This window comes from Helianthus annuus, chromosome 11 (genome assembly GCF_002127325.2).
Source record: "Helianthus annuus cultivar XRQ/B chromosome 11, HanXRQr2.0-SUNRISE, whole genome shotgun sequence".
Classification (NCBI taxonomy): domain Eukaryota; kingdom Viridiplantae; phylum Streptophyta; class Magnoliopsida; order Asterales; family Asteraceae; genus Helianthus; species Helianthus annuus.
In genome coordinates, this window is record NC_035443.2 from 156237140 (window position 1) to 156361484 (window position 124345).

The 124345-nt window shown below is 36.1% G+C and overlaps 3 protein-coding genes and 3 long non-coding RNA genes across 7 annotated transcripts; 2 read left to right on the top strand and 4 right to left on the bottom strand.

Moving 5' to 3' along the window:
* Positions 1–12719: 12719 nt before the first annotated feature.
* On the bottom strand, positions 12720–13340 carry LOC118484170. Its single transcript, XM_035980137.1, has one exon. The coding sequence runs from the start codon at positions 13338–13340 to the stop codon at positions 12720–12722; it is 621 nt and encodes a 206-aa protein (XP_035836030.1).
* Positions 13341–33240: 19900 nt separating this feature from the next.
* LOC110888851 lies at positions 33241–33648 on the top strand. The gene has a single exon (XM_022136354.1). It carries the CDS (start codon positions 33241–33243, stop codon positions 33646–33648), a length of 408 nt encoding a protein of 135 aa, XP_021992046.1.
* An 11708-nt stretch (positions 33649–45356) lies between these two features.
* LOC110891175 lies at positions 45357–47982 on the bottom strand. 2 transcript variants are annotated; one of them, XR_004871194.1, is made up of 3 exons: positions 47884–47981; positions 46730–47413; positions 45357–46026 (listed from the first exon to the last, which is right to left on the bottom strand). It is a non-coding gene; the product is annotated as an uncharacterized LOC110891175 (long non-coding RNA). The 2 variants fall into 2 exon arrangements; XR_004871193.1 differs by having other exon boundaries at positions 45357–47413; positions 47884–47982.
* Positions 47983–54556: 6574 nt separating this feature from the next.
* On the top strand, positions 54557–56029 carry LOC110891174. The gene is made up of 3 exons (XR_002565073.2): positions 54557–54672; positions 54848–55021; positions 55169–56029. It is a non-coding gene; the product is annotated as an uncharacterized LOC110891174 (long non-coding RNA).
* LOC110888850 lies at positions 56000–56938 on the bottom strand. The gene is made up of 2 exons (XR_004871448.1): positions 56507–56938; positions 56000–56343 (listed from the first exon to the last, which is right to left on the bottom strand). It is a non-coding gene; the product is annotated as an uncharacterized LOC110888850 (long non-coding RNA).
* Positions 56939–59512: 2574 nt separating this feature from the next.
* Positions 59513–115351, bottom strand: LOC110891173. The gene is made up of 10 exons (XM_022138844.2): positions 115164–115351; positions 113923–114883; positions 100179–101192; positions 99418–99489; positions 78182–79168; positions 76878–77777; positions 73855–74787; positions 60442–61446; positions 59901–60090; positions 59513–59826 (listed from the first exon to the last, which is right to left on the bottom strand). Coding segments are annotated over exons 2-10 (6060 nt in total). The 5' UTR covers positions 114880–114883; positions 115164–115351; the 3' UTR covers positions 59513–59824.
* Positions 115352–124345: the final 8994 nt, after the last annotated feature.

The window sequence follows — 124345 nt, forward strand, 5'->3', positions numbered from 1 at the left end:
CAAACATATAACAATCCTCCATTGTGTTTTCCCCATAAACGACTGTGTCGCAAAGAGGTATACACGTGTCAACAATGTCTGCCATATAGCATTCATCATCAACTGGAGGGCTCATAAGTCCGGAAAAAACATGCAACCTCAACCTTCGGTTTCCAAATGTCATGTCAACCGTTCCTGTTCTGCAATCAATTTGAGCATTTGCAGTTGCTAAGAACGGTCGACCCAAAATCACCGTAGGTTGTTTGGTTGGGTCCTTGGCCAAATAATCAAGCACAAGAAAGTCCATCGGATAGTAAAAATCCTCGATTTTCACTATCACATCGGAAACAATTCCACGAGGTAGTTTGGGTGTCAAATCGGCCAACACCACGGTGGTGTTTGACGATTGAAGTGGACCAAACTCGTATTGGTCATACAAGCTACCCGGTAGAATGCTTACGCTAGCTCCAAGATCTAGAAGTGCCCGGTTGATTTTAAAATCGCCCACTTGAATTGAAATGATAGGCGCACCCGGATCTTGGAGCTTAGGTGGAAGTGCACCCGAAAGAATCGAACTCACATTTTCGGTTAAATCTAATTTTTTTGGAAATTTGTGAGTGCGTTTTTGGGTACACAAATCTTTCAAGTACTTAGCATACGACGGTACTTGCTTAATTGCATCCAAAAGAGGTAAATTGATTTTTACTTGTTTGAAAATTTCCAACAACTCTTCTTGTTGTGGACCTCTTTTGTTTACAACTTTTTTCGTGGGTCCCTTCAATGCTTCGGGATAAGGGGCGGTATTAGCCTCCACACCCTTTTCCTTAGCCTTGGGGACGGGGATGGTCCCAACGGTTGGGTTGTTTTTCTTTTTCAAGTCATTTTTATTTTGACCCGTTTGACCATCCTCACGCTCATCTTCACTCGCATCTTCCACCACCCCTTCAACAAATTGGGGTGGTGGTGTTTTGACACCACTATCAACAACACGACCACTACGTAAAGTAATTTTATTAATTGGTACCTCACGTGTGTTCCTCGAGCTCGACCCTTGATGCTTAGGGTTCATGGTGGTGTCACTTGGAAGCTTCCCCATGCCTCCCTTTATTTGGGCCACTTCTTCCGCTAGTTGACCCACTTGTTTCGCCAATGCCTCGTGTGCTTTGTCTCGAATCTCGTTTGCCTTCTTTATCTCTTTAACATCACTGTGAGTCTCCTTTTGCATGTTTAGCAAAGCATCCATCTTGGCACTCAAGTCATCACCACCGGTTTGGTTGTTTGACCCACTTCCGTTACCGCCTTGGTTATTATAATTCTTTTGGTACCCACCTTGGTACCCTTGGTTGTAATTTCGTTGGTAACCTCCTTGGTTACCACCTTGACGGTTTTGATATGATGACCCACTTCCTCCTTGATTACCCGATTGGAAATTCGGGTTCATTTGATTTGAAGCGTTGCCATACCGGAAATTGGGGTGATTTCTCAAACCCGGATGGTAAGTGTTGGAGTTCATGTCATATTGTTTTCTATCTCCATACACTTGATTGACTTCTTCGGTGTAACCACTCGACCCCATTGAGCATTGCTCAGTCGCATGCCCAATATCCCCACATTCTTCACAAACCGCAAACTGAACCGCATTTACCTCTTTCTTCTTTTTCAGTTGGGCCATTTCCCGTTCTAAGGTGGAAATCCGGTCTTTGGAATCGAGATCGGGGAGTGACCGGGAAACTGGATGTCTTTTTGCTCTATCGACCGATTCTTTTTCCTTGGATCGTTTGCTCATCCTTTCCAAAAATTCCAAATCATCATCTTCATGATTGCTCAAGAGTGTACCATTGCTTGTTGTCTCGAGACGATTCCAAGTTGCATCATCCAAACCCCGTACAAAGCATTTCACCAACTCCCATTTTTCTATTTGGTGATGTGGGCATCTCCTCATTAGCTCTTTGAATCGGGTAAATGCTTCATGTAGAGGCTCACTCGAAAGTTGACGAAACGACCAAATTTCATCTCTAGCATCGTCGGTCTTTGCCATAGAATAGTATTCATCCAAAAATGCTTGTTGCATTTGTTCCCAAGTTCGAATACTGTTGGCCGGAAGTGTGAGGAACCACTGTCTTGCCTTGTCTTTCAACGAAAATTGAAATAACCGAAGCTTAACTTCCTCTAGTGCGAAATTGTGCCCCCCAATAGTATCACAAATGGAAGAGAACTCCGTTAAATGTGTGTACGGCTCATCATTGGACCTCCCATTGAAGTGAGGAAGTATGTTGATGTAATGCGGTTTAAAATCAAACATCCTCCTTTCGCATACTATCGGAGAATTATTCTCGGTCACTATCGGGCGGAAACGGTCATTTACTCCCCGTGGAGGTTGTTGACGACGTTGTGGACCATTAACTTCTTGATCGACCGGTCTTCGATTATCCCTTCTTTCACCTTTTTGATCCCCCCTTCGATTATCCCTTGGGTTACCACCTCCCACGAAACGAGGAATCCGGTTAGGGTTTGCATTGTTGTTGTTGTTATTGTTGTTGTAAAAGTAAAACCCATCATTCCGGTTCCGTTGGTTATTGTTTCGTGGTTGACGGTTGTTCCCATAACCATCGTTTCTTCCACCTCCGTAACCGTATTCGTCGTCCCCAACATAATTGGCGTTTTGGTAACCAAATTCCTCATCGTCATACCTTCTAGCGTTGTAGACGTTTCCCCTATTCACGTAGCCCCAATCTTCATCATCATTAGCCCGATCATCGTAATACCCCCTATCGTCCGAATTTTCCGTATGAATGCTTACGTGTTCCGGCGATTGATAACCGGGAACACTATACGGTTCATCATCGGGGATTGCATTCCTTAAATCGTCAATGTTGAAAAAAGGGTCTTCATTTGCGGGATTGCCGCCATCACGGTTACCTCTACGATCGGAGTTGACATTCCGATCATCAAGGTTGATAGGTAACGATGCTTGTCGGTGAAGGTTTGTTGTTGAGGTGTTCGTTGGGTGTTGTTGGTATTTTGATTTCGGAAAGGTGGAGTGGGTGGTCTTGCGTTGGTGTTACCACCCGGTTGTTCTTGAGGTATAGGTTGGGTGTTTTGGGCGGGATAAAAGGTTCCTCGGGATTGGAATTGATTTGGATGGAGATTTTGGTTAGGATTAAAGTCTTGGTTGGAGTTGTGGTTCGCCATTGAATAGGTTTCAAGGGTCGGTGTGAGTGGTGGTGTTTGGTTGGTTTGATTAGAAGTAAGAGTTACTTCTAACCGGCTTGCTAGGTTCCTTCTTGCGAGTCTTTCGATTTCCGGTTCGTAGACTAAAGGTGAAGTCCTCCCGGAATTTCGTGTACGCATGCACTACCTGTAACCTGCACAAGTAACACACCCCGCGTAACAAGGAAAAAGACAATACAAAAAGAAAGCTAAACAAGTTAAACAGTTAATCACAAAAAATTCAAACAATATCCAAACACAAAGCGCACGCACTCCCCGGCAACGGCGCCAAAATTTGATCGGAGTGTCGCGCTCCGGTCAAAGATAATATTTATAAGCCCAAATTACCCTTAACAATGTGTTAGTGGTAGTAAGGGGTCGATCCACGAAGAGTATGTGGTTTGTGTATGGATTTGACTGAATTATAAAAACTTGTCACAATTATGAAGCTTGCCAGATATTTTTGTATTTTTGTTTAGAAGAAAGATGTGAATTTGGACTACTGAAATTGAATTACTTAATTAACAAATACTACTTAACGATTGCAAGAATTTCTGGATACGAGGACAATAATATTAAAAGGGAATCACACCCGGTTTCGGTAATTATTAACCTAGGATTTCTACAAGTTCTAGTTTCAACTCAAATGCATTTGATTAACGGATTTAGTGTACCGTGACTTAGGTGCTACTAACTATCAACGCCCCGAAGAACGGACAAAAAGACACTTTGTAATCAACACAAGTAAATCCTAACAATGACAATGTACAATTACATATCACCGTTTCGCAAAGTCATAACTTTTAACATCGCTAGACAATTCACGAATTCGTAACAAATGTAATACTATTGTCAAGAGTTTCAAAAACCAAATACAAATTGTCACGAAGTTAAAACAAGAACAATTCGAAACCCTAGAATTAACAACTACCTACACCGGGGTGAAACCGAGATGATTAGCCGCTCATGGTTGATGCAACTTGATCACCGGAGGTTTGGAATGCGGATGGAGTCATCTTGAAGCTTGATCGGATGATTGGTGAATGATGAAGGTTGGTGATGGATGATGATGGTGGAATGGTGAATGATTGGGTGAACTAGGGTTAGGAATCAAGATTGTGTTGAATGATGATGGATGATTCTTGATTCGGGTAGATGATGATGAAGATAGATGGGATGGTGAGTGAATTAGGCTCCAAGATGAAGTTTCAAACTCAATTCTTTGTGTAACTCCCGAATTCAATACAAGAGAGCCAATCATATTCGAGCTTGACCCCCAAATCATCAAAATTCGCGTTTTGAACATCCACTACCCGTCGCCGACGGGCCTGACCCCGTCGCCGACGGGTTCCGTAAAACCATTCTTTGGCCGACGGCCTAATTGACTGGATACGGGCACATGCTGCTGACGGGCTAATCTGGAGGGCGTCGCCGACGGGGCCCAGGCCGTCGGCGACGGGTTCTCGTTTGCGATCTTTTGTTTTTTCGCTTCCAACACTCCCGTTTGATCCGTAACGCATCCCGGTGCTCCGGTTTTCGATCCGGTGATCCGTAAAGCTCCCGAAAAGCTCCTTAAACTTCATTAAACCTGCAAAACACAAATCTAATTAAAAGTAGGCTATTCAAGATTAAAAGTCGAATAAAAACATCAACTTAAGCATCAACGAACACCGGTTTTCAACCACGCATCAGTATTATATGCCTTAACATGTCTAATAATGTTACCTAATCAGTTTAGATATAAAAATTTAGGTTACATATGGTTAAAATGAATTTATGCGTAAAAAGGGCATTTTGGTCATTTTCCTTAGGCATATAAATCACCTATCATACAACTAACTAAACGAAGTGACCATAAGGTATAACCTCGGAAGGTTATTCCCTATACAACTATGGTCACAAAACATGTTTGGTCGGATCCTAATGATCGACCAAACGGGTCGGGTTCGAAAGTCTAAGCGGTTGTTTAGACCGCTTATCTTACGACCCTATATAAGCACTAAACTAAAAGTGACGAGTTAAACATGTTAAAACATGTTCAACGAAGTTAGAAAACAAGTTTGATATCAAAACAAACGGTTTTGATACCCAAGAATAGTTTGGTTGCTAAATACGCTTGAATACGCATTTTGACCGAAACTATGACTCGTCACTATACCTAATCAATGTGGTAATCAGTAGGTATAGTCACAAGGGACTATAACCATCATGATTACGCTCACATTGCGAAGTTCAAACGAACTTCGTGTTGACCATAGACTGGTCAAAGCAGAAAGTCAAACATTGTTTGACTTTCGTGCTTGAAAAGTGATAAAAGCACGAAAGAAACTTACAAAGGGTCCAAGCTAGGAAGATCTTGATCCAAAACACTCAGGTATGAAGTTTTAGAACTTCAACTTAGAGTTATTCAGATCAAGGTGAGCAAAAATGAAAGAGAGCTTGGGTTTATATAGTTTTTGGAGAACCGTTAGGATCGTTTCTCGCAAATCGTGCTTTGATCTTGACCTTACAAGTGGGCACATGGTTTTCTAAACCATGGGAACATAAAAAACAAGCAAAATCCATCAAATGGTATTGAAAAAACATGATCAAAACCATCAAAAACAGCTGGAATGGCCAGGTTCAATGTTTCTGTTACTGGAGTCTGTCACGCCTCGCGTAATATTAGGGCCAGGCTTACACGCCCCGTGTGGCATCTTTGGCAGATTGTCACTTTTGGTCCCTGCAGCCCAGAAACTTGTATTTTGATGCATTTTTTACACTTTTAAGCCCCGTTAACCCCATTTCAAAGCTCTAAAATGAAGTTAAAGAATAGGGAACTTAAAACATGCTCAAAAACATCTCGGATGTCGGTTCGTTTGGTCGCACGGTTGCGTTATTCGGTTAATTACGACGGAAATCGTAACGAACGCAAAAACGATCCAAATTACGCGACGAATGGAATTTTATCATGCCAATCACTAAAATAAAATATTTTAATGATTACATAAATTTTTGGATGTCCGGATATATTCAGTATGCGCGAAAATTCAAACTTATGCACTTTTTGACGCTTTTAGTCCCTTCTGATCAAAGAAGTTTATTTTTGCACACCAAACACCTCAAAGCCTATTTCTAAGCTATGTAAAGGATATTTAGGGCATGTTTAACTTATAATCATATTCCGGAATGTTCGTTACAGTACGAATCGGCATACGTTCGTAGTTTGTCGAAATTAGTCCCTGTAAGCGAATAAACTTGATTTCGACACACCAAACCTTCCAAAACCTATTTCTAAGTTATGTAAAGGTTATTTAAGGTATGTTAAGCCCATGTCACTGTTCCGGAGAGTTTTTCGCGTTAAACTGATTACGTTTACGCATCAGTTCGCGTATAACTTTCAAGAAAGCGATTTAGAGCTCGAAATCGAACGAGAATTGATATGTGCAAATGATACACAAATTTATACAAATCCGAAGTATGAAACACAATATTTCATTGGTTTGGTATTTGTTTGATGGCCATGGAGGCACAGATGTCACATTTATGATCGTATGTGTATTTACTTGATCGTATGTAATACAAAATGTATGATACGAGAGATTATATTATAACTTCAAAGTTAAAACCATCACGTTATGCAATTACTCCTTAGTTTGCCATTTTTGATGGTCTATCTCATTATTAAAATGGCCATCATTACAATTCTTATAGTCAATCTAATCATCACAAGTGTCTCAATTAGGTCCATCATTACATTTATAATGACTGATATATAATCACATTCACTTTTGGGAATGCAGTAGAACCAAAACAAGCTTCATAACTTTTCATTATTTACTCGGTCACATGAGTATTCATAACTCTTATAATGATATTGCTACTTTAGGAGCATATGTCTGAAGTGTGACAAATGAAAAGAATTTAATCGATTTTTCCTTGTAAATAATGTTCTCTTTGCTTACCATCAATTGAGAAGGAGTTGAGTCGTATAAGATTTATCAATCTTATATCTTACGACCTTTATAACGATCATTGTATAGTCATCACCTTATTAACATGGTTGATCTCATTACATGAGCATTATAACAATTATTTGCATGTCAAGATAAATCTTGTTTTTTTTATGACGCTAAAAACATGACACACAAAAAAGAATGTCATAGATTTATTAAATTTTGTAAACCACGACATTTTTTTCTTGACATACACTTTTGAATGTCATAAAATATGTGTGTGTCATTATTTGCATGTCAAGAGTAGTGTATTTTCTAGTAGTGTCAATTACCATGATTACGAACTTTACACCAATTATTATATCATCACATTCACTTCAAGGAATGGATTATAACCAAACAACTATCATGGTGACATCATTACAATTTTCTTAGTTGTGTACATGATCTTCTCCTTTACACTGGTCATTATATCATCACATTCACTTCATGGATTAGATTCACACAACTTTCACACATGGTTGTCTTAAAACATATTCTTTAATGATCTTGCTACTCCAGAATGGAAACTTTTTTTTATTCAAACTTTTCTTATAAATAATCTTCTCATCACATGATATAAATTGAGAAGTGGTTATATGACCGAGTTATTTAGATTGCTCGGTTTTAAAATCTTACAAGCTCCATAACTTTATAATAAACTTTATGGAGTCTCACACTTTGTGACTAGGCATGCTCATAAGCTTTCATAAAAATGATAATAAACCACAATTTTAATGCAATTGCTATATTCAATATTGTCTATATGCATAAACGATAGCATATTAAATATACTATATAAAATCAAACTATACAATATATAACTGATTCTTATCAGGTATAATAAAATGCATATAATTAACTTGCCTTAATGTCATGATTGAATATTAAAATATATCAAGAACACTATTGAAAAGGTTTATGGTAATATATAAAGGTGATGATTATACAATGCATCACTTTATATTATGTTACTATGATAAATGACTTATGACATAACCTTATGATATAACATGCGTTCATCAGTAGTTTTATGAAATATGTATTTATTTATGAAATATGAATATTATGTAATAACTCATCGCGATATAACCGATCACAAATATCCATATACATGGTTTTGTCACTCTAACTTCAAAAATATACAAATATCTCCATGAATTTATTTTAGGTTAATTTTTTTTTAAGATTGGAGATTATAATATCATATAAGGAACATATATACCAAAAATTATATAACCCCAACATTATAACAAATAATATTCTCAAATCTACTCATTTATATTTGAATGAATCCCTCTAATTTAGAGTGATCATAAACCTTGTTTACATGTAAGTATTTAACTAAGTACATATCCTTATAACATGAGTAAACGACAGTTACCTTCCATGTTAATAGTTTTTGAATATACATTTAATATCAATCAATACCATAAACTTATTTTTCAACAAAAGCATACTATTAGGAAAAGATTAAAAAATAAACTCAACAGTCAACATTGAATTTAATTATAAATATAGTTGATCGATACAAATTTCAATAAAATTACTTTCAATTAATAACAATATAATATTACATATCAATATCATGCAAAATTGGTCTTATTTAAATCTGTTATCAAACTTGTGATATCAAAAATCTATGATCTAAAAGATGTACATCCACACAAACCTTTTTTTATTCATTCAAGAATATAGCATACCTAAATAACCATATTGTATTGTATTATACGCAGGACATGGTAAAAGACAATATTTACAGTAACACTAACTACACGATCTTTTTTTACTAAATGAACAGATGAACTTAGACTTCAAAGTTTATTACTAATTTAATGGATGAAGAAACAATAAGATAGCAATATTAAGCCCATACAGTATTCTAAAAACAGTTCAATCTAAAAAAAATTATATAAACATTTCGTTGATACAACCTAGAGCAACATAATATAGAATACATAAATATGCACAACTAACAGTTTGTTTTAAACAAGTACCAATTTAAAAGTGAGTTTACAACAAACAAACGTTAGTATAAAGAAATAGTAGCAGATTTCTTCAAACAAAAACAACAAACAGATTTACAAATACATAATAAAATAATTCTTACACAATGAAATATTATTTAAACATAACAAGTCACAATTCACTAAAACAATACGAACACATCAATTAAATAGTTGGCTTACACTTCAGTTGAAATTATTTTAGCAAAACAAACAACTACATAATAACTTATGATTCATAAAGGTTTATAGGAATAGTTCATTTATCTGGTTTGCTAAAGAGACCCATAACTTCTCATGAGACCTTCACCATCAGTAGTTCATTAACGATGACGTAACGCCATAGGGGACACGTTGCGTCGTGCTGATAACGTGTTGTGAAACAACGACCTAGTAGCAACAATATATAAAGTATATAAACATATGAACTAAGATTAGAGAGATTATGGAGACAAAGGGAAAATGGAGAATGTAAGAAGCTCATTCTTACTTATGTGTATCATACAAAATACATGAGCCACTATATATTGGCTATAACATTAATACAAACATAAATATGACATGGGAGTTAGAAATGTGAATAGTCACTATTAATGGATGTATTCATAACAGAGCTCAATTATTCCATACATTCTCTAAACCTAGATCTGGAAACGCTTGTTTGTGAAGAAAATCCCTGATACTTCTGACCGAAATGAACCAGAAACATCCAAAACCCAGCCCCACTTATCTGTTCGAATATAAACTTGATTATATTTATATATTATGTATATTATAGTGATGTAACGCTATAATACTTATGTTTATATTCGTATGTGTACCGAACAAGTGCTGGGACATGACGGTTGGAAGATATCGTTTTGAAAGCAGTTATTCCCACCAAATAAATGTCGGACTAACTGTCCTCTGCACTTGTATATATATGTATTTACCGGCAATTATAACCCGCACCAAGATATTCTATTCAATATCCTCATTCTCGTATATACAATTTCTCTTTATGTGTATTGTTACTTATCTGCTTGATCAATATGAATTCATCAAACGAATTCGGTGAATCAAGTTCTGTTAATAATGTTCATGATAATGTCAAACTTCCGCTGCCAACATGTGATAACAGAGCCACGGTGAATTATGATGAAGATGGGCTCTATTCGTCTGCAACTGTTTTACCCTGCAAGCATTGTTCCGGCTAAAAGAAGGAACGACAGATGACAAATTCAATTCAGAGAAGGTGTTACTAGTGCAACCAACCCGGTCATCAAATCGCTTCTTGCAAGACAAAGGAGAACGATGAAGCAACACTTTTGATCCGACAGGCCATTAACACCGGCATTCAAAAGCAAGAGGAAAATGAAGTTCAAAGCATGGAATTTATCGTTGACGGTACAGAAGGAGGCCTCTGGTCTGAAATCTGGTATGTAAGCACAAGTTTCAAACATCATTACGCTGGTAACTTAGATGTATTCAAGAGATTCAAAAATATGTTCGGTGTCGAAACAAAAACCGGTGAAAATAATTTCTTTTTTATAAGAGGGATAGGGGCCGTGGAAGTAGTGTCTAGAAATGAGAAATTTCGAATTCAGAGTGTGTATTACACTCCTGAATTAGATAGAAATGTTCTCAGCCTTGATCAACTTGTGATTCAAGGATACACGGTACAATTCAATGGTGAAAAATGCAAGATTTTTCCCACTTTTAGTGTACCTATTGTGAACAAAAAGAATAATATAACCGGTTTAACAAGAGAAGATGAAATCGGATCAAGAGAAAAACAATCAATAATAAATAAGGAATCAGATCATGAAGCATACAAATCTGATTACTTGAATGATTATTTTGAGAAACTGAATATATCTTCCAATGAACCCGATTGAAACATAATGATTCTGTAAGCAATGAAGTTCAATGATTTTCAAGACTGCAAGGCTCTTTTCGAAATGTTAGAAGACAGTGATTATGTGAGGAAATACAAGTATGAATTAGAAGTTAAGTTTGAAGAAATGATAGACTGGTTCTTAAGAATAAGGTTGGGAATTACAACAAGACCAATACCTGCATACATGAGTGATAATCGGAAGTTAAATTTGCTTGAACTGTACATGATAGTGAAAAGAGAAGGAGGCCATAGGAATGTAACTTCGAATAATCTATGGGCACTAGTTTCAAAAGACATGGGGCATGACTATTAAGATGGAGATTTTATGAGAATTATGTATGCAATGTACTTAGATGTTCTCATATATTACTACAAGTTCAAGACGACTCAAGAAAATGTTAGAGATGCCAAAACAGTGAACAAGGGAGACTTCAACGGCCAAGGAGAAGGCTACTCGGGAACAAGAGGTGAAGCTGCTGATAAGGGAAGAAGATCGATGAGCGATGGATGCATACCGGAAGAAGAAGGAGAGCACTATGCTCTGTTTGCTGGGAACGACTGGACAGGAATGAAGAAGGCTCAAAAACGACGAAGATTCGATTTCAGGCAAGCTGAAAAGGCTGTAAATGAAGCCAATCGAAGCGTTCTCATGCACTCCCGTAAATATAATCCAGTTTAGGGCAGAGTGTTCGAATATAAACTTGATTATATTTATATATTATGTATATTAGAGTGATGTAACGCTATAATACTTATGTTTATATTCGTATGTGTACCGAACAAGTTCTGGGACATGACGGTTGGAAGATATCGTTTTGAAAGCAGTTATTCCCGCTAAATAACTCCCGGACTAACTGTCTTCTGCACTTGTATATATATGTATTTGCCGGCAATTATAACCGGCACCAAGATATTCTATTTAATATCCTCATTCTCGTATTTACAATTTCTCTTCATGTGTATTGTTACTTATCTGCTTGATCAATATGAATTCATCAAACGAATTCGGTGAATCAAGTTCTGTTAATAACGTTCATGATGATGTCAAACTTCCGCTGCCAACATTATCCACCCCTACCCAAAATCGAAGGCCTGCAGCGCTGCCACAAGGCAGCCGAGCTATGTTAACTCCACATCAGACGCTGGAGGTCTGGTCCAAGATGTGACTAGCTCCGCTGCACTTGCTTCAATGTTCACTCGATCCTCAACAATACATTTTTTTGACTCTCCAACTGGTATAGAGAAAGGAACCCGTCACAAAGGGCCTCATCAAAAGCTACCTCTCTTTCCAAAATTATACATCATTATCCTGCCTCAGATACACATAAAAATGGCCTCCAAGTTTACTCCCACGCCCCCAAATTCAACCAATAAGTTGTGGATTTACTTCCAAGGACCGGCCAACGACAATTTTGCCGTGATAAAACTCCACGTCCTCAAGTTGTTATGCACACCCCACACTACTTTCCTCCATATAAACTGGCCCTATCTACCTTGAACCTCCACCACCATTTGGATAGCATGGCCAAGTTTTCCAACTGAAGCGAACCGACCCCCATCCCTCCTAGATCCTTCGGTGTCATTATATTCTTCCACGAAGCCCAATTCATCTTGTCGTTATCCGGAGTCGAACCCCATAAAAAGTCGCTACACAACTTTTCTAACTTCTTCTTAATAACCCAAACTGGAGCTTTGTATAATGAGAAATAATATGTCGGGAGCGCGTTTAAAACGGACCAGACCAAAGTGGCCACCAAAGGATAACGTATTTGCCCTCCAAAATAATAGCCCTTTTTTGAAGACCTCCACAACCGAATCCCATTTTTTAATTAGGTTCATGTTTGCCCCTACTTGTAATCCCAAATATTTAACCGGAAATTCCCCTCTCATGCATCCTATCACATTCGCCATAATTTGTACATGTGTATCCTCCACACCAACCCCATAAAGGCTACTTTCTTTTAGATTTACCGGAAGCCCCGTAGTGAGATAGAAGCATCTAAGAAGGCGTTTTAGGTTCACCACATTTTGATACCACCACTCGCCCGCAAAAATCACGTCATCAGCATAGAGGAAGTGTGATAAAGGAGGTCCATTAGAAGAAATAGACGAACCTTGAAAATTTCTTTCAGTGCGAGCTTTCTTCATTACACCAGTTAACGCTTCCATGGCAAGCACGAATAGGAAAGAACATAACGGATCACCTTGTCGCAAACCCCTCGAACATGAAAACTCTTGAGTCGGGGAGCCATTAACAAGAACCGATGCACGTGCCGATGTCACTATTGCCATGATGGTCATCCTGAATCCGGATGGTTTTGTTTGGCACCACACACTATGCAACGTTATTGCCATCGGTACTCAACCTCCAAATCATCATCCCTATATGTCCCTACATCCTACAAGCAGCCTTACGCAGAGGGGAAATGAGATGCAATTGAGCATAATAATTGAATGGTTGGCAGTCATGAGTGATGGTTGCGTATATTTAAATCTTGAATTCAAAAAGGTAATTTAATTTCTTCCTCTAAACAAAGGGTGAGCGGGGTTGTCGGGTGGAGTTGGGGCGATGAGTCGAGTTACCGCATGGTAACACCGTCGTCGGCCCCTTCTCCACACGGTGACGTTGATGAATGCGGTAACTATTAACCGCATACGGTGATTGTAATTGTCGAACGTTGGAGGGGCATGTAACGACTATAATGCCGTTGTGTTTAAAAAAAATAATTTCTTCATTTAAATACCACATTTTACAATTCTTTTTTTCTCACAACTACAAACTAAAAACCTCTTAACCATGGATAAATAAAACAAAGGCGAGGGCAAGAAAAAATGTTCGGGATCCGGTTCGGTGGCAGAACAACGCGATGCGGACAGAGCACTTTTGTGTGATCGGGATTTGGATATGTTTACTAAGCCACACGACAATGTTCCACCGGAGATGTTGTCATTCACTCTAGCCCAAAAACACAAGTTCGCCAAAATTGGTCATGCAATTTCAAATTTTTAGTTTTATTTTCCTAATTTTAACTTTATGTAATTTTTTTTAATTTTAATTTAATGTAATGTTTTTTAAATTTTAATTTAATATAATGTCTTTTTTTAGTTTAATGTATTTTTATTTTTTTTTAAATATGTCTTAATTATTGTTACATAATTTATAGAAAAAATAAAGAACTCGACCTGAAATGACCACCCCTTATGTTTGAGTGGAAATAGGGGAATTGGAGTGGAGACTTAACATGGCATGAAATGATTAGCTTAGGGAGAGTTTACCACTCCCCACAAGATAATCACCTATTTCACCCTAAGATGCAAATACTTGGTTTTAGTGCATGGTTGTAGAAAACTATATATCGTCATTAATTTGGATGATGTTTTTGTTTTTCAATATACGGTATATGGTAGGCTAGCTGATACGGTCATCACGACTCCCGCGAGAGATGATGTGGTAGGGTAGCTACAGATGGGACATTACGACCCATTGACGTGAGTGTAGTCACGTAGAAAGTAGTTAGGGGATACGGTGTGGGTGCGAGATCCAAGCGGCAAAGCCGTTTGCCGCGCGGCAAACACCGCCGCCGACCAACATTGGTCGCGGCAAAAGTTTAAATGCGGTGAGCCATTACCGAAGCGAGAAAGAAGAGGCTGCCACATTTACTACCCCCTATAACGGTAATATGACCGTTTGAAGTAAAAAAAAAAATTGTTTTTTAAATTTTTTTTTCACCCTATATACATACCACTCACACATTTTAAAAAAATACACCTTTCTCTCTATACTCTCTCAATCTATTCTACACTTTGAAAAATATGGAAGGCTCAAAGAAGGGTGAAGGCAAGAAGAAAATGGTAGGGTCCGGTTCAAAGTCGAAGCCTCAAGATAAACGTGGTTTGGGTGGTAGTAGTGTCCCGTTTAATCCGCAACTTGGGTTTGCGAGTCACACCCAACCTCCATTTTATTTTAACCAACCCATGCATCAACCTTTCGGTTATGATACCCAACCCACCCAAAATTGGATGCAATACGGTCCGAGGATGACTCAAGCCGGTTATTATGATTACTCCCAAGAAGCGCAAAATGCTTTTGACCCGTTTGCTTTTCAAAACCCAATGTCACAATCACCAACCCAAGACGAACAAGATGACGCCGATGAGGAGTTCGTGCCGGAAACACAAGAACATGAGTTAGATGATATTGATGAAGATGTTGCAGATGATGAAGATGTTGCGGATGAACCGGAAAAAAAAAAAGCAAAAGCCAAACGGGAAAATTGGTCGCCTAGACAAGAAGAGGCGTTGGCAAAGGCTTTTGTTCATTGTACTTTGAATAAAAGAAAAGGCAATCAACAAAAGAAGGATAGCTTTTGGAAGAAAGTTCTAAACCACTTTAACGAAACGGTCGGCGGAAGTAATCGAACCCACCACCAAGTTCGATCAAAATGGGTGACGATGCAAACAAAAATTAACACATTCAACGGTCTATATCATCAAGCGGTAATTTTTTTATACGGTTTATTTTTTTTATACGGTTTAATTTTTTTATACGGTTTATTTTTTTATACGGTTTATTTTTTTTATACGGTTTATTTTTTTATACGGTTTATTTTTTTTATACGGTAATTTTTTATACGGTTTATAGGATCGTTTACGTCCTAGCGGGAGTGACGACGCATATGTAATGAAACAAGCGTTAAAGGATTACAAAAGCAAAGAAAATATTGAGTTCGCTCATGTTGCGGCTTGGGAGGTTGTTAGAACAAGTCAAAAGTGGTCGCCGGTACCTTTGTTGAATGAAGAAAGCTCCGGTTCGGGTCTAAAAAGAAAGTCTTCGGATTCGGGAAATTATGCCCGAGGATCACCGAATGTCGAAATCTCAAGAGGATTCACTATTCCCGACATAAACGAGGATCCTTCACCACCACCACCAAGACGACAAACGAGAAAGGAGAAAAAGGACAAAGGGCCGTCTTCAAAAAACGAAGAGCCAGGAGATATAACAAGCAAATTCGAAGAGTACAAGGCCATGAAAAAGAGATAATGGAAATTAAACGTGTACGAGAAGAAAAATATTTGACCTTGGCCGATGAGCAACGAGAGGCGTTGCGACAAACAATGTACGAGAAGGACTTTGAGTGGTATAATCGGCCTACCGACGACCTTAACCCGAAGATGTTGGAAGTCGCACTCGCTAGAAAACGTGAGATCGCAAAAAAATATGGATGGCCTTGTGATTTTTAGTTTTTTTTTTTAAGTTAGATTTTATTAAAAATGTAATGTTTTATTTTTATTTAAGATGTAATGGTTTATTTTTAATTAAAATGTAATGCTTTATTTTTATTTTTAAAAAGTTTATGTTTTTTCCATTTTATCTTAAATATAAAAAAACATAAAATAAAAAAAAAAGTTTGCCACTCAGCAAGTGTTTAAACCACTGCCAACAATTTTCAGCAAAGTTTAAACACTTTTGCCTAATTGACATGGCACACTCTGATTGGTCGGTTTTTTGGTTTGCCACTTTATAGTGTTTAACCACTCCTTATACCCTTAGGGATGATTTTTTTTTCTTTAATAATGTTTCATTTATTAGTTACTTTGATTTCATTAATAACTTGTGCTATTTACTTTTTAGAAAATCTAAATACATATTATGGTTTCTTTTTTATTTTATGAACATTTTGATATAAACTTTATTGAAAATTGAATTGCTTTCAAAATAAAGTTTTTTTTTAATCTCGTTAAAGGCTTTGACACGTACTTGTATCGATAACTTTGATGTAAATTTACACACTCAATGACAGAGATGAGTATATATTTAATTTATTTACCTTTTATATTCTACATTTGTGTGTGTTACTTAATTATAGTATTTAACTATGTAATGCAATTTAAAAAAAAGCTAATGTATGGTTTTAGCTTTTAATCCACCTTCTGGATTTTTGATCCATCATCGAGGCATGACTTCTTTGAATGTGAAACTAAAATTGAAAACAATTTCCTTTAATCACGTAACCTTTTGAATGGCTGAATTTCGTTAAAAGAAAAGAATAGCAAGCAACTATTTGGGAAGAAACAAAACAATTACAAGATGGAAAACATAGATGTTATTACTCATTATTAAGTTGAGCAGTAATCAAATGATAAAATGGAGTTTTTGATGTTGTCACATTTATATAATGTGTAAGGAGCCTTCCTCTACAGTGAAAATAAATCATTGAACCAAACTTTCATCAAATTTAACCTTTCTAGAATTTTTGCCTTCGATCTCAACAATCACGCTATCTTGCTGATTGCCAAAATTGTCGTGACTTTCGCTTTTACTATTATATACGTTATTCTTTAGTCGTATAAATTATTCCAAAGTGGGAAGATGAGTAATACCACAATTAAGTGCGTTTTTTTTAAATATATATGTTCCTTTTTGCCTTTAGAAAGAGAAATATTATATCACGTATGGGTTGATACAAATAATTATATCAATTTTTAATATTGTTAGTGTGATTAGGTATCCCAATAATGTTATATTTTAGTGACGTTTACATTTTGTTGTTTTCTTTTTACATATAGGTGTAAGCGGGGATTATCTGTAGAGTTTTCAAGAATTTTACTTGAAGAGACATCTATAATATAATTGTGTGTATTCACACACATCGATTGCCAAAATCAATGGTTTATTCGGTTTAGAATATCTTTTTGTTCTAACCAAAAACTGAACTCATCCAAATTAGAAATATGTATAACTGAACCATATTCAATTGTTTAAATGGCTTATTCAGTTAGGCTATCCAATTAAACCGGATTATGCAGTTTATCTTACCAGGATTTGTAGGACCGATAGCCGAACCGAAAAAACCAAATAAGCAAGAAAATATTCCGGTTATATAATTTTCGATTTGGGTTTTTCAGGTATGATTATATTCAATTTCCTCTTCTTTATATGATTATATTCAATTTCCTCTTTTTTATCAAGGCATAATTTTACAAGTGTGATTTTTCTAAATAAATATATGTTTCATTTTGTCTTGAATACAAAAAACTTATAAGTAAGAATTAGTGGTTGAGGGCACTAATTAGTTATACAATAAAAGATTATGGTTCCTTTTGTTCAAGTGGGGATCATGATCATTGTGGCTTTAAAGAATTTTCTACTCAACTTATTGTATACAATTATATTATAATATATGCAAAAGAAATTATAAGGCACGACGAGAAAGTTGACTATTTTTTACCTTTAGTGAGCCCAATATACATTTTCGTTAAGGTATAAGAGCAAGTTTTTTCAAGCTCGAACATAGTACACACGAATTTTCAGGGCCGGCCCTGCGCAAAAGCATCCACATCCTAACGATCACTGTATCAAGGAGAAGTAATTAAATGACATTTGATTAAATTTAAGAAAAAACAAACAAGGTTATAAAACTAATAAACCGACAATGACACTAAAGTTGTATTATTCAATTTCAATGAGTTGACGTCAAATGATAAAATGGAGTTGACGTCAAATGATAAAAAAAACTAAGCATTGTCCCAACACTAAAGGTTATTAACTTGAGCCAGTAATCAAATGATAAAATGGAGTTTTTGATGTTGTCGCATTTATATAATCTGTAAGGAGCCTTTCTCTTATGTGAAAATAAATCGTTGAACGAAACTTGCATCAAATTTAACCTTTCTAGAATTTTAGCCTTCGATCTCAACAATCACGCTATCTCACTGATTGCCAAAATTGTCGTGACTTTCGCTTTTGCTATTTTAATATTGTTAGTGTGATTAGTATACCATAATGTTATATTTTAGTGACGCTTACATTTTGTTGGTTTTCTTCCTTAGGTGTAAGTGGGGATTATCAGTGGAGTTTTCAAGAAGAGTTAATTACACAGATATTCCTTGTAGTTTAGTGAAAATAACACCTATAATACAATATAACACATAACATAACACATAACATAGTATTTATATAATATAATATTAACTAAACAACACAAATAATCATTATAAAAAATTGTTGGTCCAAATATAATAAAAGAGAAAAAAATGTGTGTATACTATATTTAAGATAATATGCATAAGTTTTATAGTTATCATATTTCTTTTTGAAAATAGTTATATCCAAATTATTAAAAAAAAATCAAAACATTGTCCCTATTATAGTATTTTTTTTCTCATAATAGACGTTTGGTAGTTTTATGTATATTAATTTTAGAAATATAATTATTAAATATTTTCATGTAGCATATTATATAATATCATTTTTTACAAATATAATGAATTTTATATTGTTTTAGAGTTGATTACCCAGATGGTTCTTGTGGTTTATTGAATGCAACACCTTTGAGTACTAACAGAAAATTATATAAGGGTATTTTAGTCATTTTACACTGATTTAACAGAAAAATTAACGACAGTTGGCCTTAATACTCAAAAGTGTTACAAAATCAAAACCATAGAACCTAAACTTGTTAAAAAATAAGTTAGTACTCGAAGGTGTTTTTTCAACAAACCACAAGGATTATCTGTGTAATTAACTCTTTCAATAATTTTACTTGAAAGAGACCTCTATTATATAATCGTCAGTGTACACACACATCGATTGCCAAAGTCAACGGTTTATGCATTTTTAAACAACTTTTTGTTCTAACCAAAAACTGAACTGATCCAAATGAGAAATATGTATAATTGAACAACATTTTTAAACTTCAGTTTGGCTATCCAATTAAACCAGATTATGCAGTTTATCTTAGCAAGATTTGTATTGAACAACATTTTTAAACTTCAGTTTGGCTATCCAATTAAACCAGATTATGCAGTTTATCTTAGCAAGATTTGTAGGACCAATAGCCGAACCAAGAAAAACGAATAAGCAATAAAAATGTTCCGGTTATATAATTTTCGGTTTGGTATTTTCAGGTTAGATTATATTCAATTTTCGGTTTGGTCTGGTTATGACTTTACACCGTAACGTGCGGTACATTGTTATATTTTTTTTTTATTTATGCTTAACCACGTTAATGTCTAAATTATTTTTATGACTTTACACCAGTGTCTAAATTACTTTTACAACTTTAAAGCGCAACATCCGAGACATTGTACTCTTTACATCACCCATGAATTCTTATAAAACAAGCAAATATCTTTTAGAGAGACAGGGAGAAAATTATGATTAGCAGTCAGGAATAAATTAAATGATATCAAAATATCGATATTACTTTTATTTAACCTCTTTAACATTTTAATTAACTATACTTAGATATTTCATACTTTTTAAAGGTAAACATACACACCGAGTTAAAAAATTCTTTAAATCTCATTATCTACTTTGCAAGACTTAAACCGGTACCAATTAAATAGAGATAAACAACTGGTGCTGGTAAACCAAGAGACCATTGGCGTAATGGTAAACCAAGAGACCATTGGCGTAAAACATATATTATTTATTATTAAGTTGATAAGTTGATGTTGTCACATTTATATAATGTGTAAGGAGCCCTCCTATTCAAAATAACTAGTTGAACGAATCTTTAATCATCAAAATTAACCTTTCTTAAATTAAACCTTTCTTGAAAACCAGAAATAAAAATGTGAAACCAAGAGAATTTTAGTCTTCAATCACATCAAACACACTATCTCACGATTGCCAAAATCATCGTAATCAGTTTTCGCTTTTGTTGTTTTATATTTCTATACGTAGTACTTTAGTCGAATAAATAATTCCAAAGTGGAAAAATGAGTACTCATGCCACAGTAAAGTCTATTTTTTTTTTAATAATACATGTTTGATTTTGTCTCTAAAAAGATTAATATTATATCACCCATGGATTAGTGGTTGAGGGAATAAATTGGTTCTATAATTAAAAAGGTTATGGCTCCTTTGGTACAAGTGGCCATGTGGGGATCATGCTCAATGGGGCTGCAAATAATTTTGTACTCGAGTTAATAATAACTTAATATATACAAAAGAAATAAGAAGCCACGTTGACAAAGATGACTTTTTTTGACCAATATTGTTTCCAGGACATAAACAAGTTAAACACATGATTACCCTTATTTTTTTGTATAATCTAGAAAACCACTAAAGGATGTGCACTCTTCATTATTCTTATATCTTATGTCGTGAACACTTTTAATTTTCCTAAATTCTGATTTTTTTGATATGGCAAATTATTTTCAAGGGTTAAAGTAGCTATAGTCTTGTGATGACATCAAAGGCGTCTCTGAGAATTCACGTATCATGTTCGAGCTTGAAAAAATGTGCTCTTCCATAAAGTTTTATTAGTATTTAAAAAAAATCAAATTAGTATTGGGCACAATAAACTTAATTCCAAATAGGCTAAATTCTAAACCATAAAAAATAATTTGTAAATGGGCCTATAATGGAATTGGTATGTGTTTGTTTACTATTGAAAAAAAAAATAACACATATATATATATATATATATATATATATATATATATATATATATATATATATCGGATTTTTTTAAATAGCGTGCCCCTCGAAATAATGGGCCTTGTGCGGAGGTCCTCCCCGAACACCATCATAGCTGCCCATGGGTGACAAGGAGTATAGTAAGTTGTTTTTCATAATAATTATGGTTCGAGAACCATGGGGAACACTGGTGTATAATGGGTATGTGTATGTGTCATTAAAAAATAAATAGAATGTTGCGGATCCAGGATTTTTTTCCTTATGGGTTCACTTTTTTCCGGTGGTCGGATTTCTCACAACCAAATGTTAGAATTTTCGGGTGATTCGGAAACATAGGATACCTAATCAATTATCACCATATGTGTCGGTTTAAAAAAAAAATAGTCTGAAACTAATCAATAATATCAAAAAAAAAATGTCTATAAATTGGAATATAAACATTTAACATAAGTCAAATTCATCATACCTCGTAATTGTAGAACTACGGAAATTGAAGCAGAAATACAGAACCAAGTAAGAGCCCTAGAACTAGCTACAAGAATAACAAAATGGTTCTCTGGTTCAATATTTGCATAAGAAAAAAGAAAATAATCAAATAAGAAATGGTATGTTGATTTTAAGTCCATAAAGATTCCTTTATTTTGTCACTCATGGTTGTTTATCCTTTAGAAACACCAAAATCCCATCCTAAAGAGACAAAGCTTGACAAATAAGTACCAATCAAAATGAGAATCAAGTTTGCAGAAAAGAAAAGAAAACAATTCTCTTTAGACACAATAGAATTGAAAATTAACACTGAACAATTCGACAAATTAACACCTGAGAGATTGGAGACTTTGGATGCTAGAAGGCTGGAGGCGGATGGTTGGTGTTGGAACGTGATGGAGGTTAGGAGGAGAATAAGTGAATCGTCGTGGGATGTTTTACACTTTTTAGTTTAACCCTAATATGAGTTAAGCTTTACATTAAAAAAAGAGACAAAGATCGCCAAAAAAAACATCAAAAAAGGAAAAAAAAAACTTAGGAGACGGAATCAAACTTGAGACCTCAAGCTTTGAAAGCAAGTGTTCTACCGGTGGAATAGAGGAATTGTTTTGTTATTGGGTTCACCCATAATATGTTTATGGGTTCCTTCCATGTTTTATATAGGATTTTACTAAAAAATTCAAACCGAATTGGTTCATGGAAACCCGGACTTTTCAAGTACATCCGCCCCTTTATAGAAGCAACTTTAGTTCAATATTGACATAGATTATGAAAACACATTCACACAAAAACACCATTCTCTGTAAGAAAATTTCTGTAGTAACATTCCCTAGTTTTTTAATCCATTAGTATCTTAAAAAAGTTGATTGTTTATAGAATTTAATAATTATCTAATGCGATTAAAAGAAACCTAATGAATCGTTTAATATATTTATCTCACCGGCCACAAATGTTAACCCATCCACTAAAGGGCCTTTGGCCTAAGGCTACACGGTATGAGGCGTGATTGCCTATCCAACTCAGCAGTTTCTTTATCTATAGCACCCCCACACCATATCATGGGCGCTATTGATGCCTCGCCATTGCAATAGCGAGGGATAACCAAGGTTATGTGGGGCCAGAGCAATTTAATATTAACAAAAGGGGGTGTTATTAGTTGTTTAGGGGGCTTTATCCCATTTCTTTTCTGATAACGGGGGCGCTATTGGTTGACGTTGTATAAGGTGGTGCATACGTGGCGTTGAGGTGGCGCAATGGAGCCCTTAGGGATTCCATTCTATACCCTGTACCCTAATGTGTAACACCCTGAAAATATAAAACTTTATATTAAATTTTAAAGATTTAAAATAAACAAAGGTAAACTAACTAGGAATAAATAACCTAGTTAGTCATAAGGCTAGTAGTAACAAGGAAACTTGGTTAAAACATTGAAAATATAATTTGACAATAATAGGAGGGCCAAAATGCTAAATTGGAAACTTGGTTTTTATAAAACAAAAATCAAAAACCCAAACACACACTTATGTGTGTGCGTCTGGTCGAACTAAACATAGGGGCGACACAGGGTTCCCCACAAACCCTAGTTCTTACAATTTTTATGACAACCGTCACTTTTCCGTACATTTCGTACACTAAATAAATAGTAAATTGTGCTTTAATGACTGTGCATGATCTAGTTTACCAGACAAATAAATTTCTGTTTTACATGCAAGTAAATTCATGCACGTTTTATATTACAAAATATTGCTTTATGCATTAACGAGAGCGTTGCGTCAGAAATACTAGTAAACTCACCGGTAAGACACAATATGCCAACAACTCTGCAAGAAAACAGACAGACATTAGAATTGGAGCCTAGGTGTAGGCCCAATGACAAGAATGCATTAAAACCCAAGAGTACATACAAGGGTTAACATATAGACTTTCCGGAGACTAAAATACGCACTAAAAAGCACCCGAAACGCACTTTAAGTGCTGAATTTTATTAAATTCAGCTATAACCAGCTTTTAAACATATAAATATCATGCAGAATTTACGTTTTATTACCCAGAATACTTCCCCAAGTGTTGGGAATTGAAAGGGTTACAAAAGGAAACATAAAGGACACTAAACGGTGCAATTTAGCACTTTAAGGAACCTACTTCATACCATTTTGACAGAAGAGAATGCTGTCCAGACGAGACACAAACACCGGTACGTTGCCAAGAACAGAAGCTAAGCTTTAAAAACGAATCTCACAAGCAATTGCACAACATGAAGCCCTCCGCTCTGAACACAGCGGTGGCACTACTGGGAATAACCCTCCAACCGGCTGCACCTATAAGCAGTTCCTGGACTGCAAACCATTAAACTTTGACGACACAGGAGGTGCTGTTACGTTTGTTCGTTGGACAGAAAAGACTGACTCAGTTCTATGAATGAGTAACTGTTCGCCCCAGCAGAGAGTTACCTTTATCTCAGGGTTATTCTTAGATGGCGCACTCTCCTGGTGGAACCTTCAGGTTCAAACCCTTGGCGCAGATGTGGTTGGGCGAGAGACCCAGATGGAAGAAATAAGAGAGTACCAGGTTGCTACAGATGTGGTGAAGCAGGGCACTTTAGGAAAGGTTCCCCTAGGAAGAACAAGCAAGGAAGGGTTTTCACGATAGAAACTCGTGAAACACGTCAGGATCCAGATGCAGTTACGGGTACATTCCCTATTAACCAACCTTATGCATCTATTTTTAATTAATACTGGCATAAACTTTAACCTTGCATGCTTAAAACTTAAGAAACTGCTTGGCCTAGTTTCAAGTAAAATAGACGTCCTGCATTCTTTAGAAATGGGCATATAGAAGGCTAGTTTAGGCAGACAAAGCAATTAAGGATTGTATTTAGGGACTCAGAAGGCCGGAACCTTCTGTTACCGTTGGCTTGAGAAGTCAAAATATGGTAGTCAGCATGGATTAGATGTCCAAGTATAGAGCCTGAGAACATCCCCGTTATGGAAGGAGTTCCAGAAGCCTTTTCTGAAGACTTGCCAAGAACGCCCCTCCACAGCAACAAGAGGAGCTTAGGATAAACCTCGTGCCAGGAGCGGCACTAGTACCGAATGACGCAATACCGACTAGCTTCGTCCGCAAAGCATGAGCTTCTGATATAACTGCCAGAGATGCTAGACAGAAGGAATTAAGGACATGACATCCTTAGTTAAGGACACGAGGAGAAAGTTGACAGTCCCATTTTGCACAAATTCCAGAGAGTTGAGGATCAGAATCCTTTGCCAAAGACTGATAACATGAACAGACAAATCATAAGGTTCTGGTTACCACTCAAAGATCGACTTGAGGACAGGATGTCCACAACTGTGAATACAAGAAAGAAATATCCTAAAACGACCTTTAGGACTCACTTCGAGCATTACGAGTCCCTTGTCGTACCATTTGGCTTAACACATGCATCGACAATATTCATGGACCTCATGAATCGAACGTGTAAGCCATACCTGGATAGATCATGATTATATTGGTTGACTACATTCTTATATGGCCAACGACCAAGGAAGGTCGTGAGCAACAGCTGCAATTTACCTTGCAACCCTTAGAGAAAGAACAGTTTGTGCTATGATAACGAAAAGCAGAGTTCGAATTCGCAAGGTGAGAACTTTAAGATACATGATGGACAGAGAACGAGATTCATGCCAGCCCTGCAACCAAGAGCTGAGGTGTTAGAGTTGCAGTTATGTGATGCTTCTCGACAAAGTCTAGAATGCACGTCGATGCAACGAGACCACAACATTGCATACGCGGCACAGTGATTAAGGAATTATAAGAAGAAACCCTGTGCTAGATACAGTAATTGCGCGCCGCAAATTTGACGTCATTACCTGAAAGAAAACGCTGCACGATCTTTACTAACCACAAAGGTTGCAGCACCCTGTAGATCGTAAGAACTCGAATACTAACAAAGATGGACTAAGATACTGAACGATGCAGACTGTATGAGCACGATACGTGCTTGTGTGATAAACTTCGATAAAAAGTTGGAACACTCACTTGCCCTTAGTAGAGTTTTCCTACGACAGTATTTATCACACCGCCGTTTAAACCGCTTCGTGTGAAGCTTTATGTGGAACATAATAAGTCGATCCCCGTCGTGTTGATCAGAGACCGGGAATAAACAATCTACTGGCCCGAGTTGGTTCAGGAAGAACTAGAGGCAAACCGTTTAGATATGTGAACATATCAAGGCAGCCCGCAGAATACAGAAAGATTGCGCCGATGAACGGCGGAAATCGTAGGAATTTGAAACGAGAAGTTTGGCTTTAATGAGAGCCTCGCCTAGAGAAGGCATGGTGTGATTTGGAAAACGAAAAGGTTGAATCCCCGGTGTAGGGATCAGAACCATTGCTCATAAGATGAAACTTCCAGAAAAAGATCAGTAGTGATCGCGACACATTCCATGTGTCTAGAGGAGTCTGACTCAAGGAACAGTCGTTGTTCCCACAAATAAGATTCACGTCAATGACAAACGACAAGAATTACTATAGAACCTGTTAAGGTTTCGGACCAAGAGTCCACAATACTATAAAACCTGTTAAGATTACGGACCAAGAGTCCGCAAGACACAGAAAAGACATAATTGATTTACTTGAGTACAATAGAATTCATAACATGACCCAGAGTACATGGGAACATGAAGACAAATCATGAACCTAAGTGACCACATTCAATTCACAACTCCCCTGCGACCAATGGCATCGCTTGAATTTCGGGATGAAATTCTTTTAACGGGGGGAGACTCTGACAACCGTCACCTTTCCGTACATTCCGTACACTAAATAAACAGTAAATTGTGCTTTAATGACTGTGCATGATCTAGTTTACTAGACAAATAAATTTATGTTTTCCATGCAAGTAAATTCATGCACGTTTTATATTACAAAATATTGCTTTATGCATTAACGAGAGCGTTGCGTCAGAAATACTAGTAAACTCACCGGTAAGACACAATACGCCAACAACTCTCCAAGAAAACAGACAGACATTAGAATTGGAGCCTAGGTGTAGGCCCAACGACAAGAATGCATTAAAACCCAAGAGTACATACAAGGGTTAACATATAGACTTTCCGGAGACTAAAATACGCACTAAAAAGCACCCGAAACGCACTTTAAGTGCAGAATTTTATTAAATTCAGCTATAACCAGCTTTTAAACATATAAATATCATGCAGAATTTACGTTTTATTACCCAGAATACTTCCCCAAGTGTTAGGAATTGAAAGGGTTACAAAAGGAAACATAAAGGACACTAAACGGTGCAATTTAGCACTTTAAGGAACCTACTTCATACCATTTTGACAGAAGAGAATGCTGTCCAGACGAGACACAAACACCGGTACGTTGCCAAGAACAGAAGCTAAGCTTTAAAAACGAATCTCACAAGCAATTGCACAACATGAAGCCCTCCGCTCCGAACACAGCGGTGGCACTACTGGGAATAACCCTCCAACTGGGAATTGAAAGGGTTACAAAAGGAAACATAAAGGACACTAAACAGTGCAATTTAGCACTTTAACGAACCGGTATATAACCGAGCAACCGGACATAACCCGGAAAATCAAAATATTATTAGAAGCATTGTTTTAATGTTTCTGAACTAGTTATGGTCCCCGAACACCATAACACCCCTTATAACATAACAACACACTAAATCTCTAAACCTTACACTTGAAAGCTTATTTATTTATGTATTTAGAAAATGAAATTTACACTTAGCCCCCCCCCCTGTTGTCTACGGTTCAAAGAGGGTGACCCCACCAAATTATTTGCCAAATCCTACAAGATACAATTTAATATTCCTTGGATTTGATCTAGATTTTGGTAAGATTTCATTAGATTTGGAAGATCTTGTGAAATATTTTATAGATAACACGAGATTCATTCATCATCTTCACACCATCTTCTTTCCTCCTTCTCCCCCATACCTACGACCTCCCTCCATCACCACACACCACCCATTTTCATCCATTGTTCATTCATTTCAAGGCTTACATAAGGTGCTAGAAGGTCACTAACGAGGCTCGGTGCTCACGGAACTTGAAGGACCTTCTTCATTTGCTTTTAACCACTCGATTTCTTCAGTGTTTCTTCCCTAGCTTTAAGCTAGTTGTAAGTATCTTGAACACTCTCATTTACTTCCATTTTTAGTGGTTAAAAGATATGTTATGCTAAAAAAAAAATTACTAGAACATTAAAAGACATGTTCATGAATCATGAAACATAAACTTGCATATGATGAAAAATGGATGAAATGATATTGTTTAGTAGATGTATAATGTTTGCTTGTCGATTTCTAGAGATATTGACACATGAAGCTTGTTAGATTGTGTTTAAACACATGATCTAGCAAGATTGAGGATGATTATGTGCTTATACAAGAAGATCATCCTCATGAACAAACATGACCTTGATGAATAAATAATTTCTTAGAAAATAATAAACAAAAGAAGTTAGCAAACTTATAAATCCAAGATTTATGAATGATTTTTCCAAGAAAAACAAGTGTAAAATATGATTTTTAGAAGATCATGATTCTTACATAAACCAATATTATTTTGGTGGAAAACAAGTGTATGAACACTTGGGAAACAAGAGAGTTAATGAAATCAACATTTTTGTAAATTATGTTTACAAGTTGTAAACACCAAATCTTTTCAAGAATGGAATTTTTGATGAAATAAACACACTTTAAAGAGTAACTGAGTCTACTAGAGACATTGCAAAGTTACTACAAGTTTTGAGAAAGAACAAGTTCATGTTGTCATGTAACTTACTTGATTTTAACACTTGTTAGATGAGAAATGAGTTATGGATTGTTGATGATGTTTTTTTAAAAGAAAATAAACACATGTTTTGAAAACATGCGAAACCTCCATTTTTAGGGGAAACTCTGTCAAAATTTCTATAAATTTTGACACTTAGAAAATATAAGTTTTTGAGAAACTTATTCCCTAAAAATGTATCTAAAAATACTTATCAAGGTTTTCCTAGTTTTTGAGATAGGAAATGATGATTTCTTCAAGAATAAAATTGATACTAAGTATGTATATTTTTGAGAAAAATATATATATTTATTGGTCACCAAATTTTGTGCTAAGTGTGTGTAGTATGTATTATACATGAATAGTGTATTAGGACTTGAAAAATACACTAAATACTCATAAGAGTAAGAATACAAAAATACACATACAACATGCTTAGACACATACAAGAAGATATATTTATGAAAATATATTACTTGGAAAAAATACATAATTCGGGTGCAAATATACAAGATACTTATATTTATTTTTGAGAAAATAATATAAGTAAGACACATAGTTAAAAATATAAATTATTTTTAACACAAGAACACATATACAAAAGATAGTGACTTGTACTTATGCGATACAAGTCTAGTGACTAACGTTAATAAACATGTTTAGGTTACGACGCTAGATAAGCAAATCCGGTGAAGTTTACAACACAGGAACGCAAAGTAGTGAGTTCATGCTCCCCCTTTTCTTTAACTGTTTTTGGTTTTATAACTCTCGGGGGTGAAATACATGTACAAATACTTAAACGGTATGAAATGCCTATGAAATACTAGATCATGTGAGCATAGACTTAATATTAAAAATGTCATAAACACTTGGTGAAGACTAGTACCAAGCAGTGTTAAAGATGCCATAAATTCTTGGTGAAAACTAGTACCAAGAAATGATAAAAATGCCATAAAGTCTTGGTGAAAACTAGTACCAAGCCATTAAAAACATTCATTAATTAGGGACAAGGGTTAGATCTAACGGGTACGGCCGAACCCCACTCATGGTCAAAACTAGTACCTAGTAGTGCTTTGGAGTCCCAGTCGAGGTTAATCGACACAGTCGAGGGAAATCGACGCAGTCGAGGGTAATCGACACAGTCAAGGAGTCATAACAAGTACTCCCCATGTCCTCAAGGAGTCATAACAAGTACTCCCTATGTCCTCACATGCCTTAAAGGAGCCATTACGAGTGCTCCCTGTGTCTTAAAGTCCTTGTAAAACATTCATGCTCATACACACTTTTCATACCTGTGTACAAAGGAGTCTCTCAAAGATTTACAAGCATTACGATATACAAACAAGACGCATGAACTCGCTCAACTTTATGTTGATGTTTTCCAAAATTACATGTATTTCAGGTGACAGGATGGATCTTGGGCGCAAGTGTCGTAACAAGAAGTAAACTCCAAGTTTAGATGTCATCCACTTTTGTTGGCTTGTAACCTAGTCGAAGGTTGTGTTTTAAAAACTTGAATAAACAATGTTTGTAATACTTAAATTTTATGAATGGGTGAACATCATTTTGATCATGTAGTTATTTATTACAATTGAATGAAATGATATTAAACCAGTCACACATCATACGCTTCCGCAAAAGACAGGGTGTGACAATTTTCACCAAATTGGGAGCTCTAATATGTTCCAAATCGTTTTTCAAGCACAAATTCGTAATCACCTCGTTGAAGGGATCATAAGGTATGCTAAATTTTATCATTTGGTTTCATCTCAAATTCTTGGTAAATTGTGAAATCAAAATTAGAGCTTGATTATGTGATGTTTAGATGAAACTTGTAATGAAAACAAGTTTAGGAGTGAATCCTAGTTGTTAATTTGCAGAAATTATGTCCTAAATTATGAAATTTATGATAACCCATTCATAGGTTAAATGGGTTTTACAAAATAGGCTAAACAGAGGAATTATAACTATCAAAACTAGTATTTCTTGATTTCTATATGATGATTTTGATGATAATATGCATGCTTGACATGATGGAATTGAGATGTGTGATTATATTTGGAAAAAATAACAAGTATTGAACTTGATTCTAGTTATGTAAAAATTCAACCCGTTAGGTGTTCGTTAAAATGCCTAAGTGAGGAATAAAGTGTTAAAAATCGGATGAAAACGCATGTTTGATTTTTTTGGCAAATTATGCGTTAAAGTTTATAAAAAAGGTTCTAAATTGGTTGTGAATTGAACTCTTTAGGCAAAGAATCCAGATCGTCAAGTGGACAAGCAGGAGGGGATACGCGTTTAAAAGGGGTGCTTTGAAGGTACGTTACCTATCAGTTTCGTTACTTAGTTATAAAGAATGTTTAGTATGATTGTAAAAATGTTGTGTGAAAAGGGCATTTGATGTATCATGAAAGTGACAGAGTTACTCAATAGATCAAACGGGTCGTTTTAAATAGATCTTGGTAGTCATTAAAGTGAAGATTATCACTTGACAACCAACGGGTCAAAACTGTGCCTTTAAAACAATGATGTATGTAGAGACTTGAAGGTCTCATAATATACTAGTGTTAGAAAGCAATACACTTAATTTGGACATACTGAGTTGAGTTTATGAACCGGGTTTGCAAGCCGAAGTTGGATAAGTCGGTGATAGTGTTCATCGACGACATCCTAGTGTATTCGAAGAATGAAGCAGAACACGCAAGTCATTTACGTGAAGTGTTGGAGACGCTAAGAAGAGAGAAATTATATGCAAAATTCTTTAAATGTGCTTTCTGGTTAGAAGAAGTACAATTTCTCGGGCACATTATTAGTGAAAACGGGGTGTTGGTAGACCCGTCAAAAATAGAAGCGGTGGCGAGGTGGAATCCACCAAAGAATCCTTCGGAAATCAGAAGCTTTTTGGGGCTTGCAGGATATTAAAGGAGATTCATACAAGATTTCTCCAAGATTGCTGTGCCGTTGACCAAATTAACTCGTAAAGATGAAAAGTTTATATGGGGCGATGATAAAAAAAAGCGTTCCAAACGCTTAAAGAAAAATTGACCCACGCTCCGGTATTGACATTGCCGGACGGAGTTGATGATATGGTAGTTTACTCTGATGCGTCACATTCGGGGCTCGGGTGCGTACTGATGCAACGAGACAAGGTTATAGTCTATGCCTCGAGACAACTTAAGACTCATGAAAAGAGATACCCTACACACGATCTCGAGTTGGCGGCGGTGGTATTTGCCTTAAAGATATGGAGGCATTATTTATATGGGGTAAAATGTACTATCTTTACCGACCATAAAAGTTTGAAATATTTCTTTGATCAGAAGGAATTAAACATGAGGCAGAGGCGGTGGTTAGAAACAGTCAAAGACTTCGATTGTGATATACATTACCACCCAGGGAAAGCTAATGTGGTGGCGGATGCGTTGAGCCGAAAGGTAGATTATACACCAATTCGAGTACGATCGATGCAACTAATTGTAACATCGGGTCTACTCGAACAAAATCCGAAAATCCCAAATTGAAGCAATGAAAGAGGAAAATGTGAAGAAAGAAAGAATAGTTGGCCAATTGAAAGAATTCGCGGATGGTAGCAACGGGTTAAAAACTCGTTTCGGGAGGATATGGGTCCCAAATTCGTGTGGAGTCAAGACTCTTATACTTGACGAAGCTCATAAATCCCGTTATTCTATCCATCCGGGGGCAACCAAGATGTATAATGATTTAAAGCAAAACTATTGGTGGCCCGGAATGAAAAGAGATGTTGTAAAGTATGTAGAGAAGTGCTTGACCTGTTTGCAAGTCAAAGCAGAGCACCAAAAGTGGAAATGGGAGCAAATCACAATGGATTTGCGGACCAAACTGCCCAAAACCAACCGCGGATACGATGCTATATGGGTAGTTGTGGATAGATTGACAAAAAGTGCTCACTCCATTCCGATTAGGAGACCTATACGTCCGAAAAGATGTCTGACGTGTATACCAATGAAATAGTGGCACGCCACGGAGTACCGATATCCATCGTGTCCGATAGAGATACTCGGTTTACTTCAAACTTTTGGCGCGAATTCCAAGAGTAAATGGGAACTAAATTGTTCATTAGCACTGCGTACCATCCACAAACGGATGGACAGAGTGAAAGAACAATACAGACGTTGGAAGATATGTTACGGGCGTGTATTATCGACTTCGGGGGAAGTTGGGATGTCTATCTACCATTAGTCGAATTTTCATATAATAACAGTTACCATGCAAGCATCGGTATGGCTCCGTACGAGATCCTTTACGGTAGAAAATGTCGAACCCCGGTGTGTTGGGATGAGGTTGGTCCACGTGAGCTTGCACATAAGGATGTAGTCCGAATCACAAATGTGAAAATTGACTTGGTCTGAGCCTATTTGAAAGCGGCTCAGGATCGACAAAAATCGTACGCGGACAAAAGTAGGAGACCGATTGAGTTTCAAGTTGGTGATAAAGTTATGCTAAAGGTATATCCGTGGAAGGGGATTATTCGGTTCAGAAAAAGGGGGAAATTTAGCCCAAGGTTTATTGGGTCATTTAGAATCGTTGAAGGCATTGGTAAGGTCGCATACCGTCTTGAACTACCCGAGGCTCTGAGTGGAATTCATAGCACATTCCACGTATCACATATCCGGAAATGTCTAGCCGAAGAAACAACTTATATCCACTACGACGACATTGAGGTGGATAATAGTCTTAACTACGCAGTGAAGCCGATTGCGATTCTAGATCGTAAAGTGAAAAGCTTGAGGAACAAAGAGATTAACCAAGTAAAGGTCAAATGGGAGCACAGAAAGGGTTCGGGTACCACATGGGAGTCCGAAGAGGAGATGCAACGACTCTGCCCTACAATATTCGGTACGTAATCCGGTTTCGGGGACGAAACCCTTTTTAAGGGGGGTGGACTTGTAACACCCTGAAAATATAAAACTTTATACTAAATTTTAAAGATTTAAAATAAAAAAAGGTAAACTAACTAGGAATAAATAACCTAGTTAGTCATAAGGCTAGTAGTAACAAGGAAACTTGGTTAAAACATTGAAAATATAATTTGACAATAATAGGAGGGCCAAAAGTGTTAAGTTGGAAACTTGGTTTTTCTAAAACAAAAATAAAAAACCTAAACACACACTTATGTGTGTGTGTCTGGTCGAACTAAACACAGGGGCGACACAGGGTTCCCCCACAAACCCTAGTTCTTGCAATTTTCACCAAATTGGGAGCTCTAATCTGTTCCAGATCGATTTTCAAGCACAAATTCGTGATCACCTCGTTGAAGGGATCATAAGGTATGCTAAATTTTATCATTTGGTTTCATCTTAAATTCTTGGTAAATTGTGAAATCAAAATTAGAGCTTGATTATGTGATGTTTAGATGAAACTTGTAATGAGAACAAGTTTAGGAGTGAATCCTAGTTGTTAATTTGCAGAAATTATGTCCTAAATTATGAAATTTATGATAACCCATTCATAGGTTAAATGGGTTTTACAAAATAGGCTAAACACAGGAATTATAACTATCAAAAGTAGTATTTCTTGATACGATGATTTTGATGATAATATGCATCTTGACATGATGGAATTCAGATGTGTGATTATATTTGGCAAAAATAACAAGTATTGAACTTGATTCTAGTTATGTAAAAATTCAACCCGTTAGGCGTTAGGTGTTCGTTAAAATGCCTAAGTGAGGAATAAAGTGTTAAAAATCGGATGAAAACGCATGTTTGATTTTTATGGCAAATTATGCGTTAAAGTTTATAAAAAGGGTTCTAAATTGGTTGTGAATTGAACTCTTTAGGCAAAGAATCCGGATCGTCAAGTGGACAAGCCGGAGGGGATACGCGTTTAAAAAGGGTGCTTTAAAGGTACGTAACTATCAGTTTCGCTACTTAGTTATAAAGAATGTTTAGTATGATTGTAAAAATGTTGTAGTGTGAAAAGGGCGTTTGATGTATCATGAAAGTGACGGAGTTCACTCAATAGATCAAACGGGTCGTTTTAAATAGATCTTGGTAGTCATTAAAGTGAAGATTATCACCTGATAACCAACGGTCAAAACTGTGCCTTTAAAACAATGATGTATGTCCTGTAACGTCAATCTCAAACTCGAACTGCTGCGTGACGACCTACACGTACTAATGTCTATTAGACGGATGGGCCGTGCCTTGGCTTAGGGTTTAACGTTTTTGGAAAAATTGTTAGGCAACTATTTCGTATTCACACTTCTTAATTATTTAATAAGTGTATTTCCTTCCCAAGGATGGGGGTATTTATACATGTACGCTTTATAATTTCGTAAAATATATTTTAAGTCCCACTTAGAAAATATATTTTAATCACTTGTCTAAAACATTTTAATTCCAATATATATATATATTTTTCCAAAAAAATATTATATTTTACCTCATACATTTTGCAAAATAATACTTTATCAAAATATACGTATGAGAGTATTTTCCGAAATATACATAAGTTACATTTTAGCGTGTCGTATTTCGATTCGCGTGTTGAGCGTTGCGATGCGATAGAGTTTCCTATTCCAATTACTTTTAATCCCAACTACTATATCCTAAGTAGCACTGGAACGGGTACGGGATCGGGGTACGGGGACGATACGGGAACGAGGAATGACAAAACTCAAAATTCCAAGATACTGGTACGGCAATAAAAAATAAAAAAAAATAAAAATACATTAAACAAATTACAAAAATACTACATCTTCCAAAGGTAATTAATTATCAATAATCAAATCATTTTCAAATTCCGGTTCATCTAGTGAGAGATCGGCAATCGATAGAGAATTAGAGATGATGTGACTTGAGAGTTTAGAGATTAGAGAAGCTAAATATGATAGGTCTATTTATTTAATGGCCGGTTGTGGAATTTGAAAGGGTAAAAACCCTAAAAATAAATGGAAACTGGCTGGATACTTCTACCAGATACGTCCCCGACGTTGGAAACGTCCCCGACGAGTACCCATGGTGTTTCCGTCCCCGACAAGTACCCGAGACGGGTACGGCCACATAAATGGAGTCCCCGTGCTACATAGACTATATCTAACATACAATCATCCTTAATAACTTGCGTTTAGTGTTTGCGATTCGAGTTTCGATTGCGTTTCGATTTATCAACACGTAGAGACTTGAAGGTCTCATAATATACTAGTGTTAGAAAGCAATGCGCTAATAATTTGGACATACTGAGTTGAGTTTATGAACCCGTGATATCGGGCCAAACGGTTAGTAACTATTTGCAAAAGTTGCATAAGATGTCTTGTTTGAATAATGAGAAAAAGAGCATGAAATTCTATTGTGAGCGTAAAACCAGGTAACAGTGCTAATACGCCAAAGTTTACAAGCCCGGGGAAATGGGTAATTAAGTCTAGAAAGCCATAGAATTAAATGGCGAAAAGTATGCACACATAGCTAATGGGTCGGATAATCAAAACAAGGATTTGTGAACAATCCGTTCATAAACCGGGTTTTGTCATGTGAAAATTTAATGATTAGATCCGTATTTTTATTACGGACGCGTAGAAAAAAGAACCGACTAAAATGGACAAGCAGATAAAAAGTTATGAACCTTTAAAGTTGAAATTGTTAGAAAATTTGGTGCTGGGCAAATATGCAGGTCCAGGAACCGGACCTGCTGGAAAACGTGCTCCCCCACGCCACGCGACGGGGTGACTAAATGCGGGCGCGACATGCGAGGCTGCTCGCGGCACACGAAGGATGAACCTAAGTCTGTCGCGTGGCGCGACAGACTAAAAAATTAGATTTTTTTATTTTTTTTGTTATTCGTATGATATTAGAGCTTGTTTAGGCTTATTAAAATGTTGTCAAAACTAACAAATGATGTGGTTTTGACCTTAGGTGATGCTCGTTTCAATCCGGATGCCGATCAAGCAAGAATTCAAAAACCGAACACAAGTTTTGAAGCTTCTGCGCTAATCTAATCTTGTTTTAAACAATGTCGTTTTGTAAACACTACTAAATGTTGAATGTTTTTAACTAGCTAGTTGTTTATGTTAAAACACTATAACGATGTACATCTTAGTTTATTAACTAAATTTTGATAATTATGCATTTTCGATTCGAAAAGTGCGTATTTTACAATAAAATAATAAATAAATGAGATGGGTGTTACATAATGGTATCAACCTGTTGGATTAGGGGCTGTTTCTTTACCTCTTAATGAGTCTATTAAGTTCAGACCTCTAACTGGTTCAGCACTTAATGGTTCAGACTGTTTGTTTCGGGAGCAAATGTCTGAATGGTTCAGACATTTGTCTCTGAATGGTTAAGCATTATACTTGAGTCTGAATTGTTAAGACCTCTAATCTGAATTGGTCATATATTTGCCGCTGAACAATTAAGCATCATACTGGCTCTTAATGGTTCAGACCTCTTACTGGTTCAGCACTTAATGGTTCGGACCTCTTACTAGTTCAGCACTTAACCATTCAGAAGTTGCCAAACAACCCCTAAGGCTTTGCCTTTTTATGTGGTGAGTGTTCAAATCTTATTGATGACAAAATTTAAACAATTCAAAAAGAAAAAAGTATAGTCACTTGTATGATCGTGTTCGGCAACTGGTACAGAATTAAGGGATCAAGACAAGTAGAAAATAAGAATATCATCACCCAAGAAATCTTATTAAATAAATAAGATTTTTAGAGAGATTGGAAGAAAATTATAATTAGTAGTCATGGAATAAATAATAAAAAAAATTCTTTGTTACTTTTAGTTTATTTGTTTAATTTCTTTCAAATTTTAACTAATTATTAAAGTATTTTTTTAACTAGTTTATTTGTTTAATTTCTTTAAAATTTTAACTAATTATTAAAGTATTTTTTAACGACAAATACACACTCCCTTAACATCTACTTTAAAAGTCTAATTTTAACGGGGATAAATAATGGGTGTCACTAAACCAAACCATTGGCCGAAGATGTTATTAATCATTATAAAGTTGAGCCAGTAATCAAATTATTAAATGTAGGTTTTGATGTTATCGCTTTTATATATAAAGTGTATTGAGCCCTCCACTATAGTGAAAATAACTTGTTGAAGAAAACTTTAATCATCAAGTTTAACCTTTCTAAAAAACTAAAAATAAAATGTGAAACCAATATAATTTTGAAGTCTTTGATCTCACCAATCACATTGCCAAAATCGTGGTGATCAATTTTCTATTGCTTTTGCTATTTTATATGTAGTACTTTTGTCGAATAAATAAGTCCAAATTGGGAAAATGACTGAGTCATCCCACAATGAAGTCTCTTTTTTAAATATATATGTTTGTTTTGGTCTTTAAAAAAAATAAATATTATATTACGTATGGATTAGGCGTTGAGAGATTTAATTGGTTAAAGTTCTTGAAATTTAATTCCATGCTATGCCAAATCATTTTCATCGGTTAAAGCAACGATGGTCTAATGGTATTAAGGAGTGTTGAATATTAGTGCAAAATTTTAGAGTATATTTAGTGGGTGGGTTTTTGTCGTAAAAAAAAGTGTGTAGAGGTACTTTTGATTTAAAGTTCACATAGATTATCAAAAAATGTGTATAGAGGTACTTTTGATTTTAAAGTTCATATAGATTATCAAACCACTTTCGCACAAAAACACCTATCTAGGTAAGAGAATATTACATAGTAACAGTGGCTTGTTGTAAGTCTCTTGAGGACCATAGGGATGAATTTAATAAATGGGTTCTTGATTTAGGGAATATAGAAGTGGTACCAGATATATCGAAATGATAAAAACTAAACCATAAAGCTAAATCCTCTAAAAATGTAAAAAAAAATCTAAAAAAACACAAGTTTTTTTTTTAAATATTTTTTTAATGAAAATCGCTAGTTTTAGTCTGAATTTTTTTTAAAATTTTTTATTGACGAAAAGTAGCGATTTTTATTAAAAAAAATTGTGTGTTTTTTAGATTTTTTAAGGTATTTTTGGTTGTGTTCACATTAGTTCTCGCGGTTCTCACAATAAAGGGTGATTGCTAATGGATCCTTCTCCTATATATATGTATATATAAGGGACCTCTAAAATGAAAACCACCTCCAGTTGTAAGAACCGAGAGAACCATTTTCTAGCCACAAGATCAACAAGATGGATGGACAAGATTAAAAGTAATTAAAAATAAGAGTTAATTACATAGTTAGTCCATGTGGTTTGTACAAAGTAATATGTACTAATAGTTTAAAATCACATTCTAAGGTATTAACTTTTCATTTTGTAACGTTTGGAGGTATTAACGTTATTTATAGGTTTACAATCACATTCTATTAGTACCTACGTATGTTATTTTGTGTAAACCACAAGGACTAACTATGTTAATACCATAGATATTAATACCTCCAAACGTTAAAAATGAAAAGTTAATACCCTAGAAGATAATTTTAAACTATTAGTACCTAAGTATGTTATTTTGTGCAAATCACATGGACTAACTATGTAATTAACTCTAAAAATAATATTATTTAATTTTTGTCTTATTATGTTTTTAATATTTTAATGCAAAAGAGTAGTTTCGTAAAATTACTCTTTTTTGTCTTTTTGTATTTATTATTGTTTATTACTTTTTTTTGTATTATTCTTATAGTTTTTATTTTTTAAACAAATTTTTTTTATTAAAAGCTTTTTAAATTCAGATTTTTTTAAACTTTTTACGCATTACGTTAAACTTTTAACGTTTTACGTTTTACGTTAAACTTTTTATATTTTACGTTAAACTTTTTACTTTTTACGTTTTACATTTTACGTTAAACTTTTTACGTTTTACGTTAAACTTTATACGTTTTACGTTTCACGTTAAACTTTTTACGTTTTACGTTTTACGTTAAATATTTTTACGTTTCACGTTAAAATTTTTTACGTTTTACGTAAAACTTTTTATCTTTTACATTTTACGTTAAACTTTTTATATTTTACGTTTTACGTTAAACTTTTTACTTTTTACGTTTTACGTTTTACGTTAAACTTTATACGTTTTACGTTTTTACGTTTTACGTTTTTACATTTTACGTTAAAAACTTTACGTTTTACATTTTACGTTAAAAAGTTTACGGTTTACGTCAAAAAGTTTACGATTTTAAGTTTTTTTTTTTACAAAAACTTTTTTACGCAAAACGAACGCACTCAAAAATCGCAACTCGGTAGGTGTCTCAGATAGATTGTTATCATCATCGACTGGGGGAAAAATATAAAAACCAACACACAAAAATCAAAACATATGAGTGGATTCTTGAAAAAACGGGGTTTGGCTCAGATTTTCCGATAATCAGAGGCTGCAAAGTGGGGTTGCACGTTCAAAAACCTGCCCTCCACCATCCTTACCGCGCCATCGTCATCAAAATATGCGTTTTTTTCATCATCGCCGCCCCAATCCAATAACACAAATCAAACCCCCCAAAATAGATTGAAACTTATCATCGACTACAAAAAAAAAAGAACACTTTCCCAGAAAACCCCATAACCCCACCTGCAACAAACCCACATTTTAAAAATTCAATATCAACACACAGTTGATTCCCCACCTGCAACAAGCCACACTTTAAAAAATTCAAAATCAACACACAATTTGATTCCCAGAAAACCCCGTAACCCCACCTGCAACAAAACCACTCCTTCAAAAATTCAATATCAACAAAACCACACCTGTAACAAACACAATCCTCGTTGAGTCACCATCTTCGGTCACCGGAGTAGCAGAGAGAAGAGAGGGGTTCGGGGTGGGGAACGATGGGGTTCGGTCACCATCTTCAGAACAACACCACCACAACTTTCTTTCTCCTCGATATCTCTTGTCGGAGCAAGAACGTGTCGGCTCAGTCGCCACCACTGCACACCGCAGGTCCACAAAACCACCCTTCACCGGTCGTCTTCGAAATAGTTGCAGCCACCATCTCTTTTGCAGATCTGAGATAGGTTGTAGATCGGACGGGTTTGGAGGAGATGAGAGATGGGTTGTAGATCGGAGGGTCGCCGGAGAAACGAGGGGGACGCCGTAGAAAAAAGAGGGCAGTCGGAAGGGGTGTGGTTTTTGGGATCGCCGGTGTGGGGGTGTGGTGGCAGATGAGAGGCTTCATCAGTGAGAGGGGATGGTGGGTTTCAAATGAGGAGAGAGACATAAGATGAAAGAAAACAAAAAAGGGGGGATCTGACATTTTATAACTGGTGTCATTAATGTGGAGAGAGGAGGGATTTGACATTTGAGGTAAATGACCAAACTACCCTTTTGGTTGGCAGAATATGATTGGTGGAGAGTGGTTCTCATGGTTCTTACAACTGGAGGTGGTTTTCATTTTAGCGGCTCCCTACATATATATAGGGTCGGGATTTGGAGAAAATGGTAGAAAGTGTGAGAACGGTGAGAACGCTTATCGATCGTCCGACTAAAACAATCTATGGACTAGATTGGCACGGTGGCGTTTTTGTAAATAACATCAATTTTATTACGTGGACGCGCCTCATTAAGGGTAAAAGAGTCTTTACACCTCTATACCAAAACGCCATACTGATGAATAAAACGCCATTACGGACCAAAACACATCACTATATAAACAAAAATATCCCAGACATAAAAACACACCCCCCAGAACCTGAAATGCCATATTTTCTACTATATACCATTCAACTTACAAAAGCCAAAAACCCCAAAACATCAAACACAACTACTCAAAAAACGCCATATTTTCTACTATATACCATTCATCTTAGAAAACGCCAAAACACTCAAACATCAAAGATTCCAAAAAAATCGACGGTTCTTTCAGATACACTATTTCCTCAGTAAAACGCCAAAAATGCCAAATATCGTTTATTGTATATTCAAATATTGTTCTACGCCAAATTTTCGGATAATGCATTCTTCCCTGAGGTGCAGTGACTCAAATAACATTTTGCTGCATGAGATGGACAAATCATAAACAAAAAGATGTTGGGGTCAGACTTATGTCATTTTCTGTGTTTTGTTCTTGATGAATATTTTAATGGCATGAAAAGATGAATGACACTAATGAGTTGTTTGAAGATACATATTAAAAAAACTCATGTCATTTTGCCTTTTCAAACGGCCACGAAAACACAAGCATGGCTAAGCCAAACCACCAGCGAACATGATTCAATGAAGAAAGAGACCGATAACAGTGAAGATTTGGAAGATGACTTGTTTTTATTTTTATTTTTTTAATTTTTTTTTTCTGTTGTTTGCTATGTAATTTTCAACTTAGAATAAAAAATACATTATCTTAATAAAATGCCAAACAGTCACAATGCATATGAAACGCCATAAATGGAGTAAAAACGCCAAAAACTCCCAAACTATAATGAAAGTAATTTGCAGAAGTATTAACTAATTAAGCTTAAAATGGAAAAAAAACGCCAAAAACTACTTAAACTCATGCAAAAACGCCAAACTTGGGAGATGGAAAGTCTATGACCCTAAAAACTCATAAAAAGCTGAACAAAAATAGTAAAAATACACAGTAACTGAAAAGACGGCTACTTTATTAATATCATTTATTATAAATAAAAATCCCGCCTAAACTACGCGCTAAAAACATCCTATAAAGAGAGACTTCTCTGCACAAACAACTTATCACAAAAACCAGAAACAAACGCCATATTTCCTAGAAACCATTCACTTTAAAAACGCCAAAAAAGTACTTAAAAAAGCCACAGATACAGAACCTCGATTCTGCTATATTGAGTATTGATCTGAATGAAGTTTCACTGAATGGATTCTTCTCTGAGTTGGGTATCTCTATAATCTTTTGCTGAATGAGATGGACAAATATTCAAGATAAAGAGACTGATGACACTGATATGACATCATGTCACTTTGTTCTTGATCGATATATTGATGACATGAAGGGATCAATACATTAGAGCAGGCGTTGGTCTTCAACATGTCATCAAACAAGTATATATCCACCCACCATAAATGATGCCACAAAAACTAAGCATCTTCTAAAGACGGCCGTTATGTAGGAAAATAAGGATCTACATAAGGCATTCAAAAACAGGTTCAAAACTCCAAAAAGATTAAAGTAGAAGAGGCTGATGACAGTGAAGATTTGAATGAGAAATTAGTTTATAATTTTTATTTTTTTTTTCATTTTCTATTGTTTGTTATGTAATTCTCTGTTGTTCATCATCTATTTCTCTACTATTTTAAAAAAATTGAGTATAAAACGCCAAAAACTACAAACACCAAAATGCCTGAAAGTTTGAAAACTGTGAAAACGAATGCTAGCAAAATACGAGGTTGCTATATAAAACGCCAATAACGCAAACAAAGTATTACTGGAAAAATCAACACTAATTGACAGATGAAAATTGAAAGAAACGGTAAAATAAAGAGACGGTATCATTATTGCCAAACATTATAGTTATATTAATGCCACTACATGGAAAATTGAAATTTATGTATCTTTTCAAAACGCCATAATTGTCTGTCACATTATAGGCATGTATCCTAAATGGCAAAACACTTGATCTAAAAAACAATATAAACGCCAAAACAATACTTAAAACGCCAAAACATTTACTATGATTCTGATCTAAAAACAATAAAAACGCCGCGTACTTATTAAACGCCAAAAAATGGAAAGATGAAGTGACACGCGTTAAAAAAAAGAAATATGAAAGGACAAAAAAGCCCCTCCGCCTTTCTCTAAGCGGCGTGACACGTGTTAGGCCAGAAAGCGTTCTCACCGTTCTCACACTTTTGAGCGTTTTCTCCTGATCCCGTTTCTCTCTCTCTCTCTCTCTCTCTCTCTCTATATATATATATATATATATATAGGGTTAGGTTAACGTACAAATGCCCTTATCGTACATTACGTACGCTACAATCTCAGTCGTTCGATCATCTTCCCGCATTGAATTCGCATGTTGTTTTTTTGTAACAATTTCGCATGTTGTTTTTTTAACATGCGATTTCATCAAAATTACCACATGCGAAATTGTTACAAAAAAAAAACAACATGCTATTTCAACAAAATTATCACATGTGAAATTGGTAAAAAAAACAACATGCGAATTCATCAAAAATTATCACATGCGAAATTGTTATAAAAAAAACAACATGCTATTTCATCAAAATTATCACATGCGAAATTGGTACAAAAAAACAACATGCGAATTCATCAAAAGTTATCACATGCGAAAATGTTATAAAAAAACAACATGCGATTTTACTATGCGGGAAGATGATCTGACGGCTGAGATTGTAGCGTACGTAATGTACGATAAGGCTATTTGTACAGTACTCTTTACCTATATATATATATATATATATATATATATATATATATATAGGAAGATATGGCTATAATACTCTTATCCTCCTTACTAAATTCGTTTGAGCATTTTGTAGACGGTCTATTGTGTTTAGAAGGGACAGGTTCTTACATCAATAGACTCAAAATAGTTGAAGAAAAGGGTTGATAGAAGAGATGAGAACCGAGATGGACTATTTGTCACGTGTACATAACAAAGGCCTTTAAAAGGATATCGTGTCCAGTTAAAAATTAACCAAGACATTTAGGGTTGCAGCTACGGGTACTATAACTTATTTGGTGAACATATCACCATCATCAGTAATTCATAAGAAAACAGGAATGGATGTGTTGTTGGGTTTAGATTGTTGAGATTAGATGATGCGAGTCCTAAAGTCACAGTGAGCACAAATGTGGTGGTTAAGGAAGGCACATGGATACGATTCAAAACTAAATATGCTCAGTATAATGACCAAACCATTAGGACAAGACTTAAAACTGGATTCAAGATCATTGCTGATGATGGTGAGATTAAAGAGGTTAAACTAATTTGACGACCTTCCTGATCGAGAAAGTCAGAAAATTTGGAAAAAGCGCACCGTGCCATCATTCTTTGTCTTGATGATTAAGTTCTTAGAGAAGTGATGAATGCGATGACTACAGCCAGAGTTTGTACATTGAGCAAAGCTTGAAAGCTTGCACAATGCCAAGTTTCTTTCCGGTATAATATGTCTCAAGAAGCATTTATACCCCTTTCAGGTGGCGTCAGCTCAACAACTTCAATAAGATGACTCTTGATCTTGAAAACATTAAAGTTGAGTTGGATAGAGCACAATCAAAGTAGAAGCCACGATCACACGTTTTTTATATAATCCAGAGAAGCACTAAAGACGGTGCAACTTCCGCCAAGTGCAAAACAGCAACTACAAATTTGAAAGCCAAAACTAGATATCAACTTGACACATGATGACTTCTTATATTACAAATACACAAGTATCATGCAGAATATTATAGAGCACAAAATGTGCATTACAAAATCAGTTTGAATACCAAATCTCAAACATAAACATGCCATAACTTAGAACTGACTTAATAATAAAATATTTAACACAGTTTATTGATCAGGTCGTGCATAGTTTAGATCGTCAAGTTAATCTCACGAACATAAATGATCTGTTTTCAAAAGGTTGAACGGTCCTTGTAACAACATCACACAAACAGCAACAATATTCGATGGTCTCAAGCTTCAAACACTGGAAATCAAAACCTCATTAAAATGAAATTATTACTGCTTCAAAACCCACACCTTTCATTCATTGCAAATTTACATTAAATAGACTCTAACTAACTAACCAACCATGTAACACATTATCTCCTAAAACTCCTACATTTATGCTGCGTTTTCTTGACCCACTAAACCTACACACGACTACTTAAAATCACTAATAAATATGTGACTTAATAAACAAACTTCCTGCTGACCAATATCCACTTTTGACCCGTATCCATGACAAGATTAACCTTACGCTCACCCCCTTAATCTTGACCCGTTTCTTCTTTCTTTCTTGGTGAAGATTAACTTTCTTTCTTGCTTCTTCTCTTTCTTGATCGGTTCACAAAGATCATACTTGTTTCTTGCTCTTGCTTCTTTCTTAGTCACTTGCTTCAAACTTGCTCTTGGTTGTTTTCGTGTTAACCCGTTTTGGCAGCCCTATACAACATCCCTCGGTACTGTTTCACAACCGATGATGCCCCTAAAGTGGCTTCAATTAACACCCACTCGTTTGATTCTGATGTTTGATGAAGTGATTATGATGCTAATATGCGTTCATAGAAGCAGACAGAGGCTGTATATAAGATACCCGACGATTAACAAGTGTCCTAGATTTTCTCTACTTACCGCCTTGCCGAGAAACAAGTCCTAAGTAGTTGCTGCTATAATCCACAAACCCCTACATCAAACAAAAGCATATGTGACTGTAAGACATTGAATAAACAACATTCTTGACTGGTATACATGTTATGCTAGACCTTATTTTACATTGTTGCTTAATTGGCATTTTGTAGATTTTTATAGGTTCAAAACAATATAAACCATACTTCATTTCTCATAGAAGTGGGTTTCATTGAAGCGTTTTATCAAACAGATGGTGTGCATAGCTGGTTATCACGCTGACATAACCAATGTCGAAGAACCCATGACATTTATGCACAAAATGCAGGAAATCCTTTTCGGACAAATCCCCATATAGTAGCAAAGCCTCTAACACAACAATTATTGCTTCCTGATTAACCGGCAAGCAAACACATATCGTATATCTCTGTAGCAGCAAGTCAGCAACATGATTATATGGTGTGTACAGCAGCCAACAACAATATATTATTCCAGAAAATCATAAACATAATACAAGGTTCGGTTCCGTTTCGCTTGAAGTCTGTTAACGGAGATACATCAACCATAACCATGGTCAGTTCATCATATTTACTTAAGCATAACCGATTGATTATGTTGGTTTTGGTTAATTTTTGACGGTTCGGATTTCGGTTATGGTTTGGTTTTTGCTCACCCTAAGTCAATAAGCATCAAATGTGTATGAGAACCGAAAGCATGTGAAGCAAATCTATGTATATATGAATACAAAAACGGTTCCTTACGTGTGTCTGAAAATGACCCAGTAGTAACCCGCATACTAGAAGCAAAGTGGCACCAGTACAAACTCTACCCAACTTCTGGTCAACACGTTCAGGATTTCACCTGGTTTGACCACAACAATCATATGATATCGGTCTGGCCACTTAATCGGAGCAATAACCCGACTTTCCATATCCATATTAGACTAGATTTCAAAAGTTGCGAGCCTGGCATGCGTCAAGTCACTATGGTGCATTGTGTCCTTGGTGTTGAACTAAATAAAACATTGAGTAAATTACAAGTTTTGTCCTTTATGTTTGTCTCAAATTTCAAGCGTTGTCCTTTACCTTTAAAATTGATGACTTTTGTACTTAATGTTTGAAAATCTTGCACGTTATGTCCTTTAGAGCAAACCCAGTTATAATTTTCAGTTAAGTTATGTCATGTGCACTACACATGAGGGTAGAACGGTCAATTCACCTCCCCACTTGTCTTTCCCCCTTTTAATACCCTAATTTCCTTCATCTTTAACTTTCATATTCATATGAACATCATCCCCTTCATCTTCACAGACTTTACCTCGTATACAATTTGCCTAAAGAGATTCAATCAACATCCATTGCCTTATCCTTTTCAGCATTTTTGCTAGACCATAGTTTATTGTCCTGTCATGAGAAACAGTCGCAAACTCGCAATACTTTGCCCATCTGCAAAACCGATAACACCAAACCACTCAATTCTAGAGATAGCAAAACAGCCGGGTCAACTGTTCAGGTGTGGATCGGGCGGGCAAACCCAAAACAGAGGTTATAAAATATTTTCAGATTTTTCCACAAACAAATAGTGTTTAACATGATTACAAAATTTTATTACTCACCAAATAATACGATTTTGGAATATTTTATGCATTAAATCATTTCAACCCATTCTACCCAAGTACCCGTTTAAGCTCTTACAAGAAAACAAGGATTAACCTGTTCAAAATAAAAAATTGCCATATCCTGAGCAAATTAAAAAAAAAAAGAAAAAAAAATCAGCAAACATTTTACCTGCAGCTACATCAACAGATGTAACTTTAACTTCATGACCGGAAAGGACTTTGACAGGTTAAAAATCTCTGGATGACCAGATCTGAGACATAAATAAAATATAAATACAATAAAACAACTACGAGTACCTTAATGTTGTTCATCAAGATTATGCTTTTTGTTCTTGAGTAATTGATCCAAACTGAAGATGAAGGAGATGATGGTTCAGATGAGTATGAAGGTTGAAGATGAAGTAAACTAGGGTATTAAAAGGGGGAAAGACAAGTGGGGAGGTGAAATGACCATTCTACCCTCATGTGCAGTGCACATGACATAACTTAACTGAAAATTATAACTAGGTTTGCTCTAAAGGACATAACGTGCAACATTTTCAAACATTAAGTACAAAAGTCATCAATTTTAAAGGTAAAGGACAGCGCCTGAAATTTGAGACAAACATAAAGGACAAAACTTGTAATTTACTCTAAAACATTCAAGTAGGGGCTAGTAACCTGTATCACAGCCTCACAGGTCAAATTCAGTGTCATGATCCATTGTTTTTATTTGTGTTAATTGTAACTTAAAGTTATACAAAGTTATGGATTCCAGCTAATGGTAACCAATGTTGGTTTCAGACCCAAGATCTGTTGGTGCTTTTGTATTTATTTGAAAAGTGATAACCAAAACTACCAACTTGCAGAAAGAAAAAATGGAGAAAAATGCTTGTTTATTCCATAACCAAACCAAACCTTATATAGGCAATTACATGCAACGTAAACAATGACTCATTCAAATTAATAATGACTCTTCTCTTAAGGAATCGGCTTAATCAACCGGCTTAATCAACCAATCCATTTGACCCAGCTAAGAATTAACACATGCTAAATAGACTTCTAACGGTCACATTGACCATGCAATATTATTTGAGCTTTTTATCTGGCTGACTTATTCGTTTTTGAAATCCACGAGTCAAGATTATCTAACAACCAATTTACTTCAAGTGATGCGTACGCCACAAAATAGACATCAATAAAACTTTATAGTTGTTTGGATTCCATGAAAATAAATTGAAGGAAGTTTGAGATATCATGCTTCAACAATCACATGAATTACTAGAAACATATAACAGTTTCTTGAAAAACATTTAATTTCTTATTTTTTTCATGGGTTAGGTCAGCCATAGATTATTGAAGAATCATACATAAATATAACAGAGTCAATTTCAAGGATTGTCCTTTATCTTTATACCCATTTTCAGGCGTTGTCCTTTATGTTCAAAATTGACGAGTTTTGTCCTTTATGTTTTCATATCATACACGTTTTGTCCTTTAGGCCTAACCCAGTTAGTTTTTTCAGTTAAAATTTGGTCATATGCTTTGCACATGAGGGCATTTTTGTCAATTCAAAGGTAAGTTCAGCGGCAGATTTACAGCTCAAAGCTTCTGCGACCTTTGAATTGACGAAAATGCCCTCATGTGCAAAGCACATGACCGAATTTAACTGAAAAACTAACTGGGTTAGGCCTAAAGGACAAAACGTGTATGATATGAAAACATAAAGGACAAAACTCGTCAATTTTGAACATAAAGGACAACGCCTGAAAATGGGTATAAAGATAAAGGACAATCCTTGAAATTCACTCAATATAATAATTCAGAAAATTGACTTTATTCATGCATAATAGCCGCTTTTGCTTTGGATTTACACACATCCATTGCTTTTGATCTCCGTCAAAAGGCATCACAAAAACTTTATTAGTACTCCTTCACACGATTAAAATAATAAATAAACCAACATTAACAATGACAATCATATAGTTATATCAGCAAAAATCATGCTTCACAACTATGTCATGAAGTTAATGTACTAAAACAGAATAAACTTTTACTATTTCCTCTCCCCTCGGATTTTAAATACGAACAAATACAGTAGAAACCGAATCATGAATAATTAAAGATTGACTCGACATGCACTTCAATTGGACAGCAATTTAGGGGAAACCCTCTTCTGCAAAGCTTATAATTTTGATCAATTTTGACAACCAACTGGCTTTAAAACTTTCAAGTGCTCCTTCATGTGGTTAAAATAATAAACAGAACAACATAAACAAAGGCAATCATATGTTTAAATTAGCAGAAATAATGCCTCACAGCCATATCATGAAGTCAGTGTACTATACAGGTAAAAATGGTTCTTATTTAGTTTATGAGGGGTTCTAACTTCTAAAAACCCTAACATACATTTCATATAACAAACAATACAAATATCAAATCAAAATCAACAACATCAAGCAATCAAAAGCTAGATCCATATGTTTAATGTAACAACTGAAAATCACCAAACGAAATCGCGTAATGAAACCCTAACTTACGATTTTTTGGTCTGCACAAGAGAACGAGCATGACCGAATTGAAAGAGGTCATATAAGCCGTCGGCGTAGACGCTGTCCGGCCTGTCCGTTGGTGGTTCCTGTTGGGGAATTTCGGTTTTCCGGACGATCAGAGAGGCGTGTAATCACTCTCAGATCAAATTATTTCGGTGGTTCACCCGAATAATTTAATCGGATACAACTCTGATTTCGAGAATTGAACCTGAGTATGTGTTTTTGAGTGAAATTGATGAACCAGAGAGTTGTGACCAAAACTTAGAAACGAATTTTAGGGTTTCTTGCAGATAACTGCCAGGGGCTCTGCCCCTTGGACCCCGCCAGGGGCTGCCGCCCCTTGGACCCTGCTCCCAGGGGCGCTGCCCCCGGACCCCCGCCAAGGGGGCGCTGCCCCCTTGGAACCCCCGTAGAGTACGGGCTCCGCCCGTACACCTCGAATAATAATAACTCAAACAAGCGTGCACTCCCGCACCTCCTAACTTGCTTGATGTGTATTATTATTCGCTTTGATCACCAAGTCAATCCCGATTACACTAAAATATCTAACATTCCTCCCCCATTTTAGCGTAATCCTTGATTAACTTAAACAAATTCACAACAATCAAACTTATGCATAAATGAAATATCGCGACGATTGAATTTCACATTAGTATATTACACATTCCAAATATTCGAATATAGGGGTGTCGCTAAGGATTGAACCCTTTCTATTCAGTGAATACATGAAGATAATATACACACAAGTTTACATACTCTAATGTTCTTTCTTGACACTATTTTTACTAGCCTGTGTCCCATCCTTCAATGAACATATCAAAGCCAAGTCCTAGCTTCTTGAAGCGGCTAAACTTCATGCTCATATAGGTAGCTCTTTATTCTTGCACCTGCATATGCAATTTTTCAAAGAACTATTAAGAAGAAGACCTTCAACCTCCTTTAACTTGCAGGTCTGAACACATACCTTGGGATGATGCTACTGATGTGTTCCAATTTCTAGATGTTAAGCTTTCCACATTGAATTCAGCACCTAACGTCATATTAGGTGGGAATTGGGTATCTTAACACGAGAAATCTCAGGTGGACTTTAATCCCATCCCTACAGCCGCCTTGTGCACAAGATCTCTACATAACTCTTTGGTTAAGTGGTCGGCTAAATTCTGTTGAGTTCTCACAAACTCCACCGATATCACCCCTTGCGTGATGAGCTCACGAATCATGCTGTGTCTAACACCTAAGTGTCTAGACTTCCCATTATACACTTGGCTATATGCCTTAGCCAAGGTAGCAGCACTATCACATCTAATAGATATTGGTGATATAGGTTTAGGCCACAATGGAATCTCATAAATCAAGTTTCTTAGCCACTCAGCTTCTTTGCCAGCTGCGGCCAATGCTACAAACTCAGACTCCATTGTCGAATCAGTTATGCAAGTCTGTTTCTTAGATGCCCAAGATATGGCACCTCCTCCGAGCAGAAAGGTCCATCCACTCGTGGAAGAATGATCTTCCTTATTTTTAATCCAGCTTGCATCCGAATAACCTTCTAAAACCGAAGGAAATCCAGTATAGGTCAAGCCATATTTCATGGTTCCTTTCAAGTACCTAAATACTCGATTCATTGCTTGCCAATGACTTGCACCTGGATTGCTAGTATACCTACTAAGCTTTCCAACAGCATATGCTATATCCGGTCTAGTGCTAATCATGGCATACATGAGGGATCCAATGGCCCTTGAATATTCAAGTTGGCTTACAGCTACACCTTCATTAGGTGAGAGCTTAAAAGCAGGATCCATTGGAGTGCTAACCGGAGAACTATCATGAAAATTAAACTTTTTCAATATCTTCTCAATATAATGAGATTGAGAGATAGATATGCCATTGTTCTCCCGTTTGATCCTTATACCAAGGATCACTTCCGCCTCCCCCAAGTCTTTCATATCAAAACAAGATGACAAGAATTTCTTTGTTTTATCAACTTGATCCTGGTCAGTACCGAAGATCAACATGTCATCTACATATAGACAAATTATGACTCCTTTCCTAGAATCATCAAATTTGCTATATACACACTTGTCTGCTTGGTTTAATACAAAACCATTAGACAAAACCACTTCATCAAACTTTTGATGCCACTGTTTTGGTGCTTGCTTTAAGCCATATAATGACTTAACTAGCTTACACACCTTATGCTCATTGCCAGGCATAACAAAACCCTCTGGTTGTTTCATATATATCTCCTCATCCAAATCACCATTCAGGAAAGCAGTTTTCACATCCATTTGGTGAATTACAAGATTGTGTATTGCAGCCAAGGCAACCAACAATCTAATAGTGGATATTCTTGCTACAGGAGCATATGTATCAAAGTAGTCAATTCCTTCCTTTTGTCTAAAGCCTTGGATAACCAATCGGGCTTTAAACTTTTCAATTGAACCATCTACTTTCATCTTCTTCTTGAAGATCCATTTACAACCAAGTGGTTTACACCCAGGGGGCAGATCAGACAGTTTCCAAGTGTTATTCTGCATAATAGAGTCCATCTCATCATTTATAGCTTCTTTCCAGAAAGCTACATCTCGAGATGCCATGGCTTCACTATAGGTTTTAGGATCTTCCTCAATATTGAAGCAATATTGATATTGAATTTTAATTTCATCTCTAGATCCCTCAACCAAATATAGCTGAAAATCATCACCAAATGATTTAGCTTTTCTTGCTCTACCACTCCTCCTAAGTTCCGGAGGAGTATCAATCACTTGATCAGCCATGTGAGAGTTACTAGAGCTTGGAACCATGTCTCTAGGTCTAGGCATTGAAGAGAATCTATTCTCATCATACTCTGCAGTTCTTGCCTCAATAACCGTATGCACTGACACGTAGTCATTTGGTTCTATAACATAGAACCTGTGAGCAAATGAATGCTCCGCATACCCAATGAAAATGCAGTCAATACCTCTTTCCCCTATGTTCCTTATCTTAGGATCAGTGAGCCTCACCACGGCTCTACATCCCCAAATTCTCAGCTTATGCAGCTCAGGTGGTTTTCTATACCAAAGCTCATAAGGGGTAGTGTTGTTCCTTTTATTTGGAACCCTATTTAGTAAATAGCAGGCTGTCGACATAGCCTCACCCCAAAAGCCCTCACTTAGGCCTGAATAGGACAACATGGTATTGACCATTTCCTTTAAAGTCCTATTTTTCCTTTCCGCCACACCATTTTGTTCCGGTGTGTAGGGAGCTGTGGTATGGTGTATTATTCCAGTAGATTGGAAATACACCGGATCAAAGTACTCACCACCTCTGTCCGTATGTAGGGTTTTGATCAACCCACTCCGATGAAGCTCTACTTCTTGTTTATAGATCTTAAACTTTTCAAGAGCTTCATTCTTAGCATGCAACAAATAAACGTAACAAAATCTAGTAGCATCATCTATAAAAGTTACTACATATTTTTTATTACCTAGAGATGGTGTAACATGAAAATCACATAGATCACTATGTATCAAATCTAACACTTTAGTTTCCCTATGAACATGTTGCATGAAAGGCTTTTTGGTTATCTTATTCAACTTGCAAACATGGCATTTGTCATTGTTTATGTTAATAGGCGGAATTAAACTCATTTTAGACATTTCTTTAACTCTTTTATAATGTACATGTCCTAGTCTAGCATGCCATAATTCCGATTCAGTCAAGTTGTGTCTACTAGTTGAAGCTATGCAGTTTGCATTACTAGTTGAAGGTACATCATTAACATTACTAAGCCAAACACTTTTTAAAAAACAACTTATTGACTTATCGGTTTTTCCCACCCCATAAGCTAATCCAAACACTTTTTTTTAAAAGTCATTTTCAAAAAGTCATAAGTCAATATGTCTTTTGTATATCAAGGGACATAATCTCATCTCACATGTTATAACACGGATCAGACTTTTTTTTTAACGGCAAATTTGGATCATTGACAGACCACTAGAGTATCATCGTGCCACTAGCGGAACCACCCGATCATATCCATCTCCACTAGGCAATAATGCCTATACACCAATTCAGGAGGAAACCCAATAAATCTGGGAAAACCCCCCTTGTGGGAATCGAACCCATGACCTATTGATCACAAGCCTTGTCTCACCACCAAGATGCCAGTAAGCTATAATGCCATGAGCACGGATCAGACTTTTAGGGGAGACTTTTTACATATCGGCCCTAAAAGTGTCGCCCCTATTAGTCTTATTTTGTCTCTTGATTTATTCACTATTAGTTATCGGTTTTATTGACGTTAGTACTTAATATTAAGAATCGTGGTTACATTATGTTCTTTGTTCAATCAGCGATGTTATATATATTTTATTGGATATTCTTGTTTTTATAGACCTGGTTCTTGAAGCGATAGTGAAGCAGAAGACATTGAACATACGAAAAAGCTTCGTCCAGTTAAATAAGTTCATTTCCTTCTCTTGATATAATTTTTTTTTCTGGTATTATCTAAACATCCCTGGATGGTTGATGGTGTGGATTTCCACTTAATGCTTCAAAGCTTTTACCTACAGTAGTAAACTTCTACTTATGTTGCAATTATCTTATTATTGACTTTGTTCTAGCACTCCTTATGGATGGATATTCCCGAAGTAGTTGCCAGTTATATGACTACATTTTTATTTACCAACGTTTTTTCAGAAAATAATGTTTCATACTGGGTTGATACTATCTTTCCTGTGTTCAAACAGAATATGTGAGATTACTACCAAAAGATAAAGAGGAGAAGCTTGCTGAGACAATCTCATATGATGTAATTCCACCATATGATAAAGCATGAGCACTTGCTAAAACTAATTTGGATATTGATGAAATTGTTGCTGGAGTGCCTTGGGGAAAACTTCAACACAACTTGTATAATGAATGTAAGGAGTAAACTTTCTTGTTTGCATTCCTACCGCAAAAAGTTACTTTTATGTTTAGAATCATTAACATTTTGAGTTTACACATTCACTTTTTGATGTTGGATCAAACTTCTTTGTGTGACTGCTTTTTATTATTTATTTTTGCAGGTATGATCTTTAGCAGAATGGACGAGCTCTTCAAAGTTGCTCAGGTATGTTTATGAGAAAGAATACATGTTCCCAGGTGGGTTGGGTTGTGTAATGGGTCCAAACAAACATGACTGCCTGGGTTGGGTAAAGGGTCAAAATGGGCAGCTTTTAGAAAACATGTCAAATGGGTTCGGTTCAAATGGGTCGGGTCAGAGCAAGTTCGCGTGCTATACATCCATCATTCCACCCAGTATTTACCAAAACGATCCCTGAAGTTTCTGCATATGTTGGTGGATAGCATGATAGTGGTGAAGAAATCAACACTGAAAAGTTTGAATTGGATCATGGAATTGCCCCAGTAGTTATAAAAGGATCTGAAATTAATCATTCAGGGGGTGTCAGTGAAGATATCAGTGAAGATATCAAGCACGAAAATTGATCAAACCATTTCAGATTCGTGAAGCTGTCAAGGAACCTGTTGCAATTTCGACCGAAAAAAGGATCTTGAAGCACCGGAACTAGAAAAAAAGGCTCAAGAGAACATGTTCGAAGAAGAAGCTGTGACAAACACGTTGCAGTTTTGATTGAAAAGGAGGATCTTGGGGGACCCATGAAGTTGTAAGAAAGCCTGAACGAACCTGACACGGTTTGGATCGAAAAAGAGGATTTTGGTGCTACCGAATCCATTGACAAAGAAGCTGATTCAGTTTAGAGTGAAAAGGAGGATCTTGGTGCACACAAGTTGGAAAAAAATGCTCAAAACATCAACTTATACAACAAAAAGTCAACAATGCCCATAATCTTAGTTGATGATATTAGCACTTAAACAGTTAAAGATAAAACACAACATGAAAACCAATTTTCATATTAGTTTGTTTATATGTACATGTTTGTTTTAGTGCTCTCTACAGCTCTCCAACTGATACTGAAACTTTACAATCGAATAAAAAGTCAAAAGTCAACTCTGGGAAGTCAAATGCAGCAACATCTGACATTTTCTAGCCTGCATCATTTATGACACTGTGGTTCAAAAAGATGAAGCTACAGTCTACCCTTCGGTTAATGATGACGTGTGTTGGATCAGGCCCAAGAACACACGCAGCACACACTCAAATACTCTCGAACAACAGTTATATGTTAACTACTTGAACTTTCTCTGACTTTGTCCTCTGCAACCAACCTGCTGTGTCCACCTAAAAACAACCAAATTTTGGAATATAATAATAATAATAATAATAATAATAATAATAATAATAATAATAATAATAATAATAATAGTAATAATAATAATAATAATAATAATAATAATAATAAAAATAATAATGATAATTTACCAACTTTAGAAATTTAAAGTACCATGTATATCGTTCTTCCTTCGAATTTAAACTCGACTCTGACCGAATCTCTTGTTAAGCCTACCTCTGGCCCCCCAAAACACGCTCTTCCCGCAGAATTGCATTCAACAAGGTTGAGATGCCAACATTAGGCCGGCCCACAAATGCTAACTGCAGTGGTAGCTTTGACTCCTCTTCATTAGTTTCATCAGTACCTTGTACAGTTTGAAGAAGCATATGTTGTTGTTCAAACCATGGCCTGAGAACTTGATATAAATCATTCATCCCTAAACCAGTTTCTGTAGAGAGAGCAACAGGATCTCCAAATCCCAATGTACGCGTGGCTTCGCTAGCAGACCCAAAACCATCATCAAGTGATTCAGTTGTATTTATTATCGTAACAATCTTCATTCCCGGGGCATGCTTTCTTAGCCACTTTCCAACATCCAAATCCATGGGCTGCAACCCGTCTCTAGTCATCACATAAAAAAAACAACTTTATTTTGTTTCTATGTCAAAAACTAGTGCACATAAAAAGATATAGTGATGAAGATAAAACTAACCTTGCATCAATAAGAAATAGTGCGACTTTACACTATCTCAACACATTTGCGTTCATTTCTGCAGTCCGACCAAGAACAGAACCAGATGAAGCCTCAGCCTCTAAGCTGGCTGAATCCAACACCTTAAATCGTAAATCACTCAATTTCACGATCCCTTCTCGTATGTCTCTAGTCACATGATCATTAGGAGTGTTGTACACAAGTGCCTCTCTTCTTCTAATCAAACTAAATACCATATCCATGTTAGAAATATAAACTTAGCATATATATTTATTATTATTATTATTATATAATATTATAGTTATTATAGGTTGATTATGGATATGGCAGTTATTCTCCTTAACTGCGATTATATAGGTATATATATACAATCATTCATGTATCATTTTAGTTATCAAGATATTTTTTCAATATACAATATCCACATACGTATGTTCTTCTCTGGGTTTCTCGGTTCTGTACACAAACACACACGAGTACGGAACGATTACGATGATGGCTTCCACTGTTCGGATTTCCAACATGTGGTATCAGAGCGCATGGTTAGAAAACGAAGAATTAGGATCAGAATTACGTGATCCTGGGAAGATGCGGATGAAGAAGATGGAAAACAAACACGGGAAGAGGCGAGAAACAGATAGCGATTCAGATTACATGAGTCCCCGATTACGCGCGATTGCAATCTTGAAACAAGAGATTGCAATAATGGAATTGTAAGACGAAATTGCATTAATGGAATACGAATCGGGACGTCACGAAAATAACGGAGATGCAGGCGAAGTAATGACACGGAAAGAAGAAGACGATTCCGAAAGAGATGATTTGGCCTGTAAAGATGTTCAAAAACTGAACGGTAAGAATGAAAGAAGCAGGGACCGGAAACGCAGGCAAGATGATGATAGAGACTATCACGAAGAAGAAGAAGAAGAAGAAGAAGAGAGTGAAGGATTCAACCGGAACCGATCACCGGAAACGGTATCATCGGATGTTAATATGAAGAAAAGAATGATGCAGAAACGGCGGGAACAAAAAAAGAAGAAAGGATGTCCAGATTTAGCGACGGCAGTTAGCGACAAAAGAAGAAGGATAGCGACAAGAAACAGATCAGCGACAGAACGATTTAGTAACACTAAATTGGCTTTAATGACAGATCAAAGACTTTCAGCGACAACATGGGTAATGAACAACAATATTACCGTACTCGGCATCACGAAACAAATCAAGGTGGATCTATGGACGAATCATGACAAGTTTAAAGAAAAAAATGCGTTTATCATCAAAGCCGACGTGACGAGCCATTACCGATGCTAAGTTTAGGGGATGGTGTTAGAAATATAAACTTAGCATATATATTTATTATTATTATTATTATTATTATTATTATTATTATTATTATTATATAATATTATAGTTATTATAGGTTGATTATGGATATGGCAGTTATTCTCCTTAACTGCCGATTATATAGGTATATATATACAAACATTCATGTATCATTTTAGTTATCAAGATATTTTTTCAATATACAATATCCACATACGTATGTTTCTCTGGGTTTCTCGGTTCTGTACACAAACACACACGAGTACGGAACGATTACGATGATGGTTTCCGCTGTCCAGATTTCCAACAATCCACACCAACCATATATATAATGATTAATGAATGATATCAGATACAATAAAAAGAAATTAGTAGGTACAAACACACCTTGTGCATAAATAAAACTAAATACCATATCCACTGACTTACAAATGTTTCATTTGGGTGACGATTTAACATGTCAAATGGGTAAAAAGAGTAGCTTAAAATAAAACGGGCCAAACAGGTTGAAAGGCTCCTAAATCATTTTATTGGATTAGTATATTACTCTTGACACAGTAACCTTTTTGACCCGTACCAAAAAAATTATTGTTTTACCAAATTTGTTTTAGCAAGTTACCCAACATGTCTGACTGACTAGCTAATTCACCTAAAATATAACAATAAAAGACATATTAGAATAGCTACTAACCGATTAAACAATGCGGATTTGCCAATATTGGGCGGCCAATGAGAAGTACAGTCTGAAGCAAGTGTGTATTACTTTACTTAACTCAACAGCACCAAAGTCTCTGGTATCATCACATACATCATCCTGAGCTGGAATGGTTTGTTTCTTATCACAAAACTTACACAGATGCATAGAATCCCACATCAAATATGATAGGCCCATTAGAACAACTAATCTAAGTCCACAAACAAGTGATTATTAATATGACAAATAACCCACTTAGTCCCAAAGCCCAAATACAAGTGACCTGATTAAAGCTTACAGGCCTAAATGAAATAACCAACTTAGGACCAATCGCAAATTAATTTTATTGATTCAGCAAGGCCCAAAACAAACCGATACCCGATCTTGTAAACTAAATCGAGCTTGCATTCCTGAATCTCCTAACTCGTTGCATTTTAACAAGACCGACTTAGTCGACAAGTTAATTCAATAACGCTAAAATTACCAACGTAAACAAGTAAAGAAAGAACTAGAGAAGCATCAACATGACATTCACTTATACAAACAAATTAAGATATATGCAAAAAAAGTCCAACTCAATCCACCCAGCGTGTTTAAACCTATATTAAACATGACTTGTTTGAACGCAAACCGTTATCCAGCAGATCCCACCAAATACAACAACCAAAAGCACCTGCAACTTAGCCTCCTTTTCATATTTGTGAATTTGTTTCTGACATATTTGGCCAAGAAGGTGTAGCAGCTTCCTGAGAGTCTGACTTCCTGAACCCACATATCACCAGCTTAAGACTCTACTTGATAAATCATTTTAAAAATTCGAAACACAGCAAACTTACAACAGTCAGGTTTTGCTGGGTCATCGGTTTGGTCATGTAACATCTTTTCCTTGTTATGAATTTCAGGATTTTCAGATTTTCTAGTTATGTTCATATTGTTCAATTCACTAGAAAGCTCAACTACTTGTGTCTCAATTATGGAAGCATGACTCTTCTCCTCCACATAATCAGATTTAACCTTTGAATTCAACTGGTACAATGAGAAAGCCAAATGAATAATAAAATTGTGATTAGAGAATAGCAGCCCCCTGGGGATACTACATCATAGTTAAGGAAAAAGAGTAAGTTTGATTAAAAGGAAAAAGAGTAAGTTTGATTAAAAAAAAAAAGAAGCTTTAACAACTTCATCAATAGTTAAGAACGGTCTTAGGACCGGAACACTAGAAGTTAAAACTAGAGGAGTTTTTTTCAATGTAAATGTAACGATTTGAGTACAAATACTATGGTACATATGAAAATTAGTTTGTGTTTTATTAATTTAGTCTACTATTAACAAGCATTTTGCATGTGTATTAAAAGGTTAATGCGAACATTGACTTACTTGAAATGATAATGCTTTCTCAAGTTCCTTGACAACGATTTTCATTGTAGGACGTTGGTCTTGAGTTTTTGCCACACATTGATGTGCAATTTTCATGAAAGTGTGTAAAGAGTCCTTGTTGGGTCCACTTTTTAGAGCAAAATTGTTTTCACTGGTTTCTTCCTTTAGTATAGGATCTATCATGTCCTCTAGAGTTCCTAAGCGGAAGCTTTGTCTTGCCATAGGGCCTAACCCTCTGATATTCTCCTTCAGGTAAATTGAGTCATCGGCTCCCCTCCCACATAGAATTTCAAACAATACAACTCCAAAACTATAAACATCTGATTCTCTTTTTAACTTATTAGTCTTCTTATACTCTGGATCAATGTAGCTACGTCTGCCAAGCCCGTTGATATAGAGAGCTTCGTCTTCTTGATTTGGAGGCAGGAATACGGTGTCTTTAAAGCCACCAATCTTTGCCCCCCAATTCTCGTCTACTACAATGTTGTTGCTCCATATATCACGGTGTATTATCACCTTTTGGTCTTCCATCTCATAGTGAAGGTACTTCAATGAGTGTGCAACATCAATGCATATTTTCAAACGTTTTTCCCATGTCAAAATACGCATATCATTGGCATTACCCAAATAGTCATTGAGGTATCCATTAGAAGCATTTTCAGTGACAACAATCATCTCAGTATCTTCAACACAAAATCCAAGTAGACTGACTATATTTGGATGCTTAACACTCATAAGCATTTCAATTTCTGTAAAAAACTTTTCATCCCCGTACAGCTCATGTCCAGAAGGGTACCGTTTTATAACTACAGTGTTGTGTCCATTGGGATGTCCTCCTTTGTCCTTCCCCTTTTCGGATGACGGATTTTCTTCATCAAAGTGGTCGAGTTCTACTCTGTACAAAGTACAGCCATCCCAAGATGCAATTTTGTATGTCTCTGAGAAATCATTAGTTGCTAATTTTATATCACTCAGACGAATCTTTAAGTGTTTCCAATTCTTTTCCTGCAAATATGTGAAAGGGAAAAAGAGAGTTACATTGAACATAAAAATTGAGAAAAACAAAATGCGTTATTAACTTTTTTTAGAAAAACTGTAAATTACATTGAATCTGTCTACATTTACCCATACTGCAATTATACCAGGCAAATGGGTTCCACTTTGTACAGAGTATAGCAACCCATCCCCACCTCACTACCATCTGATTAAACTAAACTGTAGCAGACCAGAGCCTAACTAATGGACATATGCTAATTCATATATAGACGAAAGATCAAATACAAATAAAATTAACGTACAAAACGAGTACGAACTGAAGGTTTTACTAAAAAATGCGGTGGCATTTTCGTAATTATTAGTAATTATCAAAATTACTCTACAAATGATCCTGTAGAGTAATTTTGATCTTGGTAGAGTAATTTTATAAAATGTTATTGTAGAGTAATTTTGATCTTGTAGGGTAATTATCAAAATTACTCTGCATCAAAATTACTTTACAAGTGAATCAAAATTACTCTACAAGTTTATCAAACAACATACAATTTTAAATTACTCTACAAATGATCCTGTAGAGTAATTTTGATCTTGTAGAGTAATTTTGCAAATTTTTTTTAGCATTTAATTATGGGGTTTAGTTTTATGGTTTAGTTTTCAGCATTTAGTTTTTGTGTGTGTGTGGGGGGGGAGGGGGGAGGCAGCCCAACTTATTTTCCCAGGCCTAGAAACCTTTTATACTTACCAAGTTTGTAAATACGGCCCAAACACAATATTTGAATTACTTAAATACTTAAATTATATTAAATCACATATAGTTGGATATGTTAAATGATAATGTAAATGGAATCCAAATCCTGTGGTTTACTACAGTTTAATTTGCTTAGATTTTCAAAAACTGGGTGTTTCTTAATCAACCCAAATTTGATACATTGGCCTTGTTTAAGAATGTCGACGTTCTTTAAAACCAGTGATTGAGATTTTCTCTGACAATAGGCGTCCATATGTAACATGGGTTTTTGACGAACACCAAACCCTTGAATAACGCTTTTTGTTTTTTTTTTTTTTTTGTTTTTTTTTTTTGGGGGGGGGGGGGGGATGGGAGGCAGCCCAACTTATTTTCCCAGGCCTAGAAACCTTTTATACTTACCAAGTTTGTAAATACGGCCCAAACACAATATTTGAATTACTTAAATACTTAAATTATATTAAATCACATATAGTTGGATATGTTAAATGATAATGTAAATGGAATCCAAATCCTGTGGTTTAGTACAGTTTAATTTGCTTAGATTTTCAAAAACTGGGTGCTTCTTAATCAACCCAAATTTGATACATTGGCCTTGTTTAAGAATGCCGACGTTCTTTAAAACCAATGATTGAGATTTTCTCTAACAATAGGCGTCCATATGTAACATGGGTTTTTGACGAACACCAAACCCTTGAATAACGTTTTTTGGTTTTTCTATTTTCAAACAAAGGGTGAAATGATAACATAAAAAAATAATACCAGAAACAAACATCCAATGGGGGTTACGACCGAGTATACATAACACATATCGGATGTAGATCTATGGGTGGAGTGTCGAAACTATGGCTTTTTGGTGGATGCTTACATCGCAAGGAAAAGGGATAAACATGGGAATCGATGTGGTTTTGTTAGGTTTGTCAAGGTGAAAGACGAAGAAAAGATGGTTAAAGCACTAAAACAGATAACGTTCCATGGTTGGAGAGTGTGGGTAAACATTGCAAGATTTGTGAAAGTGATAAAGGAAAAACCAGTACCAGTATTGGAACAAAAGAAAGTGTGGGCTAGGAAAGATGCCAGCATCCGGAACGATGATGGTTTAAAGAATGGTAAAACATTCGCGATCGCCGTTAGGGGGGTGGGGGTGGTCACTAGTGATAGAATTCCATCACTCAAAAGCACCCAATCAAGTTCCGCTATGTCATCAATCATTTTTCCATCACTCACAACCTTTGCCTATCACTTACAACACCCAAAAATAAACCCCTATGTTCCCTCACAACACCCATTTTTCACGGCGTGATAAAATCCACACCTGGAATATTGCACGCGTGATACACTATGGTGGCGGTGGTCTTCACAATTGTTCCACACGTTATAATATGCTATCACGCGTTATAAACCATCCGCCCCCACTCCCCTTAGTGGAAGTGAACAGGCGATAACAGAGGAGAAGGTACTTATCTTTAACCAGGATTCAAAAGCTTATGAGATGTGGAGAGGCAAAGCAATAGTTGGTGATCTGAAGAACTTGCGTTTACTAAGAAGAGCGAACCTGATGAAAACAGTCGTAAACCTGAATAATGTCGGAATTAGGTATCTCGGCGGTCTGAAAATACTTATCACTTTTGAAAGTAAAGAGAAGGTGGAGGCTTTTTTGGCAAAGGAAGGGGAGAAACGTAAACAATGGTTTGATACGTTGGGACGGCCAAACTATCCCTTTTCAGCGAATCGCATGGTTAAGAGTTCGAGGTGTGCCAATACAATTATGGGAAGATGGAGTACTCAACTGCATAGGTGAAAAATATGGTAAATTGGTACAGCCTTCAACGACCGATCCAAAAGATTTAAACTTACAGTTCGATAATGTTGGGGTTATTGTTAATAGTGGTGAAACCATAAAGGAAGAGATTTTGTTCAGGTGGAAGGGGCGATCTATTTTGGTTTGGGTTGCTGAGATGTGTGAATCGTGGGTACCAGAATTCCTAACCGAATCGAGATGCAATCGGAGTGAATTAACAAAAACAACTAATAATGATGATGTTCAAGCACTCAACAGAGAATGCTCAATCACCATCGGCAGAGAAACCAAGAGTGGCGGATGGTGAAACTCAAACGTCAGGGGAGGAAAGTGAAAATGTTATTTCAGGGAACGTTAAAATTGTAGAAAATTGGAATAATATTAATGATGATATTGGGAATTTCAAAAATGATGGAGAGTATGTCTCCAATAAATCAGGAGGAGCTGGAGAGACATCATCGGAAACACAATCCAGTCAATTTGGTGGGACCCATTCGTTGACTAACGGACCAGTTGATGCTGGATTAAATACAAAAGAGAATAGTGGGCCTATTAATAAGGCCCATAAAAAAAGGAAGAGATCAAGCCTTGCAGCGGCCGGTGCTAAGAACATAAAGCACAACTCTCAAATTAATAAGGGTAAATTACCTGATCTGAATTTAGAGCTGTCTGATGAAACACGTTATGGCCCTAGAAAGAAGCACCAAAAAAACCAATTAAACTGAGCAGATGGAAGAACAAGGTGAGAATCATTCGATCAATCGAAGAAGATTTCTTTGCTAGCAGCGAAGAAGGTCCTTCACTCGAAGATGAGTTCGGTCAAACTGGGAGGAAGAACCAACAGTAGAAGACACAGTGGTCCCTGAATCAAACGATAATCAGATTGATACTCAAACACCCAGACTATCAGGTGAAGAGGTGAACCAAGAGATTATGGAAACAAATAAAGTTGGGGAAAAAGTAGGAGTGAACCTGGCAGGAAAAGAAGGTTTGGTTAGAGACCAGTTGATGAAGAACAGTGATATGTACCAATCGGATTTGGGATAAATAATCCGTTGAGTGGATTAATCTCAAAGATAATTAGAGAGAAGCCAGAGTAACAATTTAGAGAGGATATTAGACTTTCACAATTTTCATTCCTATCTTCAAATATAAAACCTCCTGCTCTTATATAGCCACTTCTAAACAAAAAGTAAATAAATAATGTTAAACTAACTCCTAACAAGATGGAAATAAATGTTACTGGAAGATAAGAGCATCCCCATGATCTCCATTATTTTAGCACACTAAAACAAAAAGTAAACCACTTGTTCAAAATAAGGACGTTATACTTGGACCTAGGTTCGGTACATAACAATCCTGCACGCTTCAAATCGTTCTTGTCCTCAAGAACGGAAAACTTTTCTTTTTGCCACGGTGGTCGCCATTCGACTCGTCCGATTGCATTTGGTGTGGTCTTAACGAGTCGCCATGGTGGTCGCCATGGTGGTCGCCATTCACGAATGTGCTCTTTTATGACACACATGAGATTAATACCATAAATAACACCCATGCATTTGGTGGTATGCTTTTGTGTGTCACTAAAATATGTAGTGACTTTGTAGTTAACACCAAACTTCTCTTCAAATTCTGAGATGGCCTTGAATGAGTTTAATATAATTTCACTTTGGACAGAAGCTTCCAAATATTGTGTGGATTGTATTGGTGTGATTGTTGGTGATGTGGGCATTTGCGATGGTGCTTGTTGTGGGGGTGATTTCAGCGCAGACGCGGGTGACGGAATAGGTGGTGTGGTGGCTGGTTTTGGTGGTGGAAGTGTAGGTACGGGAGCGGAAGTTGGTTGTGGTGATGCGGCAGCGGGTGACGGTAGCGGTGTAGAAAAAATGGGTGAAGTTGCCCATCTCCGGGACTCGTTTTTGAGAAGATCGATCATCTCAGCAATCGTTGATATGATTCGATCCAACAACTCGTTCCATTCGTGAGCGTCCATGAGGGGATCAAGACCGCTCTGATACCAATTGATATGTACCAATCGGTTGATACATAATCCGTTGAGGGGATCAAACTCAAAAGAAATTAGTAAGATGCAAGACTTGAGATAAACTCTAGATTTTCATTCATAATCTAAACAATTGTTAATCGGCTGATATATAGCCTTACAATACAATACGCACTACTTGCTATTTAAAAGGATAACTACCCACTCAAATAGATAATGGTAACCCACTCCTTAAAAACAATTAATTCCATAAATCTAATTAACTAAGTTACTAATATTGCATGATAATATTCACGATGTGATGCATATGTTTGATATGTCTTCATGACTTCGTTTGTTTCATGCACACATCATTCCACCCCACTCGAATTCGACTTGTTCGCAAGGAGAAAATCAGGTTACAACTTGGTGGAAACCACGGCGGACGCCACTCGGTCCGTCCCAAAGCGTTTGGAGAAGTCATAGTGAAACGCCACGATGTGGTAGGTGGGGTTGTGGGTTTTGTGACTGTGAATGGTGCACTTTTCGGTGGCAAAAGGGCTATGTGAGCGGCTTGTTTCGGTGTTGCTGAATTTGTTGGTGCGGTGGCGGAAACGGGTGGTAGGCACATAACATTCCCGCCCGGTTGAACTTTGAAGAATCATAGGGCTGGCAAGTGTAGAACTTCTAACCACATATTTTGTTGATGGTGTGGGTGTAAGTTTCAATGCCGACTTGGCAGTTAAGGGGACTTTTTTCGGTGGTGGAGAGGTAGGTGATGGTGTTGCGACGGAAGCGGGTGACGGGACACATGGTGCGGTAGAGGAAACGGGTTGTGGGAGTGTAGAAAAAATGGGTGAAGTTGCCCATCTCCGGGACTCGTTTTTGAGAAGATCGATCATCTCAGCAATCGTTGATATGATTCGATCCAACGACTCGTTCCATTCGTGAACGTCCATGAGGGGATAAGACCGCTCTGATACCAATTGATATGTACCAATCGGATTTGGGATAAATAATCCGTTGAGTGGATTAATCTCAAAGATAATTAGAGAGAAGCCAGAGTAGCAATTTAGAGAGGATATTAGACTTTCATAATTTTCATTCCTATCTTCAATAATAAAACCTCCGGCTCTTATATAGCCACTTCTAAACAAAAAGTAAATAAATAATGTTAAACTAACTCCTAACAAAATGGAAATAAATGTTACTGGAAGATAAGGGCATCCCCATGATCTCCATTATTTTAGCACACTAAAACAAAAAGTAAACCACTTGTTCAAAATAAAGACGTTATACTTGGACCTAGGTTCGGTACATAACAAACAGGAGGATGTCCTTCCTCAATGAATTTCGGTTTATTGAACATTAAAGGTGCAGGGGGGGCGGGGAAGGCGATAGGTGTAAGGATTATGTTATCTAGATATAATTTGTCTTTTATTGCATTACAAGAAACACAATTCAAGGATTTACCCTACATATTAATTAGAAGATTCTGGGATAATTCAGCTTTTGATTATTCGAAGGTGGATGCAGATGGTAGATCTGGTGGGTTACTTTTGATCTGGAACTCAGGTTTGTTTAAGAAAAATTTAGAGATAAAAAAACAAAATTTTTTACTCACAAAAGGGCATATGGTGGGCGAAACTGTGGAGTTGATTATAGTCAACGTGTACGCTCTGTCCAATTTGTCTAGTAGGAGAAGGTTGTGGGATGATTGGCTAGCAATAAGGCAAACTATGCAAGGTAGATGGACTATGCTTGGAGATTATAACGAGGTAAGAGTACCGGAAGATAGGTTTAACTCACACTTTGATGCTAATGGTGCAATGTACTTTAATAATTTTATCCGGGAGGGAGGTTTCCAAGAATATAACATGGGCGGAAGAAGGTTTACATTTTTATCAGGGGATGGCACTAATCTAAGCAAAATAGACCGAGTCTTTGTTTGTAGCGACTTCATGTCTAAGTGGCCAGCAGCAACATTAATTGCTCTTAGTAGAGAAATCTCTGATCATAGTCCCCTTATTCTCACAACAGTTGATAACTCATTTGGACCATCTCCATTTCGGCTATTTAATAGCTGGTCAGAACAAGCGGGTTTTGATGAAGCAGTTAAAAAAGGCTTGACTCTTGGAGTGCAATTCCCCATTTAAAGATGAGGTAATTGCTACTAGGTTAAAAGCTATAAGGGAGGAACTAAAGGTGTGGAGGAAGAAAGCGAAAGAAGAAAGCGAGAAAAACTTAAATGAGGCTTTAGCGGAGCTGAATATTTTGGATACTGAGGCGGAATCTAGACCTCTGAATGAAACTGAAATAAACAGGTGGCAAAATTGCAAACAACTAATTAGAGAGGGTCACCGGGCAAAGGCGTTGGATGTGCAACAAAAATCAAGAACAAGATGGATTGGCCTTGGTGATGAAAATACCTCTTATTTTCACGCTATTTGCAATAGTCACATAGCAAGAAACAAAGTGACAGGTCTCTGGATCGATGGACAGTGGGTTTCGGAAGCTAAAATAATAATGAAGGGATTTAGGAGATCATTCGAATCAAAGTTTAAAGAACCAATCAATAATAGGCCGAGAATGAAGTCGATCGGTTTTAAAAGATTAACGCCGGAGGAGGCGAGGTCTCTAATTTTGTCGTTTTTTGTGGATGAGGTCAAGGCAGCCGTGTGGGAATGTGGGGGTAATAAAGCACCAGGTCCTAGGTCCTGACGGTATTACTTTCACACTTATAAAGAAATTTTGGGATGAACTAAAGACCATGGTAATGGAGATGAGGCAACAATTTTTTTATTCATGGGTCTTTACATCACATGTGCAGTTCATCATTCGTTTCACTCATACCTAAGGTAACTGATCCAATCACTTTTTCTGACTTCAGACCTATTTCATTGATTGGAGTGGTTAACAAAATCATCTCCAAAGTACTTGCAAATCGTATTAAAGGTGTACTAAAAAGTGTTATATCGAGTGAACAATCCGCGTTTGTGATGGGTAGGAACATCGTTGATGGGCCGTTGGTCATAAATGATGTAGTAGGTTGGACGAAGAAACACAAAAGAGTGTGTTTGTATTCAAGGCGGACATAGAAAAAGCATATGACGCGCTCAACTGGAAATTTTTTATTTCCATTTTGACGCATATGGGGTTTCCGCCCAAGTGGAGGACTTGGGTCATGGGCATTTTATTTTCAGTCTTAATAAACGGATCCCCTTCAGGTGAATTTCATTATAGGAGAGGGTTAACACAAGGGGATCCATTATCCCTTTTTTTGTTTATTGTGGCTATGGAAGCTACCGAGTGATGGCCCTTATCTTAGTCACATGTTATTCGCGGATGACTCAATATTTATTGGGGATTGGACTGAGGTAAATGTGCGAAATCTAAAAAGAATACTAAGATGTTTTTACGTAGTATCGGGGCTGAAAATGAATCCTAAGAAAAGTTAGTTATTTGGTGTAGGTGAAGAAACGCAAGAAGCAACCCGTATGGCATCAATTTTTAATTGTAAGGCGGGCAATTTTCCATTTACTTATTTGGGATCGAAAGTTGGTGCAAATATGAATAGGGTTATAAATTGGAAAGAAGTGATCGATACTTTTAACAAGATGTTGTCAAATTGGAAGGCAAGATTATTGTCATTTGCCGGTCGAGTGACACTAATTAAATCTATATTAGGTAGTTTACCGAACTACTACTTATCTTTGTATAAGTGTCCCATTGCGGTCATACAAACAATGGAGGGTATACGAAGGAGATTCTTATGGGGAGCTTGTAGTCAAAAAAACAAAATTCGATGGGTTAAATGGGAAAGAGTTGTGGCATCAAAAAAGTTTGGGGGTCTCGGGGTGAGGAGTATTAGAGATTTGAATTTGGCTCTATTGATAAAGTGGTGGTGGCGCATAAAGATGGAGCCGGACCAAATGTGGGTAAAAGTAATACAATCAATTCATCATAACTCAAGAAGAGTCAACTCAATTCCGATAAAGAAGGCTACTATGGATATTTGGAAAACAATTGGGGAGATCAAAAAGGATTTTAGAAAATATAATATTGATGTAACAAGGTGCTTAACAAGCAAAGTGGGGGTAGGTGATAAAACTCTATTTTGGGTGGACACTTGGGTTGGGGAATCGCGGTTGCAAGATCGTTTCCCTCTGATGTATTTCCTAGCAAAACAAAAGAGGGAAAAAGTTTGTGAAAATTATAAAGTTATTAATGGTGCAAGATTATGGGATTGGGCATGGCTAAGGGCTCCGAACTCTGACTTGGAAAAGGGCGAAATGGAGGATTTGAATAAGTTATTACAACAGCAAAATGTGTCTCAAATGGGGGATATATGGGGCTGGAAAAACAAAAAAGATTGGTGATTTTCAGTTAGAGGCGTACGGAAACAGTTAGCAGACAGATTTGATCTCAATAACGTACCAGACGATTTCATTTGGAATAGATGGGCAACGTTGAAATGTAATATGTTTGTTTGGCGTGCGGTGGATGGCAAGATACCAACTGCTGTTTCATTAAGAAGGCGGGTTATCAGCACTTCTGTGGTGTGCAGAATGTGTGATCAAGACGAAGAAACGGCAGATCATGTTTTGATAACTTGCAGGTTCGCAGATATGATTTGGAGGAATGTGTTCATATGGATTCAAGCGGCATTTGTAGGTAGTATTGGAACAGTAAAACAATTGATGTATCAGGTGAATCATCTACCATGGAGTCAAAATAAAAAGATGGCACACGCGATATGTTTGCTTACGTTATGGAGCATTTGGTTAGCTCGGAATGGCAAAACATTTAATAACAGGAATGGAGTCATATAAAAGGTTCTGGATGAAATAAAGGAGACATCTTATAGCTGGGTGAGGCAAAGAACAAAGGTTCAGGGCAATATCTTGGAATGATTGGTGTAGGTTTACAATCAATATGTAATATCTATTTTGTTATGTTTTCTTCTTTCTTTGTTGTACGTTGTGTCTCGTAGCTTCTTGCTAAGGGGTGTGTTTGTTGGTTTTATTTTATATTCCTATTCCAAAAAAAAAAAAAAAACCCACCCCCTAGTTTACTCTAAGGCTATGGGGTGTGGGGGTCATGGATTGAAACATTATTTCCACATAGAACCATTAATTAAATGGTATACCATCCCCCTCCTTGATTAATGGTGGTTCCCATGGATTAAACCACGATTGCCACGACCCTCCCATTTGAAAATTTTAAGACAAAAATAAATTAAAAAATAAATGGGATAGTGGTTTGGGTCATGACCACATCCTTAGGGTAGTGGTTTTAAATGGTGAATTAAAAATGGATGACATGGTGCCTATGTGGAGGATCATGGTGGTCATGAGGGTCATGACTAGGGGTGTTCATCGGGTTTTTTCTTCGGGTTTCGGGTTTTTCGGGTCGGGTTGTTCGGTTTTTTATCTAGGAAAAATTGACCCAATAACCGACCCATTTAAAGTTCGGGTTAGTCGGTTTTGGGTTATTCGGGTTCGGGGTAGTTCGGGTCTGGTTGTTCGGTTTTTGGGTTTCGATGAAAAATGAAAAATGAAAAATTAATATTTTTTTTACAAGATATCATCAAAATTCATATTGCTACTTTAAAAATATCATCAAAGTTCAAACATTATTTGACAATATGCTATTATAATATTTAAAAGTCTCAAAACTTAATGTTTCATATATTAAAGACTCCAAACCAAAACACCTCTATAATAAAAAAAAACAATAAATGTTCAGGTTTTTTTTTCGGGTTTCGTGTTTCGGGTTTTTCGGGTCGGGTTGTTCGGGTTTTTGGTAGGGAAAAAGTAACCCGATAACCGAACCATTTAAAGTTCGGGTTGGTCGGGTTCGGGTTTCTCGGGTTCGGGTTTTTTCGGATATTCGCTAATTCGGGTTCGGGTGGCTTTGAATTCGGGTCGGGTTTCGGGTTTTGGATAAAAATGAACAGCCCTGACCACACCCTATAGCCTAATTGTTATGGAAGTGCTATAGAAAATATTAATATTTACGTAAGTAACTGTTAATAAATTAGGCAATTAAATATGACATCTAAAAAAAAATTAATAGTTACGTAAGTTAATGTTAATTGGAATTAAATATAACATGTCTAAATAGGTTGCAAGTCAAAAATAGTTAAACATAAAAAAGTTAGGGTTTAAAGTATAAAAAATTATTATCATCATGATAAATACATAAAAAAAAAGTGTATAATCAACGCGTTAACCAAACCACTCCATCTGATTCACTACCAATGGTAAAGGGTCAGGTATTGGTATTCTTAATTTAATACCCGATTATAGATTGTGTCTTACATTCTGTATCCTACACATATCTGTTACCCATCGGCTACAGGGTATACCAAAGCACGTATCGAGTATACCTCATATGTCATATGTGGTAAAAAAAAGTTACCCACTGTCAGGGGTGGAGCTTTTAAGGGGTAAGGGGGTGCACCGCCCTTGCCAATGTTTTAGTTAGTAGTGTAATTTTTTTGATTTTTCGTCCAAATTTTAAAACTATAAAGGTCCGCCCTCGCCAATTATTTTGCCTAAAAATTCTCTGCTCCTATCAAGTTTATTATCTAAAAATTTTATACATATTTTCGTATTGAGTTAAAAAACGTGAAGAATGGGGGCTATTAGTAATTTTTTATAATTGTTTTTAAACTTGAAGTGAGTTTAAATAAAGTCTTAAACTAGTTTTTATAGAAATGAAACTTGAGGGGTCAATATTTTTAACAAAACTAGAGGGTTCAATTTTTTTTATGTGTAAGAACTGGTCCTTTGAATGAATGAAGATTATTTAGTTTTATTTGGAGTTATTATTGTTTGACCCGACCATAATTGAATAGCGAACATAGCAACAGGAAAAAAAATGTTGGGTCCCATGACTTTCCGGTTATTGATAGCGAATAGCGGTCAATAGCGATAGACAACCTATATGCTACGTAGCGATAGCGAGAAATAGCGCCTGTTATTTCCTGTTTAGCGATAAGGTAGTAGATAATTTAAAAACTAAAAAATAGCTATCCATATTATATATATGTATTTTATAATGTTAATTTTATACTTTTTATGTATAAATTTAAAAATTTAAGAACCAAATGTAAACTACTAAAGACAGAGGAGGTTAAATGTTTAAATAAACAAACTATCTTTACACTTTTTAAGTAAAAAGTTACAAGTTTACTCATGAAAGATAGAGGGGTTAAATGTTTAAAAACCTAAACTTATTTAAACCCTAAAAGCCTAAAAGACACAGATACGCAGCCCGCTGTCTTCTTCCCCCTTCTTCCTGGTTTCTGGCTGAAAACAACACCGTCGCCGGAATTTGTTGCCAGAATTCACGTCGGAAGTCGCTATATTGTCGATATAAGGTCCACATGTACCCTGTGGCGGCATATGGCCCCCACACCACGCTATTCGATATAGCGGCAGCCATAGGCGCTATTGATAACTATGCTTTCCGGCCACGCAGAACCTTTAGTCAAGCTCCGCCACTACCCATTATGACACTCATTATCTAAAATCCAATCTAAAACTCACCAAAAACCGACTTAAAGTATCGAATACTCACACAAACGTCTAACAAATTTAATTTTTTTTTAACTTCAAGTTTTTAAGAACTTAAAGATATTATTTACTATGTTTCTTAAATTCATATACCATATTCTAGGCAGTTAATTGGACCGTATCACCTAATTAACAAAATAGCTATGTTACCCATCCCGATGTTTTTTTGTTCATTTTGGAGTTTTTTACCATCATGTTTTGACTTACTTTTAAGTAGAACAGGAAATAAAGATACAAAAACAAAAGGAAAATTACTATGCATGAATGATGAACGCCAAAAAATAGATAATAAAATAGAAAAGGGTCTTACAATATTTTCACGACGCAACTGAACTTCCAATGCTTTCTCAAGTTTAGCCACAATATAGTGCATATCTGGGCGGTGTGCTCGATCATCATTTAAGCAAGAATATGCTACCTTGGAGTATATGAGGAGTGATTGCGGAGACAATATTTGATTTAATAGATGAGGATGGATTATATCATGCAATGTTCCTTTTTCAAAATGATGCTTGACCAACTGAGGTAGAGACCTATCAGCCTCGTTATGAATTAATGCTTTCCTCACGCACAAAATTTCGAATAAAACAACACCGAATGAGTAAATGTCCGACTTGTGGGTCACACCTCCCATCTTTTCAATTGCGGGGTCCACACACCCCATTGTGCCAGTGTGTTCACAAGGGCACACCTGGTCCTTATAATTTACAGATTGTTTTATGGAAAATTCAAAACCGGATAACTTGGCTTCCCCATTCTCATCCAATAGAATTGTGTCGCTAGTGATGTTACAGTGTATGATACCATAATCACATCCCTCGTCATAATGGAGGTAACTCAATGCATGAGCCAGACCTACACATATTCTCAATCTTTGCTTCCATGTAAGGTTGGGGCTGCTTATATACTGCCCCAGACTTCCAGTGGCCTCATACGTGGTTATGATGATCTTTTCATCTTTCTCGTCAGAGAACCCAATGATAGAGACCAGATTTGTATGCTTGAAATCAGAAAGCACTGAAACTTCATTCAAGAACTTGAGGTCTCCTTCCCCGTCCTTACAATCAAACCTCCGTGCAGCAATATTTATATCCTTTCCAGACCAAAAGAGTCGTCCTTTATATGTGATACCAATTCCATCGTGTTTGATAATGTAATCATCATGAAAGCTGTTGGTGGCCTTTACTACATCTTCAAGTGGGATTCGTAAGGGAGCGAACATGGTCATTGTTGATGTCATGTTCTGTTATCAAGTATAAAGTAGTATAAAAACAACACGTTACAAATGAATGAGAAGGTAAGATCTAATAAGATGTAAGAGCAACAACATATACATAAATATATACGATCTAGCAGCCTCCATCCATGACTTTCTATTTCTTTTAATTTAGTAACCTTCATTAACTGAATAATTATGAATGAATTTTGTGGTACTTCCGATGTAAAAGGTCCACATAATCAGTGGCGGATCTAGAAAATCCGTCAAGCCGTAACGTTTTATAAATAAGCGGTAACGAAATCGAAAAAACGTCAAATTTTTCCAAAATTTACACTAATTTTACACTACCGCTGGAGCGCCAAGCCGTAGCGGAGGTTGCCCCTACTTACATTGTATGTCCGCCACTACACATAATATATAAAACTATGTAATATTAATACATCCGGTATATTGATCTTCATACCACATTTATTAGGTTTTCAGTTGTTTTAATTATAAGTACTTAAATATGACATAATATTCAAGTATTTTACCATAATGATATAAAAAACTAAAACATATATAAAATGCAAAAACAATGAACTAAAATATCCAGACAAATACAATTTTTAATATGTGTGTGTTGTTGTCGTTGTCATTAAAAGATTAATAGTGTTAGAAATTAGGGTGGAATGTATCATTCAAACACTTTAGGGTGTTTGAGTTTTCTCTACCCAATAATATTATGCCATGTCAACTCCCCCCTTTCACTCCTCATTTTCTACTTAAACACTAGGAATGATTTAAACACCCACTAAATTTAAAATAATTGATTGGTTCTCTCTCTCATCTTTCTCTCCTCCATTGCTTCTTATTCACCTTCGGTGAATACTCACGACCTACACCCCTTCTCTCCTACCCCCCACTCACCGATCCACCACCCGGAATCATCCCTCATGCGGCAACCCCACTCACCGATCCACCTTCAGTGAATCATACCGTCCCCCCTTACCATTGATAACCTTATACCATAAACACGAGTTAAAGTATGCATGGAACCCGTTTCATATAATTGAGTAGGGGTGTGCACGGTTCGGTTCGATTTTTAGGAAAAACCAAAATTGAAACCGATAATGTTGTTTTTAAAGCTGTTCGGTTTCGGTGTTTTGACCGGTTCAGTTCAGTTATTCGGGGTTATTTTGGTTTTTGAAACAAAATTATGTAAGATTTAAAAAACAAAAGTATAATTTAAAATTTAATAATCTTTCTGATATCTTTTTACATTCAAGTTATTATATTTAACATTATTATATTGAATACTTAACATTCAAGAATAAAATTAATAATTTATACTAGTAGTGGGGAGTTCAAATAAGAACAAATTACAAATTAAGAATGAAAAGAATAATTGATACAAAAGTAATTTGAACAAAACATTTAATGAGTTATCATTTATTTTTGCTATTCAAATTAATGAAATCTAATCAATTAATAAGTCTATCTAATAAAAGAATTGTGCACCTTACACAATATAAACAATCATGCACATGATCCTACATATTCAATGTTTCCTACACCATTAAAACAATGTTTTGGTGTAAGGTACAGAATGTGTAGGACTCAACTTTTTAAAATAATTTTGCGACTCATAATAAAATATGTGTAGGACACACCATTTTTAAATAATTTTGTCACTCCTAATAAAATTGGTGTAAGACCCAACACATTAATAGTCATGAAGGAGGAATTTATGGTGGCATTAATGAGATTTGAGTAACTCTTTAAAATATTTATTAGTATTCTACATCAAATTGTCTATAATACCCTTACTAATTAAAGCATTAGTTAAAAGTTGACAAAATGATATCTTAATTCACAACCGTTGATCAAAAAAATGTAGTTTTATCGGTTATTGAAATGGTTATCCGAAAACATGAACCTCCCCCCTACACTAGTATAGGTTAAACACTTAAACAACTTAAATGTAAACATAAAAATATATGGACTAGGCCTACTATTGTAACTTATCAGTTTTATCGGTTATTGAAATGGTTATCCGAAAACAAAAACGTCGGTTTTTGTTTTGGTTCGGTTATTTCGGTTTTCTGCTCACCCCAATAATTGAGATAACTTACTTGTAATGCCAATGCTTTCTTAAGTTGCATTAAAACTTCGTTTTTTGTCGGCCGTTCTTCTCTTTCATGATGTAGGCACCGGTAGGCAATCTTTTGGAATGTAGTAAATGATTTTGGCTTCATATGTTCCCTTATTTTCTCGAACACTACCTCATCATGCTTTCCTTCAACAAATTTGTTTCTAATGAAATCTGATATATAGTGACCCTCATGCTCGTGGGTTATAAATGTTGATCTCCCGCACAACATTTCAAATAATACCACACCAAATGAATAAATATCAGATTCTATAGTTAGGATTCTTGATTTTCTGTAAAATGGGTCCAAGTATCCCGGTGTGCCACATGCATGATCGATGATATAATCTGTTTCATGAGTTAATGGACTTATTAAAGAAAGCCCAAAATCACCAAGTTTCGCTTTCCAATCATGGTTTAGTAATATGTTAGCAGATTTGATGTCTCTGTGTATCACCTTTGCTTGTTTTCCACCTCCTCCATGTAAGAAATATAACGCGCTTGCAACGTCAATGCATATATTAAGTCGTTTCACCCACGTAAGAGAAGCATCATTCAAATACTTTTCAAGACTTCCTTTGGACGCATACTCATAAATAATGACTTTTTCATCAATTTCTTCACAATAGCCTACAAGACCAATGACATTCTCATGCTTATAATCCAAAAGAATTTGGAGCTCACTCAAGAATTGTTGTTCCCCTTGACCAAACCTCGTATCCAATCGCTTTGCAACAATGGTTTTATGTCCATTACCATCTTGAAGGTGTCCTTTATAGACTCTCCCAAATCCTCCTCCCCCGATGCAATTACGATTATTGAAGTTTTGTGTCGCCTGTTTTATCTCTTCAAGTAACATTTTGGGGTTGTCCTTGTTGTTTATCTGTTAAACATGACACACCAAGTAAAATACATATATTGATAAAAACTATTAAATTATGATGAATTGGTAATTTGGTGATATCATGGAAGGTTTAAATTGAACTTTTATCATTTCTGATATACTTCTGTATAAGTATATCGACAAAGTCCTAAATTGATAGTCTAAAAGGGAGGATTGAGAATCTCTATAATGCCTATAAAGTAAACTTAAGAGGTTGAATGCAATATGTTAGATAATGGAAAGGAGTTTTAGCAGTGTAAACCCCAACAGTTTGTGTTTTATTAGTTTGAATCTAACCTCATCAACCAATCCACATTTGGTTTTTTATATTATAGACTTATAGCGAATCATCAAACTATTTTACTTATAGGTATCCAAATTATGAAGTTAGAATAATGACTTACTTGAAATAATAATGCTTTCTCAAGTTCATTGACTACGACTTTCATTGTTGGGCGTTGGTCTTGAGTTTCCGCCACACATTGGTGTGCAATTGTAATAAACGTGTGCAAAGAATCCTTGTTGGGTCCTCTATTTAGAACAAAATTGTTTTCACCAATTTCTTCCTTTATTATAGGATCTATCATCTCTTCTAGTGTTCCTGTGCTGAATCTTTGTCTTGCTACAGGGGCTAGCCCTTTGTCACTCTCCTTAAGATAAATTGGGTCATAGGCTAATCTCCCACATAGAATTTCAAACAAGACTACTCCGAAACCATAAACATCTGATTCTCTTTTTAACTTACCAGTCTTCTCATATTGTGGATCTCTGTAGGACAGTCTGCCAATACGACTTTTGTGATAGAGAGCGTTGTCTTCTTGATTTGGAGGCAAGAATATGGAGTCGCCAAAGTTAACAATTTTTGCCCCCCAGTTCTTATCCAATCCAATGGTGCAGCTACATATATCACGGTTTATTATCATCTTTTGGTCTTCCATCTCAGAGTGAATATAATGTAACCCATGTGCAACATCAATGCAGATTTTTAAACGTTTTTCCCAAGTCAAAACATGTTTGTCTTTGAGGTTTCCCATATAATCACCAAGAAATCCATTAGAAAAATTATCAATGACAAGGATCATCTCAGAATCTTCAAGACAAAATCCAAGCAGAGTTACTATGTTGGGATGCTTAACTCCACTGCTAAGAATTTCAATTTCTTTAACAAACTGTTTTTCTCCAGAGTACTGGTGACGTCTATCAGAAGGATAGCCTTTTATAATTACAGTGTTTTGTCTCTTTGATGAAGAATTTTCTTTATCATAATGCTCCAGTTCTGCTCTGTAGAACTTAACGTCATCTTGAATTGCAAATAAGTATGTCTCTGAAAAATTGTTGGTTGCTGATAGAATATGAGTGAGAGGAATCTTCAAGTGTTCCATGTGTTTTCCCTAATTCAAGGTTGAAGAATCAAGAATGAGAAGGGAATTGCGTGAAAGTTGAAAACAATTAAAAAGAAAATTCATTCACCCTGCTTCTTCCCCTATTTTTCATGTGCCCTTATTTTCCTTTCAGAAATCAAGGTTGGGCTTATTAAGGGCCAGACCAATGCATTTCCCAAGCCCACAAGTTATTTATGGTTAGCACTTAGCCAGAAAGTGAATAAGGCCTAATAATTGATTTGCTAAAATTAATTGTTCATTGCTTGAATAGGCCTAATAATTGATTTGCTAAAATTGTAAATTGTTGTTAATAATATGTATTATGTTACTATTATTAAAGTGAAATAGGTCGCTAGACCAACTAATTGAGTTAATTGTATGTAAGAAATGAGAATTATATATGTTAATCTATACTTAATTTAAACGAAATTAAATAATATGTAGTAAATGGGAAGATGAGGATCCACCACCCGTAGCCTAGTGGTAGAGAGGCTTCGGTTTTCCAATGGAGACTCAAAGTCAATTCCCACTTGTGTCACTTTGGTGGATTAGGCAATAATAGAGAGAGTCTGTCAAGTGGCAGCCGACGTTATGGATTCCCGGGGGAACACCCAAGCCAAACTCTGAAGTCAACGTAGCCCCGGTTGAGACAACATAGTCTAGCTGGAGTGGAGCAACGGGGCTCTCCAATTTGGGAAGTGTGGTAGCCTAATACAAGAAAATCGTCGTTCAAAAAAAAGGAAGTTGAGGAAGTATCTATTGTAGCATTTGAATAACTGAATGATTCATAAATCAAACGAAAAATTTAGATGATGTTATAAATAATTAGTTGATAACGAATAGAAACAAGCATGTTAGTAAAACAAGTTAATAAGAATAAGAAAACTTACAGGTTAGTTTAATATACATTTTTTGTTTGTTTTCATGGTTGACTTGGGATGTTTGAAGAGAGACACCTCTTCTATGTGTTATGGGGCTCCACAGGGGGTGCCAATGCTATCACAATAGCTGCAAGAAGGGCGCAAACACTACAACAGGTGGACGCCATGAGGGGAGTGGGGCAGGGGCTTCGGGCTTGGTGGGGATGGCAGACGGGGCCTTATTAATGTTTTTTTTTTAAATTCAGTTTAATATTATATAATATATAACCCAATAAAACTAATAAAAAAAATGCATTAAAGTTGTAACGCCCCAAAAATCCAATGTTTTTATAAACATGGTATTTACTAGATTTATGTTATGAAATAACCTAACTAGGTTATTTAACTTAGTTAACATAAAAGAGTAAATAGAAAGAATAAAGGGAATGTACAAGGGCCAAAATTCTGACATCTTTGGAAGTTGATGAAAGTGGTCAACAAAAGGGAAATCAAAGTCAAAATTCTGCATTCTTGTGTGTGTGTGTGTGTCGATGTTTAGAGAGAGAGAGAGAGAGAGAGAGAGAGAGGAAGCACTCTCTAGTTCAACATATCAAGTTCAAGCCAATCCAAGACCAAACTGATGTTGAAATTAATGCATGAAGAAAGAATCCTTACCATCTAGTGCTAATAACTAAGTTGTAGAATCCAATTTGGTTATTTTGTTTGAAGTGGGTTATGATTAATCCGTGAATTGATATGAAATTAAGCATGATTGGGTATTAGAATCACCAAATAGAACTTGTGTTGTGTATGATTTTGAAAAATTTGATGTTTGGAGGTGAAACCCACCATTGGTGGTGAAGATGGCAACATGGGTATGTCACCCATGTCTAATCTTTGTTCAATTATTGATGTATTATTTGAATATGATGAACTCTTGCAAGTTAGGTTGAATATGGTATGAAGTTAGTTTTTGGTTTTGCTGTGTTGATAACTGAGAGTAAGAACTTAGAAGATTATGCATGAATTAGTTGTACATTGTGCTTAAAAAGTAGTATGCACACCAAGTGTATGATGAAATGTCTAAGTGAAGTTAGGATGTGAGATTATATGAAATGGCTTGACATATATGAATGAAATATGATAATGATGTAATTAGTAGTATACTAACTTGAAGAATGTGCTTTAGATGGAACTCGTACAAGAATTCGGGTTGAATGTATGTGTTGGTCAAGACTATGCATTAGGCACTTGTACATTGTGCTTCAACGGGTGATGCTCGCCATGTGTTCTATTAAGCACTTAATTGCGATTAAGAAGTGAATGTGTACTAAATCTATAGCATATGACCTTGCTAGTAAAGGATGATGTTATGATTATGTTAAGTTGATTAACATATAATGTGGTTGTCAAATGTAGTATCATGAAAGCATAAGTATGTGTAAATTGATTATGTGTATATTGTGTATGTAACTAGGTGATCATGTAGCTGTATGTGTCATACAACATTATGTATGAAATGAATATGATGTCATTATTATGGCCTACCATATCAACATGAATGCGTATTCAAAAGTTGGAAGTTATATGCTAGAAGGTTGACTTTCTGAAATTCAACCAAGTATAAATAGCATGGTTAGGAATTTTGACACAAATGTAAGAACTGAGAGATCATGGGATATTTGTTAGACCAATTATGTGTTATGTATTATAATGAATTCGAAATTCCAAGATATTGGACAATGTGGTTGACAATTCATGTCGTATGCATGTTAGTGAAAGTCAATGTAGATAAGAGTTGGAAAATGTATGTTAATATGAATGAGCATGAATACTAAAATTATTATGGGCATGATGACATGAAAGAATAGGAACCACACTAGTATGGAGTCAAGCATGGAAGAAGGCTAACGGGTCAAGAGGAGGCAAGGAAGCGGATACGAACACCAACACGAACGCATAAGGTAAGTGAATCCCGAATTCACTTCGTATATTATATTTGATGTTTGGTATGATTTAATATAGGGAATCATGTAAGAAAGTATAGGTAAGGGTAAGCACCAAGGTAAGTGTTATTGTTGTTCGTCAAATGTAGTTGACTATGTCAAAAATCGCATGTTAGAAGCAAACGGGTCAAAAACCGAAAGCAGCATAATAAGATATTAATTTTGGACGTTAGAGTATGGGGACTAATGTGAAATTTTGTTTGTATGAATGTTGGGAGTTATAACAACCCTCGAAAACGCCCTACAACGCTCCGTAAACGAGAAACCGAAGACGTATAACCTTAAATTTTATAAAAAAAAAACAAAATCCTAAATATTACTCAGTCACGGGTCGCGACAAGACCCACCCGGGTGTGTCGCGGGGTGCGACAGGCCTGTTTCTTGCCGAACACCCAGGGTGCCACGTGTCATGACATGTGTCGAGGCTAGGTGCCACCCGGCCACCCTAGCCGTAGCTAGGGGTGCCCTCGCGGGCCGCGAGAGGCCAGGCCTCATCGGGTCGCGGGGCGCGAGAGACCCCCGAAACACCTATAAATTGAGCCTCAGTTCAGCATTTCAATCCGTTCAACTTTTCTTTCTCTCTCAGTCACTATAATCCGAAAATAACAGCAATAATACCCTCTAAAACCCGAAGCTCCGCCCCGTTGTAAATTTTAACCCCCAATCACTGATTCGTTACCCTACTCGATTGATCTAGGATCCAGCAACGCATGTCAAGGCTCTGCCTGACTAAGTACGTTGGGGTTCTGTCTGGTGATGTATGGCTAAAGTGATTTGGGTTATTTTACTAACACGCGTGCATTGTATGTTTTTATTAGAAACTCAAGAAAATAATCAGGAAATATCACAAGGAAGCCAGTACAAAAACATAAGTTTCCAATGTGAGTCATTCTTTTTTTCTTACAGTTAGTGAGCCATTATTTCAAATGTTTTACAAAACCCTAAATGTTTATCAGTGGTATTTACAGTGATTAAGTTTTTGTAATTCTACAATTATCATCAGCGTGTGGGGTTTTGTATACATTACTTGACACTCGTTAATATTGGACAAAGGGTTAGCTAATATTAGCATGACCGCAAGCACGGGGGACAATGGTGCCCCAGTAGCAATACTGTGTTGAGAAATTGGTAGATATAAACAAATGTAAAAACTCTTGATGTTGTACAATATAACAATGTGTCATTTTATAAAATAGAATGTACTCGCCAGTATTTCTTGCTGATAAAATATTTTTAAAACGTGTTTCAGGTAACTTGATGTGAAGATAATAAAAGCCAGCTATCAAGCATTGAAGGCTTAAAGAAAGTGGCTATAAAGTTACCTAAATAAAAAGTTTATGTTTTCAGCAACTAGGGTTTATCCCTATTAAAATATTATAAATGAAATCTGGGTTTTATCCCATTTGTTTAATATAAAAGTTTGGTGTTTGCAAACTCTGAAATTATTTCCTAACTACGATCCTGATGTCTCATTTCCGTTGCCAAATGAATAAACACCGATACCACCGGCTCGTGCTCGCAGCCCCCGCTCCAGGGATGGGTCGGGGGTTACGACAGGAGTCATGTAGGAATGTTCTAGAATGTTACGGACATTTTGGGTCAGTTTGGGTTGGAACGGGACTTGGAAACGGGTCGTACGAGCTGAAAGCAAACAAAGTAGTGTTTGATTGACTGAGGAGGCATCGCCGACGCCCCTGGTGCGTCGCCGACGTGGCTTCTTGCTCCCGACGCCCAAATCTCCTGTCAACGCTGAAAATCCCAGACGTGAGTTTCTAGGGTGCGTCACTGATGCATGTTAGGGCGTCGCCGACGCCCCTCACAGGTGCAGAACTTCTATTTTTGATGGTTTATCCCACCACGAGTTTCGTACTTCCTAAAACTTGTTCTGTAACCTTTAAAGAGTCCCAAAATGTATTCCAAAATCATGGAAGAGTGTTAAAAGTTTGTATCAGAGCCTAGGTTTGAGTGAAATCAAGTACAAAGAAGTAAGTACTTGAACTCAAACCCGTGTGCTCTTATGATTAGTGGCCCGTACAATCTGATACTCGATCAAGACCGAAAGGTAAAAATTTAATGCAAGTAAGTATGTGTGATGTTACTAACAATGATGAATGTTGTAAGGTGAGCTTGTTGGACAATGAGGAGGTTCCGTAGTCGCGGGCTATCATGAAGGTTAAGGCATGTGATAAAGCAAGCAAATGGACACCAGGTACACAAATTTTAAATTTGGTAAGTACTGGTATTTAGCATGCCTTTAAATACGTGGGTGTAATCCTAGAAGAATTCAAATGAGTGTGGCACGAAATGAAGACCGGTACAAAAAAAAGTTCCCTGGATATAAAGTGATGATTCTCATGAAGAGATGAGACTAGAATGTGGATTGCACGCCTGGCCAGTGTGCAAGAAGCATAGGACGCTTGTGAGACCATGAGAATCATCACATGTATATCTTGTCGAATTGGGAAATAGGGGACGTATGGGTTTGGAAGGGGTCCAACGATTCTTTAAGAATCGGATCAACTTAAGAAAGAAAGATGAGAATGAAAAGTTCAAACCTGTAGTTGTACGCGAATCAAACCTAAGAAACAAGGGTGGAAACACTACTTGAAACAGAAAGTAGAGTGATGTGTTGAGACGCGACACATGATATAGAATGTGGAATGTAGTGTTGGAACACAACACTTGATGTTTAATGTAGAAGGTTGTTACGAAACATATCATATGAAATGATATGGAAAATGATGCGATGAATGAAAGAAATTTAGGAACGAAAATGTTTGAATCCATGAAATGGGTTCAAACATGAAAGAAATGAAAAGTAGAATGAAAAGTTTGAAGCCGTAACTGAGTACGGATCAAACAAGTAAGAATGAACGATAAGAATGAAAATGTTTGAATTTGTAATTAAGTACGGACCAAACGAGAAAATATTCTTTAAAGCGGATAATATCCAAGTTATGTTTTAAATTTATATATATATATATATATATATATATATATATATATATATATATATATATATATATATATATATAGGAGGAGTTCGGTAGAAAGTGGGTTTTTCCTAGAAAGTCGAGGAAGCAATAAAAATGTGACACGTGGCATGGAGGGATTTTAACTAAAAGGGCACTTGTGTAATTTGACATTTTATTTTATTTTTGGAATTTTATCTGTAACAACTCTCACTAAAATTAATACTTAGTATGTTAATTGTCTATTAAGGAAGCCCTAATTGAGAAACCCAAGTAATTCTGCATAAACCCTAAAATTTTCAGAACAATCGGAAATCAGGATCAGGGCCCCTAAAACTCAGGGGGGGGGGGGTAAACCCTAGTTGATAATATCCTAAAATTTTAACGTGTGAATTGAAATTTCATTCGAAACCAACTCAGCCAAGCTACCTGGACACGAACCCACCCTATGCTAGACTAGGGTCTCTCGCGCCACGCGACGCGCACAAGGGAACCTTTCGCATGGCGCGAGGGGGGCAATATTCGGGGTATAAATAGGTAGCAGTGGGACTTGATACTGTGCGTTTGTTCGACGTTAAATTTCAAATTGTGCTCTGAGTTATAGTCGAAACAGTCCTAAAACACACACGATTCAACGTCCGATCGATTGAAACTATCCAACGATTGTTTGAGTGCTGCTCAAATTGGGTTTATACTTTGTTATTCATCGTGATTTCGACAGGATGTTTGAGTGCTGCCCGAACTCGGGCTATACTGTGTCATTCGTTGTGAATCCGCTGGATATTTAAGTATTGCACTTTGTCAATCGTTGTGAGGATTTAATCTCGTGAATTGTCGTAACTGCTGTATTAGTTACTAACCCAGTTTGTGTGCATTGTTATTTAAATTAGGTTAAACAAGGATAATCAGTACGCTTATACTCTGCTCGTTAAAACTGCAGTGTGAGTCATTCTCTTTTTATCAACTGTTTTACAAAACTCCAAGTTAATTTCAAAGTTATAATTACAGGGATTAAGTCTTTGTAATCACCAAATTACAGCCGGTATGTGGGGTTTTGTATACATTACTTGATAACCGTCACCATTGGACAACGGGTTAGCCAAGGGGTGATATGACCATAGTCACAGACATCATCGGGCAATGAGGCTACCGATGGCTGGTCGAGTGACAAATACTGTGGGTAGTTGGTTGATATCAGAAACATTGTAATCGCTCTTAATACTGTAAATTATAACAAAATGTGTCGATTTCAGTAAACTGAATGATTCACTCAGTATTTCCCCGCTGACAAAACCTTTTTCAAACATGTTTCAGGTGATCTGTTGTGAGCAAAGAAAAGGGCCGTGAAGCACTACAAGCTTAGAGAAGTGGCTCAGTATAAATCAATAAAAAGCAACATGTTTTATAAAATAAAAGATTTCCCCGTGAAATCACCTTATTGTAAATTACAGGGTTTTATCCCTAAATTATGTAAACGGGCAGTTTTAATATTTAAAAGATCTTGTATTAAAAGACTTCCGCTATCACTTAAATTTAATACCACGGGATTTCCTGTCTCGCGGCTCTGGACCGGGTCAAACCGGGGCCGAGGGCCGTGACAGGGAAAAAGGTGGTATTAGAGCCACTGATATAAGCTTACTACTGATTTAAGTCTATTAAATTATTTGAGGAGTACTTAAATTGCCATTCTGTGATTATGTGTTTTTAACTAGTTATTTGTTAGTTACAGTTGTTGGTCAGTTCTGTTTTTGGCATAATGGAAAACATGAAAACATACCTGATTACAGCAGTACAGGCCAACAGAGAATCCAGATGGAGACACAACAATAAGTTTTGACATGATTGTCATCTTGGTCTGGTTCCTCCTTAGGGTGCAATCTAATGATGGTGATGATAAGAAACCGACAAGGGAATCGGTTATGGAGAGGGAGGCGAGATTGATGTTATGTGCTATTAGGGTTTGTGAAATTGTCTAACCCTTTAACCTCCACATTATTCTCCTTATATATGCACCCAGGAGGAAACCCTAATTAGTTAATAAGGGTAATTAGGCCCATCAACAATTACCAACTAATTATTTAATAGGATTGTTATATATTTTGATCCATATAATGTAAATGATTATAATGGCTACTAGATTAAATATAAAATAAATATATTTAATCTTACAACAGTATGGGTAAACAAAGACTTTCTGCTATCTATCACAAATTAGATACTGCACCCAAAGAAAAAGGAACCTCTTCCTCACAATATCCAGCAGATCTGGAAGAAGGGATTTTTGTCCGTAAAGCACAATATGAGAATCCTCTTACCCTAGAGAAAAGAAATTCGATTATTAGGAAAAGTCAGAAACCCCAAGTCAAGAAAGTGAGGTTTAATCCAGAAATCCAGAAAATAGGCAATAATCCACCTTGGGAAGACAAATTAGATGAAAAATGGGCAGATCTTTACATGTTAGCTATTGTAGCTGAAAATGCGAACCTTTAAAATTCCCGGTACCCTAAATCTAGTATTAGCATTTATCCAGAAACCACTACCCAGTAAATAAATAAATAAATCCTGGTGTGTTTTAAATTTCCGTTATCCTTTGTAAAATTTGTCTTTCGATATGCAATAAACGGAATATTTATCTAAATTTCCTTATAAGATTTTAACTTAGCATTTTTGTGCATTTTGCATATATGCTAAACAGCATGAGTGAGCTATCTATAGCATTTCAGAATCTCAATCTATATCCAGTACCAATCGAAGTCTCCAATGACTTTACTGGTTATTTTGCTGATGTGGAGGAACCCCTGGAATTTCAAGCTCCACCTCCGAAAAAAGCAAAGTCTAAGAAAAGAAGAAGATATGGAGGATGGAGGAAAGTACGCAGGAGGAAGCCAACCACTAGGAAACTCCCCAAAGTAGAAAACCCTATGGACAAAGGAAAAGGAATCGAGACCGGAGAGAGTTCTAAGCCAGCAGAAATAGAAATCAGGGAAAATTTTAGGCAAAAGGGAATAGAAATTGGAGAAAGTTCTAAACAAACTGAAGAAATAACATTCCAAGAAGAAATAGACCGTCTACTGGCAAGTTGTGATGTCATTAACCCTATCAACAACAATCTTTACCCTTATCCGGCCGAAATTCAACTTCCAGTAAATCTGGAACCAGCTATTCCAGACCCTCTAATCCACACTCGACCTTTAGGCGAAATGGAAGAATGGTGGACGAACGACTGGCAATTTCAAAACATAATCAATAGTCCTTATACCTTCCTTCCTCAATTTGATCCAGAACCTATCCCCAATCCTCCAATGAGCAACGAAAACTTAGCCGAACTTCGTCAGTTTGGTGAAGAACTGATAGGTACAGGGAATAGGATCCGGGAAATGGGGGAACAAATCTCCTGGAAATACGACGAAAGGGAGCGTCGCTATTGAAATACCAGTTGACAAAGAAAGAGTGGGTTAGGAAGTTGTGGGTGTATAATAACAAGTAGTAACAAACATATAACACTGTAAAATAGGAATAAAACATTGTAAGATAAACAGTGTGTATGGATGCATATATAATCTATAAAGTTGAAAGTCGAGAAATCGACAATTTTGGCTATATGTGTTATGTGCTTATATGTAATGGTTTTGCTACATTTAACTATCAATTATTGGATACTAATAATTTACACTTATAATAATTATCAGATGGAAAACGCTAATAATGAACCAGTTAATGAAGTAAACCAATCTGAGCAAAATCAGGAAAATCAGTATATGACTAGGCAAGATATCGAGAATATCGTTGCTCAAGGGATAGCCAATGCTATTCCAGCAATCCTGGCTGCTGCTCAAAAACCTGCTGAACCACAACAAATCATTCCTAGTAAACGTACTCCAGAAGATAACGACAGTAACAGCATAAATGGATGACGATAATAATCCACGACAGGCCCCACTCCCTAAGAAAATGAAAGCTGCAACGCCTGGTTGCACATACAAAGAATTTCTTGCCTGTAAACCAGCAGAATTTGCAGGTAATGAAGGAGCCACTGCAACACTGCGATGGTTAGAGAAAACCGAAGCAGTAATTGCAATAAGTAAATGTGACGTGGACGATCAGGTTATGTATGCGTCAAATTTGTTCAAAGAAGGGGCGTTAGAATGGTGGAACACGGTACTACAAGCAAAAGGAAGAAGAATGGCCTATGCTATGAACTGGGAAGAATTTAAGAGTCTTGTCGAAAGAAAATTCTGTCCCGAATATGAAAAAGATCAAATGACAAATAAGTTCCTAAATCATCGTATGACGGGTGTAGATTGTCGCGGTTATACTTCGACATTCTTTGAATATGCTAGAGTGGTACCAACACTGGCTTCGCCAGAACCGGTGCTCACTTCTCTCTATATTTGGGGACTAATTAGTGAAATCCGTAACATCGTTAAGGCTGCGAGACCTCGCACTATAGACGATGCTGTGGAATTAGCTAATACCCTAACTGATGAACTGGTGCGCACAAGAGAAGAAGATCGAAAGAAGGATTTAGCTCAAAAGATTACCCAAGGATTTCGTATGGGTAATACTAAGAAAAAAGGAACAGGACAATTCTCAAATCTTCCTTTCTGCAGAAATTGTAGAAAGAAACACTTTGGAAGATGCAATGTGACCTGCAATTTTTGCAAAATGATAGGACATCGTGAGGAAAATTGTAGGAAAAAGACCAGGATCTGCTATAACTGCGGAGAAGCTGGGCATTTCAAACCCGAATGTCCTAAATTGGTTAAACCAGCAGATAACAAAGGCAAGCCAGCTGACGGAGCTACTAAGAAGAATGCCAGAGCATTCCAGCTGACCACTCAGGAAGCAGAACTCATTCTAGATGTGATAGCTGGTACGTTCTTAGTTCATGACGTGTTTGCAAAAGTATTATTTGACTCTGGTGCAAACCAAAGGTTTATCAATACTTCATTCTGCCAAGCTCTTAATTTACCATTAACCACCCTTAAGCAGATCTTTACGGTCGAAACGGCAGATGGTAGTTCTGTTAACATAGATAAGGTTTTGCAAGAAGAAAAGATAGAACTCTTAGGTCATTAGTTTTCTGCAAACCTGTTACCTATGAAATTAGCCGGATTCGATGTAGTGTTAGGAATGGATTGGTTAGTAGCCAACCATGCTCGAATCCTTTGTGATAAGAATTCCGTAGAAATTCGTACCCCTACAGGAGAGGTAATTTTAATCACAGGAGAGAAACCTCAAAAGCCACTGAAATTCATTTCAGTAATGAAGTTGGCTAGTTATTCAAGAAAACAAGAAGTAGTGTATATGATTTCCGTAATCATTAACACTAAAAGTAATGAACTTCAGGATATTCCTATAGTTTCAGAATACTCAGATGTCTTTCTAGAAGAATTACCCGGGTTACCACCCGATAGAGAAGTAGAGTTTAGAATTCATCTAATTCCTGGTACTACACCAATAGCCAAGGCACCTTATCATTGGCACCCACTGAAATGCTAGAACTTAAGAAACAATTAGATGAGTTGCTTGATAAAGGATTCATACAACCAAGTTCATCCCCGTGGGGAGCACCAGTGTTGTTTGTGAAAAAGAAAGACGGATCGATGCGAATGTGTATTGATTATAGGGAGCTGAATAAGATTACAATTAAGAATCGATACCCATTACCTAGGATTGACGATCTTTTTGATCAACTCCAAGGCACTAGGTATTTTTCTAAGATAGACTTACGATCCGGATATCATCAATTGAAAGTACAAGAGGAAGACATACCTAAAACTGCTTTCAGAACTAGGTATGGTCATTACGAGTTTACAGTCATGCCCTTTGGACTAACAAATGCTCAAGCAGCATTTATGGACATGATGAATAGAATCTGTAAACCGTATCTGGATAAATTTGTAATCGTTTTCATCGACGATATACTTATTTATTCAAAGAGTCAGGAAGAACATTGCGAGCACCTGCATGTACTCTTAACTTTGTTAAGAAAAGAAAAGCTTTATGCCAAATTCTCGAAGTGTGAATTCTGGCTGCAAGAAGTACAATTTTTAGGTCACATGGTGAATCACGAAGGAATTCACGTAGATCCTGCTAAAATAGAAGCAATCACCAAATGGAAGGTCCCGCAAACGGCTATGGAAATTAAAAGTTTTCTAGGCTTAGCTGGATACTATAGACGCTTTATTAAGGATTTTTCCAAAATAGCTGTACCCCTGACTAAGCTAACCTGTAAAGCAGTTAAGTTTGAATGGGGACCTAAACAAGAAAGAGCTTTTAAGATTTTAAAGCAAAGATTGACAAATGCTCCAATTTTAGCCTTGCCTGAAGGAATAGAAGATTTTGAAGTATATTGTGATGCTTCAAAATTAGGATTTGGATGTGTACTGATGCAACGCAAGAAGGTAATTGCGTATGCCTCCAGGCAGTTGAAAAAGCACGAAGAAAATTATACGACACATGACTTAGAGTTAGGAGCTATAATTTTTGCCCTTAAGATCTAGAGACATTATCTGTATGGAAGTAAGTTTACTATTTATACATATCATAAAAGTCTAAGGTACATATTTGGGCAAAAAGAACTAAACATGAGGCAAAGAAGATGGATGGAAATCCTAAGCGATTACGACTGTGATATTCAATATCACGAGGGAAAAGCGAACGTAGTTGCAGATGCCTTAAGTCGTAAGTATCATGAGAAGCAACGACGAGTTCGTATGCTTAGATTAAATCTACAAGTAGATTTAATGGAACAATTGAGGAAAGTTCAGGAAACAGCAATCAAGGATGATACTGAAGGAATGAAAGGTTATATAAAGGAACTAGAGCAAGGAAATGATGGAATTTGGAGATTCCACAAGAAACGAATTTGGATACCTAAGCAGGGAGAATTAAGAAATAAGATTTTAGAAGAAGCTCATAAATCTCGGTATACCATACATCCAGGTAATAATAAGATGTAACAAGATTTAAGGAATAATTTTTGGTGGATAGGAATGAAAAAGGATATAGCTGAATACGTATCTAAATGTCTTACTTGTTCACAAGTTAAAGCCGAACACCAGAAACCTTCAGGACTGCTACAACAGTTAGAAATACCTGTATGGAAATGGGAACTCATAACAATGGATTTTGTTACTAAGTTACCCAAAACCAGAAAAGGTAATGATGCGATTTGGGTAATTGTGGATCGATTAACCAAATCAGCTCATTTTCTACCGATGAAAGAAACTTTTAACATGGAAAGGCTAGCCAAGTTGTACGTAGATGAAGTAGTATCCTTACATGGAGTCCCACTCTCCATTGTATCGGATAGGGATAGTCGTTTCACTTCCCATTTCTGGACTAGTTTCCAGGAAGCAATGGGAACCCGACTAAATTTAAGTACTGCATATCATCCTCAAACATACGGACAAAGTGAAAGGACGATACAAACCCTGGAAGGCATGCTCCGAGCATGTGTAATTGATTTTGGTAGTAATTGGGATAACCACTTACCCTTAATTGAATTCTCCTATAACAATAGTTATCATTCAAGCATCGAAGTTGCCCCATTCGAAGCACTGTATGGACGCAAGTGCAAAACTCCGGTTTGTTGGGCAGAAATAGGAGAAAGTCAATTATCAGGTCCAGAAATTGTACAAGAAACCACAGACAAAATAACTCAAATCAAGGAAAGACTGAAGACTGCTAGAGATCGCCAGAAAAGCTATGCAGACAATCGTCGCAAGCCACTAGAGTTTCAAGTCGGAGACAAGGTACTTTTGAAAGTCTCTCCTTGGAAAGGAGTAGTACGATTTGGTAAGAAAGGAAAGCTGAGTCCAAGATACGTAAGACCATTTCCAGTAATGCAACGAATAGGACCAGTTGCTTATCGGTTACAACTACCAGAAGAATTGGCTGGAGTACATAATGTGTTTCATGTATCCAATCTCAAGAAATGTTTATCTGACGAATCCCTGGTAGTACCTCTTCAAGATGTAGAGGTAAATGAAAAGTTAAAATTTGTAGAGAAACCACTACAGATAGAAGACAGAAAAGTCAAGTTTCTCAAACACAAACGACTAGTACTAGTCAAAGTTAAATGGAATTCAAAGAGAGGACCAGAATATACTTGGGAGCTGGAATAAAAAATGAAGCAGAAATATCCTCATCTATTCCAGTAAATCTCGAGGATGAGATTTTTCTTAAGGTGGGGAGGATGTAACAACTCTCACTAAAATTAATACTTAGTATGTTAATTGTCTATTAAGGAAGCCCTAATTGAGAAACCCAAGTAATTCTGCATAAACCCTAAAATTTTCAGAACAATCGGAGATCAGGATCAGGGCCCCTAAAACTCAGGGGGGGTAAACCCTAGTTGATAATATCCTAACAGTTTAACGTGTGAATTGAAATTTCATTCGAAACCAACTCAGGCAAGCTACCTGGACACGAACCCACCCTATGCTAGACTAGGGTCTCTCGCGCCACGCGACGCGCACAAGGGAACCTTTCGCGTGGCGCGAGGGGGGCAATTTTCGGGGTATAAATAGGGGGCAGTGGGACTTGATACTGTGCGTTTGTTCGACGTTAAATTTCAAATTGTGCTCTGAGTTATAGTCGAAACAGTCCTAAAACACACACGATTCACGAATCGCTGCCGCAAAACAGGGTAATAACTCGATCGCTATTAAGATTCAACGTCCGATCGATTGAAACTATCCAACGATTGTTTGAGTGCTGCTCAAATTGGGTTTATATTTGTTATTCATCGTGATTTCGACAGGATGTTTGAGTGCTGCCCGAACTCGGGCTATACTCTGTCATTCGTTGTGAATCCGCAGGATATTTAAGTATTGCACTTTGTCAATCGTTGTGAGGATTTAATCTCGTGAATTATCGTAACTGCTGTATTAGTTACTAACCCAGTTTGTGTGCATTTTTATTTAAATTAGGTTAAACAAGGCTAATCAGTAGGCTTATACTCTGCTCGTTAAAACTGCAATGTGAGTCATTCTCTTTTTATCAACTGTTTTACAAAACTCCAAGTTATTTTCAAAGTTATAATTACAGGGATTAAGTCTTTGTAATCACCAAATTACAGCCGGTATGTGGGGTTTTGTATACATTACTTGATAACCGTCACCATTGGACAACGGGTTAGCCAAGGGGTGATATGACCATAGTCACAGACACCGTCGGGCAATGAGGCTACTGATGGCTGGTCGAGTGACAAATATTATGGGTAGTTGGTTGATATCAGAAACATTGTAATCGCTCTTAATACTGTAAATTATAACAAAATGTGTCGATTTCAGTAAACTGAATGATTCACTCAGTATTTCCCCGCTGACAAAACCTTTTTCAAACATGTTTCAGGTGATCTGTTGTGAGTAAAGAAAAGTGCCGTGAAGCACTACAAGCTTAGAGAAGTGGCTCAGTATAAATCAATAAAAAGAAACATGTTTTATAAAATAAAAGATTTCCCCGTGAAATCACCTTATTGTAAATTACAGGGTTTTATCCCTAAATTATGTAAACGGGCAGTTTTAATATTTAAAAGATCCTGTATTAAAAGACTTCCGATGTCACTTAAATTTAATACCACGGGATTTCCTGTCTCGCGGCTCTGGACCGGGTCAAACCGGGGCCGAGGGCCGTGACATTATCTCTCAGTAACTAACAATGCCTAAAATTATGAAAACTGTTTCTCCAAGATTTTTTGAATTTCGCAACCTTCTCCTTCTTCATCTTCGTCATTGTCAAACACTTCTCCATCTCCACCATCTCCGAGTTCATCATCACCATTCAAATATTGTTCGTATCATCTCCGTTTTCTTGACGATGTGTTTTAACAGCAAGCAAATTAATACAGTTGTGTTTTAGCAGCAAGCAGATTAATACAGTTGTGTTTTAGCATTCAGATTCATACAGTTGTGTTTTAACAGCAAGCAGATTCATACAGTTGTGTTTTAGCATTCAGATTCATACAGTTGTGTTTTAACAGCAAGCAGATTCATACAGTTGTGTTTTAACAGCAAGCAGATTCATACAGTTGTGTTTTAACAGCAAGCAGATTCATACAGTTATGTTTTAACAGCAAGCAGATTCATACAGTTGTGTTTTAGCATTCATATTCATAAAGTTGTGTTTTAACAGCAAGCAGATTCATACAGTTGTGTTTTAGCATTCAGATTCATACAGTTGTGTTTTAACAGCAAGCAGATTCATACGCTGTGTTTTACCATCCATGATGGTAATGCTGGAGGATTTCTTGACATTGTGTTTTAACAGCAAGCAGATTAATACGATGTGTTTTCTTGATGTGTTTCTTCATGAAGGATAGAAGGAAGAGAGAGAGAGAGAGAGAGAGAGAGAGAGAGAGAAATCATATGAAATGTGGGGTGGTTATGGAATGACAATTATTTCCATATTTAAAACAAGCTAAATGACATATCTACCCCTGATTAATTAAATAATCCTATTTTTAAGAAACACATATTACGAAAATGCCACCAAGATGATCTCAACCATTAAACACACCCATTGGATGGCCCAGATCGCTTCCTAGACTTTCTAGGAAAAACACACTTTCCGTAGGATCCCCACTATATATATATATATATTGCAAATATGTTTGTATGCAAGAATGGTTAAAAGGACAAATGAGTCATGCGGGTCAAATGGTGATCGCCATTTGAACCCGGTATTAAATGTTTTGTTTTGTCAAGTTTTATGCTTATAGGTAAGCATAATGTATGGGCATGCATTGCCACGAATTGGAAAGAAATAACCATCACAAGGGATGGATAACGAGTCAATGGTTTTAACTCACGCCAGGTATATATAAAAGGTTATGCTTTCAGTAGGAGCTTATGGCTCGACCAGAAAGGGATGTGTAAGAATTGGGTAATTGATAAAATATAGATAAGAATGTATTACAGTTGGAATTCTGAAAAGTAAAATAAGTTAAGTTGATAATTATTACGCAAGTAATATTAAAATAGCATGAAGAATTTGATTCATTAAGTAAGTAAAACCGATGAAAGCTATTGTAGTAGCAAGAAACCTTAGTTGAAAGAAATAAGCTTTGAATAAGTTACGTGTGAGGTATGTTAGTAATCGACCCATGAGAATCGGGATGAATAACCGGCTATGACCCGGACAGACGACTTGAGTATGTACAGGAAGAAAGATTTTGGCATGAATTGCTAAAAACAATGTTTTGTAAGTATGTCTGAATCGAAGAAAAATAAGAAATTTGCAGTTGACCTTGAAAAGTCAAACTGCAGAAATTGTGCAACTAGCGAATCAAATATAAGGTACGATATAGCAAATGAATGGGAATATCGTGAAAGAATCACGGGTGAATAAACACCATGTAGAATGCAGGTATGAAATGATATGTGCTAGCCGTTAATGTCACAGATGAGAATGATGGAATTCTTGGTGTGAGGAAAGTCGTAGAGCTGTTGAAAGGATGCTCACAAGCGGGAGTTTAATACACGGATGAATAAAATCAAACCTAGTACCCTGAGTACTCGTGAAGAAGCGGATCGATCCGGTTTACGGATCATTGATTTATGCAACGAAATCGAGGTTAGTAAAAATGTTTAACTCATGATTGATAAGTATGAATTGGTAGATGGAATACGATCTATGAACTAATGAATGGTAGTATAAGTATGGCATGGTTTGGAATGTCTGACTTTTTCCGGTCAACATAAGAAGAAATTCCATCTAAAAATTTCTATCATTAGGATCTTGAGTGAAAATTTTGGGGTATTAGCTGAATAAATGTATGATGAAACTTTTGCAACATACTTACTTAAATAATATAAGTAGCGCATGAAAAGATAGCAAATAATAAAGCGATATGAATGAAATAATTTGATGTTTAACCGAAAGGCGTGCACAGTACAAGTAACGGTAGCAAGCATAGAAAGATGCTTCATTCTTGTGCCAAGCACGAATAAGTAAGAATAGAAAGGGTAGTTTTGCCATAGTATTATTAGATCATTGAATGTATATAGTATGCATATGATATGTTGATCTCTCATATGAATATGAAAGTAATTAGAAGGAACGTTAGTAATGGAATGTTGTGGTTCGCTCAAGATTAACGAAAATGAAATAATAACTACCTAGAGGTAGTGACAACCCCAAACGAATGTTGGTAATATGATATTCCAAATGAAAGTACTCGGAAGGAATGCTAATAATAGAATACCGAAGTAACCTCATGTGGCTAACGCTAGAATGGAATATCATGTATGACACATGTGTGAGATGGAAATTATTTGATCCACTATAATTGGTAAATGTATGAAAGTCTTATGCTTAATTAAGAAGGCAAGAACAAAACTATGCAAATGGTTATGCTAGAATCCTACCTCTTTAATGAGTCACATGTGTTTTCGTGTTGTAGTGAGCATCTTGAATAAATAGAATGAAAAAGTAAGAGTAGATTTGGTCTAGTAAGGAGGAGAAATGTTTCGGGGACGAAACCTCCTTTAAAGGGGTAGACTTGTAACGCCCCAAAAAAACTAATGTTTTTATAAACATGATATTTACTAGATTTATGTTATGAAATAACCTAACTAGGTTATTTAACATAGTTAACATAAAAGAGTAAATAGAAAGAATAAAAGGAAAGTAAATGGGCCAAATTATGACATCTTTGGAAGTTGATGAAAGTGGTCAACAAAAGGGAAATCAAAGTCAAAATTCTGCATTTTTGTGTGTGTCGATGTTTAGAGAGAGAGAGAGAGGGGAAGGACTCTCTAGTTCAACATATCACGTTCAAGCTAATCCAAGACCAAATTGATGTTGAAATTAATGCATGAAAGAAAGAATCCTTACAATCTAGTGCTAATAACCATAAGGTAAGTTGGAGAATCCATTTTTTTTTATTTATTTACAAGTTTATTTTTTTATTTATTAATAAAAAAATAATTATTATGAGTTTAATTTTTATAATTTATTTAATATTAAAGATAATTATAATTATAATTATTAATTAAACAATATTAAAATAGATTACACAAAATATATATAGTTTAAATAAAATAAAAAGTAAGTGATAAAAGTGTATAAGAAGATGGAGGTTTAGAGTAGTTTATTGTTGGAAGGAAAAAGAGAGTTGAAGTGGTGGTGCTTTAAAATGATGTTATATGTTGACTATTCAGTCTAAATAATGAACCATGTCTGTTGTTGTAGATGCTTCTTAACCCTAAAAAGTCTTATGAAGTAGACGGGTTTGAATCATACTTAGAGAAGGGTTCAAAAGGGTTGTGTAAAGCATGTGATGTCACTTAACCTTATTGAACGTATTATGAAACAAAAAATAAACACACTAATTGTTACTCTTAAACATTAAGAAGGTCTATTAACTTAACTCACGTTTTCAAAGGGGTATTTTATGAATAAATAATTATATATTAGCATTCACATATAAATTTAGAGTTAAGTTAACATACAAAATAACTTATCGTACAAAACATACAAAAGGCATGAAAAAAATGCAGTGATATTTTCGTAATTATTTGCTCGTAGGATACTTTTGATCTTGTAGAATAATTTTGTAAAATGTACTTGTAGGGTAATTATCAAAATTACCCTACAAGATGGTTTTACAAAATTACCCTACAATATCAAAATTACCCTACAAGATCATTTGTAGAGTGATTTTAATAATTACGAAAATAACAGCACGTTTTTTTTCAGTACAACCTTCAATACGTTTTGTACGTTAAAGGTATTTGTATTTGATCTTTTAGTCTATAAATTTATTATAACATGTTTTTACTATTTTCTAATATTTATTCATAATTCAAACAAAAGGTCATGAATAACTTAAAATTAACTCATTTTACTATTATTATAGCTAGTTAAATGTATATATATATATATATATATATATATATATAGTTATAGTTATTGGTTATATTTTTTTTCTTTCTTAGTGTGAAAAATATAAACAATTTATTATTATATTATTATTTGTTTATATAGTAACACTTGGTAGAGGATCCTGTACATTAATCTAAAAGTGTGAGAATGGTGAGAAATATTGTGATGATGACATGTGTCCTCAATCTAAATTAATTCAAAAGGGTAAACAAGAAATTTTCTTATTGATTTAATATATATCCGTACAATTTATAATTTTCAAATCAGTCTAAATAATTAAAACACGATTTATAATTTGGTCCCTATTGATCTCAATCATTAAATCAAAGATCTAATTGTTTAAAACACTTCTCACACTTTTAAATTAATGTACATTATCCCTACCCAGTAATACTTAAATGTTAGTGTTCCATATTTATCCTATTTAAGTTTTATCAAACTTTAATTTAGTTTATAGATCTCATTTCTTTAAAAACATTTTACTAACAAAAAAGATGAAGTAAAAAAAAAAAGAAATGTCTTACAGGAATTTCATATGTTGCTTTCTCAGATTCGTTGACAACTTGGTCCTTACCCAACTGTTGTAGTGGCTCCTCCTTTAAGGCATAATATCATATAATTAAAAAGTAAGTTATTGCTCAAAAATATTAAATTGTGATAGAACTACAAACTAGTGATGAAAAACTATTTTCTAATTAGAAAAAAAAACTTTAAAACAATGTACGAATTTCAAAGATGATACCTCAAAATTCGTCAAATAAATTACAGGTCAATATCGTATGCGTTGTCCTATTAAAATGAAATATGCATATACATTCTATCAAAGAAATTTAATGTTCCATTGTAACTTCATCAAAGGATGTCCGCCATCCGGATCCCATAAGCTTCAGCCAAAGACCCAGCCTCCCAAACAAGTTCTTTAAACTTTAAAGCGTTGATTCGGCTTCCTATAAGTAGAATTTTACTTATTTGGAAAAAACTAAAATAATTTTAGTTGTGGATCAACATTGATATCTTTATGTCAAGTCTAGCTAGCTTAAGTTTCAATAACATCATCATAGGCTATGGCTTTTATTATTTGAAAGTTTTGTGTTTAAACGAAAGGGTTCTTCTCTTCAGTTATGCCTTCATTTGAATATTTTCAAGATCCTTTCTTGTAAATAATATAGCCAAAAATCGTAGCATTGAATTTGCATAATATGTATTCATTATGCTTTAAGTGAATTAGCACCCTATGATTAAGACCATAGATAAATACATAACCCACACACACACACAAACACACCTGACATACTTGAAAGGCCATTGCTTTCTCAAGTTCGTTGAGAACAACTTTCATTGTTGGGCGTTGGTCTTGCGTCTCTGCCACACACTCGTGTGCAACTTTTAAAAATGTGTGCAAAGAATTCTTGTTGGCTCCTCTATTTGGAATATAACTCTGTGTACAGGTTTCTTCCTTTAGTGTAGGATCTACTATGTCCTCTATTGTTCCATTGTAGAAGTTTCGTCTTGCAACATGGACGAGCCCTTTCTCACTCTCCATAAGGTAAATTGGGTCACTAGCTTTTCTTCCACATAGAATTTCGAACAAAACTACTCCAAAGCTATACACATCTGACTCCTTTTTTAGCTTACCGGTCTCCGCATATTCTGGATCCACGTGGTACTCTGACTCTAAATATATATGTTTACGAAAAGCTTCGTCCTTTTGATTTGGAGGCAGGAATACCGCCCACTCAAAGTCGTCAATCTTTGCTCCCCAGTTTTCATCAAACCCAATTTTGAAGTTAGCTATATTACCATGTATTATCATTTTTTTGTCTTCCATTTGAGAGTGAAGATAATCCAAAGCATGTGCGACATCAATACAGATTTTTAAACGTTTTTCCCAAGTAAAAGTTCGCATCCTTGTTACATTTCCCAAATAATCTCGAAGGAATCCATTAGAAAATTTCTCAATGACAAGAATCATCTCAAAATCTTCAACACAAAATCCTATTAGAGTGACTATGTTGTGATGTTTAATGCTAGTAAGCATTTCAAGTGCTGTAAAAAATAATTCTACTTCGTCCTCGTCATCATCTCTGGGAAGGAAGCGTTTAATAGATACGTGTCTCTTGGATTGTTTACTTTTACTTTTCTCATCTACAGAGGAAGGTTTTTCTTTATCAAAATGGCCGAGTTCGGTAGTGTACCAAATATAGTGATTGCTAAATTCAGTTTTATACGTGTCTGAAAAACTATGGGTTGCTAACTTTATATCATCAAGCCGAATTTTCAACCGTTCCATGTTCTTTCCCTACAAACATATGACAAGGAGAAAAGAGAATTACAAACTATGAAACCATATATACTGTTTAGAAATATGAGAATGAATGTTTGTGGTTAATAAACTCTTGATCGCTTGTATTCTCCATAATTGTTTTCTGTTCGATAAATGTTTTATTTTGTAGTCACTTTTTCCAATAGTAAAAAAAATTAAAGTAACTGTGTTGTTATAAAAACTTTCCGGAGTTGATGTTTGATATTTATATTTAGTAATTGAAAAGGAAATTATACATGTAATTGTAATTAATAAGCTTAAAATAGATAAACGCAATTTGTCAAACAAAAAGAGTTGAGAGAGAGAGTGGTTGCATCATTATAGAAAACCCGAATATTTTTATTCTGTATCAGCAATATTGAAGTATGCTAGGACAGATTAACCTTGCATCGCATCCCTCTCTTTCTTTTAGGTATTTAAGTTAGTGGTTTTGGACAATGGTTTTTGTAAACCATTAGAACATATTAGATGGTTTATAAAGTCTGGTGGTTTTAAGATGGTTTTGGAAAATGATTTCATAAACCATTTGATGGTTAATAAATTGTGGTGGTTTTAAGAAAACATTTAAATAAAAGAAAGTAATAATTGATATTTATTCAAAGAGGTAATGGGCTCGCTATTGGTCTTTTGTTGTCTTTATATTCAAGCCCAGACCTAAGGGCCTACAAGAAATGAGTAACCATATAAATAAGTCATAAATGCTTAACATCCAACCATAAAAATAAAAAGACCACCAAAATATTGTACCAGAGTACCAGGGACGAGAGGTGTACAAAAAAATCCAAACCTAGATCTGAACCCGAAAGAAAAACCCCAACCCGGGTATTAGAAAAATCGGGTTTTTTTAAACCCAAACCGACCCAACCCGTAGGGTAAGGACCGGGTATGCATATTCTATTTAATACCCGAACCCGGGTATTTTCATATCCGGTTTGTACCCGGGTTTTCAGCATACATGGTTTTTCATAAAACCCGTACCCGGGTTTTCGTATACCCGTAACCGGAGTTTTCGTAATACCCGAATTCGTTGTGTACAACAAGTTTTTTTGAACGTTTAGAGCTTGTGTAAGGATTTTTTTTGGGCAAATTTCAAGGTATACAATATGTAAATATAAAGGTTTTCATTATATTTCTATGTTTTATGCCAAAAAATGAATCGAAAACCAGATCTATGCCCGAACCCAAACCATACCAGATCAATACCCGAACCATACCCGACCAATACCCGAACCCTACCCAACCAATACCCAAACCCTAGCCGGACCCGGAAACAGGGTATTCTAATACCAAAGTATTGAAAACCCGAACCCTACCCGGGTATACAGTGTATAAATTTTCTGGCCAAAACCCGGACCTGAACCCGACCCAGATATGACCAATACTCGAAAAGTCAAAACCCGGTCATACCCATACTTGAGTATTAGAAAAAACTCGGTTTGTGCACCTCTCTACCAGGGACATCCTTTTATGAACTATTACCAAACCTGAAGTTTTATAGACAACAAGATAAAGACATGTGATAGTTATATTTTTTATTTTTCTATATTAATTTCCACGATAAAAAAAAGTTGAATGAAAAAAGTACAAACCTAAAATTTTGGGTTGGGTAACTATAAAATTTTTTTCAAAGAAAGGTTGCATTTGCTATTAGAAAAATATGTTGCATTTTATATTGAAAATAAAAAAAGAAAAAGAAGAAGAGATGTGGTAAACATACAAGATTCTATATTAATGTTGCATTTTTTTTAACGGTGACTTACTGTACTTTTTAAATTTGAGAGCCACGTTGCCCCACTTCGATCAGATTATGTTGTTTTAACCGGGTCCACACTACCTTCAGAGTTTGGCTTGGTCGTTCCCCCGTGAAGCCATACCGCTGACTACCACTTGACAATCGTTGTGCTACCACAAGAGTTGAACACTCTCTGGCGTAACACACGGTGTGGAGACAAAAACCCGGGTGGGTTCAGAATAGAAACCTAGCACCTCTGGCAAGGAGACTAGGCTCTATCAATTATTATCTAATCCACTAAAGTGACACAAGTGAGGATTGAACTTGGGTCTCTATTAAAAAACCCAAGCCTCCCTACCACTAGGCCACAAGTGGTGGATCTAAGGCTAAGGGGTATGGGGGCATGAGATTGGTAATGGATTGCCACCTAGGATGGTGGATGATGTGCTACACCACTCCTGTTAGGGAACCACCATGGTTCACATGGATTAAACTATGGAAACCATGCACATCACTTTCCTTAATTAGTTAAATATATTTTATACAAAATAAATTTAAAAAAAATAAGGATGGTGGTTTGGGTCATGACCACACGTGGATGAGAGTTGGGTGACATAACGCTAACATGGAGGATAATGGTGGTCGTGAGAGTCATGACCACACCCTATAGCTAAATAGTTGGCAAACGACGATTAAAATAGGGAAAAATTGTAAAACAAAACACGAATTTTTACCGTCACATGATTATACAGTTATCTGACGTAAAACGTAGATATCCTCGAATTTATGCCGAAAAAGCTTTAATTTCGTGCTTCGTAGCGGACAATCCAATCGGTATCGACTTGATATGTTATAATACCATTACAAGCTCGATTCGAAGTCTGAATAAAATAAATAATTTACGTATTGTAATTATAACTAAACAACTAATTTAAATAATAAATATATGGAGTTAAGGAGTAGGATCAAATACAAACTACATTTCGCATACAAACTGTAAGAACCATTTAAAAAGTGTCACGTGTCATTCAACCAATTATAGATAAATGATAAAATAATATCCTAAATAATATCAATTAGATTGAATTCCCTATAAATATGCTAGCAAACAATTAATTCTTTATTTGGATCTTCAATGTGCTGATTAAGAAAAGTGCTAATATCATTCAAATATGTGCTAAAATCAATTATCTTGATTAATTTTCATGTGCTAATATAATTCAAAAGTGTTACTTTTATGTATGTATTGTTTTAGTATGTGCTAATTTAACTTTTTTAAGTGCTAGGATTTGTTCTTAAGGTTTGTAGAAAAAATATGGTTTGTACTGGAACCAACCCCATGGAGTTAATACTCAACATCCCTTCTCTCTATCTCTCTCTATACATACATAGATATATACAGATATAGATAGAATGAAAAGAGATGTAAGAATAAGATTTAGGGATAGTTTCACCCATGAAGTTTCATGATACTTTCTTGCCATCCAACATACGAACTTTGTGTTGGATGTTTGCTAAAATGCTCAATCATTTCATTACCAACAAACTTGATAAATATACAAAGGTGTAACAACCTAACCTTAATCTAAGGAGCTAACTATGGAAAATAATAATTACAAATATTACACAATGTTATACATAATATATGGGTTGACTAACATAAATGAGTTTGTGGTTTGCTTCAGTTAAAACCAATGCTCTCAGACCTGGACCGGACCGGCCGTCTCAACCGGTCGGGCCGGGATCCGCTGCTTACGCCGGGTCGGTTCACCCCAACAAACTGTTTCTGCAGTTGGCCGACGATTCGGCCGGCAGTTTGGCCGGAAAACCGGTGAAAGGTCGGATGGGTTCCATTAAACATAAGTATATTTTTTTCCTTTCTGAGTTCCGACGAGCATTTTAGTCACAGTATTAACAACTCTCATATTCCGGCAAGCACGCCAAACTTGAAGCTTTGCCTTCCGGCGAGCTTAATTCGAAAACTTGAAAATGCAATTAGAAGAAATCATAATGGGGATGAGTGGAAGTTTTTCGAGATTTGAAGGTACATGCCGGAATATTTTTCCGGATGTTCAAAGAGAGACGAGAGAATTTGAAAATCTTATTCTTTTCACCTTGCGTGTATATTTGACCAAGAAGTTTTTTGGTTTTTTGTAGGTTTGCAGGTATTGTTTTAATATATACAAGATTTTTACCCTGCACTGCGCGTTACGATGGCAACACCACGTTACCTGTATTTTACTTTGTTACACATGTTACGTTCGTGATATTAACGTCATTAGACATAGATAAAAAAAGTATAATGTCTCGGACATTACGTTATAAAATTATAAAAGTAATTTAGACAGCGTTGTGAAGTCGTAAAAGTAATTTAGACATTAACGTGGTTATGCATAGATAATAAAAAAGCATAATAGTGTGCCATACGTTATGGTGTAAAGTTGTAAAAAAAATCAAATAAATTGAGATGTCAAGTTATCATTAAGTAGATACATCACTCTTTCAACACTCTCCCTCTCAGCCAACCATTATACCACCACCGTAGCAACCATCGTTACCACCACTCTGAAAATTCCAGCGAAGAACCACCAGCTGAAGAGTTTGGCCAAGAATCACCACCGACCTACCACCACACCTCAACAGTCACCGCAACCAATTGTCTTTTTTTCGGAGATGGAGATTTTTTTGTTTATGTTAATTTCCAATGTCTTGAAAATTAGCTCTAAAACTCGAATAAGACAAATTTATGTTTATGAACTCAATGGTTAAAGTTCAACTTGAGAAGAATCGGTGAGAGGTTCTAAGTCCACTTCAAGCATTTAATGGATGGTTCCACCCAACAGCTCTTGTTTGTGAAGACTGTATGTATAAGAAAATAACTTAACAGGGAAAATATTGTAATTTGCAAGCATGGCATTTTTGTAATTATGTCGTGCACTGTTGCACCGACCATGATCTTTAAGATTATATAAATTTGGTTCATCATTAAAATAATTAGAAAGTAAAAAAAAATAGCGAATAGGGTTGTAATTATTAACCTTGTATGTTTCAATCGTTTTTTGGAACTCTCAGTTTTAACTTATTATATTTTTATATATTATATATATATATATATATATATATATATTATCTAATTTATGACGTAATCTGAGTCTTAAATCTGGTCGAACCGGTCTGACCTTTGACCCCATAAGGTGATCGGGTCGATCTCCAGTCCAACCCTCAAAACATTGGTTGAAACCTGTATCTGATTTGATATACCTTTGCTCAAAAGGGGCCCACCTAATTCATGTTCATCTTCTTCGGAGGGTTTTTGTTTATATGGTGATCTAACTACATAGATTTAGGATTTAATTTAGTGGCATGGCTGTCATCAGATAGAAACCAAATAAAATGGATTTGATGATCAATCATGGAAGGAAGGAAGGAAGGAAAGAAAGGGGGTTTCCAACTAGGTTTCTAGGGTTAAAAAGCTCACTGGAAAACCGGTTGTGGTGCTCAGACGAAGGAGATGGGGGTTGGCCATTAGAGGAAAGGGGTTTGGGTTTTAGTTGTTTTATTTTTTTAATTTATAAATAGTTACTAGTCTAAGTCTAGTGTATTACACGGATATTCTCACAATAAATTAAATTATTCAATAATGTTGAAGAATATTTCATTACTAATTTTGATTTTAATGTTAATGAGATGATTATGTTTATTAAATCAAAATTGGTTTAAACTTATTTAGTTAAATCAAGGGATTTTTACATATTTCTCCCTCCTAAGCCTCCTTATTATGTATTTCTCCAAACCATAAAATCAATTATATATTTCCCATTTTTTTGAGAAATTACCCAATTACCCTCAAATAACTACTGCGTATATCCCCATTTGTATAATCAACACTCCTTTGAAAACTTCGAATCTTGTTCATCGAATCTAGCTAGAACTTCCGATGTTTTTCGGTCTTGAATATGAAAATAATCATTAGAAAACAAAACATCAACTGGCGAGTCATTTGTTAATCTACTAATGGAAAGTAGATTTTTTGTGAGGTTTGGAACAACTAGCACATTTTTAAAGAAATGGAATTATTTAAATTAGTTTTTCCAATGTGGGTTACGGGTAATGATTCCCCGTTACCAAATGTGACTCGAATGTTTTTGGTTTGAGGTTGTGAATAAGTTGACCAAAAGTAGTAGGAAGCATATGTGTGGTAGCACCTGAATCGGCAGTCCAATCCGGAGTGTCCGTTGCAACGTTGCATATTCATCGGTTATAGTCCACCTTACAAAGGCTTTTGATGTCTTGACACCACAACCGGACGGGTATACACCACACGACACGCTAGATTTGATGAGGACAACTTACCATTCCAAACCTCCTCAACATCTTCGGATGTTACAAACTTACCTATTACCAACTTTGATGACCATTTACCCTCACCCTCCCAAAACAGCCCAAAACCCCATGACAAACCCAACTCTCCTGGCCCATCATCACCATCTCTCACAAACCAAAACAACACAACCTCACCAAAAACTCAACCCCACCCTTCTGTTTTCGATGATCCATTACTTTTCCCTTCCACATCCGACCCAAATCCACACAACCAACATGAACCCATCGGCCCATTTTCACCTCACCCTTCCAGCCCAACATCGACCCCTTCCATGTCAAACCAAACTGAACCATCCTCACCGGCCCAACACTCCAGCCCAACTCCCTCCGCTCCTCACAGCCCAACTACACCTCCTCATTCAAGCCTATTTCAATCCTCAAGCCACTCTACCACCCTTCCGCATCAACCCGACACCTCTGGTTCGGATTCTCCCAACTCATCTTCATCACACCCGCCTCATAACATTCATCCCATGATCACTCGAGCAAAAGATGGCATTTTCAAACCAAAAACCTTTGAAAATCACAATTCCTTTTTCTCGTCACATGTTCCCAAGGGAATGAAAACGGCTCTTAAACACCCCAAATGGATTCAAGCAATGAACGAGGAATTACATGCCTTGCGTACAAACAACACATGGCATCTCGTTCCTTGACCATCACACACCAACATCATTGGTTCCAAATGGATTTATAGGATCAAATATAAATCTGACGGCTCTCTTGATCGCTACAAAGCCCGTCTTGTAGCTCAAGGCTTCACTCAAATACCGGGACTCGATTTCTCACATACCTTTAGTCCGGTAGTCAAATCCGCTGCCATCCGTGTTGTCCTAAGCCTTGCCACGATCAACAAGTGGAAACTACGTCAATTAGATGTAAACAATGCTTTCCAAAATGGCCACTTAACCGAAACAGTTTTTATGGAACAACCTCCTGGTTTTGAAGATTCAAACAAACCCAATCATGTGTGCAAACTCAATCGTGCTCTATATGGTCTAAAACAAGCACCTCGTGCTTGGTTTCAACGCCTAAGCAACTTCTTGCTTACTCTCGGATTTGAAAATAGTAGATCCGACCCTTCTCTATTCATCTACCAACGCCATGGTATTTTAATTTATCTCCTTGTTTATGTGGACGACATCATTATCACCAGTAATAATGACACATTTATTACCAACTTCACCACACGTCTTGACAAGGAATTCAAAATTAAAGACCTTGGATTGCTTCAATTTTTTCTCGGCTTGGAGGTGACGCACACTGACTCGGGTATATTTCTAAATCAATCCAAATATGCCCATGACATATTAACTCGAGCCGGTCTTCTTGATTCTAAACCCGTTGCTACTCCTCTCACATCTAAAGATGTGTTCCACTCCCAGGGTCATCCCTTTCATGATCCTACTCTTTATCGCTCTCTTGTCGGTGCCCTTCAATACCTCACTATCACTCGACCCGACCTTTCCTATGTCGTAAACGAAGCCAGTCAATTCCTTCAACAACCCACCACCACCCATTTTCAGTTGGTCAAGCGAATTCTTAGATATGTTAAAGGCACTTTGACTCATGGTTTACGTTTTGATAGACCTCCTAACACTACTTTACTAGGTTTTTCAGATGCAGATTGGGCTTGATTTTTTTGGATGTGGAGATGTTAAACGTCGGTTGTTCGTTGAGATGTGGAGAAGTTTTCAAAGGAGGCGCCTAGTCCACAAAGGAACCAATGACGCTTATCCTCATTACTTATGGGATGCCCAATAGCGGCTAGTTGGTCGGATAGGGACTTGAATTTTCAACCAAATTCGGACACGGAGGAGTCGCCTTTTTGAAGGGTTCGAAGAGTATCCTTTAGATTGTGAATACGTTCGATCGAACAATGGCTATAGGCATCGGCTAAAGCTTTCCAAACGCTAGCAGCCGTGGTGTGGCCAATGGTCTCTGCTATGGCCTCTTCGGTTAGAGTGGAATTTATCAAAAGGAGGACCTTTTGATCATTAGTTTTCCAAGATAGGTATGCGGGATTGTTCGAGGTTTGATTTTCGGAAGTTATTTTTTCTGGTGGGGGAGTGGTCGAATCATTGATATGACCGAGTAAATTGAGACAAGCCAAAACCGGTGTAAATTGTTTCTCCCATGGGAGATAGTTGGTGGAGTTCAACTTAATGTTAATGAGTTGGCTAAGGGAATGGAGAGGGATGGATGAGAGATCAGAGGTATTGTTGGTTGCCATTTGGAGTAATCGGTTGGCAGAAAAGAAACAGGAAAAATAAGAAAGAAGGTCAGCGAATTCAAAGAGGAAAAAGGTTTTGATTTTGGCTGGCTGATACCATGTGATAATGGTAAAACCTTGATAATTTCTATTGATCATTGTACAAGTTTAAATACAAGAAAATGTTACAACAAATAAGGAGAGAATATCTCTCTTTACTAAAGATATACAAATCACAATAAATGGAAATGAAGTAGATGATTGACTAGGAGGGAATCAAGGAGAAGAGATGATTCCAAGGCTTGTGTTATGGGATATGTTGACAACCTAGATTAAGTACCGAGTTCCTGACGAATAGCCCTATGATTGTTCATCTTGTTCGTTCGTAATTTGTTGTTAACCTAGATTAATTACCGAGTTTAAGACGATGATGATATTATACTAATTTGCTATCTTCTGATTGGAGTTTTGATGTTTTTATGTTATAATCGATTATTAGACTTTTCTTATCAATAACCGAAACATGGTGTTTATCTGGATTTCAATGTGATACTGGACTGTGTTAGTTAACAGAAAGTATTGGTATAATGGATTGATCTTGTAGTATGATAATGGCTTGAAGAATTTGTGTTTGATGCATGTTTAATTGTTTATAAACAGGGATGAAATCATGAACTATTTGGCACAATTCACGTTCGTCATTCAGCGGACAAGCATTGACCACACCAATTTCAAGGCAGAATCGGACACTTAAAACCTCTCGCGCATTTACACTTACTATACAAATGGTCAAACCAACAATTTAGTTCATACCAGGTAAAGACGAACAGACAATACATTTTCAGGTTTGACCAACCATCTGTGTTTGACTCGTCCGGTGAAGTTGGAGACATTATCGGATTCTACATGATTGATGATGAAGGGACACTTCAATTGGTTGATGTTAGTGCAAAATTCGTGAACGGTAGACCAGCAGGGATTGAAGGAAAATACGTGATGCGGACTCCAAATGACTAGGACCGGTTCATGCGGTTCATGGAGCGCTATGCGGTTCAGGGATTGAAGATGTTGTAACATGTTTAGATTTTGTTGTGCGTTCGTAATTTCATGTTAACCTGGATTAAGTACCAAGTTCCTGACGAGGAGAATACAATATTAACTTGCTACATTCTGATCGAAATTTTGATGATGCTTGTGTTAAAAAAGTGTGTTTTCCTAGAACGATTATCGTAATTTTAGTATTGGTAATTGACTGGTGATGTTTATCTAGGAGAAGGTTAACACGGGTATGTGAAATTCAAACCACCAGAGCTTGAAGATGTAATGTGTATAGATTTTGTTATGGTTTCTTATTTCATATAATTAACCTAAATTACTAAAGTTCACGAGGAGAAGATTACGGTACTAATTTGCTAGCAACTTATCAGATTTTCTATGATGTTTCTGTTAGAATCAAGTGTTTTCATAGAAAGATTATTGAAATTTTAATACCGGTAAATCAATTGGTGGTGTTTAACTGGGTCTCAATGTAATACTGGGCTGTGTTAGTTGCATAGTGGACTGCTAATGGCTTCAATTTCGTTCAGTCATCTTCGTAATGCTTCGATTTAAAGTCTTCATAATGCTTCGATTTAAAGTCTTCTTGAAAGTAGAAGAATTGGGGTTTGAACGGAATTTATGTTTTTATTACGAACGGAATTTATGTTTTTTTGAACGAAATCTATTATGAACGGAATTTATGTTTTTTGAATGGAATTTATGTTTTTATTATGAGTATTATGGTTTTGTGTGTAATGTTTGACAAGAGTAACAAGTAGAAGAATTGGGGTGATACTACATAATCTGGGTAAATATGTAATTGATTTTACATATTAGAATGGGGAAATATGTAAATATTCATTAAATAGTTCAATAAGGGTAAACTAGTCATAAATAAGAGTCATTTAAATGAAAAGTGGAAATATGTAACATATATGAGTTAGGGAGGGGAAATATGTAATTGATTTTATGGTTTGAGGAAATACGTAATAAGGAGGCTTATGAGGGGGAAATATGTAAAAATCCTTTAAATCAAAATTGGTTTAAACTTATTATTAGTTACTGAATTTAAATTTAAACTAAACTCGAACATTATTTCATACTATATACAATTTGATAAAAAAAAGTTATAATTATTTGATACGTTAGGAAGATATAAATATTATATTTGGTTTTAATCTTTAATGACACACTTACTTATTTTAAATCAAATTTTGTAATATGGAAATGATTAATTGCGGAATTTGAATTTAAATTTGAATTAGACTAGAAACCATTTACTACTTCAAAAATTTTAAATTCACTCAAATTGATAATTAAGGAAAAAAAATAAGTTATTATATTTGCTTTTAATGTTAATGAGACTATTACGTTTTTAACATCAAATTTTAGTTCATAATTAAGAAAAGATTTAAATATATATTCAAGATTTAATGAGGAAACTTTAAACCATATGTTGTGATCAAACCCTTATGTTTTCTCTCCTAAACACAATAATAATGAATTAAGAGGTTGCAACGTGACACTTAATAGTTTAAGTGAACGCCAAATGTCCTAAGATGGTTTTGATTTATTATAATTTATAAATTATAGATTATATTGTTAATATCCACATCAACATATTTACAGAAAAAGAAAATAAAAAGAAATGTCATGCTAACATGGTAGTCTATTAAATAGACAAAAACCTAGAATTAGTATATCAATTGAAACTTGAGTGAATTAACTACTTAACTAATAAAATTGGTTTGAATGATTTGATTCAAACAACGTAGAAATTTGCAATGTTTTAAAATCCTGTTTTTATACCGTATCATGTAGGGGTGTTCATGATCGATGTTGCAAAACCGATCCGATCGGATCAAATTGAATTTGCAAAACCGAGCACAAAAGTGACGCTCGTGCTCGGTTTGAATTTTAAACGAGTGGATTGTTTTCGATCGGTTTTTCTCAGTATCTTAATTAAAACATGTGCAGCAACACACACACAAATAAAAAAAAAACTGAAATCAAAACTATTAAAAGGCTGCATTCAACAAAAACAAATCCTAACTTAATTGATGCAGCCGCCGAGGTATGACCGTTGATGCAGCCGGCGAGATAAGTGACCGGTGTGAGACCTATAGCCTGCGGTGATTGCAATCTCGAATGCGCAAAGTGAAGTTGTTGGCCGGAAATATAAGTAGTCGGTTGATACAGTGGCTTCGGAAAGTGAAGTTGTTGGTCGGAATCTGAATTTGGTATGACCGTATGAGTTGAGCAACGCCAACAAAAGTTTTTTTATTAGCTGTTTATTTGAAGTTTTAGGAATTGGGGTTAGGTTTTAGTAATGAATTGGACTAGGTATGTTTCTTGGGCTTTTAATTTTTCTTGGGCTACTTATATATATAACTATAAAACTATATATATATGTATATATATATATATATATATATATATATATATATATAGTGGGGATCCTACGGAAAGTGTGTTTTTCCTAAAAAGTGTAAAAAGTCATAAAACACAATAATTTCAGGCATAAAACACACCTAAAACTCACAAAATAATAGAATGAATATTACTAAAACACCATATTCAAACTCTAATAGTCCATAAAAACTTCAAACACACCATCGTAGAACTATGAATATAAAACACACAATGCTAAACAACATAAAACACAATAATATTTGTCATTCCACAATCAGAGCCTTAACATCTAAAACACAACACAAAACCCACATACATGATGTTTTAGTAATCTTCATTTTTGGTGTGTTTTATGGTTGACATTATGGTGTTTTATGACTTTTTACACTTTTTAGGAAATTTGAACTTTCTGGCCAACTCCTATCCTATATATATATATATATATATATATATATAAATTTTTAAAATCTATAATATATATATATATATATATATATATATATATTAATTATTTAATAAAAATAATTCGAGCGAAATCGAGCGATCAACGAGCGAGCGGACCTTTGCTCATGCTTGGCTCGTTTTCAAATCGAACCTAACCGAGCGACTCGTTTACAAACTGAGCATGAATCAAACGAGCATTTTTCAGGCATTTTTCGAGAGATCGTCGAGCAGTTTGGACAGCCCTAGTATGATATTGGGCTCAAAAACAGTTTTATTTTGTAATTTTGAAGTCCTTTTAATTAATTTTCTTTTAGTTGTAAGTAAAAATAAATTTTTAATTACAATTAAGAATATTACTTTGTCAAAGATTAACAAATATTAAATGGCAATTTCAGTCTTTTTTTTCTCTTAATGTGATAAACAAATCAAAAACAAAAGGAAAATAAAATAAAAGGTGTAAAGAAAAAAAACAGAAAAAGTCTTACAAAATTTTCATCTGGTGGTTGAAACTTTAATGTTTTCTCCAATGCTTTCTCAAGTTCACCAACAACATTGAGCATATGTGGACGGTGTGCTCGCTCTTCCTTTAGGCAAGAATATGCCGTTTTTGAGTATTTTCTGAGTGAACTTAGAGATATTTGGTATCTGGACATTTGATTCTTTAGATCGGGGTGGATTATATTAGGCAACGTTTCCTTTTCATAATGTTGCATGACCAATCGAGCTAGTAACCTATTAGCGTCGTTCTTAATATACGCTCTCCTCCCACACAATATTTCAAATAAAACAACACCGAATGCGTAGATATCCGACTTGCAGGTCACACCTTTCGTCTTTCCAATTTCTGGGTCCAAATACCCTATTGTGCCAATAGGTTCAGAAAGAACGACTTGGTCCATTCGGTTAAGTGATTGTTTGATGGAAACTTTAAAACCGGATAACTTGGGTTCCCAGTTCTCGTCTAATAAAATTGTTGAGCTGTTGATGTTAAGATGTATAACACCATAGCTACGTCCCTCGTCATAATGGAGGTAACTCAACGCACGAGCCACGCCTACACATATCTTCAATCTTTGCATCCATGTGAGGTTCGCGCTGTTTAGATGCTCCTTGAGACTTCCGTTTTTGGCCTCATACATGGTTACGATGATCTTCTCATCTTTCTCATCACAAAATCCAACAATAGAGACTATATTTGGATGCTTGAGATCAGAAAGCATTGAAACTTCCGTCCAGAACTCGACGACTTCTCCACCATGCTTGCGATCTAACCTCAGCGCAGAAATCGTGATCAACTCCCCGGACCGCTGGAGTTGTCCTTTGTATACATGTCCCAATCCACCGCGTCCGACGATGTTATCATGATGAAAGTTGTCGGTGGCCTTTACAACATCTTCAAGTGGGATTTGTAAGTGAGCAAACTTTGCAATTGTTGTTGTCATGTTTCTGTTTATCATGTAAAATAAGAGTGAAAAATCATTGGATTACAAAGGAATGAGAAGGTAACTTATACATACGAGCAACTACACTGTATATGAAATCTTTTGAAAATTTGTTTAAGAAAAAATCTGTTACAATGGATTTCCATTTCTTTAAGATATCAAAAGTATTGTAACCAGGTTTGTAATCTCGGGTTCTTGTCTTGTTGATTTAGCAAAACCACCTCAGCAACATTTTTTCGTGTCAAATTGATAGGTTATAGTCAAAATGGGTTGAACATGCGAACCTGGTAATGAGTATGAAAAGGAGCTGCAGCGACGACGGCTCTGAACAGAAACAGTGGCGAAGGTAGATGAGATATTGACAGCAGCAGGAGCCGGATTTGTAACTGCAACGGCGTGAGAGGGAAGGAGAGATGTTGGCAGATTGTGAGAGGAATCAGAGGGAAAGGGGATGAGAACTTAAATAGAGTGGAAATGAGGATAAATAGGAAACTACGTACCTACAGTGTTGCTGGGAAAGGGTAGAGTATTCTGTAACATCTGACTTTTTCAATTACAATGGGGGTGTTTGGCTTAGCTTATTTGTGAGTTGTGACTTATAATAAGTCCTTTTCAGTGTTCAATAAGCTAGAATTTCTTGCTTATTGACTTATTGCCTCACATACACACATTTCCCAAACACTTCAATAAGTTCTTTTCACCTCTTTTCACTGTTAAATAAGTCAATAAGTTGAAATAGAAGCTAAACCAAACACCCACAAAACATTTTGCGTTACTTATATTCTTTTTAATATCTTTGCATATCAATTTTTTATCCAATTTTATTAAACTTTATAAAAAATAAATAGTCATTATTAAATAAAATTATTTATTAAAGTTTTTAAAAAAAGTTATATATTTTTAATAAAGTTTATAAAAGTTATAGATAAAAATTGATAAATTATAAAACTTAGGGACCAAAACTACCAATACAAGCTCCTAATGCGATAACCATTGGTGACCAAAAGATTGATTGGTTGGCCAAAAAGTGAAAGAAAAAAAATATTCAATTAAAACTCATGACCAGGTTGTTGGTTGTGATGTCAACTTTGATTGGAGATTTTTTTTAATATTTTGAATACATCGCATGTGGGCCAGTGAATGGTTACTTTTATAATTATCTTTGTTTTATAACAATTAATTCTACCTAAAACATGATTTTCTTTAATAACTTTTTAATATTTAATTACTAAAAAATCTGAGGCTACCCCTATTCAAATGCTATATCCGTCCTGTCCACAATGCTATAAATCGACAACCGCCACACCAAACATCTTCCAAAAACACTTTTTTTCTCCCACAATGCTACATGTTTTTAAACACCCACCCCAAGTTGGAGTAGGATTCCCCTATTCGGTGTGGCCAATGGAAATCGGGGACTATACCTACATGATTGCATTTGTGATGCTCCATTTTTTTAAAAATGTCTTTTACAAAGGGTCACATCGGATTCGGATCAAGGGGATATAATTAAGAACAAGCAAGTCAGACCAATGCAAACCCCTTAAAGTGTTCTTGCAATGTTTTAACTGGGGTAAAATTAACTAAACAAATGAGCAAATCATATCCTTAATTGTCATTGAATGCTAATTTTAGGGGCTGTTTGGTAGCCTCTTAATGACCATTCAGATGCTACCTCTTAATGGTTTAAAACCTCTGAATGAATAAGAGGTAACCTCAAGTCTGAATAGTTAAGAGGTAACCTCTAAATGGTAAATCATCATATGTCACAATTTTTTACATTCTCATTGGTAAAATTCATAATGGTTCCATTAAGAGGTAGCCTCTTAATGACCATTTAGAGGCTACCAAACAGCCCCTTAGTGGGTTCATTGGATCCTAAGCCATTTACGTTATATTATGCATTTTTATTTTTAGGGATACTTACATATATCCTCCTACTAAGAGCCTTTATTACATATTTACCCAACTTTTAAAATCAATTACATATTTCCCCTTCTTATTGTGAAATTACCCGTTTACCTTTTTTTTTTAATTTAATTGTTTGACTAAAATCATTGCAATTTCCCCAAAATCGGGTTCCTTTGAGTTCAAAAATCGTTCCATTCACTTGAAAATTTCTACAACCATTTCTTATACAAATACATATACATACACAGTAGATCATAGATCATCTTTCTGTTTTATCCTATGCCATCATCGATTCATTATGTAAACCAGCCATCGCCACCGTGAGCCATAAAAGGGGCTGTCGCAACCCATTTTCCGTACAAGCAAACGACGTCGCAGCCGTTGGTTTCGACCACCAACCGCCCCCTTGTCTGGCTGAGGCGGAAACCCACCTGAAACCAACCGCCGGGGCCGGCACCATCGATTTGAACCACCTCTTAGGTATATGAATGACACAGTTCTTTTTCCAGCTAAGAATTTCCGACGTATAGTTGGGGTCGTTTGGGGTGTGCAGACGATAAAGAGAAAGGAGATAGCTTTGAGGGTGACAGGGTGTTTGCAAGGGTTTTAGTATGTGTGTAAGGCTACAGGGTGTGGTTGGAGCCTCATGGGGCTTTATCAAGTCCACGTAGGATCCACGTCAACAATGGAGCCCCTCTTTAATTTGTAGGGTGTGGATGGAGCCTCTTATTAAACAAAATAAAAAAAAATTGATTGGTTTAAAACTAGTGGGCCCCACCTGAATATGTGCATATGGGCGTTGCCGCTCGCCATAGCGGTGGCGGAGCTTCAATGGCGCCCCGACTATGGCGCCGAGGGTGTGGTGGATGGCGGAGGGGGGCGCTATAGGTGTCCAGATGGCGAAGGGTGGTGCCCCACACCCTCCAGCCTAGCCTAACTGTGTATGTCCTTATATGTGGGTATATATTTGATCTACAAAATAAGAAACCATAAATCTGATTCTTAATTGATACTAAAGTTGAATTTATTTATTCAATTAGTTATTAATTAAAATGATTAATATTAGTTAATATTAATTATTTATAAGTTTATTAAGGGTAAAATCGTAATTAATAAGAGTAATTTTAATGAAATGGATAAATATATAATATATGTTGTTTAGAAAGGGAAAATATGTAATTGAATTTTTTGATTGGGTAAATATGTAATAAATGATCTTAGGAAGGGGATATATGTAAATGACTCTTTTTAGGGTATACGGGGCACTATGCGGGGATGGCTGCGGTGACCCAAGTCCCCGAGCGGGAACACCGCCGCCATCACCGCGGGGAGCGAAAACGGGGACCAAGATCGGTGAGAGGTTACCGCATGAGAGAGAGGAGAGAGAGAGAGAGGGGGTGATTGGTTGTTAATGTGGGTCCACTCTTTTTCCACCAATCATATTTTTTTTTCTTTTTTTTTATAAAAAAATAATTGTATGAGTGGAGTGATGCCAACGTTTGAGAGAAAAATGAGTACTTAAGAGGAAAGTTGACGTGGCACGTGCTGATGGGATGTGTGTAAGAGAGGGGAATCCCCTAAGAGAGGAGTACCCCTCTTACCCTTATATGGAAGTTGAGCACATGATGTATTCTAGCCAACAATATTTATAAATCGGTAACCGCGTGCAATTAACATGTTTTGAGGTGGAGATAGTGATGCCCCAACTACTACAAGCAGACTTCTTCAAAGGGTTGACAAAGATTAAATGATAAAAGCCTTTTATCATTTAATCTTCAATTAAGTCCTAACTCCTATGTGGTTTTGTACATCATACTTGTGTTTTAGTTAACCGGCATCTCAAACACAATTATGATGTACAAAACCACACTTAGGAGTTAGGACTAATATAGCATTTAATTTCTTTTCTTCATGATCTTATATATTTCTTAGTTTCTTTCAAGTTCCTTCCAGGCTCCGAAAGGCTATTTTTTTCAGAGAAGACCGACCGGCCATTCTGTGTGGAAATGAGATTAAAAATGTGATTAATTATTAAACTTTCTTTATAAACCAATGAATTGTTTAATTGAAAAATGTCAAAATATGATCGAATGAAAATTAAAGGAGATGAATAATTAAGTTGGTCTTTGTAACGATGCTAACTGGTCACTAGATTGTAATCCATTTATGCTATGTTTTATAATGATGGGAATTTTCATCTTGAAGCCGAGCACATGATGTGGAATTATAAAATGGTAGCATGCAATTATTATGATCGGAGATAACTATGATATGCCAATAACACTTGTTTATTTTATAATGTAAATCTACTATGGACAACTATTATTATAAACGTACCTATCTATTTATAAAATGGTAGCGTGCAATTATTAAAAAGTGATAATGATATTCCAACAATACAAGTTGACTTGTGCTTTCTTTATTCAAAGTCTACTAAAAAAGTCTGAAAGATCACACAAATTGAGAATTATAAGGGGATTGGGGTGGTATCACTTGCAAAATTTCTATCACTTGCAAACATCCAATCAAGTTCCGCTATGTGATCAACCACTATTCTATCACTCACAAGCTTTTTTTAGTGGCGGTGGTCATCACTAGTGATGAAATCACTCACAACTTTTTTTTTATTTTTTTATAAATTAGAAATTAACGATAAAACACTAAAATGGTTTAAAATTGAAAAGTATATATATAAAAGGTTTAAAGGGTTTTTTTTTATTAAAAGTAACCGTTAAAAAACGGTCAAAAAGGAGCCCAACGTTCAAATTTTGAAATGTTCCACGCGTGATTCTTTCCACGCGTTACAAATTCCATGCGTGGTAGATGTAGGTGGCGGCGGTGTGCTTGTCTTGGCCACGCGTGATGGAGCCTCCATCATGGATCACCCCCAATCCCCTAAGGCAGCAAGATTACTAATAGAGATCCAATAAAAAACAATTATATTGTTAGGTTATCTAATGTGAAAATGATGCACGCAAGCATAAGGGGAGGTGGGTGGTTCACTAGTGATAGAAATTATCACTCACAAGCACCAATCAAGTTCCGCCATGTCATCGACCATTTATCCATCACTCACAACCTTTTTTAGTGGGGGTGGTCATCACTCATCACCACACCCAACAATTTCCCCCCAACCAACAATTCCACTCACAAAAATAAATCATCACGCGTTGTACAAATAATGAAAATCGATTTCGTTGAACTCATCACGCGTTATACTTGTTGCCGGCGGTGGACATTAACGCGTGCTCATTTGTTCCCGTGATACTATCACGGACGAACCCGGGTGCTCTAAGAAAAATTTTAGTGACGATATTTTCAATGATACGGCATGCAAGTGCTATTCTCTTTAGTTCGCAATCTAGTCTTGTGAATAGTTAGTTAATGGGAAAGAATTGTAGTTGATTAAATTTTCTGCATGGTGTTATTGTGGGAAGTGTTAAACAAGTCGTGTGTCATTTCAGTTAAGTTATAGAATTGTTACCTTTAAAATCATGTTAAACATATAGCGTCACGTAACCAGATAATTAAACATGTCCGTGTAAGTAGTGTAAAATACACGATTAGTAATTAATTAACTTGCCATGTTAAGCGTGTCATTTTGTGTTCAACTGTTTAACACAACTTCCCCACCTCTAGTATGTGTATATTTATTATGATCATGTTGTTTGTTAGTCTGATCAATATATAACTAGCTTAGCTTTCTTAATAAACCAATGAATGGTTCCCTTAAAATTGACAAAATATGATCAAATGCGATAGGAGATGAATAAGTTCATTTTTTAGTGATGCTAATTGGTAATAGGCCTAAACTATATAATTTATATATGTAGCCTTAGGTAGCGAATAATTATAAAAATGGTAACGTAAAATTATTGACATGTTTTGAGCTGGGGATAATGATACTCTACCTACAAGTTGAATAGTTCATTTCTGAAGTAAGTCTACTATGAACAACTACGAATTATATATTATATGAGCATGTACGTAACATATGATGAAGTAGTTGGGCAAACAATTGATAGCCTTCCTATTTATAAAATTAGTAACGTGTACTTATTAACAAGTTTTGAGTTGGGATAACGATATGTCAACAACTATAAGTTTACCACTGGAATATATGATTAGTGGCTGACCAATGATTTATTTTCTAGTGTGATCGAGGGTGGGGGATCGGATGGCTAAACCATACTATACGGAGACGGTTCGGGATTTTTGCATAAAAAACATATAACTTTTTTTACGGCCCCCAAGACCATGAGTAAGTCCGTCCTTGTTTATGATCTAAGGTCTACTCATTGTAGGTCCCTTTTGTCGGAGGATGACGAACCTCAAACCTTGTTATACTAACCCACTAGCGAGTGCGGAATCCAAGCTAGCAAGCAAACCGAGATTAAGCAAGTATGAACACAAACACACACGGGTTCACCGATTAACACAACTTGTATTAATGCAAATGAAGGTTTCGGTTACAAGCACAATGTTTACAAACCTAACTTGTAAACTCTCAAAGTGTGTGTGAGTTTCGGACAGAATGCTCTCAAAGAAGTCTCTCTCTTTCGGTGTGTGCATCTACTGAACTCAACACATTGCATGGGTATATATACCCAAACACAGCAGGTCTGCTCGAAGGATCCGATAGATGGTCCGAAGGATCATCTTTCGAATGCAATGCTTTCGAAGGATCAGCAAGGACCTCGAAGGATAGTCTTTCGAGGTCTATCAATCGAAGCATATCTTTCGAGGTGATCGAAGGATCTACATTATCCTTCGATCACTCATCCTTCGAGTCAGACAACTTTCATCAAGTTTACTAACTGTTGACTGAGTCAAACCAGGAGGACGGTTGACTTGGTCAACTTACATGACTGACAAGGACATCGTTTACATCGTGACCGAATACAGACAAAGTACAGACACAAGTGCACCAACAAACTCCCCCTTGGCTGTAGCTTTGTCTTTATCTTCTGTAGTTGTAGACTCGTCTCGAACTTCGATGGTCTTTGGTCTTCGAGTTCTCAACACTCTGATGTCCTTTCAAGTCTTCAAAGTCGGAGGATCTTCAAAGTCTTCACGTCTTGAAAGCAGAGAGTGTATCAACAAACTACCCGTATCATGTAGGAAGTGTGTTGACAAACTCCCCCTTAACATAAGCTCCCCTTTGAGTTATGCTCGTGAAAAGACTTGATCTTTATGAAGTGAGATCCTTGTGGTGTTGATGATGGCCAGCGGCAACTCGATCATCTTCATCTTTTGAGCGCCTTCTCGTCGTGTCTTCATTCCAAGGCTTGTCATCGACCATGTTCTCCTAGCCTTTAGAATCTGCACATGCAAGAAATCTAAACGCGTAATGAGAACAACTGCTTGGAATAGTATAAACAACAGACACACGAATGACCATGTCATAATCAAACACCGTCCGACAGTTTGAAAGTTTAATAAATTTGCCAATTTTAGTTTTTAACTTTCAAACATGCAAATTTTGACCGTTTATGAAGATTTAGTCAGTTCGGTTTTCAGTCAGGTTTCAGGTAACGAAGACTAGAGTTCCAACATCGTACGATCGAAAATAAAGTAGAAAGAAAATATTTTTGGCTTTTACAAAGTTTATATTAAAACACACCTAAAATCTTTTTGGTATTTTTGAAATTAAAAGACAACAATTTAAAATCTTTTGAGTGTTATCAAACGACATCACCGCTAATGTCGTGCTGATATGCACCAAACGACGAAACTGTTTTAAAAGAAAAACAATAAAAGTTAAGCAGTAAATAAATATTTACAGACATTCTTTTTGTGAGTTTCGAGGGTAAGAGAATCATATCAGTGTACGGTCATGCCAAAACACTCTTGTTGTTCAGTTAGTTAACATTAAGATAAACATCCTATAACAATTATCTGTATTGTTGTCCACTTAAGCTCAACTCATCAGATGTAATCATGGCGAGGGGATATGTTAAGGTATGATTTATACTTACCGACCGGTGTTCATCCACATCACGACACATTCCCGTATCAAGGTATGCACGAGAGTTCATCTTACCGGTGAGTATACGGATTATCATCTGTTTGACCGTATAAGCTGTGAGATACTCACTTATTTTGATTTGAAAACAAGCCCTATGTGATATAATCACTTATTGATGAGGAACTTGATTTTCAATATGCATGAGGGCACAGGTGCAAGTCCGTGAACAGGTCAGTACTTCCGTACAGCAGAGAGACGAACTTGACACCCGGATAAATGTGATATTTTATCACTTATTGAGGTCGAATGCAGTATGTAATCTGTACACGTATGTATAGTATCATGGAAGATCTAGACTTGCGTCCCCGTTATTTTTCGGTAAAAGATACAACCATGATACCCAGATGATAAGCAGCATAGAGACCGAATATCTCAGAACCTCGGCAATCTATCAAACGAAATTTCGGTACTAAGACCATATGCCAATGAATGGTTCCCACCTGGTCTTCAGTCGATTAAGATTTATATCACCCTGCACACTTTAAAATGATTGTGAGCCTACCGATACATCTTATATAGAGCTGCTTATCGTTTTTCATTTAAGGTTTAAAGAGGTTTGGATAGACCACTGATGTACTATCATTTTCTCTTTTGCTCGCCAGGAAACTCATTTTTGTTTTTCTATTGTTTTTGTGTTTTTGAAATTTTTCGATGTTTTTGGATTTTCAGATTTTTGGATTTACTCCCCCTAAAATCAATAAACTAAGACAAATTTAAAAACACAAATGTATTTACAAAAATGATTTTCCGATGTTGGTTTTACTCTTGCTTGACCTTAATGCCGTTTACCAATAATAAGAAGTCAAATCTAGATTTGTCAAAAGCTTTGGTAAATAAGTCGGCACGTTGGTCATCGGTGTGGACCTTAACAACATCGATTAGCCTTTTCTCAAAGCAATCACGTATGAAGTGATATTTGATTTCGATGTGTTTGGTCTTTGAGTGCTGCACAGGATTTCTAGTGATATCTAAAGCAGCAGAATTATCAACGTAAATAGGAGTAGTTAGGAATTTAAAACCGTAGTCCCGCATTTGTTGTTGGATCCAAAGAACTTGGGAGCAACAACTTGAGGCAGCAATGTATTCAGCTTCGCATGTTGATGTAGCGACACACGTCTGCTTCTTGCACTGCCATGTGACTAGGCGATTTCCTAAGAACTGACATCCAGCCGTTGTGGATTTACCGTCGATTTTGCATCCGCCAAAATCAGAATCACTGAAAGCTACCAATTCAAAGTTATTATCCCTAGGGTACCACAGACCGGTGTCAGGGTACGCCTTCAAATAACGAAAAATCCTTTTAACAGCAGCAAGATGTGAGGCCTTCGGGTTAACTTGATATCTAGCAAGCAGGCACGTTGGGTACATTATGTCTGGCCTTGATGCTGTGAGGTACATAAGAGATCCAATCATTGCGCGATAGTTTGAAGGGCTAACAGCTTCTCCCTTCAAGTCAGGAGTAATTCCGTGATTAGTTGGCAATGGGGTACCAATGGGCGTTGCATCAGACATCTGGAACCGGCTCAA

Bases quoted from the DNA above. Each gene is read 5' to 3' on its own strand.
- LOC118484170 (XM_035980137.1), bottom strand. From the start codon at position 13,340: ATGGCAATAGTGACATCGGCACGTGCATCGGTTCTTGTTAATGGCTCC.
- LOC110888851 (XM_022136354.1), top strand. From the start codon at position 33,241: ATGCTAAAGGTATATCCGTGGAAGGGGATTATTCGGTTCAGAAAAAGG.
- LOC110891173 (XM_022138844.2), bottom strand. From the start codon at position 114,879: ATGACAACAACAATTGCAAAGTTTGCTCACTTACAAATCCCACTTGAA. The intron at 101,193-113,922 runs GTAAGACTTTTT...ATATGTTTGTAG, and splicing joins AACCACCAGATGAAAATTTT to GGAAAGAACATGGAACGGTT. The intron at 61,447-73,854 runs GTAAGACCCTTT...ACATATTTGCAG, and splicing joins AGTTGCGTCGTGAAAATATT to GAAAAGAATTGGAAACACTT.